This window comes from Peromyscus californicus, unplaced genomic scaffold (genome assembly GCF_007827085.1).
Source record: "Peromyscus californicus insignis strain IS unplaced genomic scaffold, ASM782708v3 Scaffold_4__1_contigs__length_199733344, whole genome shotgun sequence".
Taxonomy (NCBI): Eukaryota; Metazoa; Chordata; class Mammalia; order Rodentia; family Cricetidae; genus Peromyscus; species Peromyscus californicus.
Window position 1 is genome coordinate 28204906 of NW_026294562.1, and position 123930 is coordinate 28328835.

Genomic DNA, 123930 nt, shown 5'->3' on the forward strand with positions numbered 1-123930 from the left:
AATTTTATTTTTAAAACAAGACATTACATGATAGTAAAAAATGGAAAATCAACATTCCTTGCCAGAAATAGAAAATATCTACAAAAATAAATATGAAGTAAAATATTTGCCTGCATACCACTAAAATTGTTTCCCAAGTCATTACCAGTAAGAACCCTGTAGCTCTGGAAGGGTTGGGACCAGGCAGGGTAGTGCCCACTCTCAGCCTTATCCTGTAACCGGTCCCCAAGTGACAAACTAAGACTCTCAAACCTGGCCTTGGGCCCTGGCAGAAGGGATGTGAAAGAAAATGCTGGATCATGGGGTGCAAGTGGGCGGGGGTGGGTGAAGGAGTGTCTCTGAAAGCTCATCTAGTTCCAGTGGAGTGGGCTGGGTGTCCTCTGCTGGCACATCCTTTTCCTGTCAGCAGATGCTAAGAGGCAGCCAGAGGGAGACAGCGGATAGATAACAAGACAGGAAGAGCACAGTGAGTCCTGTGGAGCTACAGAGATGGCGTGAAGTTGAAGCTGGGAGAGAGAGGACAGGAGAGCCAAGGCCCAATTTAGAGTCTGGGGTACTTGAGTCAAAGCGGAGACAGGGGTATGGATGATTTTCTGCAGAATGGGGCTTTAGTCATTTATGTAGGACTTCTGGCTGGTACACTGGGAACAGGGAAGAAGAATCTAGAAGGTTTGGTTTGTTAGACCGTGAGTGCCCCTGCTCACGGAAACTTTTCCTTTCTTCGAAAACACCCTACTTAAGCAACTTATTCTGTGAAGGGTAGACACCAGGAATTTATGTTCTAATTCAATCACTTCACTAGCTGAGCATGATTTTAATCTCTCCCAGCCACAGTTTTCTCACTCAGTAAATAGAAGTCTATTAAATAATAATGACTTGCGTGAGAATCTTCCTTGTGTTCTGCAGTTTTATTATCGTATAAAAAATGGCTTTCTCCAGATCATGTGATTCACCAACACCCTCTCTAAGTTACCTATAGTTACCAACATTGTTATAGTATGCTCACCTGTATCATCTCTCTGTCTAGCTCAGGGAGCATGATTGCTTATAGCCTTGGCTGTTCTATTATGATCTTATTTCTTTATTTTATTTTACTTTTCTATTCTTTTTAAAGCTTCAGAAAATAGCTGCCTCAATCTCTTCCATGTTGCCAGCAACAAACCAAGCTATTCATAAGAAAGAAAATTTATTTTGTACAGTTCTAAAAGCTGGAAGTCTGTGGTCAAGGGCCTTATCTGGCTGCTTCCTACCACTCTGAGACATCCTGCAGTGAGAGAGCAAGAGTATACAGGCTTAGGTGTCTCTTCTCATAAGGCCACCAGCCCAGTCCCTCAAGGCTTCTTCATCCCCCTCCTTGGTCACATCTAGTGCCAAATACTTCCAAAAGACTCCCAACTCCAAATAATACCAACATTTAAATTTAATTTTTTTCCAATGCAAGAAGTGAAAAGAATCACTGAGTTAGGATTTTTCATTCCCATGAGAATCTGTTGCTGTCTCTCATCAAACCTTAAGGTGAAATCAATCTCAATTTCTCTTTGTCTCTTTTTCTCTTCTCTTTCCTCTCTCCCCCTCTCTCTCTCGCATAACTTTGGCATTGAGATAAGCAAGAATAACTGAACACAAGAACAATATTTTCTTAGGTTGAGAGGGCTGGATCAGAGAGTTTAGGCCACATGGACTTTTGAAGTTCTTAGTACATTAAAACAAAAAAAAAGTCAATAAAATTATTGAAATGGGATCTCTTTAATGCTTCTGTATGGCTCACTGATGCTTTTAATACTTAAAACTTAAATTCAGAATTATATCTGTATCACAATGCCATCTGACATTTGACATGTCAATATCCTGGTATCTGAGAATCTTGATGGTTGTGAAGCCTGGCAATCCCAACCTACTCCTGACAACTTTTGACCTATGTAGTCAGGAAATTGGGAAGAGTTGGGGTGTGGAGGAACTTGGAATCATGAAATTAATATCCATCATTTCAAACCCAACTCTCCTCCATATACTCTTGGGGCCTGAGTACCACTCGTGTCTTAAACCCTTCCAAGGCTGACTCCCACCATTTTCCAAAGCAGTTTATTCCATAATAGAGGACCTTCCAGTGTCTAGAAATCCTCCTTGATTCTGTAACTTATTATAGTTTGACAAAGTTTTTCTTAACATTCACAGTGCAAAGAACAGTACGTGTAAGCAAAACTAAAATTGCTCCATAAAAAAAAAAATTGGTGATAAGGGAATGGCAAGGTGGGTCAACAGGTAAAGGTACAAGTCTGACAGCCTGAGTTGAAGCCACAGGACCCAGGTGGTAGGAGAGAACTGTACATCTGACGTCCCAGACGCCCAGACACACACACACACACACACACACACACACACACACACACACACACACACACGACCTCCCTCTAACCCTGCACAGTCCTGCACCTTGGGAATTTTTCATTCAGACAACAAGAACAATGAGGCAGCCCGACTTTCTAAGTATAGTAAACTGGGGTGGGGGGAGCAATGGATATTTTTATAGCAGCTTCCACACTGAGTAAAGACACTGGGACAGTGGTCCTATACCTGGCAAGTCAACCAATGGATTTGTGTAGTGTTTGACCATATGTTGAGAAAAGGTAGTTTAAGGCGCTACACTTATTCACACTAGCTTGGCTGAATATCGATCCACCTAAGTTTCTCATTTCCCTGGGAAGTAGGTCCTGGCCCAAGGTCATTCAGTGACTATTTAGGCTTTAGAAGTGGACTTGTCAAGCCCAATTCCTTTCAACTCTGTTGTGTCAGTGGCCTTATGACCATGGAAGTACAAAACCTAGTTGTTTTATTGTTCAGTCAAATACTTGGCTTCCTGCTGATTCATAACATACCTTTGCCAGATTCTTTTCTTAAATCTTTGGCTTTCTTGGGCTGGAGAGATGTCTTGGTGGTTAAGAGCACTGGCTGCTCTTTCAGATGTCCTGAGTTCAATTCCCAGCACCCACATGGTAGCTTACAACTATCTGTAACTGTTGTTTCATAGGATCCGATAACCTCTTCTTCTGTGCAGATAGATGTACATGCAGACAAAACATCCATATATGTAAAATAAATAAAGCTTTTTTTAAAAAAATTCCTAAGATTTCTTGACTAACATCCTAATATAGTGACCTAGCAACCTCTTCATTGCACTGAGTAAATCTATAGAAAAGGAAATTTGCTGTTTGTACCGACTCTCCTTTGTAAGAATGATAGCTTACAAAGCCACACAAACTGGATGGAAAGACAGAATAATTAAAATGGTATGACCATAACTTCATACTCTAACTTTCTGACTTTCAAATCTCAGGATAGAATAAATCACCTATAGCATGTCTGATGGTGCAGGCCTGGAATCCCAGCTACATCGGAAGCTGAGGCAGGAGGATCACACCCAGTGTCTTAGGAGGCTGAGGCAGGGGGATCACAAATTCAAGGGTGTTGTGAGAAATTTGATGAGACGCCATCTCAAATTCAAAAGGATGAAGAGGGCAGGAGCTATAGCTCAGTGGTAGAGTGTGTATTTAGCATGTGTCATGAGACCCTGGATTCCATCCCCAGTACCACAAAAGTCATTATTAAGTTTGGAATTTAATCTATTAAAGTCTGAGAAGGAGAGGTGGCTGTAGCTGCCCAGGCAAAAGCGATATCATGACCTGAAAGGACCCAAGAAGTGGCAAGAGTGTAGCCAGTTCAGGGAAATTGGCCATCAATCCATTGTAGTGGGTAGCCATTCCAGCTTTGATCTGGAAGTTCCAACCCCCATTGAGGTTTCGGTAACTGTCACACCTACAAGGCGGGGCCAAGAGAGGACCCCTGAAGACCTGAGATCTGGATGTGACTGCTCTCTTGGTTCCTGGACCCTGGAGGTAGACCGAGCAGAGTTCTCCAGAGAACACCGCCGGACTGCACTACACCTTTCCCAGACCCTGTTACCTATCCCTTCATTTGTGAGTTACCTCACAAAATAAACCTCCCTTTTAACTACGTGGAGTTGCCTTAACAATTTCACCAATAATCCATGAAAACAAAGCTGCCTTTTTTTTCTGTCTTTAATGTTTTTGTCAGTTGTATTATTATTTGAGCATCTTTGCAGTAGTGTTAGGGGAGAGATGCAGGAAAGTTAGTGAACTCAGTAATCTCTTAACAGGCATGTTACTCATTTCCTATTTACTAAAGCTTCATATCGTAAATGTGTGTGGAAGCCACCCCCCACTGCTCCGGAGACAAGTTTGTCTTGAGTGCATAAACACATATTTTTCCTTAGCTCCTTTTCAAGCACACTGAGCTTTTCTGTGAACTGAAGGAAAATTGGCTGGTTGTCTGCTGTGTCCCTCGGCCAATCAGGAGAATGTGACCATAAATGTCCAGGAATTGCCCCTTCTGGGAATCTCTGCCTTTTTTATTTCTGTCCTGGGGACTTGTATCTTACAGTTCTATGCCACACCCTCTGCCTTTTAGTTCTGACTTTTTCCACTTCTGAAAAGACATTTAAGTTCTGTGCGATTACTCATCTAAAAATCCACTGCTTCTTACATGAAAAGCCCTTAGCTAACTCATGCATTGTTGTTGGTTCTTAATAATCATAACTAACCCATTTAGAGCACTCAGTAGGAGCCAGGCACAATTGTAAGGGTTCATTGTAGTTCATGCTCACAGAAGTTCCCATAATTCCCTGCTGCACAGGGAAAGTAGCAAAATGACCCCAGTAGGAAGGATCATGCGTGTATCACCCAGTGAGTAAGTTACAGAGCTGGGATTTGAACCAAGGCAATTCCTCCCTGAATTCTGCAATGTGCTACTTATATACATCTTAGTTAATTGGGAATTCAAAATATTCTGGACCCTTTTGGATATATTATCTTCTTTAATTCTTGGACTTCTCTAATTCATATAACAGAACAAATCCATGTTGCAAGCCAGGCATTAAGGTATATCTGAATAAACTCTGTGGTTTGTACAACAGCATGGTATCTCTTGTCTTTTTATGAGTGAGACCATTTGCCTCATGTTTTGTTTTGTTTTGAATTAAAAGCTGATCTTAAACATTTCAATGGCCCCTGCTCAGGATAGAAGAGAAAAAGGGTAGAGAAGACGTTCGACAATGATCATTCCAGAGAAAGTGTCTCGGGTCCATCTCTACTTCTCTATCTTCCCACCCCTCTTAACATTCTCTCTTTATAGTGCATCATCCACCCATCTAGCTCTTTTTAACAACATTAACCTGGTGGATATTGGAGGGCTCAGGGAAGGGCCTTATCCAACCTTAACTGGGCTCTTTCTTATGCCTTAGGGTCAGATTTCTTCATTTTGCATTCCTTTCTTGAATACTAGCATAGACCTCACTCAAAACAGACTTTATTACCTGATTGCCACATTGTGAATACAGCTAAAACACCAAACACCATAGCCCGCCAGTGTTGGAGTAGAAGACATCTGCCAGTCCCCTTACAAGTAGGCATTCCTCTCTTTGCCCGGTGATTAATATGGGGGTAATATTTATCAAGAGCTTAATTGCACCAAACAACTGTTAGATAGGCAACCGTATTTGATCTTAACTTTACCCTAGTGTACACTCTCTTTCCTGTTCCTCTATGGAGGAACAGAAGTCTGGCGACCGAAAGTTACTTTTACATGGCTGCTTTATGCTTGGGCTGAGGCTGCCACAGGGGTCTGAAACCTCCTCAGTTCACATTGTCAGCTGAACTACTTCCTCTTTGATGTTACCATTCCTTAATTCTGAATTCCTTGCAGCTAGCCTCTCTGTGTTCTGTCCCCACCCTGTCACCCAAACGTCTCTTCTGAAAGGACCCTCGTTGAGTCTCACTTCCCATATAAGGCAAAATTAAAGGCTTGTAGTCTCTCCTGACTCACATTACCCAGTTCTGACCTTTCCAGCTTAGAGCTTCCTTGGCATGATTGAGGAGCAAGTGAGAATGTTGCAGTAGGGTCTGTGACATGTAGCTTCCTGCCTTTTTTAATGAATATTTGAAATCAATCTAGATTCAGCTGGAATTACATCATTGTCTTCTATATATCGGTAGCTACTTGATCTTACATGCATGTGACATTTTCCATATCAGAATACCAAGTACCCAAAAGGATGATATTTCCCAACAGGAAGAAATAGCATCTTTTGATTCAATGGTGTTGAAATGTACCCACACAATTGATCTGTGTTTTCCTCTGTGAGGACAGCATTCAATAACTCAGAAGCAGCATTAACAACATTATTATAAAACAGGCTTTGTGAGGTCAGGTGTGATGTCATATGCCAGTTATCCTGGTATGTGGGAGGCCAGCCTGAATTATACAGTGAATTTGAAGCCAGCCTAGGCTACATAGCATATAAAGTTCCAGTTCCTGCTGTCGTGGCCCTACCAAGCTAGTTTTGGATCCTAACAGACAAAGAAAGCCAAAGCTTATGAACAAAAATTGTGTTTTGGAAGACCCCAAAACAGACTTCTTTCCTTTTGGAATTTTATTGCTTATTTGGTTATTCACTTTATTGTTACAATTTTCTGGGTTTTTGGCCCAGGTGTAAATGAAAGAGTTTAGTTTAGGCACAGTAAGAATTTGAGAGATTGAGCAGAAAAAGAAGTGGAAATTGCATATAATGCACTTGAAATATAAAGTTAAGGAGATGGAACATGAGGTATAGATCTGCATATCCTATTGTGTGGGTACACTTCAACCCTCATCAAATCAAAAGACCATAGCGGAGCCACTGTTGAGTTAGGCAGCTTCTGTACTTTGTTTTTCTGAGATTTTAGTCTTCTGATCTATGAAGCAAATGACAACAGAATGAATGTTCATTTACAAAGGTTGAAGGAAATAGCTCAGATAAATTGTGCCAGCCACACAGTAAGTCCTTAGGTAAAATTCTAGACTTTAAAATGGAGGAAGGGATCTGGGCAGTGGTGGTGAATTTCTTTAATCCCAACACTCAGGAGACAGAGTTCTGTGAGTTCCTAGTCAGCCTGGTCTACAGAGTGAGTTCCAGGAAAGGTGCAAAGCTACACAGAGAGACCCTGTCTCAAAAAACAAACAAAAATACAAATAAAAAAAGGAGGAGGGGTCATATCTAACCTCAGGTATTATAGGAAATATTTAAGGTAATCTTGCTTAGATTGAATATGGGTTAGTAGCAGAGAAGACTGAGTTTAATAGCCCCCCACTCGGTATATTCCAACAAGGAACCTCCCTCCCTTCATTGGCAATATGGTATACTGGGGATTTGGTGTCAATGGAGTATCTTTTCTTACTGGGCCCAGATCTTAAATAGGCCTGCCTGGTTGGCCTTTCCTCCTTCTCTTAATATTGAGTTTCGATTGAGCAGAGCATCTCCCCTCTCTTACCCCTTTTTTGTACAGGGAAGAGTAGGTGTGATAGAGACTTGAGCTCAAAGCAGGTACGTTAGTGTGCAGCTGGCACCTCGTTGCAAAAGCCAACAAACACATGCAGAGCTCTTTCCTAGGTTTCCCAGGGTTGTGTGAAAGAGGTAGTCAAGAGCTCACCCTGGCTTTTAAAACGTTTGAACAGTTCTTCACAAAAACAATAATTTGTTAGGTGCCAGAGGAGTAGCCAATAAACCAATAAATCATTCGGCTTCTGTAATGGGATTCCCAAGAGTTTTCATTGCTGATTGCCCAAAGAAATCTGGAGGCCATAGGCAAAAATTCCCTCATCCAGATTTAAGCACCTCAAACCCAGTGAAAGTCCATTATAGATACTGTAGATATGGTATTGGGTTAAGCCTCTATGACAGTTCAGTTATGTTTAACAAAAGAATTATTGAATTCCATTTGCAAACCTCATCTCTACCCAAATCCATACATTTATGCTTTAATTTACTTAATGAAAAAACTTCCAACACATTTAGTTCGGTATTTTATTTCTTTCACTGCCTCAGATTAGTTGGAAGTGCCCCATCAGTCTCAACATTAGGTACATTTTTTTGAACCAGTAACATCATTAAAGGTCTACTCATATTCAAGACATAATTGATATTTTCAAGTCACTGATGGGGAAGGAGGTTTACATTCGAGAATTTTGAGACCAAATTATTTGAACTAGGTCAATGCAATATAAAGGATATTTAAATGTGATAAATGTCTTCCTCCACTTTACATAATCTTTATGATGAACCAACATATTGTCCTTCATTCTCTCAGTCTGTGTATTTATGAGTACATATCATCTCTTCCCTTTCCTGTCATGTGTGGCAATATAATTTAATACATTACTTTACTCATTATATGATTGCTATAAGTAATTAAGGATGACAGTCTGTGCTAGGACACTCATATCAAAGGAAATGTAAGATTCAGTGGGAGGACAATTCAATCTTGGCCTTAAGTCTGAGGGGGAATTTGGATTTTGGTGGTAATTAATTGGGGAATCTAACGAAGTGGCTCCTGCTGAGGCCTGCATCACAACAACCTTCAAAGGTAAGCTTCTAGTTCCAGTTGTGTGGCTCTGTGATTCAGCACTGCAGCACTAGTCCAATGTGCTAGTTCTACACTGAACACACCTCAAGGCTGACGGAAGAAGACAGCTCCAAAGCAGGCCAAGCTCCACAGCTGTACATGGCCAAGGAACCATTTAGTCTCTTCCTACCTGAGGAGTACCTTGCACCAGTGTTCGCCCATTCTTCGTTTGAGAATATTTATCAAGGGCCCACTACATAGTTGGTCATTTTATACCATGAGGCTGCAGCAGTAAAGAAAACAGAGAGACAGGTGTCCAAGGGGTGGCTCAGTTGACACAGCGCTTGCCAGCAACTTGAATTCAACCCCAGGGTCTCACAAGGTGGAGGGAGAAAATGGACTTCTGTGTCCTTCCCACATGTGCTGTTGAATTCACACACCCCCACACTAAATAATAAATGTAATAACTATTTTTTTTTTTTTTTATTTCTTACCCCCATGGAAGTTACAGTTTGGGAGAAAATCAGTCAGGGCTTGAGTTCTGCTTATTCCAGAGTTCAAAGATGTGTTTTCTGGAAGCTCCATTTGTCTGTTTCTAGACCCCTCCTTTTCTGGGCTCTTTTCTCTGCAACAGAGACATCTGACCTATAAGAACACTGAGAAAAGAGAAAGGGCAGAGATGTTATTTCTTCTGCCTATTCTAAACACAACACAAATTCTTCTGGCTCTGTGTGTGTGTGTGTGTGTGTGTGTGTGTGTGTGTGTGTGTGTGTGTGTGTGTGTATGAGAGAGAGAGAGAGAGAGAGAGAGAGAGAGAGAGAGAGCGCTTTTGGAAGATAATGGTTTCTGGGGACAGAGAGTCAGTTTTCTTCAGCGATGTGGCCCATGCTACAGTGAGTGGCCCTACAACCTCAGACAGTCCAGCACTGCTGACTGGACTCAGTGGGTTACAACGAAAAGGAAGAAGATGTGAATCGGGAGTGGAATGAGGGAGTCTGGGAGAAGTTGGAGGGGGAAGGGTGGGTGTGATAAAAATACATTGCACACATATATGCAATTCTCAGAGTAAATAAATAAAATAAAATAATTTGGAAAAACAGCAGCATATTTTCCTACTCTTTAGATTCCTAGCCTTTAATGGCTTCTAGTTTTTTCCAGAGGAATGCCCTTTACCTGCTCCTGTCAATAACTGAGAACATTACTTAAACAGGGGCCACATGCCACATATTTCCTGACCCCAGAACATTAGAACATTTGTCAGGTTCCAAAAACTGCTCCCTAATTAGGAGAAAAGAGACTTATTTTTACCAAACAAAGCTTAAAGTGACTTTGCCAAGGTCCATGGTCAGATGGAATTCACAGAAGTGTTTTTATTACTTGCTAACTATTAGCTGATCTATCTAGGTACTCAAGAAGAACGAAAGACCCTTAACAAATTGCATTCTATGACAGGACTGCTTTATCCAAAGTTTTCAAACAAATGGGTAGGGTTTTAGCTTTAATCTTCCTTCTAAAGCATAAAGCATGAATTTAAAGGGCAAACATCTCTTTTTGGGGAAACAAGAATGGTCTTCTGTTTGCATTGGTTTCCCAGAGAGGACGTGAGAGCTTAATTGAATTACCAGGTGACTAATTAAATCTTGAGAACTTACTCCTTCATCAAGTAGCCAAGCTACTGTTTATCTTTTTTTTTTTTTTTTTTGGTTTTTCGAGACAGGATTTCTCCGTGTAGCTTTGCGCCTTTCCTGGAACTCACTCTGCAGCCCAGGCTGGCCTCGAACTCACAGAGATCCGCCTGCCTCTGCCTCCCGAGTGCTGAGATTAAAGGCATGCGCCACCACCGCCCAGCTGTTTATCATTTTTTAAAAACACGAGTCACCTTGACATTTCAACCCTACTTTTAAAGTTTAATAGTTTTAGGCTCTGGGGCTGGTATATGGCTCAGCGGGTAAAAGCTCTTGCCTACCAAGCCTAAGGTCCTAGGTTCAATCCCTGGGACCCTCCCAGCACTCACAGGGTGAGACGGGAGGCAGAGACAGGACAATGTCTCAGCAGCTCTACAGCCAGCGGCATGAGGTATGCATCAAGGTGGAAGCAAGATCCTTTCTTAACAAGCTGCAAAGGGAGAATGGAGTCCTCAATGTGGTCCTCTGACCTCCACACACATGTCACAGTACATGCACACCTGTGTTCACACACACACACACACACACACACACACACACACACACACACAAACACACCACATCACATAGACATCACACACTATAATAATAATAATAAACTGAACGCTCTGAAGCCATCTATACAACTGGCATCCATTAGAGTTGGACTCTGGAATGCCTCCACAGAGTCACATTTTGAGTGCTAGTGTCTTGTATGACTTTGATGGCATCAGAGCCTTTAGGAGGCGAGGCCTGGTGACAGATTAAGGGGAGGTCTTTGGAGCTTTCCCCTGCCTCTGGTCTGGTCTTGGGCCTTTGCGTCAGATCTGCTGTATGTGAAGCGTCTCCACTACATGCTCCTGTTGCTGTGAGCTCCACCGTGCCTTCCAGGCCACGATAGACTGTACCCTCTAAAATCATGAGTCAAGGGTGTGGAGAGATGGCTCAGCAGTTAAGAATGTATACTGCTCTTCCAGAGGACCTAAGTTTGATTCACTCCAGTTCTGGGAGATCTGACACCCTCGTCTGGTTTACATGGGCACCTGCCACACACAGACAGCATATGTTTACATAATTCAGTGTTTTTAATCTTTAAAAATGTGAGCCAAAATGTTCGCCCTCCCTTAGGCTGTGTCTCCTGGGTATTGTGCCATTGTAATGCAAAAGTGATGAACGCAGTGCCCCAGCCAGGGCCTAGGTACCGGTGCCTGACACTGATAAACTAACTGAGGATGATGTGATTTAGCAATGGGAAGGAAGGGACTATGTCTAATGAGTTGTTTTCTTCATTGTGAATTGTGAAGGGTTTCACAATTGTTGCCCTGAAAACTTCTGGGACTGCCCCATCACTTTCTCCATTAAAACATGGTAGTTCCTGCTTTTCTTAAAGCTGTTGAGAGAGGGACTGGAGACCTGGTTCATCACTTAAGAGTACTGGCTGCTCTTGCAGAGAACTCCAGCACCCACATGGCAGCTCAGAACTGTCTGTAACTCCGGTTACAATTCTCTAGGTCCCAGTGTGAAAGGAGGGGAGACACACTGACGTGCCATGAATGCCATGCAAAATGGAAGCAGAGAAATTAAACAGACGAATTAAAACTGCTTTAAGAAAGACTAAGGATTTACAAGTTTAGTTTGTAAAGTTCCCTATCAGTTCAACTTTGACTCTGTATTAGTCAAGGTTTTTTCCCAGGAACTTGGTCCTATATATAAACATACACACATTCAGGCCCATAATCTTTAGACTGTCATCCAAAATACCTTGGAATGTTATGGAACTGCTTTTAGGATCTCAGTTAGACAGACCTTGGTAACCAAATCAGAGATCCATTAAAGGGTAAGTGTGTTCACTTAGATGGTGTATACACAGTATTAGAAATAACGGAGAGAATACTAAAGGAAGAGTTGTGCCACTGTCTGGGCTTGTTAGCAGTGTCTACATGAAGGAACATGTGGACGAGGCTCTCAGAGGGTTTTAATCCTTTCCATCAGCAAGGCAGTATTAACTCCAAGTGGGTGGTGACTGTTTGAACATGTCTATTGCAATCCTCCTTCAAAATTACAGGAGACAGACATAACATGGTGATGCACAAATTAGAAAACATAGAAAATATTCAAATACTATAAAAAAAGATGGGGAAGACAGTACAAAATAACAGAGGCAGTATGTGTGAGCTGGTCATAGAACGGCTGAGCTAATGTAATCATTTCAAATACTTCATTACTTGTTAATAGACTAATCATGAAAGGATTGTATCAATCCCTTTCCTAAGCTTTCTTTGTGGCATGTCACTACTGTGCAAACAGTAAGTATCTCTCATATTCTTGCAGTCCACAGCTCAGACAATAACTAATTTTAAACTGATCTGTTCTTTTTTTATGAGGATTTGGAGGTTTTTGTTTCATCTCATTTAAAATGGCCAGTTAACAAGTAGCCCCACCAGCCAGCAGAGACAAGGTTTTCTACTGCTCTTCCTGGATAAGCTGCCAAGAAGCTAGGTGTGTGTGTCTCTCTATGAGAACAGCGCCCTGTGGCCGTTGATTCTTGGCTGGTTTCTCCAGGAGAAACTATGCAGCAGGGGCAGGAAGTGCACATTGTACAAGTTGCCGTGGTCACCCTGTACTCATCTGTATTCAGGATCTGCATTTTCAAATGTCGTTTCCTATTAGCTTGGAAATGAAAAAGCAACTGTTTCAGTGGCTGTCATTCATTTCTGACAAACCAATAAGGGGGAAAAAACAAATCCACATATTTAGAGAGGAGTTAAATGAGTAATATTTGGGTCTAATCTTCATCAAGTGGTGTCTGAGAAATAAAATGACCACCCATTCTTAGTTTATTCTATTTAACACATCACTTCGATCCTAATGTGAATTTAAGTAGGTCATGTAGACAAGGAGTGAGACAGCATGAGTTGTCTCCCTCCCACTGAAACTGATATTGGGGCGATGTCTTACCAAACATTTTACATGGAATTTGGTCATTTAAATTCACTTTAATTAATTAATTCTACATCTGTTGTTATTATTATTACTATATTGTTTAATGTTATATGTTGTGATGTGTGTGTGAGTGCAGGTATGCACATACTACAGTGCACACATGTGTGGAGATTACAGGAAAACATGGGAGTTGAATCTCCTCTTCCACAATGGATTCCAGAGATCAAAGTCAAGGTGCCAGGCTGCAGGAGGAGCACTTTTACCCACTATGCCTTGTCACTGGCTTGTGATTTGCCTGTTCTGTGATTGCATTTGTCCTTAGCTGTATTTATTTGATCAACTTATGCCTTTGAAGAAGGTAAATAAACACATTATCTATTATCATACCTACTTGGAGTAGAGACATGCATTAAGTAGTTGAAATGCTGAACATCCAAAAAAGTGAAGCCAGTGTAATGTCCCCTTTTGTCCAGTTCAGGAAAATACATTCCAGTTCAAATCCAATTGACTGAACAAGGCTGGAAGATTAGATTCTAGTAGTCAGGAAGATGTCTGTCTTTTTGGTGTGTTTCTTATGGATGAAGGAAAAGGAGACAAAGTGTGCCCAGTCAGACGAGAACTCAGATATATCCTTTGCCACATTTTACAGGCATAAATATCAAGTTGGGAACTCCAGAGCTATGCTGACTGATTTGTGGACTTTCCCGGTGGAACATTAACATTTTGGTCTTTCCCATTCCTTAGCACTAACATGAATTGTGTTGAACTAGGCAATGATGACATTAGATGGTTCCAGCACTTCTCAACAGGTGCTCTCCCTGTTTCCTGAGGGAGGAAACTGATACTGGTGAGAGATTTCTTGGGGAGACAAAGTCACAGGAACATTGCAAAGACTTTGCCCTTTGGTAAAGAACGAACAGGTAGGTGCTTTGACATGGGAACCAAAAATGAGTCATTCCTTAGCATCAGATCCTCAGTTTCAGCATTAAGCAAGGTCATGTAGAGTCTGGATACTGAAAAGTATTCTATTCTAGAAGCTTGTCAATTCTTATTTCCTTCCAATAGTAGTACAACTGTATATGAAGCTAATATCAGCATACTTTCCAAAGAGTATCTGATTGTCAAAGAATTACCGGCATTCACTTACTCACGTGGAGTTTATAATAAAACAACATCCATGTGAGCAATATTTACCAGGGACCTCCTATGTCAACACTATGATAGACACTGTGGGATCCGATGCAGAATTAACCTCTGTCAGACTCCTTAATATGGCCCAGGTAGGAAGGTGGATATTAATGAAATCACATCATGCACAGATCTGCTGTTACAGACTACAGTAAGCACATGAGGAAAAGACAGTATACTATAAGGTCTATAAGAAGATCTAAGCTGGGTATGGTGGTGTACATTTGGAGTCCCAGTTGTAGGGAGACTGAGGCAGGAGGATATCCTTGAGACCAGGCATTTGAGGCCAGCCTCAACAGCATACCAAGATCACGTCTCAAAAAATAAAGATCTGATTGAGAGGGAGAAGGTGGTCAAGACAGTGCTTCCTCACCTGAAAAACTGATCGTTGAGAGATCTGAGGGAAAAAAATGATGATACTGTGAAGGCCAAAATGCATTGATAAAAAGATAAAATTCTGGTAGCTGGAGAGACAGTATGAAGTCAAGAGGACTTGCTGCTCTTGTGGAGTACCTAAATTCGGTTTCCAGCACTCATGTGCGGTGACTCACAGCCACCTATAACTCCAACTCCAGGGGATTTAAACCCCCTCTTCTGGCCTCAGAGGTAGACACACATACACCCCACATCCTTCACACACATAACACATACACTCATATACACACATGTACACACACAAATAAAAATATTTTAAAAATCTATTAAAAACAGATCATCCAACACCAAAGCTCCAAAACACTCCTTTGGGCCATGCAGGACACTCACGATTTTTCTCAGATTTGTAGGCTTTTTCTTTTCTTTTCTTTTTTTATTCTTTTTTTAATTTAATTTTATTTTATTTTACAATATAATTTAGTTCTACATATCAGCTTTTCCAAAGAGAGACATCAAAGGCTAGGTCACTATTAGGTCTTATGAACATAGGTTTGGGTACATCTGATACCCAAGACATAGCAGTAAGTGGAATTATGAATTTGTTTCAAAGAAGTTTGTATGTGGACTATTAATACCAAAATTGTTTTTGAGAAATAAGACAAATAACATGAGCTTGGCAGTAGAAGAATCAAGGCTAACCATAGGGGAAAAATTCAGTTCCCTACTCCCATCATTTAAGTAATGATCAATATCTTTGGTTCACCAATAAATATCTTATTCATAAAGATTCTTGTCCTGAATACTATTTAGAATGGAAGGGGAGAAAATTACAACCGAGAACAAAGCTCTCCACATGTTCTATTACAATCCAGAACAAAGCTCTCCACATGCTCTACACTTTACATCTTCCAAAGAACCTTTCCCTCAGAAAGGTTTTCTTTCCAGATACATTTCCCATCTATAGTCTGGGGCATGGAAATCCAACCAAGCAACCTGCTACCCCAAATACTAAACTCAGATTCTGACAGAAACTTCTAATTCTGGGAAAATCTCCACCTACATCTACTTTCCAAGAAGGCTCTCAGAAGGGTGAGTGAGGTCGAAGGCTCTCAGAAGGGTGAGTGAGGTCTAAGGCACCCGGAGCATTCTTTCGGCACGCACATATAAGTTAGTAGAAAAGAAGAGGGAAATGTCTAAGTCAATAGCTGCCTGGAACATTTTTAGCAGAGGCTCATTCCAGGCCAGCCAGTGAGAACTGAGCAGCAAGGGCCTGTGACTCCGAAGCTGCCTTCCCTTATAAGGTCAAGGTTCTCCGGGTGGTATTTTGACTACTTAGGGAGGAGGCATTCACTTCACTGAGGAAGCCAGAATTTTCTGTTCCTCTCTACCAAAAAAGTATGCCACCGTCAAATATGTGTTCAAAATGCAAACCTGCCTGCATTCTTTCAGGTTGGGGCAGTGCTCGTGTTACCAACATTCACGGCTGAGTTTTGGACTAAGTTCTTGTCATGGATTCAGGAAAACAAACAGCTTTCAGTTGTCCCATCATGAGTTTTAAACCTAAGGTGAACAAAAGCTACAGGGAGATTTGTCAGGATCTTGTCTCTGAAAGGAATAGTCCTCTGATGTGTCTTTGCTGTGAAATAAGAGGATGAGTTAAGGGCACAGCTAGGACTACTTAAAAACATCATATATATTCTGATTAGCCAAATATTCTGATTAAATGAGAGTAGCTACACTTAATTTCAAGGACTTCAATATATATTACTGTACAAAAATGAAAGGTAAGTACAGATAGTTATAACACAGTTATTCCTGAATTAATTAGTTTCTGAAAAAAAAACTTGTAATCATGATGTACCTCAAGCTCATAAGAAAAAATCCCAATTATCATTGTATGCAATAGCAAAAAATAATTTTATTTGAATAATATTGTTTGAATTATAGATAAAATATAACCATAAATTACTACTACAATACTAATACTCTCCTGAGATTTTATTCATGTGAGGATTTAGATTTGTGAGTGATGAGAGGATCTTATATCTAGGTGTTTGATCATGCTTGGCTGTTTGTGATGTCATCACTTTCTTTTAACAGATCAAAACGCCAGTTTTCATGAAGATCCTGACCGGCAAGAGTATCGCCCAGAGTGGAGCCCAGCGACACTATCCAGAATGTGAAAGCCAAGATCTAGGAGGTATAGGGAGGACTGTCCCCAGACCAGCAGTGGATCACCTTTGGAGGCAAGCAGCTGGAGCGTGGCTACATGTTTCTAGTTACAACACCCAGAAAGAGTCAAGCTTGCACCTGGATCTCCGTCTGAGGGGTGGAGATAAATTCTTCAGTCTGCATTCCCAGTGGGCAGTGATGGCATTACTTGGCACTATAGCCGTTTGCCCAGATTTAAGTTTACAAATTATAAGTTTCAGTAATAGCTGTACCTCTGTCAAAAATTTTGATAAAGGTTTCATTGAATGGTAAAATAATAATAATAATAATAATAATAATAATAATAATAATAATAGGTTTATGCTTACCCAACCTCGTTCTCTACCCTCCTGCTTTGAATTAAATGGTGACTGAAACGGGTTCCTGTGTGTGAACCATCATTGCTTCTGGACTGGTGGAAGTTGCAAGTTTCAGCCTGCTTTGTTATTTTAATTGACCTCAAGATTCACATTCCAGAAAGAAAATCATAAAGCAAAATGTTATGCTTTGTATGTTCACTCTGCATCTATGATGGCTTCAGAAACAGCAGTCATCGGGCTGGGTCTTGCTGCTGCTCAAAAGTTGTTGCCAGGGGTGCTGCAGTTAGCAATTTTGCGTTCAACAATGTGGACTGTCACAAAATGCATATAAGAGTGGAACAGTGCCAAGGATCATAATGTTGTCACCAGAATCCAGCATTCCACCACACCCTTGTCAGCCTTCATGGCCACCTGGAAGAGAAGGTGCTGTGCCATTACCGTTTCATAGACAACAAGGAGGTACGATTCAAAACCAAAAGGTTTGAAAGAAGTTGATGAAACAATGATGCTTGATGCTAACCTAGTTCCAAAGTCCACACTTCAGCCTCTGTTTCATTTGTCTTTTCTCACAGATAATAAAAAGCTTGTCTGGCTCCAGCTATCTCAAATTCCAATCAGACTTTCAAAGCGGTGGGAGCTTGGCAGTATGAAATTACCCTATAGGGTCTCAAAGTTGTAGGCAAGGAAGAGAATGTCTCAAATTCCAAGTTGTAGCTTCTAACATTCTTGAAGCATCCAGAGATAGCTCCCTTTCTTTTCTGGGGCATAAAGCATGCCTGATGCTCAGAGTGGCATGAACTCCCAGAACGATCTTGGTCCAAAGCCAATCTCTGCACTGTTCATGCCGCTTTGCTCTTCTGGGATTGATCAAGTCTCAAGGTCCTCAGATGGAAACTTCAGTGTCTGCCTTTTCCACATTACTCGATAACAAATACTTAAGTACCACTGAACACAGAATCCTAAACTTAAACAGCTTAGGTAACAACAGACAAAAGGCTCCACAAATTGACATTTTATAGTTTCCAAAATACTTGACTAGGACTGAGGATGGAGCCCAGTGGTCAGAGCCCTCATGTGGATCCTGCAAGTGTAAAGCTCTGAGGACAGTCCCTGGTCAGTACTGTAGACAACAACAAAGCCACTTAGTCACACTCTTGACCTAGGCGGAGTGGCTGTGGTGGAAATTGAGCAGGAGGTGAATGGCTGGTCAGGAGATAAGGACTGACTCTGCACTTGTTAGTGACCCTATGGCAACCCTAACTGAGTCCCACTTCCCTTTTATGATGTTAACACCTTCACTGGTAGATGCCACAGATAAATAGAAGAGTCTACATTTTCTCTGTAGATTTTTCAAATTCGATATTCTGATCAAAGATTGTTAGAGGTAGAAATAACAGTAAGCATGCCGCTCAAAGGCCCGAGGGTTCTGCGGACTGTTCAAAGCCATATGGACCATTATCAGTTGCAAAACCCGACCGCAGTCCACAGAGCTACTTACCTCCTTTCTGTCCTGGGACTTGTGCCTGGGGTACCGCAGTCTAACAGGGGACAGTTAACAGTACCGATGTTATCATTATTTTTGTATGCTTTTGAGGACTTGGTATCACACTCTCCTGTTATCTTGTCTCTGGGCTAGTGTGGCTTTTGTTCCAAGGCAGATGTGCATACTCCGCATCAGAGAGCCAGGCTCAAGGGAGACCTAGGACGACATATCTTCACTCACTACCCAGGGATTTTATTGGTTATGGTTCTGGAAGTTTAGGCCACACTTTAGGAAATTTTGCTCCCAGCGTTTCCAAGGACTCAGGTGGAAAAAAAATGGTGGCGAATTATATTTAATAAGTAATTTACTTCTTGGGTTGTCCCCAAATGAGCCATAATAGTTTATTAACAGTAAATGTATTGCCAGATTGATACTCTTCCAATGAGTTTTGCTGATCCTTGAGGAAGGGCTTCTCTGAAGCTAAGGGATCTTGGGAAATCTGTGCTGTATGGAGGTGCAGAAGAGGCCTCACAGATACTGTTGGCCACTTTGCCTAATGACCTGATATCCTAGAACATATGTGATCCAGTCTCTGTTCTCTGTTCTGTGTGCGAGCTTTTGGTTGTTGGATAATACTGGTGTACCCAATGTGCTTAAACTCCTGAGCAAGGATTCTGGGCAGACACCAGACACACCTTATGTATGGGAAACAGGGTCAAGCTCTCAGGCTGTAATAAATATGAAATTACTCAAAAAAGCCTACGACCACAGAACTCCTCTTATCTTATGCATCTTAACTATTCTTTTCTTAAATGAATTAGAAGGTTACTGAAAATAAGTGTCTAAATGTTCACTGTAGCTCTTTGAAAGTTGTGGAAAACAGGAAGTTGCGTAACTGCATTCCTGAGCAGCCTGGCCCAAGGGAATAACCAGCACACTGGTTCTCTCCAAATGTTTGAAACCCAATGGTTGAGTGCAGGAAAAATATGTATCAAAGATAAAAGTTGATGGGAGTTAACTGTGTTAAATGTGTCACTACAATAATGGGAACATTATTTGAAACTGTGGAAAGTGGGGGACAGGGTCCAGTTAGAGGAAGTAGGTCATTGGAGGCAGGCCCTCGGGGGTAAGTCTTACCCCAACTCCTTGCATTTCTTTTTCTCGACTTCCTGACCAGCCCCCGTAATGTAACTGCTCTGCCCCACCCTACACACACGGCCGTGCTGGTGGACTGAAAGCTCTGAAACTGTATGCCAAAGAGAATCTGTGCCCCTTTAAGCTGTCTATTCCTAGTTTGTCATGCTGCTGAGGACAGGAAGTACCATACTTCAGTACCAGGAAGGACAAAGATTGCTTCTCAGAGATATCTCAGTCGCCTGCCTAAAGGCTGGTATGAAGGCAGCTACGAAATCATTTTCACTGCCAGCATTGATTTGTCTTTTAACTTCTTACATATTTTTACTTTTCCCCCAACTTGACACCCTTAGGGACTCAAAGACATTTTCTATGTCTTTATATCTCTAAACATTGTTATTTAGATAGGCTCCAAATCGCTTCTTGATTTGGAGTATTCATCCTTGTTTTTTTTTTCTCACTGGCATGTGAAGTGTGTATCTTAATAAACTTCTGACAGCAATTCTGTCACTCCACTCTCTTTTGTGGCAATGATCTGAGATCAGCACTCGGAAGGAGAGATGACTCTTGTTCTGCTGTGCAATGCAAAAATATATATGGATGTGGTATATGAGCCACAAGATAGGGCCCATTTAATATAATAGGAATCAGAGATAAGGAGTTAGGTAAAATGGGTCTTTTGGGGTGAGCTAGAAGGTAATTAGAAATTATAACATTGTTGCTGTGGGATGTTCTGTATGGCAAATGTGTTGCTCTGATTGGTTAGTAAATAAAACACTGATTGGCCAGTAGTCAGGCAGGAGGAAGTATAGGCAGGACAAGGAGGAGAAGAATTCTGGGAAGTGGAAGGCTGAGTCAGAGACACTGCCAGTCACCGCCATGACAAACAGCATGTGAAGATGCCGGTAAGCCACGAGCCACGTGGCAAGGTATAGATTTATAGAAATAGATTAATTTAAGATATAAGAACAGTTAGCAAGAAGCCTGCCACAGCCATACAATTTGTAACCAATATAAGTCTCTATGTTTACTTGGTTGGGTTCAAGCGGCTGTGGGACTGGTGGGTGAGAGAGATTTGTCCTGACTGTGGGCCAGGCAGGAAAACTCTAGCTACACATTGTAATAAAGTATGGATATGTAGAGAAGGGAGAATTTGGGGGAAATCTGCAAAAAGCTGGGAGTGGCGGTTCACACTTAGAATCCTGCACTTGGAAGCCAAGGCCAGAGAGTCACTAAGGATTTAAGGCCACACAACCTGGCCCTCAAAAAGTATCAGGCCAGTCTCAGAAAGAGAGAAAAAGAGAGAGACATGGACAGAGGGAGATGGTGGGAGGGAGGAGAGAATGAAGGAATAAATGGAAGGATAAAAGAAAATGGAAACACACTTGCACAGATGCTTAGCTAAGAGTGTGTTGCACACTTTGGCTCTTCACAAACTGGACGGGGATATCAGTCTAGTTACTCTAGAACCAGCTTCCTTTTTGATCTGAAACGTCAATATCCAAGTTTACCCTGTCACTTTCTTCACTGGTCTTTGATGAAAATGGTGTTTTGCTGCAGGTAGAGATTTGCCAGCACTGAAGATATCTGAAAGAATTTGCTATTGTCTTCATCCATAGGTCCGGAAGACATGGGAAATGTCACACATTGTTGAATAATTTAACTTCCCAGAAGGATTTCTAGAGAGAGGTAAAAGTAACTTGGCTATCTAAAGCCAATTGACTGTAAAAAATTAAAATCCTTGGGTACTAATCATAACCCTCCAAGTAAGTCAGAGTTGCTATTTAAATCCTTACTCCCAAAGGGAAAGAAACTCTCATTCATCACATAATCCACATAGTGAGCACTATCCTTGAGGACATGCTAGGCACCAAACATACACAAGTTTTCCTCTTTTGTGAGTTATTGGAAATGAAGACAGAATATTTAGGGCATTGCCAGGCCTTTGCTCCAAATATTGTTTTCCCCAAAGGCTGATCAGATATATTTATGACAGTAAAAGCTGTTTGAAGGGCTGGAGGCATGGCTGAGTGGTTAGGGAAGCTTGCTGTTCTTCTAGAGTTTGCATTCCTGCACCAGATCTGATCACACACACAGGTGCAAGCACTAAAAATATAAAAATACTTTCCTTTGGGGAAGACAGCTTCAGAAACAGTGAACAGTACTCAGTAGTAACAAGAGTGCCCTTTGTACCGTAAACTCTAAGCGGTTGACCATGGTGATAGTTTCCCCATCAGCTTGTTGGCCTATACTTTTTCTCTGAAGTCAGTGGCTTAGGGGTGGTATCTTTTTCCACATTTCACAGCATGAGCAAGGTGCTTCTTTCCTGTCTCATCTACTTTACATCCTTCGGGTATTTTGTTGGTGATGAACCATTCTTCTGTGAATTCAGGAAGGCTTTTTCTTTTCTTTAACCATTAGTCCCCCAAATCGTACAGACCCATGTCCAGCTCCTGTGCCCATCACTCATTGTGACCAAGTGTGATTTGGAAGAAGGTTCTTCAACCCTGTCAGCCCCAGGTATCTACTTTAAAAATTGAATCAACAGAAATTATGCTTAGTGCTGAGTGTGGGGTGTCCATTACACACTAACTGCTTAGTTTGTCAGCGTTGTGAATTATAACATGTGGTTCTAATTCAGAGTTATGGAGGTCCTCTGCACACAGTCTTTTATTTGCTGATATTCTTTTTTTTTTGGTTTTTGGAGACAGGGTTTCTCTGTGTAGTTTTGGCACCTGTCCTCGATCTCCCTCTGTAGACCAGGCTGGCCTTGAACTCACAGAGATCACTTGGTTCTGCCTCCCGAGGCTATTTGCAGATATTCTTGGACCCTTCCCTTGATCACATACCCTTTTCTTCAGCTGATACTCTTCTTTGACATTTCCTCCAAGGTTCAAAGTTCTCTCTCTCTCTGTCTCTCTGTCTCTTTGTCTCTCTCCCTCCCTCCCTTCCTCCCTCACTCTCTCTCCTTGGATATCCCAGGATATCCAAGACACGCAATGGTGAAAGTGTCAACAATTCTGCTTTTGTTCACTGTGGTGTCTATAGGAGCCATAATTTAGATTGTCGACTAAATAACTGACTATTAACTAGTCCCATTGGAAGTCAGTGAACGCACCCATCCACTGTGTCAGCCACATTCAGAGAATCAGAATCAATTGGAAGAAGCCCCAGGATTTCATGTGGTTCTTTCCCCTTCAGTCATTTGTCTAAACAACTCTCCAGGTTTGTTTATGCATTCAAACACAGATTCCTGCTGGATACTCTATGCTAAGGAGGTGGAGTGTAGCTATCCATCCTTTAAGTGTGGTTGCTTATAATGGAGTCCACTCAAAAAGTACTGTTTAAGAATGACTTGATGAGCCAGGTGGTAGTGGCACACGTCTTTAATTCCAGCACTCGGGAGGCAGAGGCAGGCGGATCTCTGTGAGTTCAAGGCCAGCCTGGGCTACAGAGTGAGTTCCAGGAAAGGTGCAAAGCTACACAAAGAAACCCTGTCTCAAAAAAAAACAAAACAATATATATATAAAAAATATCAATTTAATCAGGAAAAAAATCAGGCAAAGCTCAATTAAGGGGTATTTTACCAAACATCTTACTAGTCATCAAGGCTATCAAGGTCTTTTAAAATAATTTCTTAGACTGTGTCATCCGAAGGATCTTCAGATGACAAGACCAAGTGCACCGTGATGTATGAGATGAAAGGTGATGCACGGCATGAGCTTCTGAAATTAAAGGGGGCAATGAGCAAAGTCTTCGTTTGTTTTCTACTGCTGTGAAAAACACCATGACCAAAGGCAACCTGGAAGGAAAGGGTTTGTTTCAGGTCACAGCGCAATAGTCCATTATGAAGGGAAGTTAGAGCACAAACTCAAAGCAGGATCCTGGAGGCAGGAACTGAAGGCCACGGAGTAATGCTGCTTCCTGGCTTGCTCCCAATGACTTGCTCAGCCTGCTTTTTTTATATAACCGAGAACCACAGGCCCAGAGGTGGTACTGCCTGTAGTGGGCTGGTTCCTCCCACATTAGACATTAATTAAGAAAACGCCCGACAAGCTTACCCTCAAGTCAACCTGATGGAGGCGTCTCTCAGTTGAGCTCCCCTCTTTACAGACCCTAGCTGCTGTCAAGTTGACAAAACACTAACAAGCACCGGCAAGAACTGAAGAAATGCTAATAAGGAATGGCCTGAGTTGAGAATAATGTGTCAACATTGGTTCATCAGTTGTGACAAATGTATGACAGTGCTGAAAAATGTCAATAAGAGTGGAGACAGAGAATTGGATAGATAGGAACACTCTTCAGTTTTCTGTAAGTCAAAAAAGATGTAGTATTCTCTACTGAAAAGTTTAAGAACATTGAGGCTAGGGATTATGGTTCAGGAGACGGTTGGGGTAAGGGGCTCCAGTTTTATAAATCACTAACATGACGCCCTGGGGACTCTGATAAAGACAGGTCACAGGGTTTGCTCAGAGGAACTTTGGCTACTGTGAAAATCCTTATCCTTGGTGATGAATTAGAACGTGGGCTCTGGGGTAAGAGGTCTCTTTTAGCCAATCTAGTAGTAGCCTGGACACTGGAATTTTTTTAAGGCCTTTTGTCTAGTTTAATTGTAATCGTGTTTAAAACTTACTATATCTGTGAATTCTAATATGGTAGTCTATGCAGACTAAAGTTTAATTAAGATTAAATGAAATGGGGGCAGGGGAGATGCCTCATTAGGGGAAATCCATGCTGTACAAACATCAGGACTGGAATTCTGATCCCCAGCACCCACATAAAGTCCTGGTTGGGACGGGATATCTAGAGCAAGCCAGCTAGTGAGGCAAGCTGAGTCAGCGAGCTCTGGGTTCAAGTTAGAGATTCTGTCTAATAGATCATGTGGAGATGATCAAGGACTACATACTCTGTCAACCTCTGGTTTTTACAGACATACACATGCATGCACATGTGCCCAGTCACATGGAAATATGTGTACACAAAGGCATGTACACCCTATACACATACCAAAGCAAAGATTAAATGAAATGAAAAATGTCAAGTCTACACACTGGAGTGGTCAATAGTTGCATGTGGCTAATGTCTATTGCATCAGCATTGCTGATTCTGAACATTCCCCTCACTGCTGGTGAGTACCATGCTAACTCAGCTCTGGATTGGTTCCCAGTGAGGACTGAAATGGTCTCCAGTTCTCAAGAGCTGTATAGTAAATCATTACTAAATCACATTACCAAGATGCTGTGTGATGTCTGTAGAGTAATACAACTACAAATGACTCTTGGATGTGTGCTTATAGCTTGGATTTATTTTATAGTTTTCCTGAACTGCAACCAAGTGACCAGATGTTACTCTTTCTTCAATCAGTCCATAACTCTCTGCATTCATGGCTGTCAACCTCAGGAGTTATCTAAGCACTCTAGTGGAACTTTCCTTGTATACATACACACACTGGTCCAGTGCAGCTTTCTTTCACAGAGGAGACTTGAGTTGGATATAAATTCTCAAACTCACACAGTAAGATCATTAATCACTCGCTCAGAAATTGATTTCAGTTGCTGATTCTCCTTGGTTACTTCAGATTGTGTTTTTTAATTCTTAAAAATAAAACTAAACTTTGAGTTCTGTTTTATTTTCTACTTTTATGTCATAATATTCTGATTACAAACAAATACAACCACTATAAACAAAGAAATGATATAAGATTATCAAAGCTATTCTTTTGGTATTTAAAGGAATAGCTAGCTCATTAACGGATCAAGACACCACTCACTCATGAAACTAGACATCATCACAGACATCCATGTCAGGGACTAAAATAGAGAAAATGTGGAATTTTTGCTTTATATGATGCCTGTGATGAAAGCCATTGGATTGATCATAAGTGTCCCATTCTGGGTCACAGTATGCAGTCTCTATATTTGAGCAGCAGACAATTGCATTTCCTAGTTGACTGAAACCAGATACAGGGTAGAGAGCTCTCAAGCAACACAGAAATCCCGTCTTTTAGAAACTGTTCAGACTCTTCTAAGAATCAACAGTGCAATTTCTCAAAGACAAATACCCGTGCATACATGTGGACACCGTAAATCAAATACATGAGAGATGGTAGCCTGAGTGGACAGTTGGTGCCATTCACCCTGGGGTTTTCTTAACATGTGAACAGTTCAGAAGCACTCCTGGAATCCATCAAAGATATTTCTATCATGAATGGAATTAGAATTTTAGCTTATGGGGAGGGTACAGAAATGTAAAATGATTGACTCTGTCCATTGAAGCCCAAGTCTTTGAAGAATGACAGGGTCGCCTGATCTCTACTTCTATCCAATGGGCTCATAGGTATGGAGGAGGATCAGCAGCCTTCATTTCAACATTCCAAATTTCTTATACAAATTTTTTTTTATTACATGGTGACAGGTCATCTATAGAGCCAAAGGATGGTCCCTAATCATGCAGCCCAGAGCCACTGACAAAGCAGCAACCCGGAAGGCAGCCAAGGGCTAACACAGTTAGAGGGATTCTGACTTCCACGTTCCTCTTCGGGAAACACAGGCTGGCCAACCCTGTCTACATAGTTCCCTTTCTGTTTTCCTTAATACTACACAGAGACTTGATGTATAAACACAGTGTGACTACCGTAAAATGATCACACCTCTCCATATTTGTGAGTGACTGTGATATCTCTCGTTATAGGCTACCTTTATAAGAGGGTTGCTTTAAAATTCCAGCTAGTCAGAGCAGGCCCTTCCTGATCTCAGTTCCTTAGCAAATGGTCCGAAAGGCCAGCTTGACAGTGAGCTGGCATCGTCTGAGGAATGTGCAAACCATGCCTGCATCTGCCCCAGGACACTAGCCCAGTGTCTGGGCATTTCAGCAGTTGTTCTGAGGGCTCAGAATGCTTATCCCCCAAAGCAGCTGAGCTGCCTCCTGTTTCAGGAGCAGAGCAGAGGAATGCCATGGAAGAGACCCAGGCCTCTGGCCACCCAGATTAGAGAGTTTTGTGCTGAGGTCCCTATATGGTTGTGTGAGAGTGAACGGCCAGCTCCAGCCTGTCTCTGCTCCTTGTTTGGGAAGCAAGTGGGAGGGGATCAGACTAAGGGGCTATATAACCCTTCAGCATTCAGCTTCCCCGGACACCACCCACCCAGAGTAGAGAAGCCCAGCCAGTCACCATCAGGGTAAGTGGCACCAGCCCAGGGGTGTGACTGAGATTCCACAGGCTCTTTTATTGCCCAGTGTAACCAAACATTGTCTGTGGGACTCCGGATGACTCGCATGTTCTGCATTTTTGAATGAAGATTTATACTATTAAAATGATTGTAGCTTTTGAGCTTGCATGATTTTGGGTTAAATGAAGCTAGGTTTAGTGGGGAAGGTGATGGAGACGGGCTGAAATTCTGTTCGTGAGTGTCATCCGTAAAATCTGTTTCTAGTAAACCAACTGCTCAGATCCTGCAGCCTACTGTATCGGTGAAGTCTAGCTGTGTTTAGTAAATTGTTCGTTTATTTCTACTTAGGCATTGGAAACTTGGATTTGTCTATGGCTCATATTTAGTGTGGAGACTGTTCATCTGACTCGGTTTTTAGGGTAAACTGAGGTAACTGATAGTGGATGTCAGGAGGGAACTGGGGAAGTTTCCAGCCCTCTGATGTTGGCTGAATGTGTGCCTTGAGTCTGGTTCTCCTTGGCTCTAACAGCTAGTGTCCCATGTTGGAAATGTGTATCCTGTGAGTGCGCCAGTGCCCTTATTGTTCAGACCTGTGCCATTGCTCATTTGTAACAAAGCGTAGTTTCTATGCTTTCTGCAGAGAAAGGAGGGAGCGTCTCATCCAGGGGAGGGCTGAATTGCATTTCTCTGCCTCAAGTGTCCCTTGGCCTGGTAAGCAGTGCCTCTGTGGAGCAGCCTTGCCACCCCAGGCTAACTCCTGTAACTCAGGGCTCGGTAGCTTCAGCAGGGAAGCAGTTTTCTCAATAAGATTTTCTTACCGTTTCGTGATTCATGACTAAATATGGCTTGCGTCTTGAGACTCCCAAGCTGGGAATGGTACTGTCCTTTCCTCCTCCCCTCCCTCTCCCTCCCTAACAATTCATTTTTGGCACGAGATGCACTCCACTGTGCTGCACCGAACTGCCTGACCCGGGTGCAGTTCCAAAAGCAGATGCTGAAGCCAGAGTGTTTTACCTAATTAGGAAATGCTCAGCTTCGAACTGAGCTACTCATTCAGGTTAGATAAGAGTTGTAAACCACAGCAGCAGTCCCTCTGGGAACAAGCAGACTGCTTCTCTAGTGACAATGCTCCTTTCAGGATTATTAAGACAAATTTTCTGCACATTTTTTTTGGTGAAATATAAACATATAAATACATCTTCACTGAATTTGTATAGTATTTTTCCTGCATTTTTTTGGGGGGGCCAGGCAGCTTATTTTTCTGAATATATTGAAGCAAAACTCCAAGTCATCTCCGTCCAACAAAAATTTTTATCCTTCCCCATTTTGAGAGAGCTTCCTAATTCTGCATGGCTTATCCCATTCACAGCCCTGATGCTCAGTTGGGAAGCAGGCTTAGTGTATGCACAGACTGATGGTCCCTTGCTGCTGGCTGCCTCTGACAGTCACGCCGCTTCTGTCTTTATGTCTGTGTAGTTACAAACTATCTTCTGTCTCCTCGACATGTACTAGAAAGGAAGCCAAATATAATTCAGTGTCTGAAAGGAAAGGGAAAAGTGAGGAGAGGAAAGAACAGACCACGAAAAAAACCTGTTTTCTGTTCTTGGGAGGGAAACCCACACATTGAAGACTTTGTTCTAATCCTGAGGGCAGTGTTGAAAGAAAGAAAAGATCACAAATAAAACTTCTGGATGATGATAATAATCACATAATGATATACATTTGCAAAGCTCTGAATATCCTTCCAAACTTTCAAAAGTCCAAGCTTAAATGTCGGTTACTTAATATTTTGTTTTAAAACCAAAGGAGTATATGCTCAATTAACCAAGTTTAGAAGATATACCAGAACTCAGAATAAAGACTTCTACAAAACCCAATACTTACTGCTTCAAAAGAACCCCAGTAAATACCTTGATGAGAATAAGTAAGCTTTTGCAACAAACAAACAACCCACATTTTATCGTGGTCATATGATGTTATTTTCCCTAAGTTATTAATTTTAAGTAAGAATAGCTGTTAGCATACTGTTGGATTTTCAGTTTAACAGTGACTTTAAATTAATGAAGAAATACTATAACTCCTACAACTTCAAACATCTTCTTGGAAAATTTCAATCTATGTTTTTATATTAGACCAGCTCTTGTTGGCCTCAAATTTGTGATCCCCCTGCCTCAGCCTCCCAAGTGCTAGGATTACAGGTGTGCATCATCACACACGGCTTTGGTTTAAGTTTAATGTCCCCCCAAGTATACAAATCTTTAGAGCCAAAATAATTCTCTTTTAAACATTTAAAAATGAGACATATTTTAACATTTTCAAATTGTCATATACTGCCCATTCCTCAAAATCTACCTTTTTGGAAAAGAAAATTAACTTACACTTAGGGAAAAAAAAATGTGAGTTTTGTTTGATATAGACAAATACAATTGGATAGTTCTTTAACATGTGCTAAATACCATGTCCCTGTGGAAATCTGTTCTCTTACTCTGGAACTCCCATCTCTGCAGTTCATTCACTCATTCCATGCTCTGGCCAGCTTGAGAGTGTTATGAGAGCCTGTGACACACCACTTGTTGTGCTGAGGGCCTGTGGTGTTAACCTGGGAGTCTGCGGTGGAGCTCATCAAAGGCTTTACAGCCTAGTGAAAGCATTTCAAGATAAAGAGTGTGTTGGCTGAGATTTGGGAAGAGCCTCCAGCTAAAATAACACAAGAGGGCCAAGAACCCTGTCTGTGGGTGGGAGTGATGGTGAGCTCTGATGACTACTCTGGTACAGCAGGGACGGCTTCCTCCCTGTCTCTGTAGAACCCTGTGAAGCTGCTCCAGCGATGTGTGAAGAAGAGGACAGCACTGCCCTGGTGTGTGACAATGGCTCTGGGCTCTGTAAAGCTGGCTTCGCTGGTGATGACGCTCCCAGGGCCGTTTTCCCATCCATCGTGGGACGTCCCAGACATCAGGTGAGCCAAATTCTGATTGAATACAGAGAGAACAGGACTACAGGCTAGATATCTCTCTGTGTCTACATGTATCCAACGATTGTCAGGTGCTTTCTGCTCAGAGTTTGCACAACCATGTGAAAAATATGTCTATGATAGGCTGGGATATAACCTAGTGATGCAAGGCTTTCTCTCTCTCTCTCTTTCTCTCTCTCTCTTTCTCTCTCTGTCTTTCTCCATATTGGTGATGATTGATGCCCAGGAATAAATGTCAATTTCACATATCAAGCATAAAGATTATCTGGCAGATTATATATACACATATGTTTATCATATATTGTACATTTATGCATATAACATATTTATTATATATTGATTGTACATATATGCATATAATATATAATATGTAATGGCAGAATATATATAATATAATATATATAATTATAACATAATAAAAATTCTGTCATTTTCTCATGCTCACTATCCAAATACAGCCACCGTGACCATTGTCCTCACTGCAGTAACAGCAGCAGCAGAAATCGTCGTAAGCTGCCCTTATGTACATCATCCCCACTTCTGGGAAAGAAATAGAGACAAAACTCAACCTCACGCAGTTTGGTTTTCGATGAAAGGCCGCACTGTTACTAAGTGTAACTTTACATCACGTTAGTTGTCAAAGAAATCATCAGTTCACACATTTCAGGAAAGAACTGACTTGTGGTTTGTTGAACCGTTTCAGGGAGTAATGGTGGGAATGGGACAGAAAGACAGCTACGTGGGCGACGAGGCGCAGAGCAAAAGGGGGATCCTGACCTTGAAGTACCCGATAGAACACGGAATCATCACCAACTGGGATGACATGGAAAAGGTACTGAGAACTTGCTGCAGACTGACTCTTCAGGGTGCAGAATTCCAAAGCCCCCGAGAATCAGAACCACACGCTACAGCATGGGGCTGCTGTGGAAGAGAGCCAGCTGGCTATCATTGCTCAAATGCACTGTTATTTGTTATTGGTTAGCTTGGATTATTACTCACTGAAAAACACTGGACTGACTTCTTTTTGAAAATGAATTCCTTGGCTATTGGTGTTTATAAACTGGTGGGAGACAGGTCTGTAGCCCTTTGCTAATGTGGGGATGACTTTCTTTCACATCCATTGGACTGTCCTCTGAGGACAGGCATCCCCAGAGCATCAGATATCCAGAGCTAGAATTCTGGGAAGACCCTTAGCTAGCCCATTCTTGATTTTTTGTTGTTGTTGTTGTTGTTAATCTGCCCTGAGCAGTTTTCTTAATTTTCACAATTGAAAAGAGGAGACCACATTAGATTTGGTACATTCCCGAATGCCCCTGAATATATTGAAGTGCAATTGTGACTGACAATTTTTTAAATGAATACTTTAACATTCTCTTTCTTTGTCATATTGAGTAAGACCTCTGCTCCCAGACCATTGTGAAAGAGCCAAAGGAAAGAAAAGTTAAATCTAAGGATTATAAAGATTGTTATTAGGCATTTTAGAAACACTAGTAACAAAAAAAGCAAAAGTAACAATAAGAAAGGGAGATCATTTTTTAAGAGCAGCAGAATGTATTAAACTTGCAACATGTTTTTATTTACCTATTTATTAGCTTTTTGTAACCTCCAAAACACATATACTCACCCACACATGCTCACACATATCATTTAAAAATAAATCCCACACACAATGCTACTAAAATGTATTGCTAGTTATGTGTAAACCTTTGCTCTGCAAGGGCTGCCCATCCTTAGCTTTAGTTAATCAGATTGTGAACTTGGCGCAATTGCAGTTTGTGCCCTGCAGGTGGCAGCATCACCGGTGGGAAAGAGCCGACAGCATGGCAGCATGGATGATCCGGCTATGATGCGGTATAATGAAAGAGAGTATTGGAATGGAAAACAAAACAAAACAAATCAAAACAAACAAACAGACAAAAACCAAACCTGCCTCCCTGGCATTTAAATTCAGAGCATATTCTGGAGAAAAGAGTGAAGGAAAGACTGTTTTTTTTTTTTTTTAACCTTGTTTCAGGGTGACTGACTAGGGCTCCTGAGCACTCTGCTTTTGTCTTTTCATTGTATAGAGCAGAGTGTCAGTTTAATTGATCATCTGTTTAGTGGAATAAGGGGAAAGGATTAAGGAAGAGTTGCTCACTAATCTTTACTGTAATAATGATGATTTATGAAGATGGTTTTCCAAACTGCTCAGCCCCACCCTTTCTTCCGTTCACCCCCACACCTCCCCTCACCCCCACAAGGGACAGGACTTGCCAGGATCCCTTTCTTTGCCGGAAACCACAAAACCAAAAACAGGAAACTAGAATCATGACAAAGTCTTTAAAGTTGGTTTTACTTTTGTTGGTTTGCAAATTGTCATCAGCCACGCCTGTTTACTCCTGGGTAAATCTCAAATTCCTAATGCTGGTGGACAACAGCCCTTCTTTAAAAGAGGAATTATTTTAGTCCTTCCATAATAATGTGTCCTTTTTAACACCCAGGGATTAAAGAGGTTGCTCAACTATAAAGCCACAAACACACTACACACAGGTGGGCGTGGGCTGTGGGGAGATGTCTAAAGTCTGGCATCTGCTCCTGAAATGGAGGTCTAGACTGTTCCTGCAAAGGCTGCTTTTCCCATCCCTGGAGGGTGAAGATGTTGAGGGAAGCAGAGGTGGAGACCTTCTTCCCACCTGCACACACCTAACACACACACACACACACACACACACACACACACACACACACACACCCCTACACACACACAGAGCCAAGAACAGTCTTTAAAACATTAAATACGGCAATTAGGTTTTCAGGTGAACCCCATTCATTTACATGTATAGCTATTTGTTCTTTTATTTATTATCCTAAATCAATGTCCCATGAATAAACTAAAGGAAGGCATGGGTAAAGAAGATGTAGCTGATTAATGAATGATGCTATTCATTCTAGCCACTGGGCTGACTAGTTACTCTAGTGTTATTTTATGTAATTCACAAAAGAACCAGTGAAGCGCCTACTGTTTATTTTGTCCTTCAGTTACCAGTGGTGAGACTGGAGGTGAAAATGTCTGGGAACTTGCTAGCTCACACAAACAGAAAGCGGCCCAGCTGTGGTCTGAATCTTCATTTGACTACAGAGCCTGTATCCTTGACCACTACACCATCCTGCCACACAGCCCTGCTTTTGCTTAGTCATTCAATGGATGTGCAGCCTTGTGTGTGCTGTTCACACCGTCTGGGCCTCCGGGTCTGCATCTATACAGATTCAGATCTACACATTTCATCTGATGCTGGTTTTGTCCTGCACATTCTGGTCCCTTCCCAGGCTCTTCAGTGCCCCCACAGGAGCCCACCACTGTGTTTCTCTCTTCCCTGCCCTCTAGATCTGGCACCATTCCTTCTATAATGAGCTTCGTGTGGCCCCTGAAGAGCACCCCACTCTGCTTACGGAGGCACCACTGAACCCCAAGGCCAACCGGGAGAAAATGACCCAGGTAAACATTTGCTCCAGAAGGCAACACTGTTGGATTGGGGGTAAGGCTAATTAGAGTAAGACCACAGCATGTCGACAGAAGGCCCTAATGGGCAGTTCACCCAGACTGTCCACCTGGAGACCCCAGTGGCCAGGGATCATGACAGTGCTCACCTCCTTACTGCACAAAGACTAGACCATTTTCCCTCAAAAGGGCAAGAAAAAAAGTTGAAAGGTTTAATTAAAAAGGGAACATATCTAGGGTGAGAAACTTCCAATAAGTCATTTCAAAATGCAGTACAATATAGTGGGAACTGAATCTGTCACTGAAAGTCACTTACTTTCTGAGAACCCCAGCTGCTTTGCTTGTTGGGAACATTAATACTGTTATTTTCAAGGGAGAGATATGCAGACTAATGACGCAAAGATGATATGTGAGTATCACGGTATGTGGCGTAATAAATATCCAACAACTAGTAGCAATTACTGCCACTCTTGTCTGTGTGACTCTTAAGACCCTACAGCAAGACCGTCCAGTGAACTAACTACAGAGAGTTCTGGTGTGGATGAGCTGTCAAATGATAACATCAGCTGCTCTGGGAACCACTCTATCTCAGAAGAAATGATACTTCTAGTAACAACTATCATCCTGTGAGTTGTGGTGAGGTAGAGAAATGACTGAAAACTGTGGGTTTCTAGGAAACATCAGACATTTCTTCAGGTTTATGCACTGGAGAGTGTTGTCAAAATGAAGGCTGGGGACATCTTCTGATGCAGGAGGAGCCTAGGGAGTTCTGGTTTTAATCTTGTCCCTAAACTGCATGGACTAATGGATTGCATTTATATGTAGCCTTCTATTCCATGATATAGGTCCCATATGCGAAGATCATACATAGCATCTCCCACCCTAGCCACGAGGACCTGATTCCAGGGCTAGTACTGACTCAAAACTGCATAGACATGGAAAAGATTAAGCTGAACCTGAGCCAGATCACACAGCCAGGGTTATTCGCAGCCAGTCTAAGCACTGGGCTTTCCTTTATGTTCCTTGGATATTCTCTTGCCTTTTTCTTTTTGTCTTTGATGTAGTTAATAACTCTTAGACGCTCTCTGAGAGCTCACTTAGTCCAAAACTCTTCTCCCTTTACATGTGAGAAATAAGGAAAAAACAAACACCATAGTGAACCCCATCACATCCAGTTCAGGACCAAGACTAGAGCTGCAGCTAGCCACTCCTCACCTCGCCTGGTCTCTGTTCACACTGCTGGCTCCTTTCCTCTCCTGTCAGGTCACCAGTGTGAAGATCCTGTCTATTGCCTCCTTCATTTCTTTTTTTTTTGTGGGACCAGGTCTGCGTTGGCCTTCCTTCCTCTGTTCTTATGTGTCTGGGGGGGTCTGCATCAGGCAAGGAGTATGCTCTTATGTGTTCTTTGTAAAACTGACGGCATCGTCATCTACTTAACCCTTTGGATTCCTTTGCAGATCATGTTTGAGACCTTCAATGTCCCTGCCATGTATGTGGCTATTCAGGCCGTGCTGTCCCTGTATGCCTCTGGACGTACAACTGGTAGGTAGCCAGGGGAATGGGAACCTTAGTCAAACGAATCTACCAAAAAAAAGTGAGATTTGATGGCTACAACCTCTGGGTTGTGATGGATAAGAAGTGAATTAGAACAGACAGAGATGGCCCCCACTCCACCCCTAAAAAAGAAAAAAATTTCTGTTTTCAAAACCATCCCTGGACCCAACCTCTTTAGCAAGACCTTTCCAAAGGTTTCCCTCTTCCTCTTCCTGTCTCCCCCAAGCACTCTCTCATTTCATCTCTCTCGTCAAACACACTCTTATGAGGCTTAGGAATTACTGCTCCCCACAGTCTTTGGTGTACCAGAAGAGCACACCAGCTGATGGCGGTGACTTATACCATGCTCATGATCCCTCCTAGGTATTGTGCTGGACTCTGGAGATGGTGTTACTCACAACGTCCCCATCTATGAGGGCTATGCCCTGCCCCATGCCATCATGCGTCTGGACTTGGCTGGCCGAGATCTCACCGACTACCTCATGAAGATCCTGACTGAACGTGGCTATTCCTTCGTGACTACTGGTGAGGCCCAGGGGAGGGCAAGGGAAGAGGGTGGAAGACAGCATGTTGCTCACAGTTACTTAGTAGAAGGAGTCCTGTCACTCAAAAGGGGTCACGGAGCCAGAGAGATGGCTCAGCTGGTAAAACCATTTGCCATGCAAGCCTGACAACCAGAGGTTGTCACTGAAGCCACAGTGAAAGGAGAGACCGGACAAGAGTTACCTTCTGCCATCCACACATGTACACCTGAATGGGTGCACACACACATGCACACGTACACATATACACACATAATAGTAATGATAATAACTAAAATTTAAAAAATAAACTAATAAAAGAGTTGGTGAGTTCATGACTTAACCAACGGTAAAGCCTGTCACCAATGCACAGAGAAAAGCAAAACTTTTCTTGCTTTGTTATTATAAAGTTACTACAGTTTCTTTGAGAGTGGCTGTAGACACGGGTGTAATAGGGCAAGTCAGAGAAAACATCCATTTGTCTGTACGATGCTAGAGATCAAATCCAGGGTGTTGCATTTGCCAGCCAAGCACTCTATCACGGAGCTATACCTCAGAGCTACTTGGATATTTTTTAATTTCTGCATTTATAAATAGAAAGGAAAGTGTAAGGACAGAGAGGTGTGGCTGGCAATCTTTGAGACATCTAACAGGACTTGAGTCCCAACTTGTTACCCTCTGGCCATGTGATCTTAGACACCAACTGGCCTTGCTAAGCTGTAGCCTCTTTATCTGTAAAATGGCCCAGTCACAGAACCTGCCTCCTGCGACTCTATGAATGTGGAATACCACCATGCCTGTAGAATGCTCTGCCAAGAGTAAGCGCTCAATATTATCTGTTTTAAGCACAGATCTAGCAGGCAGTGATGTGTGTGTGTGTGTGTGTGTGTGTGTGTGTGTGTGTGTGTGTGTGTGTGTGTTGCATCAAAGCTGGTGCCACTCACACTTTCTTGACAAAAGGCCAGTGCTGGGACATACAGAACTACTATATGTCCTCAGTGACCCTGTCTCCAATTGCCTGAATCCTTACAAATTGGGAACTGTCCAAGTTTTAGGTTTCTGGACGTACTTAGAGCCAATTCTAGGCTCCATGCTTGAACCCTGACAAACATTACAATCTTCTTTTCCAATATGCTTTTGAATTAACTCTATTCTTTTCCCCAAACACCACCCAAAAATTCCCAGGAATCAGGTGGAACTAGTACCTTGGAATCTTAAGGCACAGGAGCCTGAGTAGTGGGCAGCCATCTTTTCCCTATTTCTCTCCGTATGTGCCACCAGAACTGGAGCTGTCCTGAGCTAGCCTCTGTTTCATTTTGAAAAATGAAGAATGTATCAAAGATTGAGCCACTACCTATCTGGGAAGGGAAGCAAAGACCTCCGAGTCATTTTGAAAACTTCGAGTCTTCTGAGGAGCTGGTTCAGCAGAAGAGTGACATGTGGGGGTAGGCTTTAGTTCCTCTGCAAACCCTAACGTGTAGCCTGTTTGTATGTGTTTGACAGCTGAGCGTGAGATTGTCCGTGACATCAAGGAGAAGCTGTGCTACGTAGCTCTGGACTTTGAAAATGAGATGGCCACTGCTGCCTCCTCTTCTTCCCTGGAGAAGAGCTATGAACTGCCCGATGGGCAGGTGATCACCATTGGGAATGAACGCTTCCGCTGCCCAGAGACCCTCTTCCAGCCATCTTTTATTGGTAGGCACTGGGGAGCCGAGTCTCGCTGTTCTGTACCCAGCCAGTCCTGGCTACCAGTACCCATTGGCAGGTAGAAATGAATCAGGGCTTCAGAAACAGAAGCAGTTTTACAACAGGGAAAGTGCCACACTGTCAAAATGAGAAGACTCCAGGGAGCCAAGAAAGGACTTGAGTGCCTCGGAAAGTTCTCTTAAGTCGCGGTCATGACAAATGTGTTCTCAGCATATAGTGCAAAATATGAACGCTATCTATGTTTCGGATGTAGTGGAGCACAGGGATGGTTGGGGAAGAAGAACTGAGTGCTGCTACAAGTTTGGGAATGGTGGGGGGAGGGGCATAACCAGAGGGTACCTATTGCACCCTGGCATGGCAGTCACAGAGGCTTGTGCAGAGAGATCCCCTTGGGAGGCTGGGAGCCTGAGCTTGAGACTTTGTTCTAGTCTCAGGATTTTGAGAATGTCACTTAACCCGAGACTCAGTTTCCTCCTACTAGGATAGCTGGAAGATTTATAGCAAAGTTGTATAGCACCCTCACCCCAGTGCCTGTTCAAAACCAACATTCAACAATTTGCTACTGTCAGTAATGAGCAATTAGGTGGTGGTGTTACTATTACAACTAGATGACAGGGATAAGAAGGATGAGGGGGCCACCTAGAGGTTTATTACAAAAAAAAACCATGCATCAGAAATCAACACGAAAATCAGCCCCACACCCCCACTCCCCCACCCCCACCGCCAAATGTCTGTACAAAGATTGCATAAAAAGCTTCTTGGTAGCTGGGCATGGTAGTACATGCCTTTGATCCCAGTACTAGAGAGGCAAAAGCAAGCGGATCTCTATGGGTTTGAGTCCCGCTCGTTCTATAGCAAGTTCCAGGCCAGTTAAGGAAACGTAGGGAGACCAGCGTTAAAAAAACAAAAAACAAAAAAGCAAACAACAACAACAAGAAAAAACCGTTTATCTAAGTAGGAGAGACACTTTTCTGATGACTCCATCATTCCACCTTGGGTGCGAAATAACAGCTGGGGAGAGATGGGAGTGTTTTGATCAATGGCTCCGGCCCTCCCTTTTACGGAGCATCTGAAGGCCTAGCCCCTCATTCAAGCCACATACAGCAGAATCTCTACTGAGACAATGGTGTTAGCATGTTGTAACCTCACCCTGGAAGTGCTGCAGCTGAGCCTCCTCATTAGATAGGAGGCAAGGAGGGCGTGGAGCCTAACAAGGCCCTTTGGCCTCTTGGATGGTAGTTTCTAGTTCCTGATGCCTGCCAGCCTCACCCAGATTAGGCAGTTGTGCCGACATGGTTATTCACGTTCAACCCAAGTTTCTCCCCAGCACCCAAGGTCCACGGCTTGTGTCTCTTTTCCAGGGATGGAGTCGGCTGGTATCCATGAAACCACCTACAACAGCATCATGAAGTGTGATATCGACATCAGGAAGGACCTCTATGCTAACAACGTCCTCTCAGGGGGTACCACCATGTACCCGGGCATTGCTGACCGGATGCAGAAGGAGATCACAGCTCTGGCACCTAGCACCATGAAGATCAAGGTACCACATTGAGAGACTGTGATTCGCGAAGGGGGAGGGGCAGTTCTAGAGCAGCCACCAGCTTGTGAGGCAGGCTAACGGGTTCTCTGTTGTTTCCAAAGGGAACGAGGCTGAGGCGGGAGTGGTTTAGACTTAGACACATCCCCCTTAAACTTAACAGGCTCTGAGAAAGCCTTTCCAGAGGACTGCCTGGGGAGAGGGGAGCACTGCTTCCTGGAGGGCTCCTGCTCCTTTGAAGACTCCCCTTCCCTCCTACGGCTGAGCGTGCTGCAGAACCTACTTAGTTGGAGTTTGCAAACAGGCAGGCTGCAGGCCATGGGACTTAGACAAAGCCCCAGTTCTCCAAACTTTCCTTCTTAAATGGAAACGGATGTGAAACTTGGGGGCCCGGTATGGTCAGAGAGCACCGAGAGCCGATAAAACCGGGGACGCCAAGATGACTTGTGCACAGAACGAGCCTGAATAATGTCAGGAGGTGTCTGGACGGTCTGGGCCACTTTCTGGAAACCTGAAATTATCACCAAACCCTCCCACCGTGGGAAAAGAAAAATGTGTAGCGTCAAAACAAAACTCGTGTGGGGACCAGTTTTTAAATTAAACCTGATACTGACACAGCCACTGGAGACCATTACTGACCGTCCCGTGAGCCTCTTTCTTTGTATGTAACAGGAGAATCATTGGACACCTACCCTCCAAATTTGTTATAGGAGTCAAACAAGCTAGTACCTGTAAAGCGCTTAGCCGATACAGTGAGAGCTCCGTGAATGAGGAAAAAAACTGAATGTTGAACCAGAGCTTGTGGGCAGACAGGAAGAAAACCTGTGAGCAGCGTTTCAGAACGCTTGGTTCACTAGCGCGTCCACTGCGAGCCGGGCAGCGAAGACTCGAGTACCGTTTGATGTCACTCACCTCCATGTTTGAGTGGCTGTGGCATATCACACCCCGGCCTGATGCTCTGCACTCTGCCTAAGCTATTATTAGCTCAACAAAACCAAAACAACAAAAGAGTGAGCCATGTCCAGTTTGCACTCTGACTAAAGCCAGCCCCTGCAGGGGAACACTCGGACAGGGGACATGGGGGCGCTGTGTGGGACGGTGCATCTGGTTGGGATTTCAGAAAGCAGTGGCCAGGTCAGCCGGGAAAAAGAACACGAGGAAATTTCTGGAACAATTACAACATCTTCACACACACTAGGACTTCTACAGAGAGGGCGGGTCCTGCTGAGCTCTTAGGCACAGCTCCTGGAATCTCTTCGGGAGACACTGGCAGGGCTTTTACGCAGAGGCCCCACATGACCTAAGGCCAGTTGGGGTTTGCTCAATGAAGGGGTAAAGGAATAGGGATGGTTTGACATAGATTGCATGAAAAAAAAATCAGTGGGTTCACTGGGGAATCCTGATACCCCGGCTTGAGAAGAACGCCCCTGTTTTCCAGGAAGGGCCGGCATGAGGCACTTTCTCCTGGCGCTAACGCTCTCCTTTTCTTATCCTGACAGATCATTGCCCCTCCAGAGCGCAAGTACTCCGTCTGGATCGGCGGCTCCATCCTGGCGTCTCTATCTACCTTCCAGCAGATGTGGATCAGCAAACAGGAATACGATGAAGCTGGTCCCTCCATCGTCCACCGCAAATGCTTCTAAGTCACCTCCCTGCTCTGTCTCTAGCACACGACTGTGAATGTTTCGTGGATTAGCGCCTTCGGTTCCTTTCTAAATCATTCCTACCCAAAGCTTTGACTTGTTACTCGTGTTTTTAAATAAATGAGACATGTGCTACCCTTAACTTCTAGCTCTGGCCTATCATCAACACTGTGAATCGGTTGTTTCGGTTAGGTGGGACTCATTTATATAGGGTGGCTCCCTCTAGTGGTCAAAAATAACGGGACACAATTAGAATGACTCGTTCCCAGGCAACGGATAAAAATCATTTCAACAGGGGAAGCCCCACTTAAAACAGGATATAAACAGGATGCATTTGAGAGTGCATAGGACATGTATATATTACATATAAGAATATATACTAGTGCCAGGAGGAAAAATCTACACTGACTTCACGACTGAGTGACTCTATTACTTTATACATACAATGGTAGTCTGATAGGAGAAAGGTGAAAACAAAAATCTTACATCTATTTAAAATTTGGCAGGCAATATGGTTTTATTAAAATTACATCTTTTATTAAAATTACATCATACACCTATGCATGAATATGCATGTGTGGTTTTTAATTTGCACCAAGTCTTGTATATTATTTGACTTTAATGTACTTCAAACCTTGTGTATTTAAGAAGGTGTAATTGTTGAGTTTGATTTTGTAAAGAACATACCTTGTAAAACCCTGAGAAACTTCTTTAGAAGTCTCATAATGCACCTGGATCATCTTTTCCTCTTCCTTTGACCAACATCTCTCTGAAAAAAACTGCAGCGGGTGTATTTACACTAAAAGGAAGGAAAAATGGCAGTTCTTCCCAAGGACTAGGCATGTCGCTCATCATGCATAGGTTTGTCACACGTCACCACTATCTTTTCTTTAAAATTATGTGTAGATAGTGTCATCATCAGCCATCACATGAAGAGACCAAGGGTGTCCCAGACAGTAGTTACTTTTAGGGGGAACTACTCACTTCAACAGTTCCTCTCTATCAGCTTGAGAAGGACAAAGATTTAAAAAAAAATACCAGGCATTGGCGCTGGAGAGTTGGCTCTGTGGTTTAGAACGCTTGTTGGTCTTGCAGGGAACCCCGAGCTCAATTCCTAGCACCCACATGATGGCTTCCAACCAGCTGGCTGTGACTTAAGTCCCAGAGGACCCAAAGCCCTCTTCTGACCTTTGTTGGCACGAGGCACACACAAGGTATTTAGATATACATGCAGGCAAAACATTCATACATGTAAAAATAAAACAAATACATCGAAACAAAATTTTACAAATAGACATATTGTTATTTGCAGCACAATTTATTTCTGAGGATATTATTTGGGTACATTAATAGGTATAGATTGAACAGCATGTGACCTCCTTTGAGACACAGCAACCCAAAAAGGAAACTTCAAAATGTGCAAGAACAATAAATATCAAAGTTTTGGTCTAAAATATATAAATATAAAATATCAGTCACTTCTGGAAACATCATAAGAAATTCAGCAGCCACACGTATCTATGGCAGGTATCTGGTGAGGATGGTCTTGTGTTTGCAGTATGTCACCTCAGATCCAACACAGTTGTTTTTATGTCTTTTACTAACACATGGCTGCATATCTAAAAAAGAAAAAAAAAACAGTGTTACATAATAATGTTTAATGTGTGGTTTTCTTTAGGGAAAGTATATAGAGTCCTTAGTTATTTTTTTCCTGAATTTTATAAATATTGCTGAATTGGGATAGGGTAAACATAACATAAACATCTTTGAGAATAATTCATGCTGTCTATTCACACTGAACATCTGTGAAAATAATCCCTGCTGTTGAGCCAGGCATTATTTATTATCCTGCATCTTTAAACACAGCTCTTAGGAGGCAGAGGCAGGTGGATCTCTCTGAGTTGAGGGTAGCCTGGTCTGTATAGGGAGTTCCAAGGTTACACAGAAAGACCCTGTCTCAACAATAATAATAATAATAATAATAATAATAATAATAATAATAGTGACAGCAACAACAATCATCCATGATGTCTACTCACACTGAACAGCCTGGGGTCCTTGGTGTGAGGATGAAAGCCCTTCTTTTTACAACTGGAAACCTCAAGCATGCCCGCATTGGTGAGCCTGAAAATGCCAGTGCTAAATATGAAGATGAAAATAAACACAAAGTTAAAGACCATTTGGGAAGACATAAACCCGCACATTCCTCAGATGGGATGGAGGAAGAAATCACAAACAAGGAATTCCCAGTGACTCTCACAACTAGCCTTACTATGACTACCATTAGATACACTGATCTCCAAGCACCCACAGGACCCAAAAGGGACAGGTAGTTGAGACCCCATAGGAAAGGTGATACACACGTTCTCCACCCCAGCAGATAGGTCTAACTTCTGTAAAGTTAGTGTTCCTTACATCAGTGATCAGGCAGGTGGCAGTGTTGGGCACTGTGATAAACACATCAGAGAAATTCTCATCTAGTGTCCTCCACACCAATCCAGGACAGGCAAGGACGAAGGAGGAAGCAGGATAAAGAAGTTGGATCATTGTACTACGGTATCCTGAAGCTTGCAGGTAGAGTCAGGCTTCAAGCAACGTCTGTCTGATTTTTATGATTGTAACTACTTGTGAACTGAAGTCTCCAAAAAATGAAAAGCCACTCCTGTATTAACAGATCTGTAATAGGAGGCTAGAAACTGAACTCCTTGGTTTGGAGTTAGAATGTTGTAGACAAGTGCCATATTATCTAGAGCTGTTTTTAGTTTCCTTCAAAACTATTCACTGCCCACCTTTGTGTGGATGACTATGAATGACAGTTTTAGCAAATATTCCTAACAGACCTTTTATTAATCCCAAAGTTATAAACACCATCAGACAACATGTGATCCCCACGGCACAGTTTGCCCCCTGCTTTTCTGTAACCATTCTACATGCTGTTTCTGCCAGTGCATTTGGTAAATGGTTTGATTTATAACTAGCTTTGTTCTGTAAACAGCAAAATCTAATGCAACCGCTTCCACGGTGGCTTATGTTTTTCAGGGCAACTTGAATCCACATTCCTGGGTCACGGCCACTTACATTTAGCTCCAGAATATAGTCATTCTTTCCAAGATGAGAATGACTAGTGTTAATATAATAACATTTGTATTCCCAAACTAGGAAAGCTTTTGTGGTAACTGAGCAAGGCTAAGTAAATGTCTTTCATAGGACACAAAACAGTAGAAATATGATTTCAAAATCAACTGGGATGGCAACCCTGTTACATGCTATCATAGGACATATGTTGACATATTACATGTTATAACAGAAGGGGAACTGGCAGGCTCACCTTTGAAAGGGCTTAAAACAACAGCAACAATAGATTATGGAGGTACAGGGATACAGAAACTAGCCATAGCCCATCTCTTGCCGAAGAGCCTCATATCCAAGCACCCTAGCATGACGGACTTGGGGGCCCTCATCACACTTACTCTTTATGCTTTGGGGAACACACAATGGCAATAGCCTCTGGCAACATAAGCTGATAGGAACAGTGAGTATGAAGATCCACACTGGACAGGAATGCAGTTTGCGTGGGGTGTGTCTACAAATGGGAAAGAAGACAGTCTCGTTACGGAAGCCCAGGTTTTGCTTAAAACCTTTCCAGTAATTTTCACTAAGCAAACGCACATGAAAAACATGTTTTGGTGAGGGCTGCTGAGGTTGCCAAGTGGGTAAAAGTGCTTGCCAAGCAAGCCTGATGACCTGGATCTGACGCCTGGAACCCACGGTGGGAGGAGAGAACTGACTCCCTGAAGTAGGTCCTCTGACTTCCACATGTGTGCCATGGCATCTGCACACCTGCACTTGCACACATCACACTATTACTATGACGACGACTACTACTACTACTAACAATAACAATACATAAATATAAATTAATTAGGTAGGGCTGATATAATTCTTCCATTTCTACCATGCTATTTCTTGCTTGGAATAATTATGACTTAGAGACAACATTCCTACGTGTATATATGCCTTCTTTGTGCAAAAGAGTGCTATGGCTTCACTTGCAGGGGGCTTTAAGTAGATCCTCCATTAATCTAACGAGGTAACAATCTGACTAAGTCTACAAACAAGGATCTCCAGACTCAAGAAGAGGAAGCAACATGGCCACAGAGATCAGAAACCTGGAGTCTTGTACACTTTTGTATCCTTACAGAACTAAATATAGCACATAAATGAGACTGTCTGTGGTTCTTTGTCCTTATAAACAGGATGAGGGGGTCTCCAAGTTGCTGAAGGTGTTTGATACTCATCAAGCTTAGCCACTGAAACTGCATAAAGAGAAAGGAGAACATAAATAAAATCCTGTCTATGCTAAACACTCACCCTGCCATAGAGCCACTCACCAGTAGTCTCATTGTTAAAATGCAAAGATTTAGCAGAGGGATGAGTAAGAGGGCTTGACATCTCTCCTCTGCCAGAGAGCATCGTTTTTGAGTAAAACAGGGCTTTCTATGTCATGACAGAATGGAAGATGTGTTCTAAGGAACCACTGTGCTGTGGAGGCAGCAAGCAAGTTGTCACATAGAAAAGTTACTATGGCCATCAATTGACTTCAGACTGAATGCACCCATGTAAACATCTGAGTCCTTCATTTCTGCCTCCAAGAACCGTTTCTACGCTCAGGAGCACATCTCTCCCATGGGGGCATGGTACTCCCATTGCAAAGGAAAACGGTGGTGGTGGTGGTGGTGGTGGTGGTGGTGGTGGTGGTGGTGTTGGTGGTGGTGGTGGTGGTGGCAGCAAATGGCATGTATTACAAAGAAACAAAGTGGTATGCCGAAAATGAATCACTTTCCGTGAATTATGACAGAGTTCTCACTAAGGTGTGTGTTGTTATTATCCCTGTTCTGTAGACAAGGATATGACAGATAAACAGTGCAGCATCTCCTAGAAATCAAAAGAGTCAGTCAAGCTAAGACATTTAAAATTCAACTCCAGGTCTGCCAGATCCATTCAGACATTTTACCTGATGACGAGTTTCTATAGGAGATCTAGCCCTGGGATTGGCTGCTATTATCATATGCTATAAAAACCAGCAAGACTTCGCCAAGCTTCAGAAACGTAACTGACAGCTGTGCATTTTCATTCCATCACAACAGCTTGACTCAGTAAAGTCAATTTAAAACTAAAGTCTTGGAAGTCTAGAATGATGGCAAGTCCATTATTTAAGCAACTTAAATTCACTCTAGTGTACACAACAGATGTAGCACCTCTTAGGAAAACCTCTGATTCTAATTTGGGAATTGTTCATCAAGATGAACACAGACTGGCCTGCACATGCAATTTTAAAAACTACGACTTTAGTTTGTTATAATTTCCTTGCTACGGCTTGTGTATGTGCGTGCGTGCATGCATGCATGTGCAATACGGTGGTGTATGTACATGTTTATGTAGGCATGTGCATGTAGAGGCCAAAAGATAACATCAGGTGTGTTCCTCTATTGCTCTCCACCTTATTTTTTGGGTCAGTTTTTCCTATTGGACCTGCAGCTCACTAACTTGTCTAGGCTGGCTGGCTGGCTGGCTGGCAGTTGCCAATGATCTGCCTTGTCTCTAACTGTCTCTTCAGTTCTGGGACTGTAGGATCATGTGGCAGCATCCAGCTCTTGAGGTAGGTACTGTGGTTCTGAACTCAGGTCCTCATTTTTGCATGGCAAGTGCTTGTACCAACTGACCCATCTCCCCAGGCCTCTGTGCTATAATTATTTTTGCTGTAAAATGCAGTCTAGATAAATTCTATTAGGCTAAATAAAGACTTTAAAACAGCAATTTCCATCCAATAGTAAGGCATATTATTTATTAAGTAAGCCAAATAAATGAGTAGAAAGTTTGTTTGACAATAAATTGAGGGTTGATTTATACATTTCATAGGGCTTTCATAACTTATCTTTATTACTGATCACATCAAATCAGTGGGAGAACTCATTAGCTTCACTTAATGAGAGAACTTGAAAATAAGGAGTTAGTAGTCCTAAGAGGACAGAGGGACCCAAAGGCGGAGCGTGAGTGATGTCTCCTCCACTCTCCTAAATTACCTTGTAATAACACTTAGCAAGTGTGTGTATGCCCACACTGCTCCTACCTAGCACTTTTCTACAAATAAATAAAATGCTAACCAATCCCACACTGCTCCTACCTAGCACTTTTCTACAAATAAATAAAATGCTAACCAATCCCTACTCACTCTTTAGGTCTATTGCAAGCACCCACTGTGCCTTGGAACTTTTGGCCTGCATCCCACGCTAGTGAGATGACTTGTCTCTGTCTGCTATCATTAGAATGATGTTCCCTTGATATTCTGTAAAGGAACCTAATCAAAGAGACGGCAGTGGGAGGTGTGGCCTTCAGGAGGTGACCAATAGCACCCCCGAGTAAGGGCTTCAGGGTGAAGGGAGAGTTCTCTTGCTCTTCCTTCTTCCACCATGAATGGATAGAGCAACGAGGTGTTACTTTGGAAACAGAAAGCAGCTCTCACTGGACACCAATGCCTTGATGTTTCTACCAGTCCCTAGAAGTGTAAGAATGAGACCTCTCTTTTTTATAAATTATCTAGTCTCAGATATTTTACTGCAGGTGCATAAACAGACAAACACAGTGCCCCAGACTGAGCTGTATACAACGGAATAGAAAGAAAAATCCCTTAGATAATCTGAACTATGAAAAATAGACCACCTTCATCAATAACAAGTCATCGTTTTCTGAGTCTCTAGAAAATATTAAGAAATTCACTGGCATTATTTCATTTCTCATTCAGTATTAAATGAAGTCAATTATTATGGTTCCTACTTTGTGGATGGCGAAGCTGCTGTCACAGTTAACCTCACTTGCCAATGTTTCTATCATGAACGCTTAGAGGAGCTGACATTTATTAAACAAATGTCTATATGATGTATAAGCCTAGTTTCACATCTGCAGTGGCCCGAGAGATGTTAGAACCCAACACTTTGACCCTAGCCATTTGTTCAACTCCCCAGCCACTTTATGTATACGCTTCTGCTCTGTAGGGCAGGCAGGACACTGAGTGTGTGGACCCCCTTTGGTATACACAAACACTGTTTAAAAGAAATGTCATCAGAAAAGGCTTATAAGCCAATTTAGACCCACAGCAAAGGAAAGGAGACTATTACACAGTTAAGAATCTGGCTAAGTCTCTGTTAGATTATCTGAACCCATCCAAAAAAGACCTACTGTCATGTGTTCCCTTTGTTAACTCTGGGTGAAACAGAGGTATAGGATACTCCTTTTAAATCCAGATGTGACAGATTTAGACACAGCCCGTCATTGAACAAACTGCTTTAATACTGTGATACTGATTACCTCCAGGAAAACATAAAAACAAGAAACTATTTAAATTCAGCTAAATCCCTGTATGAAGAAAACAACACACCAGACAAAAACAAACCAAAACACCAAAGGCCAAACGTACATGAATCCATCCAAGCGTGAGGAGACCATGTTGATCCTGGACACTGAACAATTCCTCTACATTCTCCACATCGCAATAGTCTGGGCCCGCAGACTGTTTTGGCACGATCACATGGGTAATAGTGAATTCATTATGTGTCTAGAAAACAATTATCCAAAAGTAGTAACAAGTCTCTGACAGAAGAGACCTCTGAAGGGGATGTGGGGTGCTTCGTTATTGGCTAGCCGACCTCGGTATTTGTACCACCCCTCTCACTAAGACACTATGATAATGCCTTGGCATACTAGATCTACAAAGGAAAATGTCTTCACACAGCAAGGCCGGTTTCTGTGGAGGGACAGACCATTTTGGCAAATGTGTGGAGTTACTAAAAGGTACTCCTGTGAGTTGTAGAGGTTGATGTCTTGTTTTTTATCAATTACATGTAATTATGAAAGAAGTAGGACTTTCCTCTAAGAGTGACCAGCGTTTTCCAAAATTAAAATAATATGGCTTTTATAATTAAGTAGAAAGGAGAAACACATCACTCTCCTTGGGGGAAATGGACGTGTGGGAAAGCAAGGGTCTTGACGTAAAAATGAGGGAAGGTTTTAGATCACTGGGCTGTGGGGTGGTGTCATCCCCTGGCCTTCCCATCCTTCTACAGCACCACAGCCCTCCAGCCTCAGGGTCTTCCTACCCCTTGAGCACTATTCTTTACACCTTGACTTGTAATCTGCCATTTTTCTAAATATTCTCTTTAGAGTGTTTTATGGAGTTTCTGAAATTCTAGAGTTCATGTTTTAGAATGCTGAGTTCTTGAACAATGACAGCTGTTTAAGGAGGTTCATGTGCATCAGGCTAATTTCATAATATTTACAGTCCCTCCCCCACATGCTTCTACCCCCATTTCCTTATCACAGGGAAGCCAGTGCTGCTGAAAGCAACCCGTTGAGAGATGAAACAAGACCTTACCAGTTTGCCACACAGGATCCCACAGGTTTCTATTCCTCTTACTGTGTTAGATTCAGCCAGCAGCAGAAATTTATGGCAAAGATCTCTTGACAAAACCACACACCTCAGTCCTTCAACCACTAAATCTAAGACAGAAAGGAGAAACATGATAAAAAAAAAAAAAAAAAAAAAAACCAAAAACAAAACCAAATCTTGGGTCTCATCCTTCAGAATTGAGTTTTGGCCAGCCAATAAAGTACAAATTTCAACACGGACACTATCAGATGCTTCACTTTCCATAGTTCATTAAAAACAAACAAATAAACAAACAAACAAACCACAACTCTTGAAAGTAAATGTTGATTAGAAGGAGGATAAACATGCAAATTATTTTATAAGCAAGTTTATAGAGAGCCAGCACTCTTACACAACTGCCCCCTGGAACAACTCTTGCATATGGATGTTTTCTTTCTGCCCATCATAAACACGCCAATGAACCCACAGACCACAGTTCACATATCCTAAGACACAGGATGAATATCCCTTAGTGTGTTTGTTATGTGTTACTTCTAGCTTAATGAATGCGAGAGATCAGTAAACAAAAGCATGTTCTTTCTGGAGACAGATACCAGTAAAGTAGCATGCACAATGGCTGCCTACCATGACTCTTAAATAGGTGCCTCCTCTGCCAACGAGAATTGCTGCTCGATTTGGGAAACTTGCTAGAGATGATGACTGGCAGTACTTAAAATTAACACCACTAACTGCTGGTGGAAACCCACATGGCTCACAGGTTATCTACTCAGGAGACTGACACTCCATTGGTCCATGCTGATGCTAAACACTGCACGTAAGCATCTGGCTATTGAGCCAGGGTCTCAGCAACTAATTTCTCAGTATCTTCTTTCGTGAGCCCCCAGTGTGTTTCCCGTTAAGATGTATGTTGCCGGGCAGTGGAGGCTCATGCCTTTAATCCCAGCACTCAGGAGGCAGAGCCAGGTGGATCTCTTGTGAGTTCGAGGCCAGCCTGGTCTAAAGAGCGAGATTCAAGACAGGCACCATAATGACACAGAGAAACCCTGTCTCAAAAAACAAAAACAAAAACAAAAAGCATGTATGTCTTGAAGGAAAATAAATGCTTTGACTTCTCACTCAAAATCTCTATCCAGTAACAAAATATGACTGCTCTGTAATCAGACAAGTTAGGTGGGTTGGATTTTAAAGTTAGATGTAGTAGAAGATGATGTGCCTGAGTCCTCCGTCACTTACTCTGAACAGCACTCAGAGTGGCCGCTGGCTTTAAGGCCCTGTTCACTGGAGGAGAGTGGTCAGCGAAATCGCTGCCATCGCTTTTAAGAGGCTGATCCGCAAATACATTCCGTAGAGAGTTGTTCTGGTGGGTGGAAAAGCAGGACAGCCCGCTTCCGTCAGTCTGCTCAGACAGCACTGGGGTGTCTTGGCCTCGCATCTGGCCCCGGGCCAACTCCTGCTTCTTGAGTTGATCTTCAAAAAACAGGAACTGTTCGGATTCTAGTTGCTGCTGGCGCATCTGAGCTATCCGCTTGCGCTCCGCCTCGATCAGTCTCTGGTGTTCCAACTTTTTGAGAATTTCGGCTTTATATTTGTTCTGAGGAGATGGTTGCCAGAAGAAAATGTTAGTTTCCAAGCCAAAAACACATGAGAGAGAGAGAGAGAGAGAGAGAGAGAGAGAGAGAGAGAGAGAGAGAGAGAGAGAGAGAGAGAGATTGATTCATAGTAAAACAACAAAAAAAATAAACATCACAGCAAAAACACTGAATTTGATAAAGAAAGCAGTTTCTATATCCATCATATTTCACGAGAGCAGCACAGACACCATGCTCTACCTTCCCCAGTGGTTCTAAATACTGGATTATTAATATCTTGTCCTCCTGACCCCTCAGATGGCTTAGAACAAAGTATCTCGTCCCTTAAACAGCACTGCCCAATCTGGTAGCCACTTGCCAGGCGCTGCTACTTAAATTCAAAGAAACCGAGATGAAATAAAACTAGCAATGCAGGGCTCAGGCACACTAGTCCCATTTGAAGTACCCAGCAGCCTCCTGTGGCTGCTGTACTGGAAATGACAACTAGAGCAGCATGTTCATTGTTCTAAGTTCTTCTGCTTGGGGCTCCCTACAGCCTTTCTGTATTTGTCTACAGAATGCATCTTCTGGGCATACTTTATGGAGAAAGGGACTCACAGAGAAGTGGTTCTCAAAAGTGGTTCACATTTCTCCTATCAGTGTTCCTATTTCTTCTAATCAAAAGTGTGTTAAAAATTAAGAATCCCAACACCCAGTCTCAACAAAATATCTGGGCATTATTAGGGTAGAGGGATACCAAGGGCTAGCGAGTTCCCAGACTGATGTTGAAAGAAACTTAGTGGCGAGCTACTGAAAGGTGGGGAAAGTACAGGGGTCTCAGTTTACACTAATGTTTTACACACGAGAATCACTCTGGGCCTTGTTAGCATTAGGGATTCTGATGTGGCACGAATTCTACACTTCTAACAACCATCAAGGGAGGCTGGTGCTGCCCACAGTCAGGGCTTACAGGTAGGTTTAATATTCTCCCTAGCCTTGGCTGCTGCCACTCTACCTCTCCAGAAATTTGCACATGGGGTTCAACTGTGGGCTGTGGGGTACGACTTTGTGAGGCCACTGGTATTACTGCAGCAGAACATGGCACAGCTGTCTGATTGCGCCTCCCAGGGAGACCCTGCAGGTACACCATCCCTACTCCCTCTACAGTTGAGCTAAAACACCTCATGCCAGCCAGCTTTCCAGCTATGCCCCAGAAGCTCTGGGACTGTTAGCAGAGGTCATGAGATTGAGGTGAAGTGAGAGGTGGTTAAGCTGGCAATTTCCAAAGCAGATGGTCACCCTGCCCCAAAGAAGCAAAGCAACACTTCTAATGATCTCGCAAGACCTAAGAACTTGCAAACAGAATCTGAGAACCCCACAAATTTACTGGTTTATCTGTCCTTTCAATGCCCTTCAGTCTCCTTTCACTGTGTAAGAGAAACCCAGAAACTAGCATCCATTGGAACTATGATTATGTTTCACCCACATGGTAAGCTGTTCTATCTTGATGAACTGTTGACTGTACTATTTAAGAACTAAATTTATTCACATTTCCAAGGCCTACATAATTAGATACATCAAAAATCAAGTTCTGTTTCTTTCTACTTTCTGCTGCTTCTGTTCATCTGGGGGGAAAAAATGTATCAGGCATCTGGCTCAAGGTTACACTGGCACAACTTGGTCAGAAGCTCCACTTAAATTTCTGTAGGAAATCTATTTCCTAATGCATTGCTTTATTAGATGTTTTAGGAAATGATAATACCACATCCTTAGAACACGTGCTTAATCTGGACATCTACATGAATCTTTTATTAGTTCCACATCACTGCATCTTTAATTTTTAATTTAAATGTATATATTTCAGAAACTCACACAGAAATGATATTCAAAAACCATTTTCACACACACACACACACACACACACACACACACACACACACACACACAGTGAAGAAATAAATGTGCCTATTGAACTTACTTTGCTTTGCAAATACTCTTGGTATTCTATGTTATATTTCCTTAGCAGGTCCTTTTTCAACTCATCTGTCCTTGGGAATGCAATCTCCTTCAGTTTCTTTAAAAATATATATATACATATCAATTAGTGGGATTTTCAGTATACTCTTTCAGAGTATCAGCTGAGAAATAAAAACAGCTAGGATGTATATTAGAAATCAAAGTATAGGAAGCAAAGATAATCTCAGAAAAATAAACCTATTCTAGAATTCCAAAATACAGCTTTTAGCAATGAAAAAAAATAAACTCTCTCTCTCTCTCTCTCTCTCTCTCTCTCTCTCTCTCTCTCTCTCTCTCTCTCTGTGTGTGTGTGTGTATCCCTTTGTAAGATCTCTATTGATTCTACTAGTTAGATAAGCATTTTGTTTAGGGAGGTACCAATAGAATTTCATATTGCATTTGGAGATCATTTATTATTGGCATTACAAGGGAGATTAAAGGTATGTAGTGGGTAGGAATTCCTACTCATGTCAGGCGTAAAAAGCAGCTGAAGAACCTTTTATAACAATTCATATTCCAAGGCTAATCCCAGATCTACTGGATTCACATCTGTAGGGAGGTGTGAGGGAGCCAGGATCTCAGACAACTTCTTTAGTGGTTCTTAGTGACAGGAAAACCTAGGGAACTGGACAGAGTCCAATCATACCCTCCCTTGTAGAGGGACGGAAGGAAAAGCCTAGTTGATGGTCCAGTTAGGACTAGGATCCAAGCTTCTTGCCTCTAGCTAAACTCCTCCATCAAAATTTCTTTCTAGGAGGTAAATGGTTACATACCACTTAACAACAGAGATATGATTTTGTTACTATGTGAAAATTATAGTATAAACTAAGATGATAATGTCACTAAGCAATAGAAGTTAAAGGAACCACTGTCATCTATAGGGTTCAGGTGTTGAAACATCATCATGTACACAGCACATGACTGTAGCTAAAACTTGGGACTACCTCAAAAATCACCCCAGATTTTCAAATAGTTATCTCATCCTGTGGAAAATAAATCAAACGCAGCTAAAGTGGTTGCTACAAGTAAGTACATGGAAAAAAACATTCTCTCAGTCTCTGGGAGGAGTTGTAATAAAATAATTCCTTCTCTATATCATAAGTTAATGGAGCACATTCCCTTCTCTCTCACTTCTTTTTCCCAGTGTAAATGAGACACTTTGAATGGCCACAGTCATAACCGTTAAACGTGTTAGGAGGAAATCAAAATGTCATGGCTGATAAAATAGGGTTCTTGTGATGACTGCCCTCTCCAGAGGATAAGACAAGGAGGAAGCTGTGACTCAATAACATAGACTTAAGGTCACTGGATCCCACAGCGGAGGGTCAGCCCAGTGTACCTTCATGATATCCTGCTTCTCCGGTACTTCACATTGCTGGTAATCTCGATGGCTGGGGAGCTTTTCCACAAACAATCTAGAGAAGCAAAAAACGCAGAATTAGCATTCTGTTGCAGCAAAAAGCTGGTGACAGTTTCTAACAAGCAATCTTTAAATCAAACAAACAAACAAACAAACAAATAAATAAAAGATCCGCTCAACAACTTTTTATTTAACTATGGTCTTTCTACTCACCTTTTCAATAGAGGTCAGCATGTACAGTATTCCAACTCTACAGTACTTATACTAAACAAAAACCTAGCAGGGCTGTGCTGGTTAGTTTTTTGTTTGTTTTTGTCAACTTCCTGCGAGCTCAAATCATCCGAGAGGACAAACCTCAGCTGAGAAAACGCCACCTTCAGACTGGCCTGGAGGCCAATCTGGAACTTTTACTTGGTTAATGATCAGTGTGGGAAAGCTCAGTCCACTATGGGTGGTGCTTCCTCTAGACACTTGGTCCTGGATTGTATAAAAAAGCAGGCTGAGCAAGCTATGAAGAACAAGCCAGTAAGCAGTATTCCTCCATGGTTTCTGTGAGTTTCTGCATCTACGTACTTGCCTTGACTTCCCTTCATGATGGACTGTGATCAGAATCATCTGTTGGAATATAAACCCTTTCCTCCTCAAGTTACTTTTGGTCATGGCTGTAGTGGGTAGCCATTCCAGCTTTGATCTGGAAGTTCCAACCCCCACTGAGACTTTGGCAACTGTCACGCCAACAAGGCGGGTCCAAGGGAGGCGGCTGGAGACCTGAGATTTGGATGGGCTGTGCTCTCACTCTGTTCCGGGACCCTGGACGGTGGAGGTGGGCCAAGCAGAGCTCCAGAGAACACTGCTGGACTGTGATACACCTTCCCCAGACCCCACAACCTACCTATCCCTTAATTTGTAAGTTACACCATTAAATAAATCTCCTTTTAATTACGTGGAGTGGCCTTAATAATTTCACCAATATCTGGCACCCAATGTGGGGCATGAATTCACGAAAAAGCCTCACTCGGCCGGTTGTGGTGGTACACACCGGTTGGATTTGCTGAAGGAGGCAGAGGAAGGAGGATCACAAGTTTGAGGCCAACCTAGGAGAAGCTTCGACTGGGCCTGAACCACAAACAGTGGTGGGACCATGGAGGCAAAAGCTGCTGCTCCGAGTTGCTGGCTCCTTCTCATCGTGCTGGTGACTGCAGTGATGCCACTAACTGGAACAAAAGGTTTACCGCTGCTTGTTCAGAGAAGAATTGCCAGGACCATCGTGTTACAAAAAAAATCGGCAAAGGTCAGTTTGGAAAAGTTTGGCAAGACAAATGGTGAGGAGAAATTGCTGTGAAGATTTTCTGTTCTAGGGAAGAATACTCATGGTTCCCTGGATATTGGTGAGATTATTAAGTCCACTCCATGTAGTTAAAAGGAGATTTATTTAATGGCGTAACTTACAAATTAAGGGGTCTGGGGAAGGTGTATCGCAGTCCAGCGGTGTTCTCTGGAGCTCTGCTTGGCCCACCTCCACCATCCAGGGTCCCAGAACAGAGTAAGAGCGCAGCCCATCCAGATCTCATGTCTCCAGGTGCCTCCCTTGACCCCGCCTTGTAGGCGTGACAGTTGCCAAAGTCTCAATGGGGGTTGGAACTTCCAGATCAAAGCTGGAATGGCTACCCACTACACATGGCCTTTAGCACAGCAATAAAAAGCGAACTAAGACAAGGGCTGAGGTCAGGATTTCACCATGCTCCCTTCATTCTCTAGCCTTTCTTGGGTCCTGGGTACTTGAGCCCATCAGAGCAATGTCTTACTTATGTGTAAGATTTTGGAACAATGGGTATAAATCCCTTTCATCCTTGAAAAAGACTCAAACACCCACTCGTGAATTAGCACCACTATCATGTGTTTGTCAAAACTCACACCTGAAAGTTCACAGCTAAGAGAGACGGCAATAGAATCTCTAGTGGACTTGTTAAACAGAAGTTATTTTCCACTCCCCATGGGAGGAAAAAGATTCAGCAGAGGTGAAGAGAAAAGCATGCAAGGCAGGTACACTGCTCGCAGAGAAAGTGAAAGCACTTCTGCAGGGGCAGATGTTCCTCTTCCTTACTCTAGGATGTATCCCTGGCATGAGGAGTGGGGTTGGCCCATAATAAGTGATCGATACAGATTTGTAAAATGAATGACTGCTTTTCCTTAATAGATCATGGTGGAGTATAGATCATCTAACATAGGTACCTTGCAATTACTGGTTCTGATGCTTTCAACCACACATACATATTCCTTTCATCTCACCTTATGGCAGGATTATAGGTCACATTTAAACACGAATGTAACTTCCATTTCTAAAATGAGACAGCTAAGGCTTGCAGGAGCTAAAGAAAAGCTATTAGCTGCCAAAGACTTCAGAAACAGTAAAATCACAGACCCCCGGAACTGAAGTGTCCTCAGAGAGTTTCTCCCATAAGGCCTCGTGTGTCAGTGCCTCACTCAGGTCCAGGGAAAATAAATGAAGTAAACGTTCTCACTCAACTATGTGAGAAGAGAATTCAAATGCTCTGGTACTCACTAACTTGAGGGGACAGTGGCCTTGTTCCTTCATGAGGAGGACGCTGGAGGATTTACACAAAATTGGACCTACATAACATATTGAAAATATAATTCAGAAACTAAAACTTTTACAGAGTTTTGGCCATAAACTGTGGTAGACAACCCTCAGTTTCCTATCTATTGCTCAACTTCCTGATAACCATTGATGTTGCTAGAGTTTTCCTGCCTGGCCCACAGTCAGGACAAATCTCTCTCACCCGCCAGTCCCAAGCTGCTCAAACCCGACCAAGTAAACACAGAGACTTATATTGGTTACAAACTGTATAGCCGTGACAGGCTTCTTGCTAACTGTTCTTACAGCTTAAATTAATCCATTTCTATTAATCTATACCTTGCCACATGGCTTGTGGCTTACCGGTACTTTACATCTTCCTTGTCCTGATGGCGGCTGGCAGTGTCTCCTCTCTCAGCCTTCCACTTCCCAGCTCTATTCTCCTCCTTGTCCCGCCTATACTTTCTGCCTGACCACGGGCCAATCAGTGATTTATTTATTGACCAATCAGCAACACATTTGACATACAGACCATCCCACAGTACTTCCCCTTTTCTTTTCTTAAAAAGGAAGGTTTTAACCTTTACACATCTCCAAAGTCAGCTTGGTATATTTGGGAATTTGGGCGTAGCTTCTTTTACTACTTCCTGCTGGAGGGGGGCGCTGTATCTTCTGGGGACACAAAGAAAATTTTAGGATTATGGAGTAGTCCATGAGGGTGTATCGTCTGAGCCAGTTGCCTTGAAACGGTTCTGGATGTTGGATCATCTGGGCCATGGTGTCATCGGAGACCTTTCAGGGGGTCTTGGCTGGTCAAACCTGATGTGTCTTAATCTGGAACAAATCCATAGCCTCTGGCTTTCTGTGGAAACAAAAGCAGAATCTCCTTTCCAAAGCAACATATCCTTATATCCAAATTTTGAAGTCAAGGTACCTTTAAAATATACATTTTGGCATAACTCAACAGCTTTTGTAATCAAATGTTTTTCTTTAGTTACGAATATCAAAGAGAACATAATCCAGATTCTTTGTGTGGTAGCCATCTTTACGTGGCTTATTTTTTTATATTAGCTTGAGCCTATTGCTTTGAACTGCAGCCTTCTAAGCCTGAAACGGCGCTGGTGCTGTGGCTGCTGGCTCCGCCCACTTCAGCTTCCCAACATGGCGGCGGTATGCTTACCGCCAGCTCTGGGAGCCATCGTGGGTCTATGCTTTTATCCAAGCAGCATGTAGCCCAGAAACCTCTTTTTTTGTTGTTTTGTACTAGCAAAGGCTAAATCCATCAAGCAGTTTAATGTGCCACTTGCAGAGGACTCATTCCCGCCATATGGCGGCAGGTCGAGCGCGCACGCTAGGAACCGGCCAGTAGCTCAAACCAGCAGCTGCCACTCATTTGAGAGAGACAATTAGGAACTGTTTTTAGCTCCGTTTTAGAATCTTTTTTTTTTTTAGTTTTTAGGTGGAAACTCTTGCCACCATGTTGGACGCCATTTGTTGCTAGAGTTTTCCTGCCTGGCCCACAGTCAGGACAAATCTCTCTCACCCGCCAGTCCCAAGCTGCTCAAACCTGACCAAGTAAACACAGAGACTTATATTGGTTACAAACTGTATGGCCGTGGCAGGCTTCTTGCTAACTGTTCTTACAGCTTAAATTAATCCATTTCTATTAATCTATACCTTGCCACGTGGCTTGTGGCTTACCGGTACTTTACATCTTCCTTGTCCTGATGGCGGCTGGCAGTGTCTCTCTGACTCAGCCTTCCACTTCCCAGCTCTATTCTCCTCCTTGTCCCGCCTATACTTCCTGCCTGGCCACGGGCCAATCAGTGATTTATTTATTGACCAATCAGCAACACATTTGACATACAGACCATCCCACAGTACATTGATTTCTTTCCCCCTGGATAGAATGAGGGCAGTCACCAATTCTTTACACTTCCACGTTAAGTTTACAAACTTATTAACTTGGAAATTAAATAATATGTAAATTGTTTTTACTTTTGTCCCTGGTGAAATCATTAAAAAAGTTTTTTTTTAAAAAATACTTTATTCTTTCAACTTGAATGTTTTCAGAATAACACCCCTCCCCAAATGAACTACTGAAATTATAAATAAAGTAAGCAAAATAAAGAATACAAGTAGTTCATGATCTCACTTACAATTGGGATTTTTAAAGACAAAGGCTATGCCTCCCATAGTGGTGCACACTCATTGTCCTCAGCCTTGGGAAGTAGAGGCAAGAAGATCAAGAATTTAATTTCTTCCTTCCCTGGGTACATGGCATCTTTCGGTCAGTCTGGACTCCATGAAACCCTGACTCCAAACAAGGGGGGAAGGGGGGACTGACACATGAGGCTGTTTTCTCAACTCCATACGTATGCTGAGGTATGCAAGCACCAGCATCCATGCATACAAATGTGCACATATGTGTAGCTATCCTACATACACACAGATGTGCCCGCACACACACACACACACACACACACACACACACACACTCGTGCTTGCACACATACACACATATTCACACACACACACATACACACACACACACACACGTGCTTGCACACATGCACACACACATGCACACACACACAAAAACACTTTTTAAATCATTGAAGGGTGCAAAATTTCAATTAGATGAGAGGAATAAGTTCAGAGAGCTGGTGCACAACACGTTATCTATAAATAATGAACTACACACTAGAAAGTTGGCGAGACAATGAATTTTTAAACATTTCCACTATGAAAAATGGCAAGTAGGTGATATAATAAGCTAACTAGCTTGATTTAGCCATTGAAAAAATATGTAGGCAAATAAAAACATCATAAGTATGCACAACTATTTTTCAACTAAAAACAAATGAATGAAATTAATTGATACGTGGCTTTAAACTAAAACAATAAAAGGCTTAGCTTAGATTCTGCCATTATTGTTAACAAGGGATCTTATAGACAGTAAAATTATCAAACTTGTAAGGGAAGTCCAAAACCAGTTCGGCTAACTCTTAAAGTTAGGCTCTATTACTGACAAATGTCTGGGGGGAATGCAGCCTTTTCTGATGGTTATTGTGGTGTATTCACTTTTGCTCAATACTTTGAAAGCTAAATTTTTGTATATTAACTTCTTGCATAAACAAGCAAATGCCTTTTCAAGACAAACTGCTGAATTCTATGTGAAATGGACTACTGTACCCTCTCCAGAAATCACATCTCTCCTCTGCTCCCCAAGGCTGCCCTGATCTCCACCCTTCAAATCAAACTTTTAAAATATCGATGGCAGACTCTACATGCCTTAGATGAAGTAACATGGCTCCTGCTCTCAGAAAGCTGCTGTTCCTGCGGGAGGAAAACAGCATGAAATGTGAGAGTGCAGTTGTGAAGAGTGAGACAGGTGAGGCTGGCTGTTGAGAGCTTCAACCCCTCCTGACCTCCTCATTCCTGAGGCTCACACAGGGTATCTCGATGCTTTTCAATGCACATCAACATGGATATTCCATTTTTTGAAAATGGTCAAGCTGGTTTAAATATGAACACTCTCATGGTATCCAAACTGCCATGTCAAAATATCACATAAATACTGTTTCAATGGTCTCATTCTAAAGACCTCTAAAACAAGACTTACGTTATGAATTTGTTATAAAGAACAAAGGCATTTTCCAGGTTTCCTTCTTCCAAATACACGGATGCCATCCTTTCCATTTCCACTCCAGACCTGAAGTAACGGCGTGGGGTGATGTCTTCATTAATGGAGATATTACAACCAAGCTTGCTTAGGGCACGGACCCGCTCCTCCGGACTTAGAGAAACATCTGTATGATCAGGCATAGCAGCTAACTTCTTCTGCAATGTAACATTTAAATATCCAATTATAATTTTTTAAAATTACATAACTATTTACTTAATTTATGTATTTTCTGTGCCACAAACCCAATACGAATACCTCAGAAAATCCTGTCATAAAGAGTTAATGATAGGACCAACATAAAATCTTTTTGCATAAGCACACCCAAGACACACATCCAGGAAAAAAAAAACACTTTTATTGGCATAAGACCTCTTCATAAGTTTCGAAGTACAATCATGTGGCATTTCCTAGGTATGTAAGTGTTTTAGGTAAAGCATCGTATAAGCTATGGATGTTAACCATTCTAGGTCATTCTTGTCATAGGAGGGTTCATGTTATTGGACTCTGAGGTTCTCCAAAAAGTTGCTTTCATTGAAGTTATTGGTAGGATTTGGTTCTATCCCATAATATATCTGGTTTAATTGGGAGTTTCTAGGGTCTCCCTCCATTGTCACTGAACAAAAAGAAATGACAACTGAAAACTCCTGGAGAAGCCCTTTGGGAAAAAAAGAACACTGTTTAAGCCTTTTTTTTTTCTTTCTTTTTTTTTTCTCTCACAAATAAATCTAATAAACTTCCATATAATAGTAATTGCTCTGTTAATTAGTTCTCAGGTGAGAAAATGATAATAAATAATGGAGAAAAGTCGTTTCTATCGCTATCTTTGAATTTTACTAACAAAGCCACTATGTATACTCTGAGCAGTGCATGGAGCATACATACATATTCAGTAAGGAGGCGCTGTGCTTCAGAAATGCAAGACTTGGGAAATGTTTTGTTTTTTTCCACTAGTAAATATTTTATGTTCTTTGTTTTGAATTCAGCTCTCCCCATGTAAGAGCAGCTGTAAACAACGTGGGAACGGAGGCTGGCTCCTTGCCAAGGCAGTGGACACAGTGCTGAGACCTAGGCTTGTCTGCCCCTAGTTCAGACTTGTCTGTCTCAAGAGTATGGGCCAGACACCTGCAGCATCAGCAGTGACGGGGCCGTTCTTAAAAATGCAAATTCCTAACGGGCTCCAAGGAAGATCTACAAACTCAAGATCTCTGGAGACGGCTGGAAAATTGATGTTTCAGTTAGTGTTTGCAGAAGAACTTAAAGCATTCGCCAGCTTTAGACCACTTGACCATTATTTCACACTCCAAGAATGGGGCAACTCCAGAGAAAATTTAGCTCCCTGTGGCCTTCCTTAATCAGATATGCATAACTTATAAGCCCAATGACAGTGAAGGTGAAACATTTGAACAAAGTCCATAGAAAGCTCTGAAAAAAATTTTAAATCAGATATAGCTTTATTCTGGCCATGAATAACTGAGCCAACTGGGCAGAGTGCAGGAGATTAGATACACACAAGCTTTTCTTGTGTCATTTGATTTACTTTACTTCTAACTTTATAGCAAGGAGAACACTAGAAATCTGAAATGAATCTTGCTTCTGAAGGTTTAATATATAACGAGAGTCATAAAGCTTTTCTTCAGGTTCCATTATGCCGAAAGCAGCCACACTTCCTGTGCCTGTTGTTACTTGACTGGACCTGTAGCAATGAACATGAAAGCTCCTTCTTACTATTTCCTACCCAAGGAAGTGCCAGGGACTGGACTTCTCTCTGCAAGGTTTCCAGGTATCTTTCCTGTGAATTGTTGGGCTTACCAGGTCCAATTACAGTTAAAAAAATAGTAATATTTAGTCTCCTACATTCCCAGAGGAAAGAAGTTTCTGGTCTAAGTGACCACAGTAAAAGGATACACAAAATGTTGATGCTCACCTTACACTTTTTGATCTGTTTTCTCTTGGTCAAGAATTGCAAAACTAGAGGTATATGATGAGCAGCATGCAATATATGTTTTTCCTATCTTAGTTCATACCAAATTAAAACATTTCTTTCATTAGATAACAGGAACCAAAATACAGTTAGCAGAAAGAATTAGTTTATAGTTCTAAAGCACAATAGGGTGACAAAAGACCACAATTTATAAAGTAATATGAAAGTTTCTAACATAGAGAACTGGAAATGACATCTGTCCTGTTTTGATCATTGCAGAGGGTAGACATATATTGAATCAACGTCCTATACCCTACAAATACTTATTTTTTTATTCTGCTGGAATTTGTCAAAGGCATTTCTAACAAAATCTAACATCTGTTCATGATAAAATGCCATCAGTTGAACAATGGGTGACAAAAATGAGGTACCTATATACAATGGAATTTTATTCAGTTGCAAAGAAAAAAATTAAATTATGAAAATTTCAGATAAATGGATAAGACTGGGAAACATTATCCTGAGTGAGGTAAACAAGACCCAGAAAGACAAATGTGGCATGTTCTCAGACATAGGTGGATCCTGTAGCTAGAGTTTTTCTGCCTGGCCCACAGTCAGGACAAACTCTCTCACACCCGCCAGTCCCACAGCTGCTCAGACCCAACCAAGTAAACACAGAGACTTATATTGGTTACAAACCGTATGGCTGTGGCAGGCTTCTTGCTAACTGTTCTTACAGCTTAAATTAATCCATTTCCATTAATCTATACATTGCCACATGGCTTGTGGCTTACCGACATCTTCACACGCTGTTTCTCATCATGGCGACTGGCAGTGTCTCTCTGACTCAGCCTTCCACTTCCCAGCTTTATTCTCCTCCTTGTCCCGCCTACACTTCCTGCCTAGCCAATGGCCAATCAGTGTTTTATTTATTGACTAATTAGCAACACATTTGCCATACAGAACATCCCACAGCAGGATCCTAGCATCAAATCTAGTGTATTCAACTTGGAGTACCTGTAGAAGCCAGGAAACTAGAAAGGAGTCATAGATGGGATGGGAAGGGTTAAAAAAAGATCTTAAGGTAGCAAGGGACAGTAGTGCTTAGGTGATGTAAAGGGAGGAGAATGATGGGAAAAGAGGTTTAAGTAGGGAGGGGCTGAGGGGCAAGGGCAGAGAACAGGGTGAGAGAGAAAACTAACACTCAGGATGTTTGTAAAAGCCATATGGAAACCTAATTTATAAGCTTTCTAAATATCTGTCTATCTATCTATCTATTGAGAGAGAGAGAGAGAGAGAGAGAGAGAGAGAGAGAGATTCATAAAAAAAATGTAATTAGAGTTATCTTATCCAGGGGATAATGCTTCTTCGATACGGCAGAGATTGCCAGATAAAAAGCCCAGTGCCAGGTGAATAACACCTTCTCTCAAGCTGTTGATTAGGGGTGTTCTGGAGACCTCCTATACAATACAGGCTATAGTCATTGCTCTTGTTTTCCCACTAGAACTTGATAGTAAGACCCTATTGCTGAAGACAATACATACTTTGTTCACAATACACGGAGAAATCAAGTTAGCACTGACCAGGAAGTTACTCCCTGTTGGCTAAGGTGCTGTTCAGGTTGCTGATGGAGAAAGGTCATCAACAGTCTTACTCAACTACACATAACTGGTCCTAGCCAAGAACCCATGGTTGGGAGCTCATGGGACCTGCTACTATTATTTTGCTAAACAGAGTATTAAACTGCCCTCTAAATACCCACAGATCTGTGCAGTTCTTAGACCATATCAAATAAGTTTATTTGTGAAGTGGATGGCAGTTAATGCAGAAGCTCACAACTGGTAAAAATGTGGAGAATAATTGTCTATGGAGCACTCAGCCACAAATGGGACATCTGTATTACAGGCCTTCTAAGGACCATAATGGAAGAGGAGGCCGAAAGATAAGAGTCAGAGATCAAGGAGGTGCAAAAGAATGTCTTTTGGTCATGACAGATGCACTCATGAACTCAAAGGAAGTCTGGTCAACTACACAAGACCTATACAAGATGAAGTCAGTCAACACTCCAACATGAGTGGCGAGGGGCTCATGAGCTCCCACTTCCAGCTGAGGAGCTCTTGACAGTTCCCACAGAACTAGTAAGTTCTAGTGGGAAAACAAGAGCAATGACTATAGCCTGTATTGTATAGGAGGTCTCCAGAACACCCCTAATCAACAGCTTGAGAGACAGGTGACAGAGTGTGGCCCTCTGGTAAGTCAATCATGCTTTAGCACCCTGTGCCCATGAGTTGACAGGCAGCACAAATTGAACTCTGTGGACTATTAAAAAAAGAGAGACCCCCATGAAACTGGACCAGGCCCTCTGGATAAGTGAGATAGTTGATGAGCTTGAACTGTTTGGGAGGCCCCCAGGCAGTGGGACCGGGACCTGTTCTTAGTGCATGAGCTGGCTTTTTGGAATATAGGGCCTATGCAGGGACACTTTGCTTAGCCTTGGTGTAGGGAGGAGGGGACTGGACCTGCCTCTACTGAATCTACCAGGCTGGGCTGACTCCCCAGGGGAGACCTTGCTTTGGAAGAGGCGGGAATGGGGGGAGAATTGGGGAGGGGAGGCTGGGGGTGGGAGGAGGGAGGACAGGGGAATCCATGGCTGATATGTAAAATTAAATTAATTATAAAATAAAAATTTTTTTTTAAAAAAAGAGAGGACATACAGTTGGCAGTGAGTGTGGGTGGGTCATAGCTCTGAGAAGTGTTAGGGGAGGAATGGGGAGTTAATATGATCAAAACACATTGTATGAATGTATGGAATTCTCCAAAAATTAATAAAACATTTAAAAATATTTTATCAATAAGCAATAAAGTACTAAGTAATGAAGAAAAAGACTTCCACACACTCTTGCTTTGATCCACACCATACAGTACTGTTCTTGTAGTTTTCTGAATAATTTTCTAATTTACAGGGGGCCAGGGATGGAGGCTTGTGAACTGTGCACCTTAAGCTTCAGTATCAAAGCAAGCCTCCAACTACTATGTAAAGGAGTTGAGTGACAAAGGGACTGATGTACCCAACATGATGTCTACCCTGAAATCCCCTCTAGTGTTTTTTGAAAGGACTTATACTCCTAGCATCTAGCTGCATAGATTCAAATTTCACAGATTTGTGAGTAAAATGCTATTTTTGTCTTGCAAAGATGACTTTATTAGTCACTTCCTCGAAGGACACAGCCACACAGAGGGTTACAAGCCTACAGGGAAGTGCTCTGCTTCTTGAAGTACTTGTGGTCTTTTTCACAGTTGGTCCTTTCTGTTCTTCTTTTGGAGCTTTTCAACCATAGACCAAGTGTCAGTTGGCTGGACTTACCAGTGAGTTCACCGTAAACGGCTGCTCCATGCTGTCCTGTCTGCAAAGGCAAGGTGCTCCCTCTTTCTTCTCAATCACTTCATCTGTTTCAAAGACACAAAGCAAAGCTGAGGTAACTCTGTGAAAACTCATCTCAATTCCCAAGTTTGAAAGGACATGAACACTTTGAAAACCTTACCCAACCAGAGTGCCTAAAGAGACTATGTATGGAGTTCTTCTCTAGAAAACACAAAACCATGGGTGATTATAGGTTCTTGAAATTGATCTTCAAAGGTGGAGGGATGCAAGGAATTCACATTTGATTAGCAGAGTGTATGAAGTTGCTCTGTGCTAGTTTATTTAGAATCCTATGCAAGGCTATATATAAAGCAGCCTTACTTCCTTCAAAAAGAAAAGAACAGTTGCTATAAACAAGAATGCAGAGGCCACTGGCTCTTTACCTGGAGCCAGGCTGGGTTTGAACAGCCTTAAAGCTGCATTTGGCAGGTGTATAAGCCAGCTCTTTGAGTCCTGTCATTGTGAACCATGGTTTGTGGAGTCCCCTCCCCTTGAGAATGGACAAGACCTGTTCTTATTCGTCTTCTGCCTACTGAACATGATAAATGAATGGTGTTCCCATAACTATGTCCCATCACATATCAAACATATGAGGATTTATGGCAGATATATTAAAGCCCCTTAAGCAGTTGGTATTAAGTTAATTAAAACCCAGGCTACCCTGAGGTCTTTACCAAAGGAAGTGAGACTTTGAACAGAAGCAGGTGCTCCGCTTGTTTTGAGATCCAGATGTCAAAAGTTCTGCAGCTGCAAGAAAGCTAATTCTACCAAAACTCACAAGAACTTCAAAGAGGAGCCACAGCCACAGCTGAGCCCCTACCCATCAACACCCAAGTTACACATCCCTAGTCTGTTTTTACTTGGTCAACAGCTTGACTGCAGCCTTAGGATAGCATGCAGAGAATGTAGGTAAAGCCATGCTCAGACACATGTCCTACAAAATCTGAGATGACTGTAACCTGTCTTTAGCCATTAAATTCAAGGAAATGAATATGGTAGCAAGAGAAAACCAGCCAGCTGTGTGACTACAGAGAAGCTATAGTGTTGGGGCCTCTGAATGGAGAAGTAATAGTACCAATGGCATGGCTGTAACAGGGATTAAATGAGTTCCTATCCCATAGCCAATATTCTATAAACATTAAAATGGTCAGAATCTTTATTTTTTCAGTTGAGGAAACTAGATTTCCACCTGAATATGTCCAAGTTCAAATCCTATCTCATCAATTGCTAGCCTTTCCTTTGTACATCGGTGTAGGTCAACCTCTCCACCCTCTCTATCCACCTGTCACCCCATCACATCTGGACATTCATCTTCTCACATAGGAAACTATGGAAGGTGATAGCCTCTTAAGTTGTAACATTCTATGATTGCAGAAAGCTTGACCAATCAGATCAATCATCTCTTCTCAATGTTTTCACCCCAAACCCACAGAATCCCTTCAAAGAAAATGACTCTGCCTCCTAAGCTCCAGCCTTTTCCCTCTGGTCTCCAGTTAACCTTGGAGTAAATGCTGAGTGGTACACCTGAGTTACAAAGATGCTCAGGAGAGAAACTGCCTTGGAGAGCTACAGCCACCAGTCACAGCTGTGAGCAGATCACTCTAACACTGTGGCTGATGCAGAACGCAGGCAACTCTCCCTGGGGAACTGCCCCTTCTCAGAAAACAACAATGCTCAAGAGTTGAAGAGACTCCCTGCTTGATGTGGTTGCACATGTCTGTTTCCTCAGCGTTAATGGGGTAGAGTCAGTATGATTAGAGTTCAAAGTCAGTTTCAGCTACAAAGAGAGCAATATAGAAAATTGAAGGCCAGTCTAGGCTAAATGAGACCCTCACCCTGTCTCAAACATCCTACAGAAGATGGGGAAAGGGAAGTTACAGAAAGAGCCAGAACAATGGGAATGGGTGGGGGAGGGTGCATGGGAAGAAAGAAATACCAATCAGTCATCAGGCTTCGTAAAAGTAGAATTACTTCTGGAGAGGTGGCGGTCAGAATTTCTGTTCAAGGTCATTCTGAGCTACACATCAAGTTCAAGGCATCCTTGGACTTATAAAGCCATGTTTTTCATTAATTAATTAAAATGCAGAGTCCGAGAACACATCCACAAAGATTCTAAGACCAAGAACAGGCATTTTAGAATGAAGCCCAGGATTTCCATACAAGAGCTTCCAGAAGCTACTATGAAAAGAACTGTGCCTGCTGCACTTACAAATGTATATCATGCAAGATTCTTAGTTGCAGGCAAAGGCCCCAACTCTTGAATTCAGAGAATAATGGAGAGATCATGTATTTCCAGGAAGTCCGGCGAAATTGGACTCTGAGACTGCATTTCCAGGAACACCACTCCAAATCTCAAAGCCTGGTAGAACAAAACGCCCCCCTACTGTCTCTGTTACAGCTCTCTCTACCAGAGACTCCTACAATGAATTGTTGCTGTGGAAAGTATGTGCAGTTGCCTGAGGGGTTTCTACAAGTCTGTAGTTTCTGTATCACAGCATGAAACATAGATGTTCATCAGTTATGCCTAGGTCACATGCCTGCAGCCTGGCTGTAAAGAGGGCTGACCATGACCATGACCTATTCAGCATTTCACATTTCTATAGAAAGCAATAAGTGTTCCAAATGAGAAATGATGTGGGTGGCTGGCACAGCAGTAAGTGTACAAAACTGAATGAACAAAATTTTCTTTGTAATGTATTTCTGTTTGTATAAAATGTTTAGTTTATATATCTTAAATACCAGAATTAATTAGTTTGACACAATTAAAATAATCACTTTGAACTTTCACATGTAAGTTTATTATTCAATGGTAGAAACCAACCCTTCCCAAATATAAGATAAAAGATGTTCACAGATTGGTTGACCTGTCTTTTGGACTGTTCATTGCTTGATGGCACTGTTCCCGTTGGAGTTCCTATAGTTTGAAGTTGCCTGCTCTGGGTCTTACAACGGCTAAAGAACCACAAAGTGGTATGCTGTCTAGGTCAGGCATCCCGAGATACTTTCAAGGGGCATTAAAGGTCAGTACTATTTTCATGATATTACTACAGCATGTGCTTTCTGGTATAAGTGTGGGTGAGCACACATGTGGGTGTGTGAATGAATGTGCATATTTGCCCACAAGTGTGGAGGCCAGAGGTCAATGTCAGCTGTCTTCCTTAGCCACTTCTTTGCCATGTTTTTGAGACGGGATCTCTCCCTGAATGCGAAGCCCACTGGTTGGCTATGCAGGCTGGCCAGCAAGCCCAAGGGATTCCCTATTATCACCACCCCAGGGCTGGGGTTACAGTCAAGACCTTCCTGGCCCAGCTTTTACGGGGGTGTTGAGGATCTGAGCCCAGTCCTCAAGCTTTCGTGGCAAGCGCTTTATCCATCAAGCCATCTCCCAAGCCCCATTATTTTTGCTTTTTTGGTATTCATCTCTTACAACCGTGTTTTAGAGAGTTCCAAGGGGTAAAGCAATTCATAAACCCTCCACTTCAATATTCTTACTGTCTTCTTTAATATTTAATAGTGTGAACAAACAACCTTAAATCTTTTAACTCTTTAGTAATGTTTTAGGAGCAAAAAAGTTTAAGTATTGCTTTTCTATGACAACCAAGCAAACAAACAAAAATTCATTATACTTTGCAGTGCAATCAGAAATAAAGCAAGCTGTAAGAGTCTAACTCAGGAAAAGTCAATGGCAAGGCTGCCTCTCCTTGGTGCTGTTTGTGTCCTGATGAAATAACGAGAGAATTTAAACAGTAAGAGACGCCCAGCTTGACCGTACTGAGGCCCACCAGTGCAAATACAGCAGGCTGGTGAATAGCTCCCAAAGTCATTCTCTCTCTGATATAAATACGTCATTTTCAGTAGATACAGAGCACCCAGCTCAGACCCACATTTTCCAACTTTATGGCCACGTCACCAAGTCATCGGCTACAGAGTGTGGACAGAAGTAAGGCAGTCAACATTTGAATCCTGAAAAGGATGATGGGAATGATCGAGAATGAGAGGAAAACATCTTTGGCCTGGGTTTGCAGAACCCGGGGACTTAGGACCCCAGAAATTCAATGGTCACTAAAGTCAACCTGAGATATATCGTGGTGCTAAGTTGGTTGTCTGACTCTGGTGATGATTAAAGATATGGAACTTGTAGGAGAAAGCAATGCAGAATTCTCTAAATTAAAAGAAATTAATAAAAAATGAGGAACTGAGGCAAAGTAAAATTCCTAAGAGCAGGAAGGGACTTCCAAGAGAGAGGAAAAAGTTAAACTGTTTCGTCTGGGTGGGGATACAGTATTCATTTAGAAACTGGATGAAAACTGAGGTGATTTCTATCCAGACTGGTTAGCACTCTTGGAATAATATCACAGGTTTGGCTATTTAAGGGCTAACATCTGTCCATGTACTGGTCCAGTCAGAAGAGGTCATGTGTTCTGACCCATTACTCCCCTCCCTGTGCCCCTCCCCCTGTGACTTCTGCTTTATCAGCTATTGACCTTTCTGTGAGCTCTTGGCTCTGACTGGAATTGTTCCCACTGACCTTGCAGGTGTTCCGTGCTATTGATTAATCAGTGCTCTTGGTTCTCACATTTATGAGGCCAGTGTGAAGTGTCACCATGGAGCTAACTCCTTTCACAACTACCAAGATGTAGCCACGGTAAGATGTAGACACAGTTGTCCTCAGTTACCTCATATTGAACTCCTTGTCTGTGTTCTGGGTAGTCTCTTTCCTAAAATGAGTGGAGGCTTCTAGAAGCTGTCCTTATTTACTATTCAGTTTTTGCAATCGACTGCATTAGCAGCAAGAACATGTGACAAGGACAGCAGTGTCCTGCACATGCCTCTCAAGGCAGGGCACTCCAGAGCAGGCAGCTGGCCTGTTAATAACGCTGGCTCAGAACCCTCCCTTACTCTTTATATGACCAGCTTGGTTACATGATTCGCAGCTGCAAGCTCTTCAGTGTTTCCTCTCTAATGTTCCCACACTCTTTTAACCCCAACACATCTGTTCTCACCCTAACGTTTGTGATAACACATAGTTTTTAATCTGAGTCCTTTTTTCCCTTACTACCCGTGGTGAGCTAGCTTCCATTTCAGAGGGGTGTATATGACATGCTCCACCCACCCCTCTCCCTCTTGCCAGCTGAAGTCACGTGAAGGTGAGGTGTATCATAAGGATGAGCCATGGCAAAACAAGGAAAAAAAGAACATCTTAGTTTGCTTACACTCAGAGGACTTAGAGCTGCTGTGGACTAGTCCTTCTGTACACTGTGAAGACCTGCTGCTCTCATTGTTAATAAAAAGCTGATTGGCCGATGGCTGGGCAGGATTTTCGGGGCGGAGAGGATGCTGGGGAGAAGGGTGGATTCAGAGGAGAGGCCATGAGGTGCAGAGCAAGCAGGATGGGAAATACATGAGGTAAAGGAGCCTCAGGGAAGCACACAGATGAACAGAAATGCGTTAATTTAAGTTATGAGAGCTAGCTAAAAACAAGCTTAAGCAATTGGCTGAGCATTTATAATTAATACTAAGTCTCTGTGTGGTTATTTGGAGCAACTGCTGGAACACAGAAAAATTCCACCTACATAGAGCAGTGGTTCTCAACCTGTGGGTTGCGACCCTTTGGGGAGTCACATAATCAGATATTTACATTATGATTCATAACAGTAGCAAAATTACCTGAAGTAGCAAAGAAAGTAATTTTATGGTTGAGGGTCACCACAACATGAGAAACTGTATTGAAGGGTCACAGCATTAGGAAGGTTGAGAGCCACTGACTTAGAGAGAGGCAGATTTCTCTCTTGCTGACTGCTTTGAGTGGTTGTGTAGGCAGCTGGACCAGCAGCCTACAAAGGCAGTAACTCAGGAAAGCATAGGAACTATGCCCATGCTAATACGAAAACCCAAGCCTATTTTCGCCTCCTTTCCTTATCCTCAGCGCCTGTCTGGTTGGCTTCTACCTTTCCTCTCTCTCCCTTCAGCCCTCCTAAAAGTAGCCCAGACTGTGACATTGAACTCACCCATGCTGACGTTTCAGGCTTCTCCAGAATCAGTATCATACAACCCTCGGGTCTACAGTGAGCTACAGTCCCGAACGCTACCTTTGCTTGGTTGTCATAGAGAGTTAATCTGGTGGTTTACAGTAGTAAACTTTAACTTTTAAGTCAGTTATCACCATTTAAAACTAGGAAGACTTCATATAAAAAGTATGTGTGTATGTGTGTGTGTGGTGGTGGTGGTGGGGGTGTGTGCATCTATACCTGTTCATGTATGTTTATGTGCAGGTGTGTATGTATATGTAGAAAGCCGAGGTCAGTGTAGTGTTGTCTTCCTCTACTGTTCTCTGGCTTACTTTGCACAAGGTCCTTCACTGAACCCGAAGCTCACAAATTCAGTAAGATCAGCTGGCCAGCCAGTCTCAGCAGGATGTGCCTGTCTCTGTTCCCTACTGCTGGAATGGCAAGCAAGCCTGGATCACCACACCCGGCCTGCAAGTGTGTCTGCAAGCGCCGCACCACCATACCCAGCCTGCAAGTGTGTGCTGGGGATACTAACACACATCTTAGCAGTTGAGTGAGTGGCAAGCTCTTCACCAACCAAGCCCTCTCCCCAATGCCAGATTTCCAGCTATCAGAGAGTCTGGCCATCAGTCAGCCTGAGGCTCTGTACTTACAATATTTAGTTGTTTCCTCTGTGAATTGGGATCAGAGAATGGAAGCACGGCTTTCATGAGGGAATCAAAGCCATTTGTATTTATTTATTGCTCAACAAGAAGGCAAACGACTTAAGTGCTAAGACGATAAGCAAACAGTATTTCTGGAAGGAAGTAATCCATGTAATGTTAACGCAGTAGGAGAGCTGGCTTGAGGGTGTCTGTTCTGACTCTCACACTTCAGCAGGGAACTCAGCACTAACTCAGGGAAGGCAGGTCAACATGATTTCAAGGGCTAAAGACAAACACTGCAGTTTGGAGAATCAGAAACACACTGAAGCAGAGTGTCAGAGGCAAAACGGAAATATTGCATGTCATGCAAGAAGAAAAGATAATTACTTGTTCGAAGTGAAGTTCCAATGTGCCCACAGCACACAATGCAAACAGCCCCCTAGTACCACATGTTGGAGGTAAACGTGGTTCTAACACCTCCTTGTTAGTCCTTAATGTGCCACTCCAGGTTCACAACCTCATTCACAAATGGCCTGGCCTGGCCGCACTGCTCACACTTACAGCTGTTTGAGAACATCCATTAGAAATGCTTGCCTTAGTCTCAGCTTGCTCCTTAACCTTGGCCCCAGTACAGTCCATATTCTTCAGATTTGATAACATCTGAGCTACAGCCATGAGGTATTTACCCTGGAAGACTTTTGCTCTGCAATTTCTGCCTTCTTGCATTTATCCCCAACCCTTTCCTCACACTTCGTCTAGAAAATGCAATCATTTCCTCTTAAACTGACCTTTTACAGAGGTATAGGGAGCCTCAGTTTCTTGCTGATCCTGACACAGGACTTGGGAACTTGAGTGCCCAGAAGTGCATGTGTTCAGCTAACCCCCATCCCAGAGGATCAGTGGACAGCCACCCAGTGAAGGAAGTGAGCAGCCAAATACCCAGAGGGTCTATGACAAAAGTGGCCACATCCATGAGCCTTCTCCGAATGACAGTTCACACACTGTGCTCAGAACAACCAGCCGCTCTTTTTCCAACCAACAGTAGCAGCCCCTTGCCACCTGATGCCTGACTCATTGGCTCTAAGTCTCAATTGTCCCCAAAAGACTGGAGGGCACTATGATTCTGTCTTTTAAAATACGGAGCAAATAATACAAGAATGGACAGAAGAAATTACCTGGCGGGTATTTTGCGACTTCTTTTAGTCTTAATGTTTTTTTCTTCTCTCACCTTCTTTCTCTACCCTTCCCTCCCCTCTGACCTCCCCACTGCCTTCTGAAGGGCAGGGAATGTTCAGAATCTAGGGCCTCACATGCTGGACAGGTGCTCCCCAGCTAAGTTACATACTCATCACAATTTTCTCTAAGTTACATACTCAGCACAATTTTCTGTTGTTGCTGTTTTTGCTTTCTTTCAGTATCTGTGTAGTTTTGGTGCCTGTCCTGGATCTCACTCTGTAGACCAGGCTGGTCTCGAACTCACAACCTCCTGGCTCTGCCTCCCAAGTGCTGGGATTAAAGGTGTGTGCCACTGCTGCCTGGCCCTTAATCTTTTTCTTAAAAATATACTTATTTTTTTTTTCAGGGAGATGTACTTAAGCTCAGAGTTCTGACCCACTTTCATCCATAAAAGCAGTATTTTCCAGAGTACAGAAAGGAATCTACCAGACAGTGAGAACTCTCCTTGGAGACTTCACTCTTGGGGAAGAGCTGGGGACATCTTTACCCAGTTGTGTCCTTTTCTCCCTGAGTGTCACGGTGACCTGGATAAGCATGTGAGCTGCTGTCAGGAGAGAGGGAACAGACCGGCTCACCACCTGCCTCAGTTCTCACTAGCCAAACCAACTGCCTCTCTCCGGCCCCACTGGGTTAGAGTTCATTTTCCAGGAAGAACAGGGTGCAATTTACTTAACTGGAAATACATAAAGGAAATTATTGTAACCCAGGCCTTGAGCTGCAATGATCTAATCTGATTTAGATAAAGGGAGAGGGCTACTCCCCTGCCTTCAATGACAGAAACACAAAGGAGGACCTCTCAGTCATACTCTTGAAGATGGGAACCTGCTTTGGGAGGGGGGGACATAAGCTAGGCACAGCCACTGTATTCATTTTTAAAGATTCTAAGAACAGAACACTTGATTGTGTGAAGCATTTATCCATAGTACTCACATGACATGTGCCATGACCCAGATGACATCTTATCTGTACCAAAATATGGGAAAGGTAAACACAGCATGTACAACTAGGGTTTGCCAATTAATAACTGAATATTAAAGTTCTTTAAAGTTGCTAAGACTTAGAAATTCCAAAAATACTACTGAAGAACACATTTCCCGAAGATGAAATAAACGTCTGGGGAAATAAAAGTATGTGAATGGAAACAAAGAGGCAAAACCCTGAGAAGCAGCTTCTATTGAGGGTTTTCTTTCCCCTCTCCCTGTTAACAACTGTACAGGAGTTAATAGACCTACTGGGCGCCGGGCTCCCATGTCATCCCTGCAGGTATGTCCTACGTTAACATTCTACACAGAGGGCTTGGAAATTGATCAGTCAGCAAGAGTATTAAACACATCATCCTTGGAGAGAGTTTACATTTTTTAAATAGATTTACTTATTTTATTTTGATGTATGTGTTTTCCTGAATGTGTGTATCTGTACCATGTGAATGCCTAGTACCTGTGGGGGTTCGGAGGAGGGCATTATATCGCCTGGAACTCGAGTTACAGATGGTTGGGAACCACTGTGTGGGTGCTAGGAACCAAACCCAGGTCCTTGGCAAGGGCAGCAGGTGTCGTTAACTACTGTGTTAATACACTAATGCTGGTGATGATGACGAGAACGATAATGGTATGTAAGATTCAGCTTTTTCACATGGACACAGTTCTGACATAGATTACTTCTTCCTTGGTGTAACACCAACATCTGCTGGTAGCACTGCTTCCTTCTTTTCGACTTGACTCCTTTAGCCTCTCATGGGTTTAAAAGACCTTCTGCCAGGAGGTGGTGGCAGTACTTAGGAAGGCAAAGGCAGGCGGATCTCTGTGAGTTCGAGGCCAACCTGGTCTACAGAGTGAGTTCCAGAATAGCCAGGTTTCAATTATACAGAGAAACCCTGACAAGAAAGAAAGAAAGAAAGAAAGAAAGAAAGAAAGAAAGAAAGGAAGGAAGGAAGGAAGGAAGGAAGGAAGGAAGGAAGGAAGGAAGGAAGGAAGGAAGGAAGGAAGGAAGAAAGAAAGAAACAAACAAACGCCCACAAAAAAGAAACAAACAAAAAGGACCTTCCAATTTTCCACTGAAAGCCTTAACTTCAGTCCTTCCTCTCTTTTAACCTGTTTTGTATTACTGAAATCTTTACAAAATATAGCCTGGGTATAGATGTGTAGCAAGCATTCAGCTATGGATGAGCTGACTACTCTGAATGGACCCCATATTTCCGGTCTTTTTACTCAAAGTGTACCATTTTCTTTCTCTCTCTCTATTGCAGTGGTTCTCAACCTTCCTAATGCTGTGACCCTTTCTTTAAATAGAGTTCCTCACGTTGTGATTCCCCAACCATAAAATTATTTTGTTGGTACTTCATAACCGAAATTTTATTGTTGTTATGAACTGTAGTGTCAATATCTGATATTCGACCCCTGTGAAAGGGTAGCACCTTTTCAAGACAAGTTGAGAACTGCTGCTCTATTGTCTTTCAGAGCCAGCTGAGTTCTAGGCGAAGGAGGCACTAATAAAGTGCTACCTGTCTCCTTTAACATAAATAATAGCAAGACAGCCGCCATGATGGTAATAGACACTGCTAATATAGACCTCCTTCCCTAATGGAATCAACACCAACACACGTGACCTCAGACTGCCGTGAAGAGAACCTACTCAGAGCTTAACAGACACACAGGCTTACACATAAGACCTGTAGCCCACAGCCAGAACACCTGAGTTCAAATTCCAAGCCTTCTTAGAGTGAGGTAATGCTTGACAAACATGCAGCACAGTACTCACTACCGTTCCCTCTCCATCTTATGCATGAGAAAACAGAAGCTTCTAGAAGAAGCAATAAAATTGAGCAATGATAGAGGAAAGAAGTAAAACAAGGAGCCCAGAGTTCAGTCATAATCCTCCAAGGATAGCAGTAATCCATTAGCCTTTGAAAGTTACTGGTGAGACCCAGGGGAGGGGCAAATCAGTGGGCCTCAGACAAGAATGACAGAATTGACTACAGAAAGGGGACTTCGGTCTGGCATCACAAATTTATGATTCATAATCTCTGTGCCCAAGATATTAGATGGGCATTCATTCACATGTTTTTCTTAGGCAGAATGATTCAGTGTCCGTGCCTGGCCACCTGGTACATGTAAATAAAGAAATCTAGGGGTTGGGGATTTAGCTCAGTGGTAGAGCGCTTGCCTAGAAAGTGCAAGGCCCTGGGTTCGGTCCTCAGCCCTGAAAAAAAGAAAAAAAAAAAAGAAATCTAAATGCACAATTATTCTAGCAGGACATGATTTAATTCAAAGTAGTCACTAGCTTTTAAGATAAATCCTAAATTTTGTGGTATTGGAAAGACATTTCACAAACTTATAAACAGATATACTAGCAGGAGAGCAACATTATCATCTTGAACATACGGTGATTCTGAGCTTTTAAAATATGGCAATCAATTAATATGCAATATAAAACATTTGGTAAATAAATTTAAGGTGTCAGGAAGATGCTTAGATTTAAACACATTTTTTTTTAATCATAAATTCAGGGTGATAATTTTACTTGCCTGTTGGTAAATCCAAAAAAAAAATTCTGAAAGTATTCATCTCAAATACAAGCCACTAACTTGTACTGTTATTGTAATGTTTCCCTTTATTCCAAATTGCTTTTTTAAAAATACTATTCAAAGGTACTTAGTTCAATAAACCCATTTTTAAATGACATCTTTTTTTTGGCCTGCCAAGATGACTGAAACTCTGAGATAGATAGGACCTGTCCTTGGCTATGATTAATTTCATTTAATTTGCATAAATTTCCTAAGGAGAGTTTTCCAACAAATGATGTCAGTCTCAGTCTGGCATTACTATTGGAAAGCAAAAAACACAAAACAAAAGCCAGATATCCTGAACATCTGCCGGCTGCTTCCCGAGGTTCTGCAGCCACAGGGCTCTGCACTGTTCAGTGTGCTTCTGGGAGCAGTTCCACTATATTTGGTTTTGCAGTAGATGAGTTCTTCAGTGCAGTAGACAAAAGCCACAAAAGGCTGTCCAATGGCTCTGCCCGTAGGGTGGCAGGGGTGAAGTACTGAGAATGGACACAGGGTTGCTGACACGCCCTTTCATGGCACTCTCTAGTAATACACCAAATACTCTTCACGAAGTCCTTATGACACTGGAATGCTTAAAGTGTGACCATCTCCTAGTCCTGCTATTATCTCTCAGTCCCTGCCTTCCTCCCCCGTGGGTGGTGTCTCATGCTAATGTAAGGTTTCTCTGACTGCAGTTCCTGGACTACCTGGACCACAGTAACATGGTGAGGAGGGAAATGCCGGCAACACCAGGGAAATTTTAGGTCCCAAATGAGTTAGAATTTCTGGGAAGGGTGCCCTTGGCATCTCTCTCATTGTCTCTCTTTTTTAATCCAGCAGCCTTTACATCAAAACTTAAGACACTGCATCAAGTCAAATTCCTCTAAGACAGTAACAAACAACCTAAAAACGTCTAACCTTCACTCAGCTGACATTTCTTTAGAACATACTTATGGTTTCCATGATTTAGAGAGGTATCTCTCCTTTTCCTCACCCCCCTCAATCTGCATCCCAAACACTGATTTTCCATCTCTGCATTTGACATGTCTTTTTTTTTTTGGTTTTTCGAGACAGGGTTTCTCTGTGTAGCTTTGCGCCTTTCCTGGAACTCACTTGGTGGCCCAGGCTGGCCTCGAACTCACAGAGATCCGCCTGCCTCTGCCTCCCGAGTGCTGAGATTAAAGGCGTGCGCCACCACTGCCCGGCTTGACATCTCTTTATCCCATGAAACACAGTGGTTTTTTTTATGGCTACTGTTTCATTTGAGTTGCAGCTGTATTTCTTCATTTCCATCAGGACATCCAGCTGTGATTTCTCACTCACTATCATCCAAGCATAAATACATCTTTCCTACAAATACTGCCTATTCCGAATACATTTACTTCTCCTTTCATTTATTCATCATTTCTTCTTCAGCTCTGACCTTGGACTAGAAGGTGGTGGAACAACGGAGAACAAAAGCACTGTGGGAGCTTTCTGGCTTATCGTATACTAGTGGAAAGGGCTACGGCAGACAGGGGGAAGTGTTAAACAACTGGAGAATAAAAGATCGTGGCATCTACTACAAGGTCGGCATAAAGAATCAATTAGAGATTAGCATTGTTTCTGAGCAAAAATATTGCAGAAGTGATGGTATGTCCCTGGGGCATCTGGAAACACGGCATTGGTTTGTCTGACTATTGGTGAAGTGAACTTTGATCATTTAAATTGTGTCTGTCAGTTTTTCTTTTTATAAAGAGACCATTTTATTTTTTGCAATGCAATTAAATAACTTTGTAAGCAGTTATTTTAAGAGTATGCAAATATTCTGTTACCAGCTAACATTAGCAACTAAAGATGATTTTTTTTTTTTGGTCTGAAACAATCATTGCCATGTTTGAAAAGGGTGGTTTTTCTACTGACATCATTCCTTGCATATTTATTAGGTTAGCAGGACTTTTGGATGAAAGCTGTTTCGTTTTTAGATAAAATTTTAAAAAGTTAAACTGTCTAATGAATCTATTCATGGAGAGAGAGATACTGAGGGCGAACACAGGGCCTCTCAAACTCTCTATCTCCAAGTCTTTCCCTCAGCTGCCATCTACTGTTTTAAGGGTAGCTAAAGCCTCACGTGTTAAGGCTAGCTTCCTAGAAGACAGCACTGCTGAGAACGTGTGGAATCTTTACGAGGTGCAGTCTGGTGAAAAGAAATGAGGTTGGTAGGCAGAATCATCCCTTGATAGCTATGTTGGAGGTCCAGGCATGAGTCAGTGTCTGCCTCTCTGTCTCTATCTGTCTACTCCTCTCTTCCATCTTCCTCCCCTTCCCCCATCCCCTATCTTTTTCTCGGCCTCTGAGAAGCAGCAGCTATTCTCCATCATTTGCCTCCAGTCTTGGGGCTCTGCCTTGTCATAGACTCCAGGTTAAAGGAGATGGCTGACTATGGACTAAAGCAACCTCTGGAACCACGAGTCAATACAAATCCTCCCTCCTTTTGTCTGTCTTAGGTATTTCACCGGGGAAGCAAAGCTGACTAAGGTAGATCTTCAGAGTCACCCACCAGAAGATACTTAAAAATATGTCTACCTTATTTATTTTATTCTGACACCTTTATGGTTAGACATTTTTGGATAAATGCTCTTGGTCATGTCTAACTTATTGTAATATAAGGAATAAAATGAGGGTTATATTTTTTCCTTAAGAAAAATATCCTTTTCTTTGTCTCAAATTATAATTGGGAAATGACCTGTGAGTCTCCAGAGATATATTTAGCTTCTTGTTTAATTCTCAGTTCTGGCTATCAAAGTGGTCTGTCTAAATAAGGCATTCAGTACATATTTACAAACTTGAAATTATCAGGCTATGATGGATAAAGTCATAAAGAACACAAGATGTGTTTGGCCCAGACTGGAGGCAAGTGTATCACTGTGGAAGGAAGTAGCCCAGGTCTGAACTAAAGACAGTAAATGGAATGGGAAATATGGCTATTGGGGAGACATCCTGAAGAATACTCATGGAAGCAACCCAGATACAATGGGATACAGAAACATAAAGATGCTGTAAGTGTCAGCAGAGATAAGGATTAAAGAATGTGCTCCTTACCAATGTCCAACCAATCTCATAGCACACAGCAAACCCTAGAAATAGATACCCTGCATTTGTCCCTCCCTCAACTCCAGACTCTATCTACTAACTGCACCTGCAAATCTAATTTGCTTTCCAAAATGTCTCTCAAGACTGCATCTTCTCCCTTGTCAGGAGGCCCCTTAATATCTGCCACTTTCTCTGTCCACTGTAGTTGGAAGTTTTCCTGTATCCCACCTGGTCCTGCAGCCGCTCAGACCCAAGTAAACATACAGATTAGTTATAAACTAATACAAATTAGTTATAACTGCTTGGCCATTAGCTCAGGCTTATTACTGACTAGCTCTTACACTTAAATAACCCATAATTCTTATCTGTGTTTAGCCACATGGCTTGGTACCTTTTCTCAGTTCTGCCTTGACATCCTGCTTCCTCTGTGTCTGGCTGGTGACTCCTGACTCAGCCTTCCTCTTCTCAGAATTCTCCTTGTCCTGCCTATACTTCCTGCCTGGCTACTGGCCAATCAGCATTTTATTTATCAACCAATCAGAGCAACACACATTCACAGCATACAAAATGACATCCCACAGCAGTCCACATTGCTAGAAGAGCTCTCGTACTATGTTTATCTGCTACTACCTTGTTTGTCTCTGATTAACTCTATATGTAACATCTGCCTCTTAAATACCTGTCTTGGACATTGTCATTCCTTTGCTTACAGTTCTTTGATAGATTTCCACTATTAATATCATAGAACAATCTCTCCTTATAAGTATGTTTTAAGACTCCTCGTAGATGCCTGAAATCGCAGATAGCACCAAATTTTGTGTATATGCTCTTTTTTTCTTTAGCATATGTATCTAAGACAGCTTAACTAAAAGTTAGACACATAAAGATTTATAACTAATGACAAAATAGAATAATTATAACAGTATATATAAGACACATAAAATATTCATAGTAACTAATGACAAAATAGAATAATTATAGCAAAAGATTTCATAGGGACACAAAATTAGTTGGGTAGGAAAAGGAAGGTGCACTTGGAGTTGGGGAAGGGTTGAATATGACCAAAATATATTGTATGAAATGTATTTGTTAGTTCTCAAAGAACTAATAAAAAATTAAGGAGAGATTTATGAATCTGGAATTGCTTTCTCAAAATATTGTATTATACTCAATTTTTTTTCTATCTTGGTCACAGGAAGCTGAAACCAAAGAACTCAATGACATGGATAAAAAAAGACAACTGAATATCTATAGTAGGTCCTGCAAAGATCATTTTGACCCAGTTGCCTCTTCACTAGCCTTCATTCACACCCTTACTCCATGTAAGATTACTGAGATGCATCATGAAAAGTCAATGCAAATATCCCCACCAGCAGTCTACCCTTCTGGATACCCCTCCTCCCAGTGATGGCTTAAACATCTCTTCTTCAAGCAGGATGTTTAGATCACCAGCTGTGGTTATTTGAAGGAAAATGGCCCCCAAAGGGAATGGCACTAATGGGAGGTGTGGCCTTGTTGGAGTAGGTGTGATTTTGTTGAAGGAAGTGTAATCACTGTGGAGGTGGGCTTCGAGTTTATACATGCTCAAACCATGCCCAGTGAGCCAGTCTACTTCCTGTTGCCTTTTGATCAAGATGTAGCCAGCACCATGTCTGCCTGCATGGCGCTATGTCCCACTATGATAATGGACTAAATCTCTGAAACTGTAAGCCACCACCTCAATTAAATGTTTTTCTTTATAAGAGTTGCTACAGTCATGGTATCTCTTGATGGCAATAGAAACCGTAACTGAGATACCAGCAGATTAGTTTACACTCTTGATTATATATGACAGAATAAACATCAATAGGCCAGAATCAAGGGATTGTCTACAAAAACAAAAAAACAAAAAAACAATAAATGCCCTTAAAAGGCATAAAAATCATGAAAGCCTGAAAGATTAAGAATGACTCAAGATTAAAGCCACTGAGGCAGGCGGTAAGACAACTAAGTGTAGTGTGTGATCTTGGACTGGTTCCTCCATCAGAAGAAGGACTTTGGTAAAAATCTGAAATAAGAGTCAAAGATTAGATAGCAGTACTCTCACTTCTATGACTGTTGATATTTAGAGAATCAGGGTAAACAATGTAAAGAAATTTTGTATACTACTTCCACAATCGTTTGGACACCTACAATTATTTTTAAATTAAATATTTTAAATATCTGTATTAACTTTGAAAATTTCACACAATATTCACATTCAGCCCTTCAGTTTTCCCATAGCCTCCTTCTCCACCTGCACCTTCCTACCCATCCAACTTTAAATCACAAACCCGCCTCCCACTGAGTCCAGTTCATGTTACCTTCTTACTACTCTTGGGGGTGGGGCCTGCCCTGGAGTGTGGTTGACCTACTAGGAGTCACATCATCAAAGAAAGCTGACTCTCCCTCTCCCAGCAGCTGTCAGATGCCAATAGCTGTTCAGTTAGTGCTGGGATAACATGCCCACTAAGGCCCCTCCATGATGGGATTTTTGTCTGGCTTCACCTTGTGCTGAAATGATGTATTTTTTAAGTGTTTAAACAGTATCTTTGAAAGTCAACAAATGATATATTAACTGTATATTTACTATATATTTATATATATAAACTATAACTATATATTAACTATATTACTATATTTATTATATATAGTAAAATAATATTTTTGTATTTGCATCAGTTGTAGCCCCTGTAATACCCATTATCACTACATCAGATGAAAATTTGTTGATCAGTAGTAAAGAGACAGACTTGAATAAAAATGAGCAAATGATGTGAATAAGTTTTTAGGCAAACATAAACAGCTACCTATGATGTGAAAAAAAAAGTGTTTAATCTCACTAGTAATTTTAAAAAATACAGAATTTCAGCACAGGGCTGTCGGTCAGTAGTTCAGTGTTTAGCCACAATGCTCCAGATACAGGTGTTGGGTCTTTGGCACCACAAAAACAAACCAAAACAAAACCTTAAATTTAAACTAGGTAATTTCATTAACTGGACTGATAAAATTCACATAACTGATCAGACACAATATTGATTATTCTGAAGAGCATATATGTTTCCGTTGACCAAGAAAGTATAATTTGAAAATTGTTCTTTAGATTCTCTGACAAATAAACACACATATGCATACCCACTCCCCCAACACCCCCCTGCACCACAGCATGTTTTTAAAATATTAAAAATTTGAAATAAAAATAGCCATCAAAAGAGAGTCATTTAAAAGACCTGACAGATGATGCTGTTAAAGAAGATTTAAATGCTTGCACACTGGACTGCTAAACTGTCTAAGTTAGAGCATCCAGTGAAATAGCAAGTGGTGGGAAGCCCTCAAGGCATCATGGGAAACTTTCAATTCACTTCCTGTATCAGTTGCTACATGTACATATCACTTTACGACTGACATTTCCTAAGCCTGTTAGGTTTGAGTGGGTGGCTTGAGACTTGACTTCTTGGTTAGTCAATTTCTCTATGTTCAAATAAACGATTAAGCAGGATGATGTTAGTGTTACACATCATGACATCCAACTGCCAGAAAGAGCAATTTTCTGGCTGTAGACATTTGGGAACACAGAGAAGGAAAACCCTACTGCAAAATCTTCAAGGATAGCTCTACTAAATTCACAGCCCCGAGTCCTTACTCATGTTCCCATCTGCTTTTTATGGTGACAAGCCTGTATTTTGCTCAACTGATTCCTCTGTTTATAGATAGAGTACTATGTGGCTCAAGCTGAGGAGTACATTTATTTGTATTACATTTAGTCCATCCTCCCTTTCAAATGGTGCGATTGTGTATACCAGAGAAGGTTTAAGCACCTTGGCCAGCTCTTAAAGGCCTTCCTGTTCTGGTCCTTTCCTCTCCCATGCACTATTAGACTGTTTTACACTGCTTGCTACATCTTCTGTAGTCTTCCTTTGATCAAATCTATCTCCAAACACTGGCCACTCCGAAGGACATTTGACATTATCTCTACAAATGCCTGCTAACACTGAGAGTTTCTGAATATAAGACACGAGCATGAAAAGTACCATACCATTCTATTCTAAGAACTCCAAGGCAGCCCTGAGGATGGTAGTGTGATGTGTGATTATGTGAAAATGTATATTTAAGGCAGAAGGTATACATGCTCAAAAATAAAAACAGAACTAAGCACTGGATATGAAATTAGACTTCACTGTTATGTTTCTCTAAATACGTCTTACTAATCACTTGTATCCACATTTCTTGCAGAGACTTTTAGACAGAGTCTGCCAAACTCCACCACAACCTCTGAAAGAGGAACTATATAGGAAGGATGGAAGACAATTTTTGGACTAACCCGAGGATTACTTTTATAAGTCATTTCATAAGTGACAATATCATACTTGATGAAAGAAAACTGACTATGTCTGTCATTAGAACATGATAGCTCTGTTTCTTTCAACACTTTGATATTTTACTAATTAGAAAAGCAAAGCTTTCCAGTTAGTAAATCCACCTGATTCCAAGTTAATTTTAATCTTATTTATGTACTTGAGTTTTGCATCGATTCAGTGAGCGGTTTCCCTATACCATAGAAACAACCACACTTCCAGGGCCCTTTCCAGGCCTTTCCAATCCCATTCCATCTCCTGGCTCCACTTTTTTACTGTTAGAGAAAAAAATATGGGGCAGTTTAGAAACAAACTTTTGAAGAAAAAACTCATAGGAAAAAGGACTAGCGTCAATCTATCATTAGACTGAAGCATGGACCCATGGTCAAGGAAGAGCTGTAGAATATTATTTTAAGATGTGTTCCTTTTGTTTATGCTGTGGAGCATTTGTTTAATGATGCAAAGATGTGCTGCATTCTTTTATGTTGCGTTTGTTTAGCTCTGTGAAGCTGTGTTACCTTATCTGCCTAAAACACCTGATCGGTCTAATAAAGAGATGAATAGCCAATAGCTGGGCAGAGAAAGGATAGGCAGGGTTGGCAGGCGCAGAGAATAAATAGGAGGAAAAGAGGGATTGGGAAGCAAGAGGAGGATGAAGGAGCAAGAAAAGAAGGGGCCAGCCACCCAGCCTCAGCCATACATGGAACAAGAAGGAAAGAAAAGATATACAGAAATAGAGAAAGGTATAAGCCCAGAGGCAAAAGATAGATGGGATAATTTAAGTTAAGAAAAGCTGGCTAGAAACAAGCCAAGCTAAGTGTAATCATATAGGTGCACGGGAGGCTTTTGGCAAGGTACCCCACAGTGAGTGAGGCAGACACACCAGATAGATGTGGTGGCGGGCTGCAGCGTGGCACATTGGAAAGTCACTCACACCCCTGGCACAGCATCAACGTGGAAAGAGTTTGTTAGTGAGAGAGACAGAGAAGGGAGGGGAGGAAAAGACGGAGAGAGGAAGAAAGAGAAAGAGAGGAAAAAGGGGGAAGCAGAGATGTGCACACCTCATGGTAAGGAAGGGAGGAAGGGGGAAAGAGAGAGAGTGAAGGAGGAGGAGTTTTTTCTTTCTTTTTTTTGTAAAAAAAGACCTTTTTATTATTAAGAGATTTTCTATTCATTTTACATACCAACCACAGATTCCCCTCTCCTCCCTCCCCCCTCTAGCATTTCTCCCCTAGCGCACTCCCCATTCCCACCTCCTCCAAGGCAAGGTCTCCCATGGGGAGTCAGCAGATCCTGGTGCATTCAGCTGAGGCAGGTCCAAGCCCCTCCTCCCTCCACCAAGGCTGCACAAAGTGTCCCACCATAGGCACTAGGCTCCAAAAAGCCCGCTCATGCACCAGGGATCATGTCCTGATCCTACTGCCTGGGGGCCCCCTAAACAGTTCAAGCTAAACATCTGTCTCACCTATCCAGAGGGCCTAGTTTAGTACCATGGGCTCAACTATTGGTCCACAGTTCATGCGTTTCCACTAGTTTGACTGGTGAATCCCTCCTCTCTCTCATCAACTGGACTCCTGGAGCTCGGCCTGGCACCTGGCTGTGAATCTCTGCATCTGCTTCTATCACTCACTGGATGAGGGCTCTATGATGACAGTTAAAGTATTCAGCCATCTGACCACCAGAGTAGGCCAGTTCAGGCACCCTCTCTACTATTGCCAGTAGTCTAAGGTGGGTTCATCCTTGTGGATTTCTGGGAACTTCCCTAGCACTCTGTTTCTCCCTATTCCCATGATGTCTTCATTTATCATGGTACCTCTTTCCTTGCTCTCCCACTCTTCCTGTTCCAGCTCGAACCTCCTATTCCCCTATGTTCTCATTCCCCATCCCTTGCCCTCCATTACTCCCCCTCACCCCCAGTTTGCTCATGTAGATCTCATCTATTTCTCCTTCACTGAGTGATCCATGTGTCCTTCCTTGCTAGCTAGCCTCCCTGGAGCTGTGGGTTACAGTCTGGTTATCCTTTGTTTTACATCTAATATCCACTTATGAGTACATACTATGTTTGTCTTTCTGAGTCTGTGTTACCTCACTCAGGATGATATTTTCTAGTTCCATCCATTTGCCTGCAAATTTCATCATATCATTGTTTTTCTCTTCTGAGTAGTACTCCATTGTGTATATGTACCAACCACATTTTATTTATCCATTCTTCAGTTGAGGGGCATGTAGGTTGTTTCCCGGTTCTGGCTATTATGAATACTGTTGCTATGAACATAGTTGAGCATGTGTCCTTGTGGTATGATTGAGCATTCCTTGGGTTTATGCTCAAGAGTGGTATAACTGGGTCTTGAGGAAGATTGATTCCCAATTTTCTGAGAAACTGCCATACTGATTTCCAAAGTGGCTGTACAAGTTAGCACTCCCACCAACAGTGGAGGAGTGTTCCCCTTGCTCGACATCCTCTGCAACATAAGCTGTCTTCAGTGTTTTTGATCTTAGCCATTTTGACAGGTTTAAGATAGTATCTCAGAGTCATTTTGATTTGCATTTCCCTGATGACTAAGGATGTTGAGCAATTCCTTAAATGTCTTTTGGCCATTTGAGATTCTTCTGTTGAGAAGTCTCTTTTTAGCTCTGTAGCCCATTTTTTAATTGAATTGTCAGGTATTTTGATGTCTAGTTTCTTGAGTTCTTTATATATTTTGGAGATCAGCTCTCTGTCAGATGTGGGGTTGGTGAATATCCTTTCCCATTCTGTATGCTGTCATTTTGTCTTATTGACCATGGCCTTTGCCCTAAAAAATCTTCTCAGTTTCAAGAGGTCCCATTTATTAATTGTTGCTCTCAGTGTCTGTGCTACTGGTGTTATATTTAGGAAGTGATCTCTGTGCCAATGCATTCAAGACTACTTCCTACTTTCTCTTCTATCAGGTTCAGTGTAACTGGATTTATGTTGAGGTCTTTGATTCACTTGGACTTGAGTTTTTTGCATGGCAACAGATATGGATCTATTTGCAATCTTCTACATGTTGACATCCAGTTATGCCAGCACCATTTGTTGAAGATGCTTTCTTTTTTCCACTGTACAAAGGGAATGTAGGATGGTGTCAGGAAGACACTGGGCAGGTCCCCAAGGGGTAGATCGGAATACTAACACTAAGGCTAGGTATTCATAAGAAAGAATAAGACACCATGTATATTTACTTGAGAGCTGGGTGGTGGGCCCCCAAAGTCAAAGAATAAAGAAAAGAACAAATTAGAGTTCTTTAGGTTTCATTTTAGCCACAGAAAGACAGAGCACTAATGTTAAGAGTGACAGCTTTAGAGGTAGGACACAGAATAGTATCCTATCAAGAAAAAAATGAAATCACGGGGTCAGTAGATAAGAGCAATTCAATCCTAATCCCATTACTAAATATAGTTTTCCTTTTGCTTTTAATTAGAGGTGCATGGCTGATTACCATTCAGCCATTTGAGCTTGAGATAGTGTTCTAAAAGGGACCTGTACCAGGGCTTCTTTTTGGGCGTAAGCAAATGCAAAACAGGAAGTCAGCACACAGGGAGCCAGAAAGGGTTAAAATGAGTCATCCTGACCTCTTGTTTCCAAATTGGTCCAATGAATCACTTAAGTCAAATCACCAGTGACTGATCTGTAATGGTTCACTTAAAGTTACCTCTCATAGGAACTTTTGAACAAATCTCTGGCTTAACTGAGATGCCATTAAAACATTAGTGATGACAAATGTTTAAAAACCAAAACACCAAATTCACCAAATCTCAAGTTCTCTTGTCTGTAGTCAAGCTAAAACTCAAGAAATTGAAGAGTTTCTTTAGGAAAGAATGAAACTTTGGTTAAATAAAGAAATATCCAAATCAAAGGATGCAGATGTTACTTAAAATGCCTTCAAGAAAATAATTCATGGTTTATTGAAGACTTTATCCAAAGCCAGGAAAAGCTCTCATGTGCTTAGTGAGACACTAAGACATCGGGACTGGAGGTACATAGCTCAGTGATCAAGTCTTTGCTTAATATGTGAGTTAAGTCCCAGTACTAAAACAAAAATAAACTAAAAACTATAGACTTCTCAAAGTCACCTACAAGAACAGAACTCAAAAGGCTTTAATGTAACGTTGTGAAAGTCCATCAATCGGTGACGGCAGACTAGATCCAGCTAGAAAAGATCTGAATAAACTGACAGTTTCCACTCTTCACCACCACAAGGATCTCCCCAGCAATAACTAAATCTGGTCTCCTGGAACTAGGTGCAGTCAGTTAAGTAAGCCAAAGAACAGCTACAAACTTCTTTGTCTGTGCCCCCCAGAACTTTCTGCACAAGCTAAATAAAAAGAAATACAATCATTACTGCATCGCGCTGGGAGAGTAGAAGCTATATGAGATTCTGGATCACAGTGAGAGGTAGATGGCACAGAGGTCCTCAGAATACCGATAGCCAATACTGGACTTGGGACCTGCTGCACTTTTTAGGAAGGAATATCCTCCTTATCTCAAGCACAGTCACTGAGTATAACGGTAGATGTCTGTGTTGTGTATGTCAACTGCACTGGGCAGAAAAGTTAAACAGAACTCACTTTACAGCAAATGTAAAAGCACAAATTAGAACCAGTCAGATGGCTCAGTTGGTAAAAGTACTAGCCACTGCATCTACCGACGTGACTTTGATTCCCAAGAGCTAGAAGGTGGAAGGAGAGAACCAACTCCTGAAAGCTATTTTCTAACCTTCACATATGGACCCCATGATGTATACATACACACATAAAACAATATATGTATATATATATGAATACTTCTTAATAAGCTTACTAAAAAACATTTAGAAAATACTAAAACATCAAGGAAAAATAATCCTCTAAAAAGTACAATAATCTGGGTACCAATTCTAAATTGCAGATAATGTGTCTGTGTTTAATTTGGGAGCTGTGAAAGAGGTAAAAGCCACATGGCAGAACGTAGATTAATAAAGACAGGTTAATTTGAGTTATAAGAGCTAGTTGGGGGCAAGCTTAAGCTAAAGGCTAAGCTTTCATAATTAATAATAAGTCTCATTATTTGGGAACTGGCAGCCAACAAGAAAGACTAGCTACAGCAAATAGCAAAATAAATTCATGTTTCTAACCACTCCATAACTTAATATTCCCTAAATTTTTCAGGATTTTGAAGTTGTATCAAGACTCAGCAGGAAAGAATGCTGGAGCTGGGCGGTGGTGGCACACGCCTTTAATCTCAGCACTTGGGAGGCAGAGCCAGGTGAATCTCTGTGAGTTCAAGGCCAGCCTGGTCTACAAAGCGAAATCCAGGACAAGAACCAAAACTACACAGAGTTCGAAACCCTGTTTCGAAGAACAAAAAACAAAAAACACCAAAAAAAAAAAAAATTAAAAAGAAACAGAAAGAGAAAAGAATGCTGGGGTTGGTGATTATTTTTATGCCTCTTTTCATATAAGGAATTCTGACCTATTAAGTTGCCTTTTTTCCTCCTTCAAGACAGGGTTTCTCTGTGTAGCCCTGGCTGTCCTAGAACTCGCTTTGTGGACTGGACTAGCCTTGAAAACACAGAGATCCATCTGCCTCTGCCTCCCTAATGCTGGGATTAAAGGGTGTGTGCCACCATGCTTGGCCACCGAAGCTGTCTTTATCTTGGTGTCTAAGGAATTTTGGTCCAGTTATCACTTTCTCTTTTTCCTTTTTCTAACCCACTCCTACTCAGTTGCCAGATGCTCTTATGAAAACATACCTTGCCAAGCATGGTGGCGCATGCCTTTAATCCCAGCATTTAGGAGGCAGAGGCAGGCAGATCTGCCAGCCTGGTCTATGGAGTGAGTTCCAGGACAGTCAGGGCAACACAGAGAAAACCTGACCCCAAAAAACAAACAAACAAACAAACAAAAAAACCACACACAAAAAAAAAAGAAAAAAAATTTGCATTATTGTTAAATGATACAATATTAATATCTAGGTCAATTCTACTAGCTTTCTAACTTTCATCCTGCAATCAGATCCTGAATGACAAAGAGAATGACTAAGGACTAGAGATAGAAAGTCAGAACTACAGCAAAAAGAAGATAAACTTCTAACCATCCAAAAGAGTTCCTTAGACAAATCATAGAACTCACCAGTTAGCCACTGTTTGGATTAAGGGACTGCTTTTCATAAATAAGGGTTATGAAGGAACCGCCCATCTGAATTAATGTCTCTAAGCCAAGCACTTCAATAGACAAAACTAACACTGACTTAATTTAAAAATTAGAAAGAGAATCAAATGATCTGTGGTTTGAAGACTCATCAGCTTGCCAAATGTTAAACTGGTCTCTCTTCTTAGCTAAAGAGTCAGGAGGACTGTACTAGCCATCTAGTGGATTTGCTTAGAAATGCAAATAATTTCTGACAAAAGCCACACCCAGATGTAGTTCCATCCAGATTATTCCTGAATGGAACTCTGTGATGTCAGCTCAGGATTTCTGACTATGCCCTCAGCACAGTGCAGTAGACAGTTCACGCATTCAGGAAGCTGGGAGAAACAGATCAATAGGTACCAATATGGTGTTTTATGTTGCTTTAGAACAGTGGTTCTCAACTTGTGGGTCATGACCCCTTTGGGGGTCAAAGCACCTTTTCACAGGGGTCAAATACCAGATATCCTGCATATCAGATATTTACATTATGATTCAACGAAGTTGATCTTCTTTATCGAATATATTGACTGTGCTTTGATTTGATGGAGTGTTTGGTGATTCATATAAAGTTATCTCCAAAAAGAAAATCAAAATCAGAAGAGTCAATGTAGCTTAGGCTGGGAAGACAAAGATGTTCTAGAACCTGTTGTTCATTTGACAATTATTTGTTCAACAGCTGAAACCCATCAGCCCTAAGGGATGGAAAATCCACTCTGGTATTTTCAGCAACGACCATGAGTCATTTCTCATAGTTTCCTTGGAAATAACTTATAAATCCTTAAGGAGGTCAAGAAAAAAATTACTGGATTAAGCAGAAACACACACAGAGAGACACCCAGTGAGTAGATTAAAGTGTTAACAGGCTGGCTAGAGAGATGGCTCCGTGTGTAAAGCTGCTTGCACCAAGTCTGAGTTGGATCCCCAGAATCCAGACAGTGGAAGAAGAGAACCAACTCCCCAACATTGTCCTCTGACCTCCACGTAAGTAGTGCGCATGTGCACACACACACTAAATAAATAAGTGGAAAAAATGTCTCTAACTTAAAACCATAATGGCCAGAAGGGCACTTGATATGTTTTCAGTGGCATCTACATTACTTCCTCTCATAATTTTGAGTAAAACTTTTCAGCCTAGATGTCCACTAATGAATAAATGGATAAAGAAAATGTGGTGAACCTATAGCGTCATTTTGTTGTTGTTGTTGTTTGTTTTTGTTTTCGAGACAGGGTTTCTTTGTGTTGTTTTGGTGCCTATCCTGGATCTCGCTCTGTAGACCAGGCTGGCCTTGAACTCACAGAGATTCCCCTGGCTCTGCCTCCCAAGTGCTGAGATTAAAGGTGTGCACCACCACCGCCTGGCTCTATAGTGTTATTTTCATTTAGCTGTAAAGAAAAGTGGAACTATAACATTAAAAAAACTGGGTCACTATGTTAAGCAAAATGAGACAGCCAGACTCAGAAAGACAAATTGCACATTTTCTCTTGTGTGCGGAGTCTACGTTTCAGTACACACACACACACACACACACACACACACACACACACACACACACACACACATATACAGAGAGAGAGAGGGAGAGAGAGAGGATATGAAAGGGGACCTGAGAGCAAGAAGTCTATCTAAAGGGAAGGGGGAGGAGGGGACAAGAGAGGGTAATATATATAGCATGAAACAGAAAGGGAACTATCTAGGGGATGGAAGGATCACAGGAGGAGTGAGCAGAAACTCAGTGTGGGGAGCTAACAAGAACAGTTTAATAACATACATGTATGAATGAAACCTATTTCTTTGTATGTTAAAAAATTAATTTGAGGGTGATCAGGCTTTTCTTTACTTTTTTTCTTTTTCTTTTGAGACAGGGTATCTCTGTGTAACAGCCCTGGCTGTCCTGGACATCACTCTCTAGACCAGGTTGGCCTCGAACTCACAGAGATCTGCCTGCCTCTGCCTCCTGAGTGCTGGGATAAAAGGCGTGCACCACCATTGTAAAGCAGGCCTGAGAAGAATCCTTAAAGGAAGGGTCTCAACCAATTGAAAGTAAAAAATATTAACTATTATTAGCAGTTCTTTAACGTCTTATCAGCCCTTTCAGGAACCAACCCAGAGACAGCACTCATAGTACATTCTGCTCCTGAGGACACCCACAGAACCTGGGGCCCCTCACTGTTCCCTCCAAGTCAAGACCCCTTGCAAATGGGTAAAGGACTGAGAATCTGCCTTTATAGGCTAAACGATGCATATTTTACTCAAGGAAACAAGAAAATAAAGTGCTTGTTAAGATTCTCAAGAAACAGCTAATGCATGCATTACATCTGAGATGTACTCAACAGTCCATTTGCATGAACTAAACACTGCTATGGGCAGACGGAACAGATAACTTCTTCCATCCAGTTAGTTTTCCTGGTTGATCCTAATAACAGTCCCTGCCTTTGAATAAAGCGGCTCTACTATAGAGATTCTCAACCTGTGGGTGGCAACCTTTGGAGGGGGGTCAAGTGACCCTTTCACAGGGGTCACCTAAGACCATCAGAGGGCATTACGATTCATAACAGTAGCAAAATTACAGCTATAAAGTAGCAACGAAAATAATTTTATGGTTGGGTGCCAACTGCATGAGGAACTATATTAAAGGGTCGCAGCGTTAAGAAGGTTGAGGACCACTGCTCTAACCGAATCAGCCTACTGCTGAGACGTTAAGGTGTTTAAAATGAACACAGATATTCTAGAGTCAATCTAAAAAATGCCCAGCAAAGTCTACTTACAGAGCACATTTGTAAGGCTCAATTTAGCATGCACCAGGAAAACAAAACTTGCCCATTGAAAAGGGTCTGGAAACAAATACTACTTAAAAATTGAAACCGGAAGTCAAACACTCAAGTGTTAATTTGTCTGCTCTCACAGTCCGCGTTGACCTTGACAGGAGCTCAAATTAACCTTATTTCTGGAAACGCTTTTAAAACTCAAGACTTCGTTTAATTTTCAATGACTAGCTGGATGTCTGGAAAAGCGGCGTGCTCACCGGAGCTTAATTGCTACCAAACACTCATTTGGGGAAGACAGACCAGCCGCTCCCCCTCACACTAACCTAGAGATTTTTTCCCTAAATCAGATTCTGTTTCTTAAATTGCTGCTTCATTGTGAAATTTTCTTTTACACTTCAATTATTCACAGCATTTCGGGCTCTAGACTCCCAGCAGGTTGGGTTGTTTCGGGGAGTTCTGGAAAATTACGTTTTCATGGCATTGCACTTTTCATGCATTTCTCTTTTGGCTTTTAGCGAACACTCTAGTTATTCCAATAAGAGAATATGTCTCAGGCTAAATGGCATCTAGAAAGCTCTCTCCTCCCCCACCCCCACCCCCACCCCAGTATGAAGATGTTTTACCAGTTCTCGCCCCTCCCTCCTTGACATCCAGCGCAGCCGACGTGAAGCCCCACGCAAAACCAGTGAGGTGGGCTCTCAGAATTCTGACATCACCAGCAAGGATGCATCCCAAGTCCGAACCAGAAAAGCACGCGCATCCGGGTCCAGGTCACCGCCCGGAGGCCAGGAACCACCGTCCCTGCCTTCCCCAGCAAGAAACTAACCCTAGGGCGGAGAGGGGCGCATGGGGGCGGGGACTGCAGGGCGACAGGAAGCCAGCAGTCATCTCCACGCACCTCCCGGGCCAACGGGCACACGTGCGCGGCCACTCACCAGCAGTCGTGCGTGTCGGGAGCTCGCGTGGGATGGCGACCGCGGCGGCTGCCCCCGCGCGGGCCGCGTGGCTCGGGCATCCGTGTGGCCGCTGCAACCGGGGTGGCGGTAGCTGCTCCGCAAGGCACCGGCGCTTGGTGACGGTGGCACCAGGCTGGGAGGCGCCCGCGGGCTGGTCCGGGCCGTGCCTTCTCTGAGTTCTCTCTGCCAGTGGTCGGACGAGCCCTGCTACCTTCCGTGTCTTGGGCTCGCTCTAGCTGGCCGGACAGCCCCAGCGCCCTTGCAAACCTACGCACCGGCCCGGTGACCTCCGAATCTGTGGCGGCCTTCTCTGTAGCAGCAACACCAGGAAAGAAATTGTCACTGCAATGGTCCCGGCCTCCTCTGCCCTGGCTCCAGGGTACCGCCTTCGCCTCTGCCTCCGCCCCCTCCTCCGTAGCCACAGCCTCCCACGTGCTGCAGAAAAACCTGGCGGGTGGCGGGTCCCTGTGGATGGCTTAGGGCCAGAGTGAAACGGTCGCCTGTGGTTTACCCCCCACCTCACCCCACCCCACCCCACCCCAGACACCCTGCTCGCTCGCTGCCCAAAGTTGGACCACCTGAACCGTCCAGTGAACTATCAGCTTCACCTAGAAAGCAGGGGAACGGCTGGGCGGCTCCAAAACTGCAGAGTACACAAGCCATTTGCTGGTGGGATGGCTCCGGATATAGGGTTACATACAGCTTATGTAGGAATCCCAATTTGAGATTTGTCTGTGACTAAGCACTCACGCCACGAAACACTCTCCCTCTCTCCACCTTCTTGAGATAGGAAAATACAAACGGATAGCTCATTATTACTATAGTTACCACCATATGCAGTGTCTTCAATATGGCCCTCCACCCATGCCAGACACGCAGTACACGCGATCTGACATATTTGCTACAGCCCAGTGTATAAAAGCTGCCTCTTATACTCTTTCCATGAACAGGGCATAGACAAGTAAAATCATTTATCAATGATTTTTTGCTCAGCTTCAAAGTAGAAGATACACTTTAAATCTGAGAGCGTGGGAGGAAGAGGAGGGACTGAAGGAGTGGGGAGAAGCCACTGTGATTTGACATCTGTGCTGGCTGGTTTTTGTGGCAACTTGACACAAGCGAGAGCCATCTGAGAAGAGAGACACTGAATTGAGAAAATGCCTCCATAAGACAGAGTAGAAGGCAGGCCGGCAGGCCTGTAGGACATTTTCTTAATTGCTGATGGATGTGGGAAGGCCCAGCCCACTGTGAGTAGCGCTGCCTCTGGGCAGATGGTCTTGGGCTCTATAGAAGGCCTACTGAGCAAGCCACGAGGAGCAAGCCAGTAAGCAGTACTCCTTCAGGGCCTCTGCATCAGCTCCTGGCCCCGGATTCCTGCGTGTTTGAGTTCCTGCTATGACTTTCTTCAAGAATGGACTGGGCCTTGGCAGTGAAATAAACCCGTTCCTCCCTAAGTTGATTTTGCTCATGGTCATGACCAAGCTGTTTCTCTGAGGGAGCAGATCCTACCAGCTGGCCAACGTTTTAGGAACACTGCTGCCTGCTACTGATGAGACTGGGGGTGTTCTCTTCAGCTTAGGTGGGAACCCCGCTCCAAGTGGGAGAAAAGACCACAGGTGTGGGGGGGGGGGGGACAGGGGACGGGCACACTAGCTGTCTTGGTTGGCTTTTCCTTTGGAAACCAAACTTTCAGCCCTGGGTCTGCCACCTCCTGAGCTGTTTAGATCACCCTTGTCCCCTTCTAAGGCATCTCCACCCTACTGTGGTGTAAAATTAGCCTCAAGTGTCACAGTCTGAAGCCTTGCTTTTCAGGAGACAATGGTGTTGGTTTTTGTTGTTGCTGTTTTGTTCCAAATATCAAAACCAGAAAATTCCCCAAATATTCACATTTTTAAATTCTACTTTTTATGTGCTGTGGGAGGGATCAAACCCAGAGCTTTAAGAGGGCTAAGGATGAGTTCTAGCCTCGAGCAACATCTCTAGCACTCCAAAATTCAGATTTTTGATTTTTTTTTTTTTTAAGTTTGAAGATGTCCTACCTGTTATAGCTGAGTAACATGTTGCTCCTTTAGATTCTTGAGTTTTTCACAGTGCCAGGGCCATCATCACTCCTGTGGATATCTGCACTTCAATGACATTTGAAGATTTCATAGACCTTTGAGTCTCATGTTCTGGATGGGATAATCTTGTCTACTAGACAAAATGCATTCTGGTGATTGTAGTGAAAAAATAAGTCATATTCTATAGTTCCACGTGTGTATTTACAATAGTGACTGATCATGTGACTTACTACCTAACATCCAAAGTCCCACCTGAAAGCAGAGTAGGGTGGTACATGCCTGTCTGTAGTTTAACTAATTGGAGCCTGAGGAGGGGGAACTGACGAGACTTACGAGTTCCCGGTCAGCGTAGCCAACACAGAGGAAAACCTGTCTCAGAACAAAAATAGCATCTGGAATCACGAGATGGCTCGGAGGATAAAGATGTTTGCTGCCGTGATTGAGGACCAAAGTTTGATCCCTCCCACAAGATAGAAGAAAGGACCAGCACCTAGAAACTGTCCTCTCCTGTCCACACACACACACACACACACACACACACACACACACACACACTAAATGAGTAAATAAATAAATAAATGCTGAATTAAATAAATTTGATAAGAGTCCAAATGACTCAATATGTTTTGTCCTAACATCCTCATCCTTAGCAGTCACTATGAGCTGACTGAAATTCAGCTCATCAGAGCCTCCTAGCTAGCTTCGAATCTAGATTTTGTTATTAAAAAAAACTTTAGAAAAAGTTCTATTATCTGTAAAAAGGCTTTTGTGTCTAGGGAGTGTTGCTGGAGTTTTCCTGCCTGGCCCACAGTCAGGACAAATCTCTCTCACCCGCCAGTCCCAAGCCGCTCAAACCCGATCAAGTAAACACAGAGACTTATATTGGTTACAAACTGTATGGCCGTGGCAGGCTTCTTGATAGCTGCTCTTACAGCTTAAATTAATCCATTTCTATTAATCTATACCTTGCCACGTGGCTTGTGGCTTACCGGTACTTTACATCTTCCTTGTCCTGATGGCGGCTGGCAGTGTCTCTCTCCCCAGCTTCCTGTTCTCTCAATTTTCCTCTCTGTTAGTCCAGCCTATACTTCCTGCCTGGCCACTGCCAATCAGTGATTTATTCATTGACCAATCAGCAACACATTTGACATACAGACCATCCCACAGCACCTCCCCTTTTCTTTTCTTAAAAAGGAAGGTTTTAACCTTTACACATCTCCAAAGTCAGCTTGGTATATTTGGGAATTTGGGTGTAGCTTCTCTTACTACTTCCTGCTGGAGGGGGGCGCTGTATCTTCTGGGGAAACAAAGAAAATTTTAGGATCATGGAGTAGTCCGTGAGGCTGTATCATCTGAGCCAGTTGTCTTGAAACGGTTCTGGATGTTGGATCATCTGGGCCATGGTGTCATCAGAGACCTTTCAGGGGGTCTTGGCTGGTCAAACCTGATGTATCTTACTCTGGAACAAATCCATAGCCTCTTGCTTTCTGTGGAAACAAAAGAGACTCTTTTCCAAAGCAACATATCCTTACATCCAAATTTTGAAGTCAAAGTATCTTTAAAATATACATACTGGTTTAACTCAGCTTCCTTTATAATCAAATATCTCTCTGTAGTTAAGAATCCCAAAGACAACACAATCCAGACTCTCTGTGTAATAGTCATCTCTACGTGGCTTATTTTTTATATTAATTTTACTGTCTCTTTAAAGACTATTTTTTTTAAAACCATGTATTTGTTTCTATACTGTATATATCACCTTTTTTTGTCTCTTTCAAGCCTACGTATATTTTACACACATTTTAAACTATTACATCTGAATCTGTCTTATTGTGAATCTATTGCCTTGAACTGCAGCAGCTGTGGCTGCTGGCTCCGCCCACCTCAGCTTCCCAACATGGCGGCGGCGGTATGCTTACCGCCAGCTCTGGGAGCTATCGTGGGTCTATGCTTTTATCCAAGCAGTGTGTAGCCCAGAAACCTCTTTTTTTTGTTTTGTACTAGCAAAGGCTAAATCCACCAAGCAGCTTAATGTGCCACTTGCAGAGGCCTCATTCCCACCATACCGTAGGTTGAGCGCACACGCTAGGAACCCGCACACCAGGAACCCGCCAGTAGCTCAAACCAGCAGCTGCCGCTCATTTGAGAGAGACAATTAGGAAGCTGTTTTTAGCTCCGTTTTAGAATCTTTTTTCTCAGTTTTTAGGTGGAAACTCTTGCCACCACGTTGGACGCCATTTGTTGCTGGAGTTTTCCTGCCTGGCCCACAGTCAGGAACTCCAGGGTTACAATGGTACTGTTCTACAGAGGTTGTATGGGCTGCAGTTGTCTACAGATGTCTGAGCGGGCTGTTGGAGTAGTAAAGCCTATTCTGATTTCAACTGGCCAGCTTCCAGGCATGTTTGATATGCAACTTGATGGCCTTCCTGCACATTTCCAATTAAGCTAGGTGGAAATAGTTTCAGTTTGCCACACAAATTTGTGGGTGACTTAAGCACTTTATAAAGAGATACTTACTACAACAGTCTAGAATTTTTATCTTAGATTTCAAATTTTAATCCTTAGTATAGTTTTCCTTTCATTTTAAAAGATACAATTTCAAGATTACCCCAAAATCTACAAATCTAGGGAAAAATTAAGGGAAAAGGGGGAGAGAGAGAGAGAGAGAGAGAGAGAGAGAGAGAGAGAGAGAGAGAGAGAGAGAGATCTATAATCCTAGCTATTCAGGAAGCTGAGAGTGGATGATCTCTAGCTAAAGGCTAGTCTGGGCTACAGAGTAAGTTCAAATCCAGTTTGAGCAACTTCATGAGATTCTTTCTCTGGGCGGTGGTGGCGCACGCCTTTTTCCCAACACTTGGGAGGCAGAGCCAGGCAGATCTCTGTGAGTTGGAGGCCAGCTTGGTCTACAGAGCAAGATCCAGAACAGGCACCAAAACAACACAGAGAAACCTTGTCTTGAAAAAACAAACAAACAAACAAACAAATAAACAAACAAACAAAGGACTGGGGGGATGTAGCTTGGTGTTAAAGCCACTGTTTAATATGCACGGGGTGCTAGATTCAGCCTTAAAAACCCATATCAGCAGAGTTGCTTATTTACAGACAGCCATTTTGTCTATTTGTCTATTTCTGTATTGCTGACTAGAGTACAATTAAAGGGGTTCCCTCATCTTGTGGTATCATTTAGTGCAATTGATGGGAAATGAATTTTTCTGTATGTTAACAAAAACTATAAAATGTACTTGCTCCTTTCCCTTGTAATTCCATTTCTAAGAAGGAATGTATCTAATGGGAGTCTGAAATGAGGAATGAGAGTTTTCCATCAAGCTATTTATGACCAACTGTGGGAATCACAGCGTTTATGGTGATTTTGTTTGTTTGTTTGTTTTTTGTTTTTTTTTTTCGAGACAGGGTTGTAGTGGGTAGCCATTCCAGCTTATAGTTACAACTTAGTAGATAAAACATATTAAGTATTAGATTCAGGTTCTTTAGGATAGGACACCTTTTGGAATGATCTTTGTAACATGCCATTTACCTATGCTCTATACTTCTCTGGATTTTAGTATGTGTTTCTTGCTTGATATTGTTTGCATTGGTTGTAGTTCCATCTTATCTAGGTCATTATCCCTCATTATTCCTGGACTATATTTGATAACCATTCCTTTGTATATAGTCTTGTATTAGGTTAGAACTTTCTTATTTAGACAAAAAGGGGGAGATGTAGTGGGTAGCCATTCCAGCTTTGATCTGGAAGTTCCAACCCCCATTGAGATTTCGGCAACTGTCATGCCTACAAGGCGGGGCCAAGGGAGGCGCCTTGGAGATCTTGATTGGTGGGCGCGCTCTCTGTTGCGGGACCCTGGATAGTGGAGGTCGACCGAGCAGAGCTCCAGAGAACACCGCTGGACTGTGATACACCTTCCCCAGACTCCGCGACCTACCTATCCCTTAATTTGTACGTTATGCCATTAAATAAATCTCCCTTTAACTACGTGGAGTGGCCTTAATAATTTCACCAATACAGGGTTTCTCTCTGTAACTTTGGAGCCTATCCTGGAACTCACTCTGTAGACCAGGCTGGCCTCGAACTCGCAGAGATCTGCCTGCCTCTGTCTCCTGTGTGCTGGGATTAAAGGCATGTTCCACCACCACCCAGCTCGTTTATGGTGATTTTTAAGGAGATTGAAACTGTTGGGGATACTATGTTAATCAAACAAGGTCACGGAATTGCTATCTATGTAATATCAATTGTATAATAATACAGAAAAAACTCTAGAATTCATTAAAACTACCTCCTAGATATTAGTTAGGACAGTTATTGTCTCCTTTATACTGAATCATATTTTCAATTTTTCTATAAAGCTCATGATGGCAGCCAGATGGTGGTGAAATTGTGCTTGTCACAGTACCTGGTTCATAAGAGGCGCATCACAGATATTTGGGAAAAGGATGAAAGAAATGGAGGGAAGGATAAAGGAAGGAAGAAGGAATGAAACATGCATTATATCACCAAGACCATGAATTAAGGGACGTGACTCCCTTGTCATTAGCTTAGTTGCTGGCACTCACAGAAACAGGGCACTGCACTCCAATTACTTCATTGAGCAACACTGCATTTCAGAATTTCTCAACTGATGACAAATGAGTTCCACCAGACATGCAATACAGCCAGATACAGATTTTTCCTGTCCTGCAACATCAGAGATGATCTGTCCTGAGATGTGGAACAGCCTCAGTGTGTTGGTACTCAAAACCAAAAGGTCTCTTCTTGCCTCTGGTTATAACACAGAGATTTGCACTCTAGTTAGGGAACCCGGATGCCAAGAACTTGGAGTGGTCTCTAATTTCCCTGTTTGTTGGGATCTTATCTCTTGGAACTGGCAGTACAAAGTATGCAGGGTTGAATTTGCATTAGTCAGGATGCTAAACTGTTTATGTATTACTCCAGCAGTTTGAGGTATGGACATAAAGTGGTGGTCTCAGCCAGGCGGCGGTGGCACACGCATGCCTTTAATTCCAGCACTCAGGAGGCAGAGCCCAGGTGGATTTCTGTGCGTTCAAGGCCAGCCTGGTCTACAGAGCAAGATCCATGACAGGCTCCAAACCTACACGGACAAACCTTGTCTCAAAAAACCAAAAGAAAAAAAAAGTGGTGGTCTTGGCTCAGCCCTACTCAGTGGCTCCAGACTGACTGAAGTCCTTGTACTTGGTTGTAGATTTAGAATTTCCTGGCTCTGGCTTATGTTTAACGTCAAATCTCAGGACAAAGGCAAGCATGAAAACACCCAACTGACCCTACTTAAAGACTTAAGAATATTGTATGCTCAGAATTAACGAGAACCTTCTAGAAAATACTCATTCTTACAGTTCTGCTTTGGCAATCATTTAGATTGGCCTGGGGAGTCCATGAAATCCTTTCAGTCAAAAAGCGCAAAAGGATTTTCATGAATACACAAAGGCATTAATTGACAGTTTCTCTTTCATTCTCTCATGAGTTTGCAGTAGGGAGTTCTAGATCTGTATGTGTGGCGTTGACCCAACTTGAATGCAGATACAGATAGAAAAATCCAGCCATCTCTCAGGCTGGGCGGAAAGAGATAGTCAACAGGGTTGGGAGTATGGATTGTTGGTAGTTTACTGACTTGGCTCATGTAAGGCTTTGGGTTTGTCTCCATCCCAGCATTGCAAAGAAAAATGAAAAGCTAAAGAAATTCCGAGATCAAAAACTTTGAGAGCCACTGATCCATGCTAAAAAGAGTATTTTCCATTTTCAGTTAGAGCTATGATAGTTTAGCCTGAGCCTGTCAGCACAGGAAGAACCTTTGAGAACGGAAACCGTGGGCACATTTGACATTTTCCACATGTGAGCTTTATTTGGGTGTCTTTTTCCCCTGCTACTTTAAACTCAGACAATTTTATATCCATGACATTCTGTGTCCTATGTACCAGATGAGACTTGAAAATGTCTGGAGCCTTCTTCTCTGCTGCCATTTACAAACTGTCCTGGACCTCATTCCCATGAGCTCAGGTTTTCCCATGGCAAAACAAGAACTATAGCTCAAAAGAGCTTGGAAATTAATTTGAAGTTATTCAATATTGAAACACTCTGGGCGGGCGGTGGTGGCGCATGCCTTTAATCCCAGCACTCAGGAAGTAGAGGCAGGTGAATCTCTGTGAGTTCGAGGCCAGCCTGGTCTACAGAGCGAGTTCCAGGATAGGCTCCAAAGCTACACAGAGAAACCCTGTCTCAAAAAAAAATGCTTATTCTAGGAAACATTTCAATATGCAGGCAGACCCTTGGTGAAAAATGAAAATTCCCTCTTCTGCTAATATTTATTTGACCTCTTGACTTTAGGTACAGAAGATATTGACTTATTAGAAGTCCTGTTTGGGTTGTCTTTCTAATAAGATCTCTTCTGGTAGTCTGATTTACATATACAAGAATGTGTGTGGAAGAAGAAAAGGCTCATCAGAGGAGAGATGAGACATTTCTTCATCACCATCAAGTGTCCTTTAGCTGTGGCGCTCCTTGCTGAAACTGCTCCAGTGTAACTAAGATTCTTTAATTGGTGAGTTTATTGCTCTATAATATTGCTAACAACACAAAACAATATAACAACATAATCAAATCAGTATGTTTTAGCTATTTAATAGATTTGAGTAACTTACTTTTAAAAGAAAACATGTTAGACATAAAAGGTGGCATTGCATTGGTTAAATTTACAATTTGTTTTCAGAGAAAGAATGTTTTTGTTTTGAGATGGGGGGAGCACACTTACAATTACTGGAGTGAAAAATGTCATCACAAAATACAAAATGTGCACTGGGCAGATAGCTCAGTGGATAAAAGACTTCCTGTGTGAGCATGGAGATCCGAATCTGAATGCCCAGCACCCACGAAAAAACCAAGCATGGCTGTGGTCACCTCTAACCTCAGAACTGGGAGGGGGATATGCCTCTGCACAAGCATGCTAATCTGATCTACCTCAGAGAGTGCTGTAATCTAAGAGAGTGGAGACCTAAGAGAGCTGACATTCAGAATTAGCATAAATAAGGATTGCTAAAGGTTAACAGCTATAGTAAATATTATACTTACTTGTGCCTGGCTTTTTTATTTTACATTTAGTGTGTGTGTGTGTGTGTGTGTGTGTGTGTGTGTGTGTGTGTGTGTGTGTGTGTGTGTGCAGTGTAGTGTATATGTGTGCAACTGCGATGCATATGTGTACACATGTGTGGGTATGTGCATGTGCTTCTGGAGGACAATGTTGATGTCTGGTATCACCTACATCTGATCTCCACCTTAAGTAATTGAGACAGAATCTTTCAATAAACCCAGGGCTCATTAATTGGCTAGAATGGCTGGCTGACCAGCTCTGAGAAGCTGTCTCCACCTTCTAGCACAGGGATTACAGAGGTGTGTAACCATGCCTGGCTTTTATGTGAGTGCCGGGGATCCAAACTCAGATTCTCATTCCTGGGCAGCCTGCCTTACCTACTGAGCCATCTGTCTTTCCACCCCTGGTTCTCATTTTCTCTCTTCCTTCCTTCCTTCCTTTCTTTCTTTCTTTTTCTTTCTTTCTTTCTTTCTTTCTTTCGTTTTTTTTTTTTTTTTTTTTTTCGACAGGGCTTAAGCATCTCAGGTTAGCATGTAGTTACACTTGTCATGTAGCAGAGGATGACCTTAACCTCTGGATTCTCCTACTTGTTCTTCCTTTGTACTAGCATTAGGGCCCTGTGCCATCACACCCAGTTTTATGTGTTGCTAGTGATCAAACCAAGAGCGTTGTATAAGCTAGAGAAGCACTCTACCAAATGAACTATATCCCCAGTCCCTGCCACTTTTCTCAGATCACACTAGCTTGACCTTGTCCTTGAATGGCCAGATAGATACAGGCAGGCATTTGCTAAGGATCAATCCTTGATGCTTCGATCTACCCCACTCCTATTCCTTCAGGATCTCATGTATTATCTGGGTTCTGCCTGCTAACACTGGGCGGATACTCTCCCAAGTCTATACCATGCAGTTAATTTCTCAAGACTGCTGACATTTCTCCCGTGTTCATCCCAAACACATCACCATTTCCCTTTGTTATTTTGGTTTTATTCTTTCCATGTCCAACATTGACAACACTACTGCTTTTCCAGTCAAGGCTCAGGTTCTCCTTGGCATCCTCTCACAGAGTGCTCGCTGCTTTATAGTTGTAATTTCAGTTAATCGTTGTAACGGTTGTGTTTACTCGTCAAGAAACTGAAACTTGGAGGTCAGCCATTTAGTCAATACACCTGTATCAATTCTGTTTTTCTGTAACACAGAGAGCGAAAGGTTTTTTTAGGACTGGTATGACAGAGCTGGGGCCTAACTTAGCACTAATTTTAGGGACTAGACGTCCTCTTGTGTCTCGGGGGTCCATTCTAAAAGTCCAATCCCAGGTCCCTACTAATTTTATAAGGGCCATTAAGCAAAAGTGTGGGAAACAACCCTGAAATAATCCTGCCATTTCCCCAAAGGACCTAAAATGTTGTTCAGTGTTTGGAGAGGCAAAGTCCCAGACAGTCTGCCTGTAACTGGGAATCAACTGTTTTGGAGGAGGGTTTGGGTCTTTTTCTTTGACACTGTGTATCTCCTTGAAGCTAGAAAGTTTAAGGGCTTTATGGTATTTTTGTTAGAAATCTCCAGGGTAGCACCAAAGACATAAGCAGTCATCCACACACTGAAAAACGGCCTCAGACTCTAGGTAGAGTTTTTTGAAGTCCCTTCCTGCGCTCTTGAAAATAAATGAGGACTATTTCTGAATCCCCCAGGGCAACACAGTCTGTATATTATTGTCTAGCAAAGGTATCAGGATGCTCCCCTCCAAAGGGAAATAGGGATTGAGAGTCAGAGCGAGGTGGCATTGAGAAAAAAGGCATCTCTAAGGCTCAGGACTGAAAACCACTGGTACCTCCTGGAATTTGACTTAAGAGGAATGAGGATTTAGTAGGAGGAAGGGGGCGGGTCTTGGGAACAGGAGGAGGATAAGAGAAGATCCAAAGATGAATATTATAACCAGAATGTATTATAGACATGTATAATTATCAAAGAATAAATTAATTTAAAAATAGTGACAATGTTATCTTTCTTGTTTGTGTGAAAATTCAATAAACACAATTCATTTAATGTGTTGATTAAGTAGTAAACTGTAACAAACCATACAAAATGACTTTTGACCTTTAATAATATTTTTAAGGTTTATTTATTTATTTATTTATTTATTTGTTTATTTATTTATTATGTATGCAGCATGTATGACTGTGGGCCAGAAGAGGGCACCAGATCTCATTACAGATGGCTGTGAGCCACCATGTGGTTGCTGGGAATTGAACTCAGGACCTCTGGAAGAGCAGTCAGTGCTCTTAACCTCTGAGCCATCTCTCCAGCCCCCTTTAATAATATTATTAAGCTTGTCTGGACAGTATTTTTGTGTGTGGACAAGTGTGTGCAAGTGTGTATGTGTGCATGTGTGTATCTGTGTGTGTGTCAATGCAAAAGTACAGCTCTCACCTCAGAGGAGATATGAGCTAGTTTATCCTGGAGACAAATATGAGTGATCATGGCCTGGAAACACATATCCAGGTCACCCCAAATTTCAGGTTCCAATATGATAACAGCTTGATGGAAGTTTATAGTAGAACCAAGAATGTCACACGTTAAGGCACTTTTCAAACACACTGGTGGAAACATCACATGAGTGGTTAAGGCAAGGTGGAGAAATCTCCGTCATGGGCTTCAGCTGCTATGTGGCAGCTGTCTTTGCCTTTTGACAGGTGAAAATTAGTGGTCTGCTATTACATTCCAAAAAACTTTACCTGTTAGTCTCAAGGGTGCTAGGTCAGACAGAGGAGGGCAAGGCATGACTACTCAGAGGACTGAAGATAACCCAAAAAAATGGTGATTAAGCTCTGGGCTTGTAACTCCCCATGATCATCAGTCTTGTAGAAGCTTCAATGTAAGGTAGAGCTCTTTCCAAGAACTTTCATTCCTCTGTGTGTGTGTGGTGTGGTATGTATATGTGTAGATATGGGTTGTATATGTGTGTGTGGTGTATGTGTGTATATGTATGTATGTATGTATGTATGTATGTGTGTGGCATGTATGTGTGTTTATACATGTGTATGTGCTATGTGTGTTGTGTATATGTGTGTATATATGAGTATGTATGTGTGTATTGTGTGTGTGCACATAGATTGAGGTCAGAAGGGTGTCAGCCCTCACCTTCCAATGGTCTGTTGTTCTCTGGTGCATACCCTAAGCTAGCTGGCCTGGGACCTTCCAGGAATTCTCTTGTCTCTACTTCCAATCTTACTATAGCTGTGTTGGGATCACTGGTACCATATTAGGCTTTAGCACAGGCTCTGGGAATCTACACTTGGGTACTTTTGCTTGCATGCAAAGCACTTTATCCCTGGAGTCATCTCTCCACCTCTTGGCCAGGCCTTTTGATAATAATTGTCATCTCGACTCCGCAGAATTATTCTGTTTCTGTAGAAACTCCCATACATTTTTCTCAAGGAGTTGGATAGTGCTAGGGAACATTAATGACTTGTTAGTCTTTAAGTAACTGGCCTGTGTAGCATGAATCTTAAAGAGTCTTTATTAATAAAACAAACCTGAGGCCAGTTATTGGGGTGAACGCTGGAAGGTCAGAGAGACAGAACAAGCCACAGCTAACCTCACCTGACCAACTTCTCAGCTGATCTTGTTTCCTCAGACTGGAAGCCTCTGTGTCCTCATGTCTGAATGAATCTCAGCTGAACTGCTGCTCGAAAGCCTGAAAGCTTGACCAGCCAAATGCTTCTAGTTTCTGGTCTTCACACCTTATGTATCTTTCCTTTCTACCATCACTCCCTGGGATTAAAGGCTCGCTTCTTGGGATTAAAGGTGTGTGTCACCAGGCCTGGCTGTTTCCAATGTGGCCTTGAACTCACAGAGATCCAGAGGGATTTCTACCTCTGAAACGCTAGGATTAAAGGTGTGAGTGCCACCATTTTCTAGCCTTTGTATCCAGTGGCTGTTCTGTCTCTGACCCCAGATAAGTTTATTAGGGTGCACAATATTTTGAGGAACACAATACCACCACAGGCCTGGCCTTCACTACCATCAGTTAGGACACAGAAATCATGCTTTGTATTTTAGTTTAGGCAAATATTCTCTAGATGCCACAGCATCATATAAACCTAAGAAATCCCATTAACTCAAAACTACTTCTTAGGAAGGGATTATAGACTATCAGTATTAAAATAAGAAAATGAATTGACTAACCATTTCATAACATTTCTTTATTAAATGGCTCACTTTCCTCACTATTCGAGGAGAGAGAAGAAGCTTTAGGGTTAGTTGCATTTGAAGTTTTGTTTGGTTTTTGTTTTTAAGACAGGATCTCGTTTGGAGCTGGAGAGATGGCTCAGTAGTAAAGAGCACTGGCTGTTCTTGCAGAGGACCCAGATTTAATTCCCAGCACACACATGGTGGTTCACAACCCATCTATAACTCAAGTCCAGGTGATTTGACACCCTCATTGGGCGTCCTTGGGCACCATGCATGCAAGTGATACACAGACATTCATGTAGGTAAAACACTTACACACATTAAAAAAAAAAAAAAAAAGACAGCTCCCCTACATCCTAGGCTGGCTTTGTACTCACTTTGCAGCTTAAGGTGGATGGTCTTGAACTTTTAATTTTCCTTTCTCCACTTCTAAAATGCTAGGATTTTAAGCATGAATCTACATGTAGCTTATGTATTACTTCTGATCTAACCCAAGGTTTTGTGTGTACTAAACAAACATTCTATCAACTGAGCTATGCTCCCGACACAGCACAGGTATTTGAAAAAGAAAAACCTATATGCTACATAGTGAGAAAATAGACAAGGTAAAAAGGAAGAGCTAGATGTGTCAGCATGATTCTGTAACCCAAGTACTTTGAGGCTGAGGCAGGAAGGTTGAGTTCAAGGCCAGCTGCCCGAACTTTATATCTAGAATCTGTCTTCCCCATTCTCTAAAAACACATGTAAATGAAATACAGTTTTTAATAACAACCAAGAAATCAAGTGATCAGGAAATGGCACATGGATATAAACAATGAATTCTTTATGATTAAAAGAGTTCCTTTATTGTTCAGTTAAAATAGTGAATATTGAGGCTGGAGAGGTGGTTCGGTGGTTAAGAGCCCTTGCTACTCTTGCAGAGGACCCGAGTTCAGTTCCTGGCACCCACCTTGGGTAGGTCACAACCATATAGCTCTAGCTCCAGGGGATTTAATACCTTCTTCTGTCCTCTACAGGCACGATATTCACCTGCACATTTTCTTACACAGACACATACACATAAAATAAATATTCAATAAACAAACAAGTACTATTCATTTGCTTAAAAGAAGATCTTATAAACAGCATGTTTCATGGAGAAACAAAGAGAATACTACAACTGGCAGTGTGTGGACATCCTGCTTTCATTCATTTTTAAAAAGATGTATCTATTTTATTTTGTGGTTTTCTCAAATGTGTGTGTGTGTGTGTGTGTGTGTGTGTGTGTGTGTGTGTGTGTGTGTGTGTACCACATGTGTGCTTGGTGCCTGCAGAGGCCAGAGGGCCTCAGATCCACTGGAAGTGGAGTTACAGGGGGTTGTGAGTCACCATGTGGGTTCTGGGGTCAAACCTAGGGCCTGTGCAAAAGCAACAATGCTCTAAACCACTGAGCCTTCTATCTCAGCCCCTTTCTTTCTTTTTTTAATTGAGCAGAGCATACTGTAAGATGATTGGTAGGATTCCTTATTCCAATAGTCGAAGGAGACTGCAGTGTGTTGTGTGATATTTAATTAATGCGCAACACAGAAATGGAAAGAAAAATAGCTCATCTTAGAGGTACCAGGATACAGTATATGTAAGTAACCGTGGAAAATTATGAGAAAGAACTCCACTGTAAAGACACTGTGAAACGTTTTTAGAGATGAAAACCAGCATTAACTATTAAACCAACATTAATTCTAGAGACAATCCTTCAAGTATAATAATTTTTTATGAGTTTTAGCACTAACATGTATAGAGGGAATATTAACACAGAGATAACCGTCCCATCAACTTACATTCTTGTACAAATCAATGAACAAAAATTGTCTTTCAGGGACTGAGAAATGGTTTTCTAGGAGGCACTGCGGTTGTAGAGGGAGCGGTCAACAAATGGTCCCACTCATGATGTCCTTTAGAAGCTGAGTTTCTTGATGTAGATTATGACAGAATCTCCTCAAGTTCTAGAGACCGGAAGTCTAGGGATCTAACACCTTCAGAAATTGTTCCTGAGGGCATTTTACTCCAGGTCCAGACTCTGAATGATTCATACACTCACTTCCTGTTTCTTAAGACTGAAGACACCAGAGATCTTACACCTGGCTGTAATAGGTTGGAAGGCAGCTGCCTTACCATACACCTAAGAGGCTAAATGAGCCAAGGAAAACAGAAGACAGGAAATGGTTTTGAGTAGGCGTTTTCAAGTAAAGAGCCACCACTTCTTTAGAGTATTAGTCACGATCAATAGTTGTGATCCGAAGAAATGGAGAACAGAGCTCCCAAACTCCAGAGGGGTCTGAGAATGTGTCCTGGAAGATAATGCTCCCATATCCCTACCTGGGATTAGGTAGGCTACAGAACTGGTTTGGGAGAGATACCACACACACCATTCTCAGGTAGAGTCACTACCAGTAGTACCTCTAACACTGAAGCCTGTATTGGGAAATAATCTTCTATTGGTGATTCTCATAGCTGCCTTTCTTTCAGGCTGGAGCACTTGTTGCCTTTGTTCTAAGATTATTTTTTTTTCAAATATATTCACATGGAGACAGAGGGTAGATACAGCGTTTGTCTACAGAGCTAGTGTGTGTATGCCTGTTCCATCCCTGTCACATAGCCACCTCGTGTCCAGACCTGTCTACAAGTCCATTCGCACCTCTCCCATCAGAGCTATGGTCAAGATGGGGAATAGGTACGCATGCTCAAATCCAGGGGTGCCATAGTCTTTTGATCCACAAGTGTTATATCACTTGCCAGTATTTCTAAAGCTGGCTACTTACTAGCCTAGGACTAGTAAAACAAACAAACCAAACCAAACCAAACCAAAACAAAACAAAACACCTCGGTCCTTTCACATCTCTCAGAATTTTTGGCTCCATTTTTGCCTACTGCTTTTAGAAACTGGAAATAGACACTGGAAGGCAAAGGACAGAGCCTCCACTCCGGTGCCTGTGTCGGAAGTTGAAAGGAATCTGAGAACTCTTTCCCCTTTTGGTTGCTTAGTTCTGCTCTGATTCTTAATTTTTATTTTTTGACAGTTTGGGAGTGGGAAAGTCTCCAAATACATATTTTTTCAGGATTGCAGCCGAAACAATAGTTAAAATTTCTACTCCATTAGTAATCATTTTGTATTTCTAGCATTGATAGCATGTAGGAATTTTAAGGACTCTGTCAAAGAGATCTGTAACACCCCTCAGGGTCAGGCTGTCGATTCCAGGCTCTTAGCAGAGCTGACTGTGCCGCTTGTAAGTCACTCTTAAGTAGTAATTATTCTTCTGATTTTTCTACCTGAGGGAGGGAGGGAGCAGGAAGGAGGGGAGAGAGAGAGAGAGAGAGAGAGAGAGAGAGAGAGAGAGAGAGAGAGAGAGACCAACAGACAGACAGACAGAAACAGAGAGACGGAGAGATACTTCAGGACAATTACAGATATGCCAACAGAAAGATCCCAGTTTTTCCTGTTGTGTTTCTCAAATAACATGGATCCACTTTGCCACATATGACTCAGGTTGAGGTGAGGCATGCTCTGAATGTGGCCGAGCCCTTGCATCACCTTGAGAAGGAACAGTCATCTCCACCTGGAGAAACAAGATCCAGGGTGGTGAGTGAGTGGTAGTGGAAAAGGGGGGAACAGCACTGGGAAGAAACTTCTAGAAGACAGTTGACAACTGATTGCATGTTTAAATCCCCTTGTTCTAAGGGGGGGCAGGGAGGGAGGGAGGGGGGAGAGGGTATTTGTAATATAAAGTCAGCAGATTTATACAGCTATGTTCAATTGCTCTGCAGTATTCAATTCATTAATATCTTAAGTATTATTTATTCATTTTGCATTTGAGGGGATACTGGTTGGTTCTAATATTTGTCTACAGCAAATAGCACTGCTTGAATATTTCTGAATATTACAGTGCAAACATTTTGGTTTGGGATTATACCTAAGATTTGAATGGTACATTTCTAAGTCATTTTCCAGAGTAATTACATGTCTACACTCCCATGTGCACTGGGTAGAACCCTGAGAGGTATCACAGTTGGGCATGATTGCGCATGCCCGTCGGGACCTAGTCACTTCCGCCTAGTCATTTCTGGGTCAAAACATCTCACGTGACCAGGACCCCATGGCTTTGGTGGTTTCGTAAAGCGTGCAGCACAGCCATGTGATCTACACGCATGCGTGGAATAGCCACATGGGCCTGTGTTCGCAGGTGCGGCCCAACCTTTATAAGCCGGCGCCATGATTCCCGGCTCCATCTTTACTCACATGTCCTTTCCACAGGCCTGTGCACCTCTGTCTCTTTACCTTATCTTAATAAAACTCTTGTTAGTGGATTCTGTCGTGTTCTGTGAAGTTTCCTCGCAGGGTAAGAGCGCCGCAATTAACCGACAGTATCAGCTTCTGAAGCTGTGTGGAATTTCCTGGGTTGGATCACCAGCTCCCTTGTGTAGAGAGCTTAGTTGCAGAATAGGAAGAAGCTGACCTATGACCTAGCGTCAGCTAAGTGGCCCCTTAATCTTTCAGATGGTTCCCTGGTCTTATATTCCCTTACTGCTGAAACTCCTGACTGTGGCTCTTTAATGGTCATAATTATGAACCAAGGGTCAAAATTAGATTAGATTCAAACCAAGTTCAAAAGCTCGTGGGTAATACTACTTAAAATTTACTCAGAAGACAGATTTGTATATTTCTAATTTTTTACAGTTTCTGAGACATGTATTGACATAAAGTAGTGAGAAAATAATATTTTATTATCTTCTCATCAGAGGTATAGAATAAGACTATCTATAGATGAATAGGGATATTTTTATTACCTATTTTTCTATTTAATATCATAAACACAAAATGCAAAAATTCATTCTATATGTTTTATGTTTTTATATTGAAATACTTATTTTGAAAATTTTTCATAAAATACATCCAAAGAAATATGAGGCATGCAGAGTGTTTAAATGTATATATTCTATAATATATATTTAAATTTATATTTATTTATTTCATTCATTTCCTATCTATTCTATGAGTTAACAAATCAAAGTAATGAATCCAAGCTTCTTTGGCAATGGACACAATTTTCTGAGCCTGGAGTATGTCCTAGGGTTATAACATTGAAAAGAGAAATGCTGCCTGGCTGTGGTGGCACACACCTTTAATCTCAGCACTTAGGAGGCAGAGATAGGCAGATCTCTGAGTTCAAGGCCAGCCTGGTCTACAGAGTGAGTTCCAGAACACCCAGTGCTACACAGAGAAATCCAGTCTAGAAAAACAAAACAAAACAAAAGAATAATCTATTTAGCCCGTACACAGATTAATGAGACTATGCCAAGAGTAAGACCCCTAAAGAACTCTTGGGCCACAGGTGGATGGAGATTGTAAGGAGGTAAGATCCAGTCAAAGGGAAGTCCAAATGTTTCCTGGGCTCTCTGGATCTCTGGTGTGTCTATGAAAGTACATTATTGACAGTCATGCAAACAAGTGCACGTGACTCAGTGTTTACTATCCTGAATACAACATACAACTACTACAGCTCTAAACCCAAGGGATTAGAGAATCAAGAGTTGCAAGGAGCATCCAGGGTCAGCAGGTTATTCCATCCAAGACATGCCCCTTCATCATGAAGGCAGGTGTAGCCTGTTCCTCAGTCTAGCAAGTTCCTTTGCTTTTACTGTTTTTTTTCTCTGCTTCCAGGAGATATTATATCTGGGAAGACACTCTGAACATATGTCCCAGTCACATCCTTGTGCACTGGTGATCCGAGCACTTGTGGGAAAGCTCTCTGTCAGTGAATTAGTAGCCCCTCAACACTGAATGCTCTTTACTTGGCAGGTAATTAAATACCAAACAAAGATGAAGAAGAAGCTGACAGTCCTCTTAGTCTGGTATAGGATGGAGCATATGTGCGAGTCAATCACATGGTTATTCCTGGAGCAGCACACAGGCACAGGGATGGCAGGAATTATTGGCAGCTATTTTGGAGACAGTTCCCCGTGTACTTCTGATAGACCCCAGACTCAGGGCACTACCGTCTCCGGTGGGCGGCCCAGAAACCCGGACTCCAGACCAGTTGATGCAATCAGCAAGAAGCTTTATTTAAATGGGCCCTCTCTACTGTTCAGTGAGAGGAGCCCCGAACAATAATTGCAGGCATCTTTTAAAGGAGAAAACCATAATATTAGCATAGCATTCGGGGCAATACATAATTGGCTAGTTTAAAGATCAGCACCGGGGAGGGGGATACAGCTATGGGGACTTTCCATGGGGGCTGCCTTTCCTCCTAGAATAGCCACAGGATGTTCTGCTAGACCCAGACAACGTCACAAGGTTATTCTGCTGATGCCACAAGAAATATGACAAGAATATTTCTGCTGACGCTAATGGTTTGGGGACCTGATTTGGGGGCCTGAGGCTGGTACTTGTTCCTCTTTCTCATGTTTAATTCTTTCACTTCATGATTAGATACCTTAAATTGTTAACTCATTTGATGTTTTGTTTTACTTTTTGTGAGACACAGTCTTTTACTATGTGGTTCAGGTTGGCCTTGAACTCACAATCCTCTTGTCTTAGGCTTCTAGGTGCTGGGATGGCAGACTTTCCACTTGCTCAGACTGCTGGTCCTGGTAAGCACACTCTACCATCCAGTAGATAAGGAGGACTACCTGTTCTGTGCCATCAGGAACCATGGAGAGAAGTGAAGTCCTCAGGGAAGGGCCACAGCAATGTACAGAAGATCTGACAGCCAGGGTGTGGGGGGGGGGGGGGGAAGGGGAGGGTGGCAAATGCCTTTAATCCCAGCATTTGGGGAGGCAGAGACAGGTGGATCTCTGTGAGTTCAAGGCCAGCCTGGTCTACAGAGCAAGATCCAGGACAAGCACCAAAACTACACAGAGAAACCCTGTCTCGAAAAAACAAAACAAAACAAACAAACAAACAAAGAAAAAAAACAGATTTAACGTCAGATTCTAATTTATATGGCCTTTTTAGTCTACTGGCTAAAATGTTGCTTCTTGCTATTTGCGGCTGTGGATTTCAGGAGAGCTTTGCTCTGAGAGAGAGGCTGCTGTCCAGCAATTTCATCTGAGAGTAAAGCCTTGGAAGGAAGCTTGGATGATGTTAAGGGGGAGGGGAAACAGCAGAATGGTAATGGGAGGAGGTGAAACTTCTCATCCTTCAGGGAAGCATCATATGCTCAGGAAACAACTCCATAGCTTCAGGAAATTGCCGAAACTGGCCAGATTCACCAGCCCCTTCCCTTTGGAAGCGTATTTAAGCCACGGGGACTGACTGCTGAGAGATACTTCCAGACAAGGCGAGCTTCCTGGAAAAGCCAGATCAGCTGAGATCAGCCTGGAAGACACCCAGTGAGCTGTCTGCAGGGTGTGTGCTGCACTCCAGGTTTCCAGATTTCATGAAGTGCCACTCATGTTTGGTGTCACAGCTGACTTTGAGTCATTTCTGTTCCTGTAAATAATCCCTGACCCATATCCCTACAAGAAATCCTGTGTTGGTTAGTTTTTTGGTCAACATGACATAAACTGGAGTCACCTTGGAAGAAGGAACATCAGTTAAGGAGCTGTCTTCATCTGATTGGCCTGTGGGTTTGTATGTGGGATATTTCCTTGATTGGTGGTTGCTGGGGGAAAGCCTAGCACACTATAGGCAATGTTACACCATGGCAAATAGCCCCAGGTTATATAAGAAAGCAAGCTAAGCAAGCCATAATGAACAAGCCAGTTAGTAACATTCCCCCATGGGATCTGCTTCAGTTCCTGCCTTGAATTCTTGCCCTGACTCCCCTCAGTGATGAACTGTGGCTTGGAAGTTGTAAGATGAAATAAACCCTTTCCTCCCCCAATTTGCTTTTGGTCATGGTGTTTATCACAGCAATAGAAAATAAGCTAAGACAAATCCTAATAAACTCATTGGTCCACCTGGTTGGACTTCAGTGGTTTCCACCCTCACTTTGGTTTGTCCTCTGTTCCTGATCTGAAGTAAGGAGACATTTGTCCATGTCTTCCCCAAAACAGTGTCATAAAACAGAAGCATGCTAAGTATTACTTATTTGTCAGCTCTGGCATTTGGATGGCCAGAGTTAGTAACGCCAGGACAATAGTTGGTCTGATTGACTTTAAAAAAAAAAATTAAGAAGTTCAAATCAGAAATATTAATATGGGAGTATCAGTGGTCTAGCTGTGCTTAGGGGAGTACAATGAGACACGATCGAGAAACTGTGAAGCCGTCACAGCAGCAGGGAGTCTACTAGCCACCAGGAGTAAATAAAAACCCATTGAGATAAAAGGAATGGCACCGTCCCTCTGTCCTCTGGGTAGCTGGAATGCACAGCTGTCCTTACAGAGGAGTGCCGCAGAGGTGGAGCTGAGTTTGGGTCTGGGCTCTGCCTCTTGCTGACTGTTATCTTGAGAGGGTAAATTTACCTCTCAGAGGTTCAGTTTCCTTATCAGTGAGATGGGGATAATAATAGCAACAATCTCATGGGGTTATTTTAAAAAAGCACTGAATGAGGCCATGTGGATTAAGTTCTTAGGCTGCATCGTGGATGGTAGCAGTTTTCATTAGCGTCTCAAGGAAATATTATGTCTAAACTATAAAAATATGTGATGTGCTTTGTTCATGGTGGAAGGTTCTGGTATGCTAAGTAAATGAAGGTTATTACTTATAGCAAGGAAATGCCAGGTAGTTAAAAGTGACACTGAAGAAATCTATTTTATGAACTCGGAAAGGTCCAGCTATTGGATTTTGCAAATAAGTTAATTATGCATACGTTCATGGGTAGAAGAAGTGAGATCACATCTTGTAATGGTTGAAACCGAAGATTCTGAAGCTGAATCTCCTGGCTTTCCTTTCTTGTGTTACCATTTATTGTGTAGCTTTGGGCAAGTTGCTTCAGGTCTCTGTATCTCAAAGTCCTCATCTTTTAAAAGGATTGTTAGTACCTCATATGTAGGATTGTTGGCAATGTGAATGGTGTTAATACAAATAAAGGGTGTGTCTATTGCTTGGCACAACAAATGTTATATAATATTTAAGGACTTCATGAGACACCTGTGTGAATGTGTGTGTGTGTGTGTGTGTGTGTGTGTGTGTGTGTGTGTGTGTGTGTGTGCCAAAGGACAGCCTCAGAAGTTGTTCCTAATCTGCTGTCCACCCCCTTTATTTTTTGACACAAAGTCTCTTACTGTTTTGAAGTTCACCAGGTAGGGTAGGCTGGTTGGCTACCAACTCCAGGGATTTGCCCAGCTCTGCCTCTTCAATGCTAGGATTACAAATGTGTGGTACAGGCCTACATTCATGTAGGTAAATGAAAATAACCAGAATGCATCACTCCAAACATTCCATATTTGTATGAAGATTATTTTAAGCTAAAGTCTTCAAGAGTCCATGCAAAAGCCATGGCCATGCAAAACTTGGTAGTCTTCCTTCTTCTGACTAAAAGAGCCAACTACTAGAAAACAAGACAGCTGTGAGTGCTCTTCAGGATCAATCTACTTCCAGAGAGGAAATGACATCTACCCTAAATCCCTGCTCCAAGCAAGTGTTATTGGTACAAAAGCGATAAAACATAGTTTTACAAACATTATGTCAATTCTCTTGACAAACCCACTTCTCTTTCCAAAAAGCCATTCATTTCCCATTAGTACCCTTTTTTCTCCAATATTTAAATGATATAAAGCAGCTGTTTCTCAACATATGGGTCTTGACCCCTTTGGTGGTTGAATAACCCTTTCACAAGGGTCAACTAAGACCATCAGAAAGCACAGATATTTACATATTATTCATAACAGTAGCAAAATTACAGTTATGAAGTGGTAATGAAAGTAATTTTATTGTTGGGGGTCACCACAACATAAGGAACTGTATTAAACATCACAGCATTAGGAAGGTTGAGAAGCACTCGTCTAAAGTCTCCAGTTCTAGCCATCTTCAAGTTACTTGTCGCTGAGATCTCATATGCAGTCTGTCACACAGTAAATGAATTGTCTTGTTTTTCTTTCTGACCATCTTCCTCCTGGAGGAGCAATATCATTTACACTGAGAAGGTATGAATCAAAATAAGAAAAACAACCTAAAAAGAGAGTACAGTAGTGTCTAGGAAATTTAGTAGGTCAAAATCCATGTTCCATAACCTGTTCTGATTTTTACAGATTATGTATGATAAGAGATCTTGTGGTTTCATGCCTGGATCCAGATGAGATCGTAGCCCTGGCTCAAAGGCATCCCTCCAAGGCTAGCTGTTCAGAGTTGGGAAAGAAGGTAATGGATGCCACTCATTGTTCAATGTCCTTTGTTCTATTTGAAGAATTTTCAGAATCTTAAACTCTAGCACATTTAGATACAAATTCAAAACTACATTTGAAGCCAGGTAAACTGTTAGGATTATCATTGGGATACCTTCTTCCAGGCTTTGCCCACCCATCAAGTTGCCCAATCCTAGTTTTAGATCTCTAGCTTAGAGACTGATTCATCACCTCTGATTGGGTGGAGGGATTTCCATTTTACAAGCTCTGGGGTTATTCATAGGCATGTTGCATAATTATAAGGATGATGCTAATAATAATAATAATAATGATAAAAGGGGTAAAGGCATTAAAAGTTCTTGTATTTCTTCAGTGTAAGAAACATTAATTATTATTTTTTTCTTTGAAACATTGAAACTTTTGCTTAAAACAAGCAACTCAAATCTTTTCACCTTCACTAGCTTGTAAGACTTTCATGAAAATCTTTTTATCTCCCCCACCTTCCAACTCTTCATGAAAATGTTTTAATCCCCTGCCCGGTAAAACGTTTGTTTACACCAAGGCCCTGCCTCATTCTCTGAATCTATGAGTCTCACCACTTTCTTTCCTTCACTTCCCCTGCACCAACTCATAAAGTTGTTGGGGAAAACTGTGAGGCTGGACTCCAACCAATGGAGAAAAGACACAGTTGCCACCTTCATGAGAACAAACCAAAACGCACTGCCTGCCTCTGCATGCTTGCCCTTCCCATTTTGTGAGTAACACACCCTCTTGATCGAGGGCACAGTTTTGCCTGGCTGATATACATTTGCTTTGTTTGTATGTCCCTTTGTGGGGAAACCCAGATAAATACCCATCTCAGAATACTTGTTTAGAGCTGGAAAGAAGACCCAGTAGGTAAAAACATTATCTGTTCAAGCCTGCCAAGCTGAGTTCAATCCCAAGAACCCATGTGAAAGGTCTGATACAGTGGCAAGCATCTGTAATTCTAGCATCCCTATGATGAGATGGGAGATGGAGACAGGGGCATCACCCAGACGATCAGGAGGCAGCTAGCACAGTGTACAGCACATAACTAGAAACTAAGGGAGAAACCCTGTCTCAGCAACTCCTAAGGGTTGTCCTCTGACCTCCACAGGTAGGTTCTGCTGTGGAAAGAAACAGCTATCTTCTCAAAGGTGTGAAAGATATGATTTATTCTGGAACCGTATGAGTGACCATGACCTGGTCACAGATATTTTGGTGTCCCCAAAATCTAACTTTCTGATGTGGAAGCAGTTCCATTGCAAGAGAACAAAGAGAGTCATAAATTAAGGCTTTTCGAAGAACATTGGTGGAAACATCCTAGAGGCAGGCGTTACTTCAAGGTGAAAGAATCTCTCTTGTAAACTGATGACATTTTTAGCTTTTGGGGAGGTGTAAGTTAGTAGTCTGCTAGGTTAATGGATTAAAAAGGTTTTTTATTTGTTAGGTATATGATGTTAGTCTGACATAGAGGTGGTCAAGGGATGGCTATGTAGGGGGCTAAAGCTAGCCCAAGATAAAGTGTAATTAGGCTCTGGACCTGCAGTATCCCAAGCTCTTTATATTAGGCAACCAGTTGTTATAGACATAGCTTCTTTCCAGAAATTCTTGCTCACATTTCATACCCATACCCCCCACACCCTATACATACCCACACAAATAAAAATTTAAATAAAACATTTGCTTAAAAATAAAGATGTGTGTTTTTATTCTTCAAGTGTCACATAGATTTCCTATCTGCTACAGTTTCACTGGCCTCTTTAAACTCTTCATCGCTCACTGGGCTCCAGTCACAACTGTAGGGTCAAGAAATGTAAACTACAGAAGAGAAAGAGAGGTTAAGGACACCAAAGAAAGAGTCTGGTTAGATATAGTGGTTCATACTTGCAATCCCAGCACTCAGGAAGGTTGAGACAGATTGGATTTGTGAATTCAAGGCTAACCTGAGCTAGAGTGAGACTTTGTGTCAAATCAACCAATCAATTAATTGATCAATAAAAACAAAAGACAATTTCTATGAATCAGTAGGCTAAGCTCAATATAAAATGGAGGCCACGGACCAAGAACTGGCTTATGTCCTTCAAATACTTTAGATGCTTCATTGCTCGGCACTGTGAAAGCAATTTTTGACTGTGATAAAACGTTTTATTGTGAGTCAGTGAATAAGTTTGTTCACTTGTTTTGATGAATTAATGAATGATTAAGGAAGTAATTAAGGAAAAGAAATGGCCTGTTGATTTGATAGAATGATTCAGGATACTACTTCTTAATCTGTGGTGAGTGCTTGGTTGAGAAGATCCAGACTTTGCCAAAGGCTGAAAGTAGATCAACTTCAAGAGAGCAAAGACAGGAACCTGGGCAATTTAGGACTAACAGCCCTGACCTTAGCAAGTCAAGTTTTAAAAAGAAGTCCTCTTTCTCCCCAAATCACTCAATAATTCTTTATCTTAAAGTAAGCTAAAAGTAACAGATAATGTACACTATCAACACTGACCCCCTACAAGGCTACTTTCAAATGTAAAAGGCACCAGAAAGAAAGAAAAATAATCATGCAACAAGGAGGCAGCTCTCTCTTCCCCTTGTTTGAGCTGGTAAACTCACACTGAGTCTCATGCTGTGAAACTCACTTTCCTGGGAAACAGACTTACAGTGTTAAGTCATCTAGCTAATTCCTGAGCCACTGGAGGAGCAAATGGAGTTTGTAGAGTAGGTAACTGTTTCCAGAAAACTCCATCCAGTAAAAAAAAAAACTGATCAACAATAGAGTTACTTCCTAGTTTTGTTTTTTATGTCTGTCTGTCTATCTATCTATCTATCTATCTATCTATCTATCTATCTATCTATCTATCTATCTACCTATTTTTGTTTGTTTGTTTTTAGTTTTTTGAGACAGGGTTTCTCTGTGTAGTTTGGTGCCTGTCCTGGAGCTCACTCTGTAGACCAGGCTGGCCTCGAACTCACAGAGATCTGCCTGTCTCTGCTTCCCAAGTGCTGGGATTAAAGGCGTGCACCACCACTGTCCAGCTTGAGACAGACTCTTAAGTAGCTCAAGCTGGCCTTGAACTCTTGATTTTCCTTCCTCAGTCTCCCAAGTGCTGGGATTCTAGGTGAGTCATCATGCCTGGTTCTCTTTTCCTTCTAAACCAAGAAATATAAGTGAAATTTCTTGCCTCGGATATGTTGACAACTCACAAATTAGGGTATACAAATCATAGACTCCAATGACTAGGGACCTTTAAATATGACATGGCCTCTTTGTCTTTCCCTTAGAGCACATGATCATAATCGATGTGAATACACAGAAGATTGTGACACAGAATAAAACACACCACAGGATTAAGTACATGTTGCTTAAGTGCTAAACGATGATGTGACCTACTTTATATTTAAATATACAATGTTGATATTTCCTGATTTAAGAGCTGGTTGACACCAGCTAATTCTCCATTTTCCCAAATTTCTTACTTACTGGAAAATTTTAAATTAATTTAAAAATTGGCAAGATTATTTAAATTGGAAATGTTTAAAATATTACATTAAATTGTGGACCAGCTCTGATGAATGCCTTAGTAGAAATAGCCTGCGGGCCCATAAGTAATGATAACTTTGTTTGATTTGCAAATAGAGATAACATTTAAATTGGGACATTTCTTATAAATTCTTACAGTAAAGAAAAACAAAACTGAAGGCAACCTGGTTGGAAACGGCCAGATGCATTATATAACTGGAGACTTTCCCCACATGATAGACAATATGGCAGCCCTATGATTACAACCAATGGCTGCTACCATTTTCTCTCTCTGTGTGCTGCAGGAAAATCTTCCTCTGGAGTGCCTTCCAAGGGTTCCTTGAACCATTTCTGATTCATAGCTGCCTAGTTTGGGAAGCACTGTTTGCATAATTGACCCCACCCTCTTCTTTCTGTAGTATTGGGATTAAATCTGAGCCCTTGTGTGTTCTAGGTCAGTAGCAAACATTCTACCACTGGGCCACATCTTTGCTTTTTTTTTTTTTTATTTTTTAAAATTTTATTATTTGAGACAACATCTCAGTATTTTGCACAGGATGACCTGAATTCACTCTGTAGCTGAGTGGGGTTGACTTTAAACTTACTATTCTCCTGTCTCAGTCTCCTGAGAACCTGGTCTTACTTGCATGTACCACCAGGCTCAGTGTTTAAATGAAGTCTTTAAAACTGTATTGTGTCTCAGTTTTTTTTTTTTTTTGAAGATTTATTTATTTTATGTGAATTGATGTTTTGCCTGCATGTATGTCTGTGCGAGGGTACCCAATCCTCTGGAACTGGAGTTACAGACAGTTGGGAGCTGCCATGTTGGTGCTGGGAATTAAATCCAGGTCCCCTGGAAGAGCAGCCAATGCTCTTACTTAACCACTGAGCCATAGCTCCAGCCCCTCAGGTTTTTTCCCCCAGTTTGCTTTTTAAAAAGAGGTAAATCAGTGTTTATTATTGCAATTTGGCCTTTGATGCTGTACTTGATTTTCAGTTAAAAGACAAAATATAGATCAATCATAAGAAAGAGAATTGCAGAAAGAAGTGGCCTTACATCCACCCTGACACAGTAGCCAGATTAAACTGGTATGAATCATTTTTGATTACCACATTCCTATACTTAATCCCTTTTAGTAGGAGGCATTAGACAATGCTGGAGAACTTATAAAAAGCCCGAGTGTCCATGAGCACTCTACTAAACCTTTCTGGCAGGAGTCTGTACCACACAGCTTACAGGAGCTTGCCTTTCCTCACGGGGAGTTGGTTGTTGGGTAGCCAAGGTTGTCCTCTTCTATAGACAGGACCTGATGGGAACTTCTAACTTCAAGACCTTAGTGTCTGATTCAGACATTATTTCTTGACAGAAAATATTTCTGGAACTTCTTTTTCTCACGTGACTTTGTACTAATGGGCTCAGTTTGGCGAAGTGACCCTCACATGCTTCTTTAATAGTTACGATTTTAGCAGGCTTTATTCTGAAATCAGTTTTCTATTTTGTATTCTAACACCATCGCTGTTTAAATTCTCTTCCTTCACCTCTAACTGACTCGTTAGTTCAGACCTGGATTGTTTTACCTGACCACCATTGTAGACTGGACAGACCCTGCAGTGAGGAGCTGCCTCGTGTGCTGTGGTATGCTCCGCAATGTCCTTGCTCTCCACCTGCCCTACAGCAACCTCCCAGGCCTTAGGTGTGACATCAAAGCATCTTCAGGCATTGCCAAAGGTCTTTAGTTTTCAGTGAAACAACACAGTATCTTTTAGCATGAAGTGTTCCATGTGATTTTGTAAAGTCAAAGCTTAAATTTAACTCAACATACCTGATGGTCTCGTGGTTGGGATCTAGTGAGCTAGAGTTACAGTGTTTTACAAATTGTAGTGGATCAACTGCCTTTTTATTGTTTTGTTTCAGAGTTAACCCTCCATTGAAACAGTTACTTTTTTTCACACTTATAAAATGTATATGGTTTCTTTAAAACTAGATGGCATCAACAAGGTATGGAGACTCCAACTAGATGAATTGAGGTGCTCGTAGAAAACCTCTTAAATAAGCCTTTACTGTTCAGTCAGGGAGGAAGGCTTGGATGAAAAGTGAGCAGCAACCTTAGCTGTGGGGCAGGTAAATGAAAAGTTCTTTCTTCACAAATCAGTTGAAAGAATCTACAAGGGTTATTACAGGGCTACAAAAGATTTGCTTCCGAGAATGAATTTTCCAGTGGAGACTGGGTGAATGTTTTTTATTTTTCTGAGCCAATGGTAAGATGCTTAAATGTATCAGAAAACAAAGGAGAGCGACAAAGATGTGACAAATGGGTCCTTACAGGGTCACAAAAGGTTTGCTTCAGAGAATGACTTTTCCGGTAGAGAAAGGGGGAGTGAAGATGCCTAAGTGTATTAGGAAACGGAAGAAATACAAAATCAAACCACACTGAAGAGGACATCAACTGCAATTTCGGTGGGTATTACAGGCATTTGTTTCCTTTAAGAGAAGAATTAACTGATTCTTAAACTCTCGGGAGGCTGGCAATGGCAATCTCAGAATAGAGGTATGTAATTCTTCTTAAGACAATCATTAAAATAACTCAAGAGGACTAAGAACATAGTTCAGTGGTCGA

The 123930-nt window shown here is 42.1% G+C and overlaps 2 protein-coding genes across 4 annotated transcripts; one reads left to right on the forward strand and one right to left on the reverse strand.

The window, feature by feature from the left end:
- The first annotated feature begins 26833 nt into the window (after positions 1–26833).
- Positions 26834–40493, forward strand: Acta2 (actin alpha 2, smooth muscle). Its single transcript, XM_052762151.1, has 9 exons — positions 26834–26946; positions 29742–29893; positions 30612–30740; positions 33273–33383; positions 34844–34928; positions 35304–35465; positions 36965–37156; positions 38530–38711; positions 40208–40493. The coding sequence occupies exons 2-9, from the start codon at positions 29765–29767 to the stop codon at positions 40349–40351; spliced, it is 1134 nt and encodes a 377-aa protein (XP_052618111.1). The 5' UTR covers positions 26834–26946; positions 29742–29764; the 3' UTR covers positions 40352–40493.
- Positions 40494–41648: 1155 nt separating this feature from the next.
- Stambpl1 (STAM binding protein like 1) lies at positions 41649–94501 on the reverse strand. 3 transcript variants are annotated; one of them, XM_052762148.1, is made up of 11 exons: positions 94135–94501; positions 65308–65390; positions 59960–60177; positions 53718–53793; positions 52341–52436; positions 50028–50385; positions 48780–48904; positions 47826–47963; positions 43822–43934; positions 42391–42490; positions 41649–41970 (listed from the first exon to the last, which is right to left on the reverse strand). In XM_052762148.1, the coding sequence occupies exons 2-11, from the start codon at positions 65335–65337 to the stop codon at positions 41914–41916; spliced, it is 1311 nt and encodes a 436-aa protein (XP_052618108.1). In that variant the 5' UTR covers positions 65338–65390; positions 94135–94501; the 3' UTR covers positions 41649–41913. The 3 variants fall into 3 exon arrangements, with proteins under 3 accessions (XP_052618108.1, XP_052618110.1, XP_052618109.1); XM_052762150.1 differs by lacking the exon at positions 94135–94501 and adding an exon at positions 94026–94099; XM_052762149.1 differs by lacking the exon at positions 94135–94501 and adding an exon at positions 93823–94014.
- Positions 94502–123930: the final 29429 nt, after the last annotated feature.

Bases quoted from the DNA above. Each gene is read 5' to 3' on its own strand.
- Acta2 (XM_052762151.1), top strand. From the start codon at position 29,765: ATGTGTGAAGAAGAGGACAGCACTGCCCTGGTGTGTGACAATGGCTCT. The intron at 30,741-33,272 runs GTACTGAGAACT...CCTGCCCTCTAG, and splicing joins ACTGGGATGACATGGAAAAG to ATCTGGCACCATTCCTTCTA. The intron at 37,157-38,529 runs GTAGGCACTGGG...TCTCTTTTCCAG, and splicing joins CTTCCAGCCATCTTTTATTG to GGATGGAGTCGGCTGGTATC.
- Stambpl1 (XM_052762148.1), bottom strand. From the start codon at position 65,337: ATGGAGCAGCCGTTTACGGTGAACTCACTG. The intron at 48,905-50,027 runs GTAAGTGACGGA...TTTCTGTCTTAG, and splicing joins CACTCTGAGTGCTGTTCAGA to ATTTAGTGGTTGAAGGACTG. The intron at 43,935-47,825 runs GTACGTTTGGCC...TCCCATTTGTAG, and splicing joins TCACGCTTGGATGGATTCAT to ACACACCCCACGCAAACTGC.